Source organism: Gossypium hirsutum, chromosome A01 (assembly GCF_007990345.1).
Source record: "Gossypium hirsutum isolate 1008001.06 chromosome A01, Gossypium_hirsutum_v2.1, whole genome shotgun sequence".
NCBI lineage: Eukaryota > Viridiplantae > Streptophyta > Magnoliopsida > Malvales > Malvaceae > Gossypium > Gossypium hirsutum.
Genome location: NC_053424.1, coordinates 1,909,208 through 2,051,945, shown reverse-complemented (window position 1 = coordinate 2,051,945; position 142,738 = coordinate 1,909,208). Strand labels below are relative to the sequence as shown.

Sequence of the window (142,738 nt, the reverse complement as noted above, 5' to 3'; positions counted from 1 at the left end):
ATTAAGACTTACCCAGATTAATTCGACCCAAAACCAATCCGAAAGGAAAGGGAAGAAGCCCAAGATCTGGAACTAGAGGTCCTGATAATCCTGCATTACCTAGGTCCCTTCAAGAATCAAATGTCATTTCAATTGACATACATACATACATATACTTACACCCTTATGACAGAGTTTTCCCTGTTGCAAGTAACATGAAACCAAGAGCATGGGTTAACCAGTGTGGGATCCCAGGTTTTAAGAACATTGTTTGGATCCACCAGTTGAGTTCTCCAAGAATGTAGAGCATCTCCTGTATCACATAACAAGAATTTTAACTCAAGCTGATTATTGATTAACAATTTTTTTTTATGCATAAACTCGGACTCATGTATTTATTAACGGTATCAATTGAGCTAAGATTTAGTTGGTTTATTGAGGGGTGTCAACTCTTTCAGGAGAAATCTTCGTAGTGTAGTCCATTTGGTAGTTGACTGATCCCATAACAATAGAAGGTATTGTCCATTGGTCGTGTCGAGATTTTGTTTCCCACTTCCACCAATAGTCAACTTCATTCACCAAGGATGGGGACATGTTGAGGAATCGGGCTATTCATTGGCACATGACCACCCACCAAGGGGACGTGAGTAGACGTGTTAATGAGTCGGGTTGAGCCTAAACATGATAGTAACAAACTTTATTCTTGCCCTCGACCCAAAATATGGGCCTAACATTTTGTCCAAGGCCGCCTATATTTATAAATGGCTAACCCTAGCTCGTTTTAGGTCCACCCATATTATTTTTTTAAAATTAAATATATTATTTTAATATTTAATAATTTTCTATACTTTTTTATTTATTATAATTTAATATATAGTCATTTTATTTTTTTAATGTTTACATTATAATAGTATTATATATTATTATAGATTTAATCTTTATAATGGGCGTGAGCAGCTTTTATATATAATGTAAAGACCGAGCTTAGCCCATATTTTAAACAGGCCTAGTTTTTTGGCCCAAGCCCATTTTTTAAGCTTAGTATTTTTTTTCAAACCCTCCCAAACTTCGAGATAGACTTTGGGCCTGGACAGATAGCCCAACCCATGAACATGTCTAGACATGAATAGAATATCCATGGCTGGACAAGGTTTTTTTGTCTTGGACCAAGCTAGCCCAAATAGAATATAAATAATAAAAATCTGAAAATTTAAATTTAATTATAGAGATATACAAAAAAATTTAATATTTTAATATTTTTTTTTAATAATGAACTAGGCTGTTTTGGTAGTGTGGGCTAAAAACGAGCTCAGACTTGTAAAAAATGTTTTGGAATCGTGGCTCAAACCCCTAAGTAGGTGGCCCTACACCCACGAACTGCCCTATTCCTCGAGGTTCTCCCCTTTATGAATAAAGCCGCTCAACGCACGTCGACTCTTAATAGAGGCAACAGACTAAACCCCGACACAGTCCGAGGACAATACATTTAGTTATTAGAGGGACTAATTGACTGCCCAACAGGCAATACTTCAAAGCATTCTCCCAAATGAATCGACCCTCCTCTACATGATTAATTAAACATTAATTTATATCATTGTAATCCACAGGTTTCCTTACCCGTCAAGCATTGAAGTTAATGTAAAACAAAACATAAGTTGTCATAAAATGAAATCAAATGGCACACAGACGTGTCACACGTAGCAGAAATTTTAATCCCGTAACGCACGCTTATATATATATATTAATACCTTCAGAATTGCAATCTACAAGAATACTTATAGCTGCAACAAACAGGAGATAAACTAGAATATTTGAAGCCATAACACTTCAACAAATTCAAAAAAAAAAATGTAGAGCTAATTACTTGAAGGAGGAGATTATTTTTTACTTTGGCTACAATCTTGCCAAGGAAATATATAGGCACCAAAGGAGAGGAGAAAGTAAGAAAAAAAAATATTTATGTTAGGGTTAATTTCACCTAACATTACCAAATTATCATACATTTTAATTTAATCCCTAAACTTTAAAACATTCTGATTGAGCCCTTAAAGTATTGGTATATTGTTTTGATTAGGTCATTCTATTGGCCTAGCCATTAGCTTTGGCCTTGGATATTAAAATATAAGCTCAAATTTGACGCATACTTAAAACAAGTAGATCAAATTATAATTATATTCATAATTACCGTATGAACAACTTGAATATGATATGTTAAAAGGAAAAGAAATAGCACTTCTATATGTTACTGATATTATCTTCTTCTTTTTAAAAAAAAACATTAAATCTAAGCTATTCATGTGATAGGTATGCCCATATTTATAAATATGACTTACGCATTTTAAATATGTTCCACATTAGATCTAAAGTAGCATTTAATGCCTCAATTGACGGCTGGGTTGATGTGAGGACTTAGTTTATATAAATGTTAATCCTTTGAAGATTCAATTAAAACGTTTTGAAGTTTAAAGATTAATTTAAAATATAAATGGTAATTTGAGAATGTTTAGTGAAATTAATCCGTTATAATTATTTAAATAGAAGTTGCATAGAGTCTAACTGAATTTTAGAGTCGAGATAGATGAAACCTATAAAGGCGCCAAACTTTTTTAATATTATTTTTTTCATTCATAAAACTCAGAAAATTAAACCCCAAACCTTAATTAAGGACTGAATTCAAGGTATATGGATAAAAATTGAATCATAAAGAGATATTCAGTCATAGAGACTGTCTCTATCGTGACTTATTCTTAGTCAAACAATGGAATTTAAAAATAGATATTAGAAAACCTAATTTGATTTATTGTTTTTTCAACAATGTAATATATTATAATATTTTCTGCCCAAATTTTTGACTAAAAATTAAGACCAAACCATTAAAAACAAAGCTTTCGAAGCTTCACTTAAAAGATTGGAGAACTTCATGGTGTACGTGGAAATTATTTTGGGCATAATAATAAAATTAATCCTTAATGTTTACATTTTTTATCAATTTGATCCTTTTTTTTAGCTAAAATTCTCTTAACCTTTTAAAAATAGTCGAAATTAACTATCAATATTTCAGAAAGAGTTGAATTGCTATTTTTTTTAATGAAAATGTTGACTAAAACGTTAAAATTTTAAACATGATAATCTACATGGCAATCCACGTGTACTTCATACTAAAATTTTAAATTTTTTATGAACATTTTTTATATTTTTTTAAATTTTGATTTTTTTCATTTTTTTATAATTTGTAACTTTTTTATTGACTAATAAATAGTGCTATGTCAGTATGAAGTTCGACTAGCGAACTTCGAGTAATGATTTAATGATCAGTATAATGGGTTAGTATCCATCGACAAGTAGAAGAGCTCACCTTAGATCCAAATCGATCTAACAGTAAGTGACGGAGACCAGAGAAGAAAGCTGTTAGGGATTTTAGTTTGTAGATTCGTGACGTTCAAAAATATTTCATGAAAAAAAACAAAATTGTAGAAGAGAAGGGGAAGAAGAGCTTTCCATTGGTGCGGGTAGTGCAAACAAAGAAGGTCATATAACAATGGTTTTAATAGCCTAAAGACTTAAATGAAAATTTTCAAATAGCTTAGTGACCATTTTGTAACTTTTTTAAAATTAGATGACCACAAAATTTTAAAAGGCATTTACTAAGATTATTTAACATATTTTATTGTTTTTATTAATAAATTAATGCATTTTTCTAATAAATTAATTTCATATTTGATTTTTTAAATAAATAAATTGAAATTTGAAGAGGAGCAATAATTATATGGCACTTTCTTTTATCAAAATGATAAATAAGAAATTACAAAAAAAATAATAATTAAAAACATAATACAGTTCGCTATGGTTTAATGACAGATTTAACTAAAATTTTAAAAATGAATGGTAAATTTATTATAAATATAATTTTTGGGCACAATGAAATAGATAAAATATTATTTTTTTCTCAATAATAAATGTATATAGTTAAATTATTACTGAAAGATTATGTTAAATAATTGAAGAATTTAATTCATTAATTTGTATTAAAAAATTATCATGAGAATATAAGATTATCCATGGAAGATGTGAAACGAGAAAATGTTATTCCAAAATCTTATATTACCTTCGAAATTACCACCCATTAATTGTTTCAAGCACCCAAACCCAAACCAAAACGACCTAAAAACTTTATAACCTGAATTAAACCGATCTAAATTGATCCAACCAAAACCCAATCTGACCCAATCAATTGAAAATTCTACCTGAAAAGCATCAAGTCACAGCCATAATCACAATCATCCTCCACCCCTCCTTTGCCTTACCATTAACACAAAATTCCATTATTTGTGTCGTTAGGAAGGAAAGAGCAAAATTTTAAATGTGAATTAGGAACCAGCTAACATAAAACTAATGGAGAATATAGAAATGCTAAAATTACAGGTTTAGATGTAACAAAAAGGAAATATTTACAGCAATCTAAGCAAAAAAGATCACTCACTCTCAGTAGTACACGCTTTTTAATCATCAGGAGCTTCAGTAGCCTTCACAAATCGACCTTTCACTCGTTTCCTCGTATCCGCTCTAGCCTTCCTCGATTCATATCGTATGTGTTTATCATACCTAATCGGACCACAACAAAGCAAATCATAGTTAAATTAAATCCTCAAAGTAATCAAGTCTTTCCTATCAATTTAGTCAGTAAAAGTACCAAGGAGCCTTATATTAAGAGTCAATTTGCATTTTGCCTCATCTACTAAAATAGTAGGTAAATTAATCTCTATACATTTGATCAAAGTGTAAATTAATCCCTTCTATTAAAAATTTCACCCATTTGTACAATTAAAAACTAGTGTGGCTAACGGAATAATTAGACATGCCACGAGTACCTCAGGTCGATGTATAGAAACCAATCTTTAACAGTAGAAATACATGAAATTTTTAACACAAGTATTAGTTTGTTTTTTTATCTAAGGTATGGGCCTACTTGGTACATTTACAATTTAGTTATAACAAACCGTGAGTGCACAGATTTAGTTATATACCTTCTTGTTTTCTTCTTCTCCTTGTAACGTTGCATGGCATTGCCTCTGTTTTGTGCCAGCAACTCACGATCAGCCTTACTGGTTGCAGTTGGCGTTGTGTGGTCGACCGGCCTCACAAGGAAAGGTTGTTCGGAGAAGTGAACATCGTTACAACCGGTAGAGCCTTTGGGTTTACCAAGAGCTGACCCTGATGATGACTTTGGTATTGGTAGATTGTTGCTCTCAGATGTGGATGGTCCCTGACTTGCCCCTGGATGATTCGAGTCGTTCTGCATTTTCAAGCTCCATAATCAACACTCAAAAGAATCTTTTAATGTTAGAAAAAACAAAGGTACCCATTGCTAAGTTTATATGGTATCAAACAAAGAGGAAATAACTATCAAAATAACCCATCACACAGAATAGTGAGAACAAGGTAATTGGTTGGGGTTTATGGGATTTATTCGGTTAAAAATTGATCTTTCTGTTAAAAATTTTATCCAATTCTATTATTAAAAATTGGTAGATGTACGTCAGCATGAGGTATAGGTAGCACGTAACATGTCACATGTTACTGTTTAACAGAACGACCAACTTACTCTTTAATTTAAAGTGAGTGAAAAAGATAAAATCCAATCTGGCTCCTAATACACAACCCTCCAAGATACTTTTACCCAGAAACTAGCTTTTTGAGTTGGCTTGGAAAAAACTAAACACACCCAAACAACCCCATGTTAAATTGGCAGAAACTCCAATAATGGATATAGATATAATGTGAATATACGAATTTATGAACAAGAAAATCACAAAGATAGATTTAAGAGTGAAAGAAAATAATGGAAATGAGCAAAGGACATACATTATTGAGTGAAGCCAAATCGTGTTTTGAAGGAGGGTAACCCATCAAATTACCATTATCAGTCAAAGATGTCTCTTTCATAAATTGATTGAAATTCTTAATCATGAAACCTGCATCACCACCGTACCCAACTTCTTCTTCTAATCGAGATTGGCTACATTCTTCTAGACCCCTCAATCGTCCTAACTTAAAATCCCAAATCTGTAATCAATTCTAACCAATTTATTGTTAGTACAATTTTCTAAAGCTAAGTAACATTGAATTTTTTTTAATGAAATAAAGGAAAGTACCTGAGAAGTTTGATTGTTTGGATTACCGTTTAATACCACATTTCCTCCATTAACTATGCGCTCACTCTCTTGCGTTTGCATCATAAGCAAAGAAGTGAATAGAGCTTGCGTTGGCGTTTCCGTTCCCGGTTCTGGCAACGGCTGTAAAACTTCTTGTTGAGTCAAAAACCCACCGTTTTGTTCGACGTTCGACGCTAGATTCTCTTCACCTCCACCGCCACCGCCACCACCACCGTCTCCAACACCTTCTCCTCCGCCGCCGCACATGAGATCTCTTTTCATCAACTCAACAAGCTGCTTATAAATTACCTGTTTGCACTTCCCGCTTCCGGTATTCTGCTTCTTCAACGTCTCCCCGTAACAACCAAAACTCTCGTACGGCACCATCATTTCTTGCAAGCTAGTTTCGTACAACCACGATTCCACCGCCGGCATCATCATATCCTGATGACACACGTTCCAGTTCCGATCCGTCGTTTTCTTCTCTTCCAGATCAAATCCCCAAACCGAAGCCAACTCCAAAGCCGACGGACAACCAGAAAACCCTTTCACCAATGTCCGATCGTGCGCCGCCGACACGGAACAACTACCGTGTGCATCCCAATCACACTCTTGACAAAGCACCAAATTATCGGTCGAACACCGAACCGAAACCGGTTCAGAGCTACAATTATCACAGATCTGAGACCGTACGTGCTTACGAGAGAGCAGATTCGCTGAGTGTACGTGCTGGTCACAAAACAAACACAGCTTGGCCGAGTCTGCTCGGCAGTAAAGAACCGCTATTTGTTCATTGCAGAAATCACACGGCACAGCTCCTTTGCCTTCAGAAACTGGACTAACCATAGCTTTTTTTGGATCAAATTTAAATTAAAAGTTTGAAAAACCCTAGCCTCAATGAAGAAGATGAAATGTTAAGCTTTCAAATCGTAGCAGAGATCAAAGCAGAGATAATTAAATAATATATATAAATGTTTTTTTTTTGGATTTTTTAAAAAAAATTATTATATGTTGAAACAGATTACTATTTTTGTAGGGTATAATTCGCAGTGTAATGAGCACATGAGAAGTATGGGGGAAAGGGAGTTTGTTTGTAGTTTTGACTGTGATAATTAAATTAAAGGATAAAAGCATCATCTAGTCCCTGACTTTAATAAGTTTTTAATTTGGTCCTTGAACTTTTTTGGTTCCCGAATTTGGCATATTTCCTTTTTGACGTGAGAGTATCGTGTCATCACCCCAACTTTTTAAAAATTTTATATAAAAACTAGAAAACTAAATTTAAGGGATAAAAGCATCATTTAGTACCAGAATTTGATTTTTTTAATTTAGTCCTTGAACTTTTTTTGTCCATATTAGTTCTTGAATTTGGTAAAATTTTTAATTTCGTCCCTAAACTTAAAATTTTCTTTTAGAAATTTATATAAAATCTAAAAAATAAAAAAAATATATAAAAAAATCAATTGATGACATGGCACAATATTAATGTACAGGCCAATTTTGGGCTAAACCTAAAACCCAACTAACCTAGCCCAATACCCTAAACCAACCTAGCCCAATACCCAAAACCAACACCAGCCCGAAACAGTGAAGCCCGATAGGCCCAAGTCTCCAAATTTTTTGGAAAGCCAGAAACCCTAGGGTTTCTGGCGCCGTTGCCCATACACTGCTCCACTATAGCGGCCCCATACCCCCACGCGTCTGACACCAGCTGCCACCGCCCAAGCATCTGCCACCACCGCCCATGCCCACTTGCTCTGCAAAACCTGCAAAACAACAAAGAACAGAGAGCAAAAATAAGGCTATAAAAGCCGAAACAAGCATGTAAACAGGGGGAGAAGAACCGATTTGTAAATAGAGGGGGAATCGATCTGGTCTTTTGCAAAAAAAAAGAGATCTCTTTTTGTAACTCTTTGCAAGATTCGAAGAAAACAGAAATAAAAAAGGTTGTTTTTTTTTCTTTTCCGTTTATTTTATTTTATTTCGAAACAAAAATAAAAAAGGGGGCATTTTTACCTTTTTTTGCCGTCACCGGAGCGTTCAGGAGGTCGAGGAGAGGCATCGGAGAGAAAAAGGGGAGACTTTTGGTCTCCCTGCCGCCGTGCACGGCGGCGCCGGCGCTGGCGACCGGTGGCCGGCACGGTGGCTCTTGCTCAGGCCCTTGACCGGAGAAGAAGGAGAGGGGAGAGTGTTTTTGAAGTCTTTTTCTGAAAAGAAGAAGAAGAATGATTTTTTTTTTAAAAAAACTGACTTAAATAGGCTTCCAAAACGACGTCGTTTTGGGCAGCCTTCTTAGGTACCAAAACGGCGTCGTTTTGGCTTTGACCCGATCCACCCGACCCGCCTGCCAAGGATCCGCGTGTTTTCTATCAAGGGGTTATTTGCGCTTCAGGCCCTTCCGCATTTTCAGTCTGTTTCAATTTGGACCATTTGTCTTTTTTCTCCTATTTTAATTTGGACCACGGATTTGTTCCCTTTTTTAATTTGATCCTCAAATAGTTGGGCCCCTAAGGAAGGGACGCGTGGCCTGAAAATCGGGTTTATTACCCATTTAGCCCTTCTTCCTTCCGCGCCCTTATATTTTGGTCCTCCTTTGTGGATTTTATTATAGTCTTAACCTTTAAATTTTATTTTTATCACAAATTGACCCATTTCTTTATTTTTGTTGTTTTATTAACTAATCTAGCTATTATTATTATATTTTCCCATTATATATATGTATATTTACGTCACCATTATTATACCATTTAGTTTTACATTGTTATTGTTATATTTTATTTATATTTACTCATTTAAATTTTGAATATATTTGTCCTATTATCATTATTATAACTATTTATATATATCATCTTATCATATATTTATATCTTATTATATATATATATCTATATATCCCTTTATAGACACGTTTTTTAGCTTATATACATGCATACATATACGTCTATATCCATCATTCATTTTTATAAAATATATGTATATACGTCTTTTTTTTTACATATATATGTACATACTTACACTGTTTTATTTTGCAATAGACAAACTTATATCATTTATTTTATGTAATATATATGTATGCACATACCCATTTTTTATTTATATATGTACATATTTATACTTTTATAATATATATACATGTGTATGTACGTGTTTTTATATATATATACACATACTTATACATATTATTTATATTTTAAAATCTATATTTTTCTTACGTATTTTCTATATTTTATAATTCACATACATATGTTTTTTTTTATATATATATCGCAATACATATTAGCATCGTGTTTCATTTTGCCCAATATATCAAAATCCATTTCAAATAAATTAAATCTCGTTTTTAGATATTTGAAAAGTTGTGCCCTAACTTTCTGGGTTTCGATTTTCACAATAAATCCAAACACGTGAATATTTTCAAACTCGAGTTTTCAAACGATCTCGGGAATTAAGAAAAGATCGTGTCCTAACTTACTGGGCATGATCCCTTTTCTAAACTCGAGATAATTAAAAGTCTTGTTAAATAAATAAATTTTTCGGCATGTACTCTCGTATCGGGAATTTGATACGTTGTGTCCTAATGCATTGGATATGACATGTCGTTTTCTCGGGATGAGGATTTTTTTAAATAAAGGCAATATTTTGCGTTTGGAAATTCGAGAAAACATGCCCTAAGGTGCTGGGTGTCGATTTTTCTCGTTCAACCAAATAGCTAAATATCATTCCGAAAATTTCAAAATAAGGCAATATTTTGCATTCGAAAATTCAAGGAACGTGCCCTAATGTGCTGGGTTTCGATTTCCCGATTGACCGAATAGCCAAATATCCTCTTGAATTTTAATCCATGTCATTAGAGTTTTTTTCGGATCGTATTTTAAATTTCTTTAAAGTTTTCAGTTTTTCGACACTAAGACATTAAGTAATCAACTAGGTACCAATTTTGGGCGTATCGAGGGTGCTAATCCTTCCTCGTGCGTAACCGACTCCCGAACCCATTTTTCTGAATTTCATGGACCAAACTTGTTGTTTTAATAAAATCAAACCGTTTATTAAAAACAACCACTTTTCGAGGTGACCCGATCACACCTCATCTAAAAAGATCGGTGGCGACTCCCGTTTTTTTTTTGTTTCGTCAAAACCCAAGTCGACCCCGTTTTCATCCAAAAAAATGGTGTCAACAGCTTGGCGACTCCACTGGGGAAAATAAGAGAGTCAAGCCACGTGTTGATTATTTCTTGTCTTTTTGTTGAAAGTGGAAAATTCGATTTAAATTTACGATCCTCTCATTGCATCTCTTTTTTTTAGTTATATTTTTTTTTGTGTTCTGTATTTTATTTTATACCTCTGCACATTGCATTGCATGACCGCTGGTCATACCCTTTTAAGTGGGAGTGAGAAACTACGCCTTCGTGAGGTTTTCACCTCCGCATGGGATAGTGAATCGCTTCCGGGATACATCCGTACCTATGTCTTCGTGAGATTTTCATCTCCGCATGGCCATAGGGAAATGTATTCCCCTGAACTGAACTCGGTCCATATGAGCCTATAATGGGTGAGGATCGAGGAATCTGCTGGTTCAGGTACCCTTACTTTAGAACCAAACCCCATGTAGTGAACCTTAGGAGCCCACCCTAGGTAGAACCACTTCGAACCCCTAGTATTCACCCAAATAGGTGTTCTATTTATTCTTGCTTGCTTTTGCTTTGTACTAACATGTTTTCTTTTTGTTATGATTGCATTGCATTTTCATCATAAAAAGAGGTGTTGATTCACGTTCAATTGCTAAATAGAGAGCTTGTCATAAGAAAATGGGTTTCTTGATAAAGTGGATGACGATACGGTTGTCCTAATACGGTCCGAGAAGATATAACAAAAGAAGGATGATAGTTCAGTAGAGGACTATACGACTTTGCCTCGTTGCCTGAAGACTCAAGATGACAAAGATTATTCGAGAACCGCTAAACTTTTTAAAGAGAAACCAACGAGCATCACAAGGATGAATGAGTAACGAGTCGCGGCCCAGATGAAGAAAAAAGAGATAGAAGGGATGTCCCTTTTGAAGAGTTCGGGAGATTTATCTTAACGCTCGAATGAAGAAGAGGATCGAATGTCCCCGCCTATGACGGCAAAGCCGTATATATATCTGCTTTATGTAAATAGATTTGTTTTCTATTCCAGTTGTTCTAATAGAATTGAACCAAGAATCAACGTTTCTTTTGGCATTCATTTCATGCATTTGCATTACATTGCATCATATGCATTAGACTTTCACGAAGTGACCCTAACTAGGTAAAATTATTTCAGTTACCCTGGAAACCAACAAAAATCTAATCAAATATCACTACGGTACTCGTCGCCAAACGAAAGCAATGGATCAAAGGTTGGAAAGATTGGAACAGTTGCAACGAGAGATGCAAGATCAGATGCACGAACGACTGGAAAAAATCCAGCAAGACATGTTAGAATCCCAGAACACTGTGATGAACCAATTAAAGCAGTTATTGACTGTAAGGAATGACAAAGGAAAAGGCCCTTTAGTTGATGCTGGGGATGATCACGATGACCCTGCCTATCCTCCAGGTTTCACCCCAACTAACATCCAAGTGCAACCAGAGGTGTACCCGCAGAGGGCACCTGTTACCATTAGATCCCAATACCAGGTCGGTGCCCCGGCATCGATGAACTTTCCAATAGGCTCGGGTTCTAATCCCGGTGATAATCCTACCAACCCCGTGTTTCCTGATCTCGATAACATGGCAGAGATGGAGAAAGCAAAAACGGACTTGTCAAAACAACTTGAGGACCGATGTAGATGGCTAGAGGAGAAATTTAGAGCCATGGAGAACACCGACTACCATTGTGGAGTCGACGCCAAGGACTTGAGTTTGGTACCTGATCTAGTACTCCCTCCCAAATTCAAAATGCCGGAGTTTGAAAAGTACAACGGGACTAGTTGTCCTGAAGCTCATATAACTATGTTCTGTCGAAGAATGACAGGATACATCAACAATGATCAACTGTTGATCCACTGCTTCCAGGACAGTCTGATCGGGTCTGCAGCTAAGTGGTACAACCAGTTAAGTCGCGTCAACATCCATTCATGGAAGGACTTAGCACAGGCTTTCATAAAGCAGTACAACCATGTGACAGATATGACACCCGATAGAATCACATTGCAGAACATGGAAAAGAAGCAAAGTGAGAGCTTTAGGCAATATGCCCAAAGATGGAGAGAGGTCGCGACACAGGTCCAGCCACCTCTTTTAGAGAAAGAAACCACGATACTTTTCATCAACACTCTGAAAGCACCGTTCATTAACCACATGTTAGGAAGTGCTACCATGAGCTTCTCAGATGTAGTGATGTCTGGTGAAATGATTGAAAATGCAATAAGAAGCGGGAAGATAGGTGCGGAAGAAGGCATCAAGAGATCAACCCCAAAGCACAAAGACAATGAGGTGAACAACACGAGTACATATAGCATGGGTTATTCAAAACCAATTACGGTGAATCAGCCAAGAAAAATGGTCGCTAACCAACAAGGCTCATTGAGACAAGAACCTGGAGTGAAACCAGGTACTGAGAACCTTCAGTTCACACCAATTCCAATGTCATATGAAGAGTTGTATCAAAATTTATTCGATGCGTATGTTGTTTCCCCTTCCTACTCAAAACCCCCACAACCTCCATATCCTAAGTGGTATAATGCGAACACACACTGTGACTACCACGCAGGAATTACGGGGCACTCAATAGAGAATTGCATCACCTTCAAGAAACTAGTTGAAAAACTCATCAACATGGGTATTGTCAAGTTGGGTGACTCATCTACTGCAGAAAATCTGTTACCCAATCATGATTGACAATAAGGTGAATACGATGTATGAAGAGATATTGGGAAGTGTTCACATCAATGACATGCATGAAGACACAACTGAAGAGGGAACTTTGTTAGATGTCTGCCCTCATAAACTTGGAAGTGTTCTAAATAAATCAGACTGTAAAAGAAGTCTCTGTAGTATTTAGAGCCTACTTAGAGTAATATTCAGAACAAACTTGTTGCTTTTAGCCTGAAGCAATATGAATTTTTTGTGAAATAGGCTCATGTCTGAACGTCGTTATTTTAATGAAATGCATCTTTGCGATCATTTTTGAGCTAATATTCTTTCATTCTTTATGAATAATTACTTTTAATCTTTCATTCTTTCTCCAAAATCATTCATTTATTCATAATTATACTGTACAGATAATTATTCTTAAATTCATACATTCTTTGTATATTCTTTTGCACCAACAACAGGTCCCTGAATATCAACGACATGAATGACACTGCTACAGACTCAGAATCTCCTTTTGAGCGAGACATGTGTTTAGAGAAATCTCATGACTTCGAAGATGACATAGATTGTGGCCTATCTCCGTACTTATTGAGGAGGGTAGAACAAGGTGAAAACAGATTCCACCTTACAAAAAATCAATGGAGTCCATGTGAGGCATGAAGGTTACTAGGTCGATCTCGCAAAAAAAAAAAGGTCTGGTGGTCATCAGTTTATCTTCACGGGAAGAAGCTGCTTCATATGCCAATGTCACGAAGTCGACAGTAAATTTTTTGAAAAATCACGAAAAGTCGAAAAGAATCATATTTGACAATGCACTAAATTTAAACAAGAGCAAAATATAAGAAGTTTGCAGTCTGTTCAAGATTAACACCTTATCACCAAAAAAAACTCTCTCAGGGCAACGCCCTCTTTTTGGGCTTATCGCGGTTTTACCTATTGAGGTCGAGATTTCCTTCTCTTTGAGTTTTTGGATCCAATCCTGGTTGGAGAGGAATGTTCAAAATATCTATCATGGTCAAATGTACCAAAAACAAATGGTATGAGTTCACCAAAACAAGGTTTGCTCCAGAGAATTCCACAAGGGGGACCCGATATCAAAGAAGATCCTTCCCATACAAAAGGGACTTCAGAAGAAAGTGGATGTCAAGCCAGAAGGACCTTATGTGGAAGGCTTTATCTGGGAGAGTGTAGGTATTGACCAAGATAGATGGCGAGAACTTGCCTAATCTTGAGAATTTTGATTCAAGGAACAAATACTTCACTTTAAAAAAAAAGAGAATTAATGAAAAAGAAGAAAAGAAAAATGAGTGAAAAAAAAGGAGAGGCCAAGGTGAAAACCCGCAAAGGGCGCCTTGAGACCAAAGGGGCTTGAGTTGAAAACCCTAAAAAAGGGCGACTCAAATTTTAGATCAAATTGGGGCATGAGGCGATCAGAGCATCTCAAATTTTGATCAAATCGGGGCATGTAATGATCTTGATATACCTGATTCAACAGGAAAGGGTAGGTAGCATCTTGGGGCATCGACAAAGTCTTGTAGATCTCCTAAACACATGTCAAACACAGAATGGTCTTTCAAAGAGTTGGTACAGAGAAGTTCAAGCTACGATATCTGGGGCATCTTGTCCTCATACTTTTTTTCTCTTGGAATACTTCATTCTTTTTCAAGATACGTGTTCCCAATTAATTCCCCTTTTATTCTTGCTATCCTTGATAGTTTATCCATTTTGAGCTATGCTCTCAAATCAATTCTATTTTATCTATCGTTATGATCTTTTGCAAGCATGTTGCATTGGAATAATGATTAATGGACTAATAAAACTTTCACGAAGGAAGTTTTGCATATTACTCTGAAAAGTTTCTAAATAATATAGGAGCCTGAAGCAGGACAATTGTTTAGAACACTCCAAATTTAAAGGTTGGAAATTTGGGAAGGAATAGTCTAAGTTTAGACTTTCTCTTTGGATTTTTGTTGTCAAACGCGTTGATTGACAAGACGCCATGTTGGTGACAAAGTTTGAATAAACAAGAAAGTGATGGTCTTCAGGCAATAGGAAGAGGTTACCTCGGGAAGGAGAGCCCTCGTTTGCGCATGAGTCGTTGGTACGACACATTGGGAATGATGTAAGGGACCAGAAGGATTTAAATCTTATACCCTTGAATTGCGATAGGAGAAGATTGACAAAAGCCATATCTTTCTACCCTGGGGTTACAGTGGGAGATTGATGGTACAAATTTTATGTCCCAGTGGATTGAACTTCGATGTTCACAGTGGGGGCAATCAGATTACGTGTTTCTTTGGAAATGCCGGCTGGTCAAGAAGGCGTTGCGACACGTTAGTGATAAAGCCTTAATAAGCTTTTGAGCGATGATAACCTAAGCATTAAGGAATTATTTTCATGACATTCTACATTCATTCAAATACCATTCACGCATGTCTAGTTAGGAGCATTTGATTCATTTTGATCATGCCATCCTAATCATTAGGCATAATTAGGTTCATTATACAGGTCATGTTCCCTAGAGGACAAATCAGTAAAAATTGAAGATAAACCTTGCCTCTCTCGGTCGTAGCAGAGCTGGTTGAAGTTACCAGATCTTGCCTTCCTGCACTGACAGCGAAGTAGATCGAAGACAAACCTTGCCTCTCTCGTTTGTAGCAGAGCTGGTTGAAGATATCAGATCTTGCTTTTCTGTATTTGGCAGCGAAGCAGATCGAAGATGGCAGATTTTACCTCCTTGACAACAGTGGAGTACATTGAAGCCGATAATTCTATCTCCCTGTATTTGGCAGTGGAATAGATTGAAGATTGCAGATCTTGCCTTCCTGTATTTGGCAGCGAAGCAGATCAAAGATGGCAGATTTTACCTCCCTGACCACAGTGGAGTACATTGAAGCCGATAACTCTATCTCCCTGTATTTGGCAGTGGAATAGATTAAAGATTGTAGATCTTGCCTTCCTGTATTTGGCAGCAAAGCAGATCGAAGATAACAGATCCTATCTTTCTATATTGGTAGGAAGTGGATCGAATATGCAGATCTTGTCTTCCCATATTGGTGGCGAAGTAGATCGCAGAAAGCAGATCTTGTCTTCATGTATTGGCGTGAAGTAGATCGAAGATAACAGGTCTTATCTTCCTATATTGATAGGAAGTGGATCGAAGATGCAGATCTTGTCTTCCCATATTGGTGGCGAAGTGGATCGCAGAAAGCAGATCTTGTCTTCATGTATTGGCGTGAAGTAGATCGAAGATAGCAGGTCCTATCTTCCTATATTGATAGGAAGTGGATCCAAGATACAGATCTTGTCTTCCCATATTGATGGCGGAGTAGATCGCAGAAAGCAGATCTTGTCTTCATGTATTGACGTGAAGTAGATCAAAGATAACATGTCCTATCTTCCTATAATGATTGGAAGTGGATCGACGACGCAGATCCTGTCTTCCCATACTGGTGGTGAAGTAGATCGAAGAAAGCAGATCGACGATGGCGGATTTTACCTCCCTGACTACAGTGGAGTACATTGAAGCCAATAACTCTATCTCCCTGCATTCAACAGTGGAATAGAGTGAAAAACACAAATCTCATCCCCATAGAGTCGTAACAGAGCAGATTGAAGCTTAGATCTTATCTTTATGAAGTTACATTGGAGTAGATCGAAGCTACAAGGCATATGTCAGAAAATGTAGTAGATTGAATCTAAAGCTACAAGATGCAGTGGATTGGAAGAAGATTATCTGAACCAGAAGAACACCAATGAAGTCAAGACCCAGCAAGACCAGGCAAAATTGGCCTTTCATTATGTCTTTGCTCCATTCCCGTTACACGACAATGAGCAAAGAGGGGCAGCTGTACAGGCCAATTTTGGGCTAAACCTAAAACCCAACTAACCTAGCCCAATACCCTAAACCAACCTAGCCCAATACCCAAAACCAACACCAGCCCGAAACAGTGAAGCCCGATAGGCCCAAGTCTCCAAATTTTTTGGAAAGCCAGAAACCCTAGGGTTTCTGGCGCCGTTGCCCATACACTGCTCCACTATAGCGGCCCCATACCCCCACGCGTCTGACACCAGCTGCCACCGCCCAAGCATCTGCCACCACCGCCCATGCCCACTTGCTCTGCAAAACCTGCAAAACAACAAAGAACAGAGAGCAAAAATAAGGCTATAAAAGCCGAAACAAGCATGTAAACAGGGGGTAGGAGAACCGATTTGTAAATAGAGGGGGAATCGATCTGGTCTTTTGCAAAAAAAAAGAGATCTCTTTTTGTAACTCTTTGCAAGATTCGAAGAAAACAGAAATAAAAAAGGTTGTTTTTTTTTCTTTTCCGTTTATTTTATTTTATTTCGAAACAAAAATAAAAAAGGGGGCATTTTTACCTTTTTTTGCCGTCACCGGAGCGTTCAGGAGGTCGAGGAGAGGCATCGGAGAGAAAAAGGGGAGACTTTTGGTCTCCCTGCCGCCGTGCACGGCGGCGCCGGCGCTGGCGACCGGTGGCCGGCACGGTGGCTCTTGCTCAGGCCCTTGACCGGAGAAGAAGGAGAGGGGAGAGTGTTTTTGAAGTCTTTTTCTGAAAAGAAGAAGAAGAATGATTTTTTTTTTAAAAAAACTGACTTAAATAGGCTTCCAAAACGACGTCGTTTTGGGCAGCCTTCTTAGGTACCAAAACGGCGTCGTTTTGGCTTTGACCCGATCCACCCGACCCGCCTGCCAAGGATCCGCGTGTTTTCTATCAAGGGGTTATTTGCGCTTCAGGCCCTTCCGCATTTTCAGTCTGTTTCAATTTGGACCATTTGTCTTTTTTCTCCTATTTTAATTTGGACCACGGATTTGTTCCCTTTTTTAATTTGATCCTCAAATAGTTGGGCCCCTAAGGAAGGGACGCGTGGCCTGAAAATCGGGTTTATTACCCATTTAGCCCTTCTTCCTTCCGCGCCCTTATATTTTGGTCCTCCTTTGTGGATTTTATTATAGTCTTAACCTTTAAATTTTATTTTTATCACAAATTGACCCATTTCTTTATTTTTGTTGTTTTATTAACTAATCTAGCTATTATTATTATATTTTCCCATTATATATATGTATATTTACGTCACCATTATTATACCATTTAGTTTTACATTGTTATTGTTATATTTTATTTATATTTACTCATTTAAATTTTGAATATATTTGTCCTATTATCATTATTATAACTATTTATATATATCATCTTATTATATATTTATATCTTATTATATATATATATCTATATATCCCTTTATAGACACGTTTTTTAGCTTATATACATGCATACATATACGTCTATATCCATCATTCATTTTTATAAAATATATGTATATACGTCTTTTTTTTTACATATATATGTACATACTTACACTGTTTTATTTTGCAATAGACAAACTTATATCATTTATTTTATGTAATATATATGTATGCACATACCCATTTTTTTATTTATATATGTACATATTTATACTTTTATAATATATATACATGTGTATGTACGTGTTTTTATATATATATACACATACTTATACATATTATTTATATTTTAAAATCTATATTTTTCTTACGTATTTTCTATATTTTATAATTCACATACATATGTTTTTTTTATATATATATCGCAATACATATTAGCATCGTGTTTCATTTTGCCCAATATATCAAAATCCATTTCAAATAAATTAAATCTCGTTTTTAGATATTTGAAAAGTTGTGCCCTAACTTTCTGGGTTTCGATTTTCACAATAAATCCAAACACGTGAATATTTTCAAACTCGAGTTTTCAAACGATCTCGGGAATTAAGAAAAGATCGTGTCCTAACTTACTGGGCATGATCCCTTTTCTAAACTCGAGATAATTAAAAGTCTTGTTAAATAAATAAATTTTTCGGCATGTACTCTCGTATCGGGAATTTGATACGTTGTGTCCTAATGCATTGGATATGACATGTCGTTTTCTCGGGATGAGGATTTTTTTAAATAAAGGCAATATTTTGCGTTTGGAAATTCGAGAAAACATGCCCTAAGGTGCTGGGTGTCGATTTTTCTCGTTCAACCAAATAGCTAAATATCATTCCGAAAATTTCAAAATAAGGCAATATTTTGCATTCGAAAATTCAAGGAACGTGCCCTAATGTGCTGGGTTTCGATTTCCCGATTGACCGAATAGCCAAATATCCTCTTGAATTTTAATCCATGTCATTAGAGTTTTTTTCGGATCGTATTTTAAATTTCTTTAAAGTTTTCAGTTTTTCGACACTAAGACATTAAGTAATCAACTAGGTACCAATTTTGGGCGTATCGAGGGTGCTAATCCTTCCTCGTGCGTAACCGACTCCCGAACCCATTTTTCTGAATTTCATGGACCAAACTTGTTGTTTTAATAAAATCAAACCGTTTATTAAAAACAACCACTTTTCGAGGTGACCCGATCACACCTCATCTAAAAAGATCGGTGGCGACTCCCATTTTTTTTTTTTGTTTCGTCAAAACCCAAGTCGACCCCGTTTTCATCCAAAAAAATGGTGTCAACAATTAAAATGTCACATTATTATGCTTTAACGAAATCCAAGTTTAAGGACCAATTTGAGAAAAGTTACCAAGTTCTGAGACTAATATAAAGCAAAAAATAAAAAAGTTAGGGATCAAGGTGAGAAAATGTGTCAAAATTCATATTCTAAAGTTTGTTTTATCCCTTCAATAAAATAAAATATTTAAAAAAAATACTAGCTACTTTTTCAAACTCTAAGCTAACTGAATTGGAGGATATTATCTATTTAAACGCATTTTAGCTCGTGATATTTAAGTTGTTATACTAACTAAAGTGCTAATCGAGTCAAGATTCAATCAGCCTAATTTTAATATTTTAATTAATAATAATATAAATTTATTATAATATTATTAGTTAGTGCAAATAGTTAATATCATTAATTATTTCTATTAAAATCTTGCAACATTAAAATACTCGTTTTTACAAAAATTACATTATTATTTTTACCAAGTAGTTAATGGTATTAACTATTTGTACAAACTAGCAAAATTATTGGTTAATTTTGAATTTCACCCTTCTATTTTAGACTTTACTAAAATTTAGTTAATCATTCTGTAATTCAATTCTTACACTTTACAAAAAGTTAGTCTAATTAAGTAACACTGTTAACCTTGCCGTTAAATCGCTAACTTGAAAATCATTATTTTAGTAATTTAATATGGAGAACTAAAAAATCAATAACTCAACAATTTACGAGCAACAAAATAGAAAAAAAAATAGCATTTTCAAGTTCACGTGTTTATCAACAATCATATCAAATTTTTAGTTTCCATTGTTTCAAAGACCAAATTCTAACAAATAAAAATAAAAAGACTAACTTCTAAGCTTTTGTAAAATAAATGGATGAAATTTATAATTATACATCAAAGTAAACTATAGCACTATTAAATTATAGGAGTCAAATTATATCAAAGTAAACTATAGGAGTCAAATATTGAATTAGAGTATAATAAAGGGGCTAAAACTACAATTTCACCAAAGTAATACCGTTAGGCCGCTTTCTTTTCCTTTCTCTTCTTTTTATTTTTAATTAAATTACTTTTTTTAGGATTTTGATGTAAAAAGGTGAGAGCATTGTAGCTGACGTTTCAGTTCAGAAAATATCTTTACCCATTTTGCTGAGCTGGCATATCAGCATAGTTTATTAAATTATTTTTTATATATCCTGTAAATATCTTGGGCTGTTTTAACTTTTTTTTTTCAAGGTTTTTAGATAGAATCGATGATCAGATCGAGTAGATCATCGATTTCGTCTATTTGATCAATTTATTTAGTTTAATTAAATAAATTATTAAAAAGTATAAAAAATTTGATTAAGTTGATTTAATCACTTGATTTAATTAGTTCGTACTAATTTCTGAATCAATCAATTTGATTTTTTTTTGTTCATATGTCGATTGATCTAGCCTTGTTCAAACAATTAATCGAAATATAGCTATGATTAATCATTATACTAATAATTAAAATATATACAAATACAATTAAATTAATAATTGAAATATATTTAAACAGAAATAAATTCATAAATTCTTAAAGTGTCAATTGGATCATTGAGCTAATGCATAATTAGCTATTAAATGATATATTAAATACTAATTAATAAATTTAATTACTTGTATAAAGAAAATGATTTAAGTCATAGTTACTCTGAAAATGTTAGTTAAAAAAAGGATAAATTAATATTTACTCCTTGAATTTAGTAATTTTTTTGAATCTAAGTTTAAAGACTAAATCGAAAAAGTTATCAAGCTACATTGTGATGCGACGCTTAGAGATCATACCACATCATCACTTGAAAATTTTCAAAAAGAAATTATGATTTTTTATAATATTTGATATTTTATTTAAGAAAAATTATGGTGATGACGTGATTTAATCTTAAAGCACCGTATAATCACACCTTATTTGAATCTAAGTTCAAAGACCAAATTGAAAAAATATGTCAAGCTCCATTAAGGTACGGTGATGCGACATTTAAAGATTGTGTCATATTATCACTTGAATTTTTTTTTAAAACTTAATTTTTATAATATTTGATATTTTTAATTTATATATATATTAAAAATTAAGTGATGACTTGATTTAATCTCAGACTGTGACATCATCTATTTGAATCCAAATGAAAAGATCAAATTGGGAAAAGTTATCAAGCTCAAGAACTAATGTTGGCCAAAAAACGTTAACGTATCAAGTTGAAAAAAGTTTCCAACTTTAGGGACTAAATGTTGTTTTATCCAAAAAGAATCACGTGGACGGCATAGATAGATGAGCTGAGCTAAGCCGATACCAAGAAAAAAGTGAATTGCGGCTTCCAAAGTCAAGCCTACGGACAAAGACACGTCGTCATCCATTACGTTTTTTAGTGTTCCTCTACTGCCTAACTTACTTTTCTTTTTAATAGATGCACTTTTTCTTTTTGGAAAGGTTAAAATTTTTCATAAGCTCTTCTACTCTTCACAATTTTATAAATTAATCCATATACTTATTATTATTTTCTTAGAACTAAAATGCAATTTTAGGAATTTAGAATTTGATACACCAAAAATTATTTTTTGGGCCAAAATTGAATTATGTAATTTTTAGAACTAAAATTCAATTTCATCATTTATATCTTTATAAATTTTAAAGGATTAAATTAAATTTTATCATATATAGAAAGTGCAATTTAGTTATTTACTTGTTTATAATTTTGTAAAGGGATCAATATGATGTTTTTTCATTTTAGGGGACCCTAACCCCTGCCAACCACCCTTGGTGCTAGGGGTGAATCTAGAGGGGCTGGCAGATGCTTCGGTCCAACTAAAATAGGTTAGAATGCCTGTATACCTAAATTCGCCGTTTTGATTACCATAATTTTGTACTCCATCGGTTCCCCTCACTACCTGAGCCATAGAAGATGCTTTTTGATTAATAGTTACACAAACACATATTACATTTTGCCCTTACTGATTGAGAGTCATATCATCTAAAAATGATAAAATTTTGATTTAATCTTTTAAAAATTACATTTTTACTAACGGAAAATTTACAATTTAATATCGGCCCAAAAAAAAGATTTTGGCTTCCCCTACTTTGTGCCACCCTTGAATACACGAAAAATATTCAAAACCAAAGATAAAAATCACGGTGTTTAAGAGTTAGTTAAAAATCAATATGCCTTAGATGACTAATCTAACCATTAAGATCAGTATTTACAAATGCTCTAGCCAAAGGATCAGTTGAACCGAACCACGAATGACTAGCCATTGCTACATCTTTCCATTTTATGAGAACTTTAAGTTTTTAGTTTGTACACTTCAATCTATCATTAATTGATATTCATATTTTACGAAAATCGAGAAATTATATCTTTTGATAATACCTTTAGAATTTTTTTTGTTAAATCACTAGCTTAGATATCTAAAGTTCAATGTTAAATTTAATGTGTGTACCAACAAATTGGATTGACTTTTCAATTTCTATAAAGTACGAGGATCAAATCAAGGGCGATGCTAGAATATTATTTGGGGGATAAAATTGAATAATATCTTTTTTTTGGGGGGGGAGATAAGGTAGAATTTTACTATTATATTTGTTTGTAAATTTCATAAATTTTGAAGTGACTAAAAGGGAAAATTTACCATATTAAGAGACCAAGATCGGATCAAATTATAATAAATTAAAATTAATAAATTAACTAATTTCTCGCTTTTCATGAAATAAAAAACAAAATGCGTTAATTATTTGATTTATTCAGATAATTTAAATGTTGAAATTCAAATTATTTAGAGTTGATTCGAAAAAGTCGAATATTTTCGAGATTATTTATTTATTTATCAAAGAACCTATCTACTAAAGCCGAAGATGACTACCCGAATCCGTATTGAATCTGATTTACGCTGGTGGCGCTTTCGATTCGTTTCCTTCTCACTACGATGTCAAATCGTCTTTTCCTTTTATAAAAAAAAGTGAATAACAAATCTTAATTATCCTTTCACATGATTTTTAAATTCTCCCTTTTCTTTTTCTTTTTCTGATTTTTTGTAAATAGGTACCCCCACCGTCCTAAAATATCCTACTAATATTATAATACTTACTTTTTTAATTCTTATTTTTTTTTGTTGATTCAGTCGTAAGGACATTATTGTCAATACATGAAGATATGGGTTCGAGTATGCTAAAGTATATTATCTTTTTTTTATGGGTTGAAGAGAAACTATGAGTAATTTTAAACATTGTGTAAAAAAAAATAACGAGATTATTTTAAAAAAAACCTAACCCATTTTTTTCTCAAAATTCGGACATTCATTATTGTATTTTCATGATTAAAACATATCTGTATTGTCAACAGATATGGTTAAATTTGAATTATAATTTCTTTTAAAGAAAAGTCAAAGTACTAATATTTAATTTTATAAGTTTCAGAAGGATTTAATATAATTTTATTATTGGGGGTAACTAGATTACTTGTCTTCCTTGTTTTGCCCCTAATTGTTAACGAGGTCTTGGTAATATTGATAAATGTTGAAGTTTTAATATTGAGTATTTAAGTTCAAGTTTCATTGTATGCAAATGTTATGTGTGAGTTTTTTCCTAAATAAAGGCGAAATCAAAAATTTTAAACTAGGGATATGAAATTAAATTATAAAATTTTGGGGGCTAAAACATAGTTTTACCGTTTTATTTACTTAAAACTCTATAAAATTTGGAAAACTATAATATAAATTTACCAAACCAAGGATGGCCTAAAGCCCTTACTTGCCCCTTGCCCCTTGCCCCTTGCCCTTAGATTATTCTGGTTTTAAGTCACATCATATATGGACGGTTCGAGTTATTTCAATTTCTAGTTAATTGTGATTTATATTGAATTTATTCTAGTTTTAACGGATTGGATATGTATTATTTGTACTTCTAATTTAACTTATAAACTCCTTTAAAAATATATATACATTTATGGGTTTTTTTTTAAAATATAGAGTTTTTAGATATATAAATATTTTTAAAAAAATCTATAAAACTTTTAGATATTCGATAGTAATATTAAGTTCCAACTAAATCTTAAATCAAATTTGGTCGGATTTCTAAACATGAAGCAAGGCTTTTTATAACATTGATTTCTTTATTCTACTACACTCAAAATCGAAATTTTACTTAAAATATTGAATCTCTAATTGCTCAATTCAACAAACGTTAATATATTTAGATAAGAGTAAATTATACTAGAGGTCACCCTAAAATAATATCGTTTATATTTTGGTCACCTTAATTTTTATTTGTCAATATAATCATTGTCGTTAGAAAAATTGACCAAAATATTCATTTTGTCATTAAGCCCTTAAGGGATTGTTGACTAGACTTGCAAAGAAAAAAGAGGAAAATTTGTTCTTTTGGTCCTTTAAAAAATAATTTTTTATATTAATCCCTTAAATCCCTATCAAAAACCCATATTAAATAACATAAAAAAAAATGCTAGATCCAGCCTCCAATATGCTTCCTCCTCTATCTTCCCCAACTATCTCCTCCGATCTTGACACTAAGGTAAATTTCCTAATTACCCATGTTTTCCCATTTATTTGTTTTCTAACTTAATAGTTGAGTTACACTGTTTTTTTTCAAATGGATCATGATTTTATGAAAAGATGATAACTCTTCACATAGAAACTATATGCATTAAGCGGTTTTTAATCCAAACAATAATTGCATTTCACTTAAACCAACCCCCCTAAACAACCATCAAATTTGCACATGTGGCACTTATCCATAACTTCACTCGGTTGTCATACCATTAAAGTAGAAGAAGAACCCTCAGCCACAATCAGGGTACTGAAATCCAAACCAAAGTCAACGGCAACATCAACAATGGAGGAAGAGGAAGGTACTTAATCGGTGATAACATTTTTTAGGGCGAAAACCATGTCAATATTTTCTTGCTCGGGTGAAAGACGACAGAGTGGAGAATGTGGCACTGTCATAGAGAGAGAAGCTATAGTAAATAGCTATCTTTTATTTTCGTTACGCATAAAAAAATTAAAACTTTGCATGTATAGTAATGGTGTTAATTGAAATTTTATAATTTTTAAAGGGATTAAAATAAATTTTTTATTTATTTATTGCAGTTCTAAATAACAATTCGTTAAGAATTTTACGATTAAGTGACCATTTTAATATTTTTTCTAAAGATAGCGAGTAAAATATAAAAAAGAAAAGATAATGAATTGAGAGTTATCAATGGGGAGAGGTCCCCAAAGATAAATTGTGTCATTGTTTGTAATTCATCACGTTTTTTTTTAATGAAATTAACTATCAAATCAAATGCACCAGCAAAATGATTGAAAGAATTAACCTTGGTTTATTTTTACCGCTTTTAGAGTAAAAAACAAAAAAAGTTACTAGCAAAATCAGTCACGTTTGAGGCCGCAATGTAAACAGTAAAATCACGTTCATTACAAGGTGGTTGAATCAGATCAATCAAAAATGGGTAAAACGAAAATTCGTGTATTGATATAATGGTCAGAGTCAATGAGGAAGCTTGGGGTTGGAAATTAAATTATATATTTTTATGTTAGTAAAAAATATAATTTTATTATTTTAATAATTTATATTTTTATAATTTTTAAAGGGTTATATTAATTTTTATCATTTTGGGTAAAGTGTAATTTTACATTACTAATTTAAAATTTTATATATTATAAAGGGCCTAAATTAAAATTTTTTCATTTTAAGGGGGCCATGGCCCTCTGAGTCTCTATCAGAATATTCACCGTCTCAGATGTGGCCTGAGTTCAAGCTATGCTAGTTGCATTACTGTTAAGGCTTTGCTCTCCTCTTATAATTCACAAAAAAAGTTAAAATGGTTAGATTAGTAAAATCTATTAAATTTGACTGAGATTGATTTAAATATTTAATTTAAGTTATATTATTAATCTTTGAAAGTTGTGGATTTACTCTGTGTATTTTAATTTGATTAATTTTAGTCTTTGTACTTTTTAATTTTAGAAAATTTAATCCTAACCCAAACAATAGCAATAATTTTTTCGGTTAAATTTAATTACTAGTCATATACTAAGCGTACCATTGCAAATCTAGTTTGTATTCTCCAACAAGATCATTCTAAGTCCCGACTTTTGGAAATACATTAATTGGATTTTCAGTGAGTAATATGTGAAAAATAAGAAGCTAGCATGACATTGGACATATGATAATATGTTTAGCCGTCAGATTTTAGAAATAACAAAACTTAACTTAATGAATTTAATAATTATTGTTAAATTTTTAAGATCTAAATGCAATTTTACCATATTAACTTACGATTTTATAATTTCTACAAGGACCAAACTATAATATTATCATTTTCGGTTGCGTCCCTTTTGCTTCAAAGATTAATTCCTGAAAAATATCTCGTCATCTATGGGTTCAATGTAAAGGAATTTTACGTTATGGGATTAATATTGATTTTTCTGAAAAGCAAAAATATCATTTTATTTTTGAGGCTTAATATATTATTTAGTCCTTGAATTTGACTTTAATATTCAATTTGGTACTTAAGTTTTTTTTGTCACAATTTAGTACTTAAGTTTGGCTTCAATGTTTACTTTGGTACATGACTTTTTCTTTATCTCAATCAAGTACCTAAATTTGACTTCAATGTTCAATTTAGTACATAAGCTCTTTTTTTTGTGTGTGTTTCAATTAAAATCTATATTTTTTTTACTAGAGCATACACGTCAAACATTTAGATATCAAATAAAATATTGAAACTAAACTTAAATACCAAATTGAATAATAAAACTAAAATCAGGGACCAAATGATATATTAACTTTTTTTTAAACAAATAATACATGTTTGAAGGAAAGAAGGGAACCAAAGTCTGCATGCACCAAATCTTTGTAGAGAAGATCTTTAATAAAAAGGACGTGACCAAATCTTTTTTATTTAATATTTAAAATATTATTTCACAATTATTTATTATTTTTTAATAATTAATTCTATAAAATTATCGTTCTATATACCATGTGATGTGCATTAAATTAAAGCATTTGTACAGTATGTTGGGACAATGAAAATCAACCGCACCAAGACAACAAATAAAAAATAAATCCGTGAATTGAAAACGAAATATGAGTTGTATTAATGCAGATCGGATCAATAGTTCTACGTTATTCAGTGAATGCTTAAGTTCAATTTACTCTTACAACAACGGTAATTGCAACCCCAATAATGATAACCGGGCAAACAATCCCACAAGCACACCAACTTTCCGATAGTTATCTCATAATTTCCTTTATATCTAAGTAAATTCAAATAGGTTTAGCCTCCAAGTAAAATAAGTCGAAGGATAAGAATAAAGATAATAGGCTTAGTACAGTTGGCAAAGGCAAAGGTTCTAAGTCTCGAGTATTTAAGTTCAAAACTCACTATATACAATTATATACGCATGTTTGGTTGTCATGTCATGCAATTATTAATATTTGTATACTATTATTATTGGGTTAGTATTTGATATATTGACAGTGTACTTTTTTTTTATTCTACGAGCAGCTTTAAAAAATTAATATGTATCTTTTTTTAATATTTAATAATTAATATATTAAAATTTTAGAAATTTCAATTTTAATATTTGTTAATTTAATATATGTTAGTGTATATATACTAATAATATTAGATTATATAATATAATAAATTTAATAATTAAACTTATGTATTTATAGAAATTTAATATAACTAATGTATACAAAATTATTAGCATCAAATAATTTAATATTAATATTTTAATGTGTATTTTATTTTTAATATATATATGTGTTAAAAAATACTCATATGTTTTATTAATTAATAGAAAATTAAATTTTAAAAAAAGTAAAATAAAATAAAAAGAAAATATAATTTTCATGAAAGATTGCTCTTTTTTACGTTTGTATGCACTAAAAGTATTATGGAAGCCCTTCTAATAGAAGTTGGATTGCATTTTGTGTCTAGAACTTAATTTGAAAGCCATATTTCGACTTGGACGTTTTCGGGATGCCCCTAATAACTAACAAATGGCAAGTGCTTTTCCTTGTGTGGATCTTATTTCAATGGGAACTTGATGAGTCGATCCACCTACACGTCTTGCTTTTACTGCTATATCAGGAGTTACTCCACGTATTGCTCGACGTAAAACAAATAGTGGATTTGTTTTTGTCTCAGGACCTACGGGCCAAGGGACAGTCTCAAGTAGACAGTTTCTATGGGGCGTAGATCTCTCAAAAGGTAACAAAGGCATGCAAAGGTTTCCTCGGTCCGGACGGAGATTGGCCCTCGAGTGCAAAGGCAGAAGAGAGCTTGATTGCAAGACCCACCTGTTGAGCAAGGACAAAAGTCGGCCTTAGTGATCTGACAGTGCCAAGTGGAAGGGCAGTTGCTCAATGGATAAAAGTTACTCTAGGGATAACAGACTGATCTTCCCTAAGAGCTCACATTGATGGGAAGGTTTGGCACCTTGATGTTGGCTCTTCACCACCTGGGGTTGTAGTATGTTCCAAGGGTTAGGCTGTTCGCCGATTAAAGTGGTACGTTCTACTAAAAAAAATGAGCAAATTAGTTCTTGTCCGTCACATTAAAGAGCAAATTAGCTCTTTCTGTTAAAATTTTCATCCATTATATTGTTAAAAATTGACATGGTTGACGAAATAACTAGACAGTGACATGTGGCATATAACATGCCACGTGTACATCATGCTAACGTACAATGATTAATTTTTAACAAAAAGATCGATTTGCTCTTTGATCTAACATATAAGGACTAATTATTAGATCTGACATCAATTTTGATTAATATATAATTTGATATGTAGATTTTGATTTTGTGTATTTATATAAAAAATATTTTTAATCAATTTTTACATATTATTAATTAGAAAATAAGAAAATCAGACCTGTAATTAACTTAGAAAGAAAATATTCAAGAAACTATCTTTCAAACAGAGCATCTTATCAACACTACTTTTCCATGAATATATTCCTTAATGGATTTGGCAAGATTTCATTTGTTGATAAAATATCAACATTTAAAATTTCATTGCACCATAAATATTCGGGACTAAATTTATTCATGGATTGAGTTATGATTTAATTTTAAACTATTTAATTTCATGTTAATTTTTGGTCTAATTTGATCCAGTCTATTTTACTGTTTAAAAATTAATTTACAATTAAATTTAAATTTTTATTATTTAAATCGAATTCAGGTCAAGTTGGTTTGATACATGAAAATTCTTGTCTAAGCCTAGCTCACGCCGGTGACCTTAGGAGGCCTACTGTCAAACTTCCCCAAAACGACTAACATGTCAAAGCTAAGGGATCAATAGACCTATCAATTAAGCGGGTCAGATTGAATTCAAGAAGAATTTATATTTAGATTTAGGTTGTTTTCGATTTTGTCGTTTTGAATTTGGATTATTTCAAGTTTTACTATTACCAAAGGCAAAATTGGGGCAGGCAAGGGATTGCCCCCTTGGGTAACGAGAAGTTTTCATTTTTAGCCCCTTCCAAAAATTTAAAATTTAACTTAATCCTTTTTAACCTTCAATCAAATAAAAAAATTCAAATAGTTCAATTTAAGTTTTTTAAGCAAATTTTTTTAGTCATCCTCAAAGCTTATATTATCCCCAACATAAAATTTTCGGGTTGTTAATCTCAACGGTCATATCAATCTGATCAAGTTTATATCAAGATCAATAAAATTAACATTTTAAGTTTGGATAAAAATTAATAAGCCTAAATCGTGCTATTTTGATATGAAAGGACAAATCCACCCTTAAGGAATCATTTGAAATTCATAAAATGGGCCTAAAAATGAAATCAAGATTTGTGCCTTGACACATCCACCTCTCCTTCCCCATTAAGTCTAATGAGATCAAATGAACCAAAAAAAAAAAAACTCCTAACTCTTATATTCTTCGTATATTTAGAATATAATTTTTCTATCTTTATTTTTAAAAATTTTTAAATTATTTTTAAATTAAAATTTTTTCTATTAAGCGACATTTTAAATAAAAAAATTTAATAGCCATATAATAAAAAAATAATGAAGTTGAAATGAACTCATGTTTAATAAACGAAGTTCAACGGTATTAATTATTGAATAACACAATCTTTAAATTACACGTGTAAAGTGACAAGTGGCTCTTCTACTAGAGTTGACATTGTAGAGAAAGAAGAATCGAGAATCCCAAGTCGGCTGCTTTACATCACCTCAGACAAAATAATGAGATCCAAATGACTTGTATACATGATTGAGTTGTGGACGGGGATGTGGCCTTTGGCATGATGATGGGTTTTTGGAATAACATGATGTAAAAAGTGGAATGTGAAACCAACTAGGGATGAAATGGAATATTTTGCTTTATAGATTTTGTTGGGTTAAAAGTAAAAAGTGAAAACACCTATTAAATATATCGATTTTAACTTTAATTCGGAAATTTGATTCAAACGGTTAGAATTTAATCTCAAGTCAATTTAATTTTACCGTAAAAATCTATTAATTAGAGTCTAAATTAATTTGAATCTAGCATTGACATGATTTTAAAAAATTCAAACCTTAAATTTGCATGACCTAAAATTAAGTAACCTAAACTTGAAATAACTAAAATCAAAAGTAATCCAAACCCGAAATTATCCAAAAATTTTAGAACCATGATTTACTTGATTCGAATTTGCCCAATTTAAAACCAACCTAACTTATTCAATTGGTGACTTCAGCATTTTTCTTTACATTCACAATCAAATAATAATAAAGCACTTTAGGCTCATAATTGGCTATAAGTAGAGGCTCATGCAAGTGAGGCATTTCCATCAAAGAAAGGAGTTGGGAGAGCTTTCCCCTAGTTTAGGGCCCGACTCAACTCGATTCTGACATAGCTGAGGCCTGTCGGAAGGGTCTTAGACGGTGAAAAAGAAGTGTTACAAATTAAACCGAAGGGGAAGAGAGGCCCTACATTAAGACTTAAGAGTGGTGTTTTTGTAGCCAAGGATGACATGCCGGTGGCCTAGTCTAGGCATGGAATTTTAGAAACAGAAATGAAATTGGCAACACCACCAAAAGGTGAGATGGGTCACTTTGTTGGATCAAGTTGGTGGTGCAAAAGTTGATGAGAAATGGAAAAAAGGGTGTTGGAATGCACCACTGGGGGTCTTCTTGGCTACAAAACCGGCTTTTATCGCTCGCCGGACTTTCTCTTTGTCCCCAATCAGACCAAATGGAGACTTTCTCCTATTCTCTTCTCAAATCTTGCCAATCTTTCCCCAGATAGGCTACCAAAAGAGAGACGGTATAGGTAAAATCAATCTATCTATGGTAAAAGTACCATGGAGTACCCTAGGAGTTAGATTGCATTTTATACCCTCTACTCAAAAAATGGGTAAATTAGTCACTATACATTAGATCAAAGAGAAAACCATCATTTTATTAAAAATTACATCCATTTCTACTGTTAAAAACTAGTTTCAGTATGTCAACATGAGGTACACGTAGATGAAAGTTTTAACAGAAAGGACCAATTTGCTCTTCTAACTAACATACCAGGACTAAGTAGCCCATTTTTTGAATAGAGGGAGCAAAGTGTAATTTAACTTCTAGTACAAAGGCCTCCATGATATTTTTACCATCTATCTATCAGTCTATCTATCTATATACCTATCTACATATATATATATATTATACAGAAGAATAAATGAAACAAAAGCATATACAATGAACATAACCACCTGTTTTCGGCAAAAGGCTAGTATATAAGATCGGCCATTCGACGGAGTAAGAAAAATTTAAAAAGGTTGAGAAGCATTATCTTATGGTCATATAGGCTAATTATGTTAATATTCACAATAGGGCTCCAAATGAGTGCAATAATATATCTAACTAGTGGTATGACAACATATGGGGAAGAGCTTTTTAGTCTATTTACCAAGAAACTACATATGTAAAAGAACATCCTTGTATGGACAAAAAGAATTGTTTTAGGCAAATGCCAGAAAAAGCAGAATACAAATTGATTAAAACAGTTTTATCAAAATGGTTCTAGTAGGGACTTATCACGCAGGCAAAGCAAAACTCTCTTGCACCCATTGTGGCATATCCACCACTGCACATGGATCTGTTTTCTCAAAATCAGCAACCTGCAAGAAGAACCATCAAACAAAAAATTTGCATAGAAATGAAAGCAAACTTTATGGCCTAACGTGACATTAAGTTTTGGGGAACCCTACTTAAAATTTTTAAGAAATTCTGATCAAAATTTTTAAAAATTTTTGGGGTATAATTAAAACTTTTAAAAACTTTAAGGGAGATAATTAAAATTTTAAAAAATTTTAAAAGGCTTCGAAAATTTTTCAAAAATTTGCTCCTCAGCCTCCAAGGAGGTTACACTACGGGCAAACACCGAATGAGTAAGATAAAGCCATCCAAGGTTAATTGTCTCGAACGTCCCAAAATTATAGTTCAGATCAAGGGTGAAGCCAGAAAATTTTTTAGGGGGTCGAAATGAAATTTTAATTTTTAATAGTCTATATCTTTATAATTTTTAAATGATTAAATTAAATTTTCATAATTTTAAGGGGTGCCAAAGTGCAATTTTACCTTTACTAAATTAAAATTTTAAAATTTTCTAAAGAGCTAAAACAACAATTTTTTATTTTAGGAGGCGGAGGCCCCTATCAGTCCCCTTGAATTCGCCTTTGGTTTGGATGCTAAATTAACCTTCAATCTTCAAAACATTTTATTTGAGTCGTTAAAATATTAATATCTACCAATCAAGTCATTTTATTAGCCTAGCCATCAGCTTGGATATTAAATATCAACAAGGATCTAATGTGAAGTATATTTAAAAATTAAAACACGTTGATCAAATTTAAACACACGTACGTACTACATGTATATCTTGGATATGATGTGTTAGAGAAAAAAGACAATGTCATTTAATTTTAAGAGTGCTATTTCATTTTCTTTTCAACATAACTGATCTAAATTGCACCTACGATAAGTAAACACGTATTTTCATGCTCACATTAAATCCAAATTAAACTACCATTTAATGCCTAAACTAACAGTTAGATTGACGAAATGACATTTTGCATATATTTTTGAGGATTCAATTTAAAAAATGTTTTGAAGTTAGGAAACCAATTTAGAATCTAAACCATAATTTGAAGGGTAAAAGTACCATGGAGACCCATATATTAAGAGTCAGATTATATTTTACCTCCTTTATTTAAAAAATATGCAAATTAGTCCCTGTACATTAGATGAAAGAGCAAACTAGTCATTTCTATTAAAAAATTTATCCAATTTTTACTGTTAAAAACTGACATTGCTGATAAGATAACCAAACATGTGGCTCATTCTGACATACAAGATCAATTTTTAACAGTAAAAATGAATAAATTTTTAACAGAAGGACCACTTTGCTCATTGATCTAATGTATTAGGACTAATTTACCGAATTTAAGTAGAGAGAGTAAAATATAATTCGACTCTTAATATAAAAAAATTTATGGCACTTTTACCTAATTTAAATACCTCCAGTACAATTCGAGAAGATTATGAACTTAGGTTCTTGTTCTCTAACATGGGTGAGAGCTTCTTTCATCTCATACAAGGAGCCCTGAATTTACTTCCACATGTACCAAAGAAATCGAAAGGCTCACCTTTTCGGTGCACGCCGGGCAATAATGATACTTATGCCACAGGCAGTCCATTGATGGGCAAAGAAAGCATATTCCAAGCATGAAGGGCGTCATGCAAGCAACATATGCTGCCAAGCTAGGTTTAGACCTGAAATAACACATTGAAATTTAAAGATTTGATGATGGATAACAGTCAATATAATCTTTTAAACAGCCCTATACTAAAATTTTTAGCAAATTAATCCCTCTACGTTAGATTAAAGAGCAAACAAGTCATTTTAATTAAAAATTCCATCCATTTCTACTATTAAAAACAACCAAGCTACTTGTACTTTAAATTGACGTATAGGACTAACTTTTAACAATAAAAATGGATGAAATTTTAAACAAAAGAACTAGTATGCTATTTAATCTAAGGTACAAAGATAAATTTATTTATTTTTTGAACAGATAGAGCAAAATATAATTCAACACTCAGGGTGTAACTGGTTGAGTGAAAAAGAGAAAGGATGAGAGAAGAGAATTAAAAAGTGGAAAAAAAAAAATTTTTGAAACAAAAGTGAGAGAAGAAAAAAATAAAATAGACAACCATTTTTCATTCGAATGTATAAAAACCAAATTTTCCAAATTGAAAAGATGAGAGGATAGAAGATGAGAAAATTGCCAATGTTAGTTTAAAATTATGTATTTTTCAATTTTTTTTAACTCTATCAAGTAATGGATAGAAATAAAATTTAACTTGTTTTTTTTTTTGTTTTTTCATTGTTTCTACCAATCACACATACGGAAAGAAAAATAATGTTTTCTATCATTTTAATTTTCTATCCATTCAATTTTTCATCTTTTCAATTTCCTTTTTATCCTATTAAACAAAACCTTAAGGACCTCCATTAAACACTAATATAACAAATACTTCTAAAATAATAACAAAAGTTATATAATATCCCATCAATATCAACGAAATAATAATAACATAATAGTGAAATGGTAACAAAATAGCAGCAAAACAATAATAAAATAGCATTTTTTTTTGTCTTTTTGTTAATTTAGACCGTGCGAAGGCCGAAAAAACCTTACTTAAAAATGGGCTTTAATGTTTTGCTCAAACTCATTTTTTTCAGACATATAAAAATGGGCCTTAATGTTGAGCAGACTTGTCTTTGTTTATGTCTCGGGTTAAAACAAATTACGATAATTCGTCCACTCCTATGGATTAGGAGACATTTTTCACAAATTTTACGAACGGAAGCCCTTATTTTCATAATTGTTATTCCTTAAAATTTTCCGAATTAGCTTATTGGAAGAAAATAACTTCGAACCAAACTACCTGACCCAATCCATGTAAAGGAATATTCTAAACAAAATCACTAACATCTCAATCTCATACGCAATGCAAAAACAAACACCCAAGCAAGTAAACAACACACAATGCAATTAAATTAAATCTTTAAAAAAAACCCAAAAAGTACATAAAATCGAATTCGGGATTCTCCCTTTGGGTCATAACTCATAAACAAAAAGGATATGTAGATTTACCTGACGATGGTGAGTCCAGAATTACCACAATAAGGACAATTAAAAGGAGCTGGGGTGTCTCGATACATTGTTTGGTGAATCGGAATACCCTTTGGATCACCATATATGACGCTCGCTTGGTACGGATTCACCCCAACAAAGTATGGAACTCCAACCACCGGCTCATCGTGTTTCTTGATCATTTTTATTTTTCACTTTTTCCGGTGGGATTTTGATTGAAAATTTTGGTTTCTTCCCCCAAAGAATACGAGAGAAAATCAGGGAATTTGTATTGAAAAAAAAAAGAAGAAGGAAAAGGAGTAAATGTAGAGGGTATTTGATTTTGTGGGGGCTAAGTCACGGGGAATTCAATTACTTGGGATTTTGGGGAATTTTTTTTTCTTTACCTCAAAGTTCCATTTTCAGATGGATTTAATTAACGGAAATCCGATTCCTTCGTTTTCTAGAAAGAGGGAAGTTTGAGCATTGTGCACGGAGCAATGGACGATCGGCACTTCCGTATGGTTTGATTAGTTCGTCCGATTCGATTCATTTATTCATTTTAGCATGGCTTTTAAATTAGTTATTATGAAACCAATTAAGGTATTGATCTTAAATAATAGACTGCGCCAATTGACCAGTGAATAGTTTCGAATCAATTAAACTTGAATTGGACTAAAAATAAGATGAAATGTTTTTCTTCTTAAATTTCTTTATGAATTTTTAATTGAATCAATCAAATTGGTGAACTAATGGTTTGACTGGTTTGATCGCCAGTCCAATTTTGAAAATTTTGCATTTTGGACTATTTTAGTTTAAGAGTTGCATTCACCCAAACTCGAAAGTTTAGACAAAAATATTAAATTCAAAAATTAGACTTGAACAAAAAGTTCAGCCATAAAAATAAGATGAAACTGTTTTTTTTAAAAATATTTTTAATGAATTTTTATCGAATCGATTAGACTGGTGAATCAATAGTTGGATCGGTCTGGTGACCGATCTAATTTTAAAAACCTTGCGTTTTGGATTAGATTAGTTCAGAAGTTGGAATATTCACCCAAACTCGAAAGTTTACTTAAATTTTGAGAGAGTTTAGATAAAAATACTAAATTTGAAAAATAAACTCGACCAAAGAAAATAAATTTGTTTAAAATATGAAAAGTCCAACCTCAACCTCTTTTCTAATTTATAATATATAGTTTTTATTTATTATATATATTATGTAATATGTATTATATGAAAATTTAAATATATCATATTGTAATGTAAGTATGAAACAAAAGGTTAGAATATGTCGTAAGTCCATGCAAAAAAATTAAATTTTCTTACTCTTTCTTTTATTAAAAATTTTAATCAAATTATTAAAATTGTAAGTATTTTCCATAAAAAATATTTCATTTTAGTATGTTGATTATGTTGCATGCATGTGACGTAAGTTATGATTAATGAAAAATAAACATGTTAAGTCGAAAAATTTTAATAGAAACTACTAACAACAATAATGATTAAACTAGGACTTTGAATTTTAAAAAGTAAAAGGATTGAATTTTTAACTTTTAAAGTACAGGGATTAAATCTCAAATTCTATAAAGTTACAGAGACTACTATAGCATATTTTAACCTAAAGAAAATATTAAGTTTTTAGTGTTCAAAATTCTAATAAATGAAAAATATATATTTAATGGATATTAACTATATATATTTGTATAATATAACAATCCCAAACTTACACACACTCAACAAAGCCGGATCCACGCAATCACAACTTACAAATTGATCAATTAGTGAACACTTTTGATCAATTAGTCAAATGTTGGGTTCAAATAAAAATAATTGTACTCTTTAGAAAAAAATATGGACGGATTTAAACGGACTTGAATTAATTATTTATAAATTTGAGGCTTATATTTTGAGTTGAGTTAATACCATGCATTAGGTCTAGCTCATTAAAACCCTTATTTTAGATTAACTTCGGGTGAAGAATTTTTTATTGATGTGATCTAAATTTAAATTAAATAATTTTAAAAATTAATTATATAAATATTAATATAAAATTATATTTTAAATATTTTATTTTTTTTAAACGATAACATAGGCTATTTGAATGAGTAAAGCAATGATGTAGAGTGGGGCGAGGTGGATTTTTTTATTTTAGATAGTGGGTATGGAGTGGTTGCGGTAATTGCTTGCCCCACCCCAACCCGCTTCATTATATAAAATTATCATTTTATCTTTCTATATATAAACAAGTAAAAGGATAAAAATTTAATAACATAATATAAAAAATTCATATACTTTATGTTTAAATATTTACTTGACTTTAAAAATATTAAAAATATTAAAAATAGGTAGCCAAAAATTAAATTGAAGCGGAGCTGGGTGAGGTGGGAATGAATGCATCTAACATTCACGAAGGTGAGAGCGATTTTCAATATTATACATTCATGATGGAGTGAGGCGGGTGGTGGGTTAGAGCGTGCTAATTAAAGTTTAATGGTGAATTTAGTGACATCCACCGTTGACTCGCTCCATTATCATCCCTAATAAAGATAAAAAAATAAATATATTTAAAATACCATTTAATAATGAAAATGTGATGTGGAGTTGCATGAGCATTGCCATTCAATTATTGAACTTAAAAATAAAGATCATGTACAATGCCCATTTGACTTTTAGAGGCTTTTAAAACTGTTTGACTTTTTTTAATACATCAAATAAATAAATCCATTATTTTAATTTTAATTGTATTTTATATAATATAAATAAAATATAATTAATATGATATGATATACAAAAATTATTTATACTAGTGGAAGAATAAAAATAATGAAAAAAAGAGTTATTTAAGTAATTATTTAACAGAAACACTAATAATTATTGACAAAATAATACAAAATAACGTCTCGGGTAAAAATTTCATTATGCATAAATATTATGTGTGAGTTTTCTTCGAATTTATAAGTTCAAGTTATTCGAGTTTGTCAATAAAATTTTTCAAGTCAATTCATCTCGAGTTTAGGTCACTTCGAGATATTTCTTGAGCACACTTTAGCTTTGGGTTAATTTTTGTTCGTGACGTTTTTTTAATCGAGTCATTTTCGTACTTGAATCAAGTAAATTTGAGCCGATAACCTTATATAATCAGATCAGGTTGGGTCAAGTTTGGTTTTAAATTAATCTAATGTTTTAAGAATCAATCCGATGATCGAACTGGTTAAACCAATAATTCTTGATTCAAAATTAAAATCTAAACATTCATTCTATAAATTATAAAAATTAGATTTAAAATAATTTTTAATCAATTTTTTACTTATTCAACCTATTTTTTTAATGATTCAATCTTCTTTTAATTTTTTTTTTGATACCAATCCAATCTGATTACAACAACTCCGGATTAATCCGAATTTAAGATGATGAAATTAAATTAGAATTAGAATTAATGGGAAGGGTTATTTAAATGCAATCCACAAATGAAACGGTTTCAATCAACGCACCATACTCTCTCTTCTTTTCCTTTTGTTTACCCACAAATCTTCCGTCGTTTTCTTCACTATCACGGAATACTAGTACGGTATAATGACAGCGCCACCCACGGCGGCGATCACGGCAGCTTTACGGAATTGTTCCTTGAATCATGAAACAACAACCACCGGCGTCGGCTATTTAGAAGAAGAAGGAAAAATAAGGAGGCCAACGGCACCAAAAGATAACGACGACGTGCTTCAAAACGGCACCGTTTCCGGCACTACCTTGGACCTCAACCCCCATCTCTCTATTCCTCATTATAGGGAACAATGCCTTGTTCTAGAGGTTAATTTAATTCACTCTCTTTTGTTTTGAAATAATTACAACGTTATTTGAGATGCATTTAATGCGAAAACCCCATGGCGGATCTTGGTTTCTTTCCTTATATATGTATATATATATGTGTGTGTGTTCTTTAATTGGTTTTTTGAATTCTTCACGTATTTATTGCTTCTAACTGTTAAGATTTATTGGACTGTAAACCTAATTCACTTTTGGATCAAAAACGAGTTGATTGTAAATTGGGAAAGTTTTTCATAGGACAGACAGGAGAGGATCCAAAAACGGCAGCCGAGTACGGCGGAGATTCTTACTTAGAAAATGACGATGACGCCGGCGGCGACGACGATGATAATAACTGGTATGACAGTGAGGAATCATCTCCGTCTTCTTCTTTTTCTTCTTCAAGAGATTACAAAAACGACCACCACAGCCATGGAATCGAGGAAGAAAACGACGACATTTTGGTCGTGGCCGGTTGTAAGAGCTGTTATATGTATTTCATGGTGGCTAAGAAAACTGAAGGTTGCCCTAAATGTAATGGTCAACTTCTTCGTTTTGATCATCACCATGAATGAACCCAGATTTGAATTTTTCAATTTTTTTTAAAATTTATTTTTTTTCTTCTCACTTAATCAAAAAAAATTTCCCTTTACTTTATCATGATTGTTCTTCTTCTTTTTTTCTTTTTCGAAAAATTTCTATAAACTTCTCAATTAGTTTAGAAACAATCGCAGTTGGATCGAAAATCAATTACGATTAAATATTTTAATAATTCATTTATTTTAAAATATAATTTGATCATTAATTGGATTTTAAAAATATTGGGACACCATTGATGGAGAGGTCAAAGGAATAATATAGGTAATGATTGCGACGTGAGGGGGACGGGGGCTTTTTAATTTTCCTAGGCATTCATTTTAATAAATTAATATTAAAATTTTCTTTTTTTTTAAAGTAATCAACTAATATATTTTACAAAAAAATATTTATTATAATATTTCTTCTTTTTAAATATAAAATATTTTAATTATTTTTTAATTGAATTGATGTTTGATTAATTTGTGATATTAATTTAATTATAAATTAAAATTTAATATAAATAAATATACACGTATGTAAAAATATATATACCAGTAATTATCATTAGAGGTGTTTATGAGTCAGGTTCAGGTTGGGTTTAAGTATGACATTAATATATTTTATATTTGCCCAAGCTCGACTTAATTCAAAATATGAGCTTAAAATTTTGTCCAAATCTACCCATATTTGTAAGAGATAAACTCAAGCTCATTTTAAGCCCGCTCATATTATTTTTAATTTTTAAAATATTTATATTATATTATTTTAATAATTAATAATTTTGTACATTTTTTATTTATTAAAATTTTTTATATAGTCATATTAACATTATTTTAATGTTTACATTATAGTAAAATTATATATTTAGTATAGGCTTATTTTTTTAATGTATAAATTACATAATATAAATTATTATAAACTTAAATGGGTCAGATTGGGTTGAGTTTGGGCCTTCAATATTCAAGTTTGAGCTCGGCCCACATTTTAAACGGGCCTAATTTTATTGTCTAGACCTATTTTTCGGGTCTAATATTTTTGCCCAAACCCTCCCAAAATTCGAACTGGTTATCACAAAATCAACACTTGTTAAAAGTGAAAATATAATATCGAATGACAAAAAAAAATTAATTTCCAAATTAGTCTTTTAAAACATGGACTTAGAAAATATAAAAAAATATATATTAAATATTTTACTATAATTTAATATAAACTAAAAAATATTTTAATATAATTTAATATAAAAATATTTATATTAAAAACATTATTAAATTATATATTTTTATTTTTATTAAATTATATTAAATAATAATTATATTAAAATATGATTACATTATTTATTTTTTATCAATTTATTTTTAATAATAATCCTATTAAAATTTAATAACAATAATCATCTATTTAAAAAAATTCTGCTAAAGGTACTCTAGTCATTTCAGTTTTTTTTTTTTGATGTTATTACAACATTATTTAATTCCATTAAACACAAGAATACTATTATAATTCAATTCCATTCCATTCAACCAAATAATTGAATTACTGATTACAACTCTATTCCATTACAGCGAACCAAACATTGTGTTAAACTATTGTTGTTTAATCATGGTTTTTGGAATCTGACCGAACCATTTAATTGGACCAAGAATTGGTCAAGTTATTGGTTCGAAACAAAAGATTGGACCTGTTAATCCATTAACGGGTATGAACCAATTAAATTGGGACAAAAAAATGATTGAACCATTGGTTAAACAGTTTGAATTAATTTTTTTAATGATATTTTAATGATTTTTAATCAAACTTATGAATCGATAGTCTAACTAATTTTACTATCGATCCAATTTTAAAAATATTACATTTAATTGGGTGTTAGTATTTGAAATTTAAGGGTTGCATTTGATATATATAAATTTATACATTAACACAAAAATCATACACTAATATTTTGCTAAAAACCTATAAAAATAATTACAAAATATTAAAATTTTTAATTTTTAATTTTTAATTATTTTTTTATTAATTAATATTCTTAATTAATGAAGGGGGGAGGCTACACTCTGTAGTTCTTTAATCCTCACATCATATTTATTAATTATTATATATTAATTTAGGGTTGTAAAGTAACTTATCGCCGCTAATCATATACAAGTTATGAGTTCTCTCTGTGAAAATAATGATTCTGAAAAATCCATCACTGAGGAGTTGATCCCTAAGAAAGTTCGGTTCAGAGAAGATGATGCTGATATAAACAACAATATGTTGATCGACTCATCCCCAGAAAAATCCATCTCGTGGAGGGATATGCTTGTAGGCCAACCCTCTAAGGATACTCTTATTGATCTGGAAGAAAACGATGATCTAAATATTTTGGATGGGGACATTCAAAAAACTGTTGTGGATGGCGTACCTTCCATTTCCTTCTCGGAAAGGATTCACAAAATCCTTATTCAAGGTATGGAAAACACAGTGATTTTAAAACTCCTTGGTCGTAACATTGGCTTTTCGGTTTTGCAGAATAAATTGTACAACCTGTGGAGACCCTCAGCGCCTCTACATATGATGGATATTGAAAATGGTTATTTTTTGGTAAAATTCCAGAACAAGTTGGATTGTGAAAGGGCACTTGCTGAAGACCTTGGATTATTTTTGGTCAATATTTGACAGTTCAGCCTTGGACGATAGCCTTTGATCCTACACAAGCTTACCCTAGTGTTGTGATGGCATGGATTAGATTTCCTGGTTTACCTGAATATTTGTATAATCATAAAATCATCACTGAGATAGGGGAAATGGTTGGTAAAGTGGTTAAGTTGGATATGAACACAGATTGCAGGACTAGGGGACGATTTGCTAGATTGGCTGTTTATGTTGACTTGGAAAAGCCATTGATATCTCATATTCTGATCAATGGTCGTAAGCAGAATGTTGAATATGAATCTTTATCCACAATTTGTTTTCATTGTAGAAGATATGGACATGTGGAAAATTCTTGTCCTTTTAAGAAATCTGAAATCACTAGTGAAAAGGAGAACTCACCATCGGAAATGTCATCGGAGATTCAAAACACGGCCAAGGTTGACGCGGAGAAGAGTTACGGAAACTTCGGACCTTGGATGATCGTTGAGAAGAAATCAAGGCGAAAAATCAGGGATAACGTGCAAAATTCCTTGCAGAATCAACAGAATGGGAAAGATGGTTCCCGATTTAGAACCCTTATTAATAAGGATATGCACGAAGATGATTTTGAGGGTTTTCTGCCGGATACCAGGCGTAATAAAGGGAAGGAAATTATGCATGGCAATTCGATGGAGAAAATTTCTGCTACTCCTAATAAGGATCGAATATTTGGAGAAAGAAACCATAATAATAAAATTTTTTCAAAGGAGGTGGGTCTGATGGGAATTAGTGGCCCTAATTTTAAAGGATCAAAAAATCAAACTGATTTGGAGGAACCAAGGCGAACTGCAGTTTCTCTGGATGTTGGTAATCTTGACTCGGGTAGACATTCGGCGGTTGTCTTCCATGAAAACACCCAAGCCAAGGAAATAAAAAATGCTCATCCTTCTCTTGTGCTTCCTGGTGGTTCGGGTAAATCCTTTAAAAATAAAGGTAGAGGAAGTTTTAAAAAACAGAATAAACTCCTCCATGGAAGCAATGTTCGCTTCAAAAATTCGGGAGTCCAGCGAATACCTCTGAAGGAATCGATGGAAGTCCTTGCCGAGAGTATCTCGTCTTTTGCAAAATGTAATGGTGAGGTTGATTCTAGCCTCAAAATTGATGGGCAAAAAGAGGGAGTTAATGTCCCTGGGCAGTAAGGATATCCTCTTTATTATTATTTGTTTTGATATTTTGTTTATTTGCTATTACGGATTTGGTGTAATTTTTATATAATTTAGTTTTTATATTTTATTATGGTTTTAAATCTAAAAATTTTTTCATGGAATTGTCAAGGGAGCGCTAGCAGGAAATTTTTACGAGTCTTTCAAGAATACAATGCTGAGCATAGGCCTGATATTGTTTGTTTGGTGGAACCGAGAGTGAGTGGTGGCATATGGGTTGGATGGAAGGAGTCTATTCAAATCCATATTGTTCGAAGTCATCCTCAGTTTATTTTCTTATGTGTTAATAGTTTTAATCTTAATATTTCTTTCTTTATTTCATTTGTCTATGGAAGTCCTGACAGGTCTAAACGGAAGGCTCTTTGGGAAGATTTAAAATCAGCTAATCCTAACCTTAATTCTCCTTGGTTAATTATGGGGGATTTTAATGCAATTTTATCTCCTTCAGATAAAAAGAGTCCTGTTTCCGTTGGTAAGCGTTGTGATTTTTTTGGTAATTTTGTTGATTCCTGTGAGTTGCAGGATTTGGGATTCATTGGACCTGCTTTTACTTGGCAAAGAGGCAATACTTTTGTCAGACTTGATCGGGCCTTAGCTAATGACAATTGGGTGTCTGCTTTTCCATATTACTCTGTTTATCATCTCACTCGTATTAAATCTGATCATAGGCCTCTTTTGTTATCTACTAGATCTGATTGTAGCTCCATTCAGGGTAGACCTTTCAGGTTTGTAGCAGGATGGACGAAACATAGGGATTTCTCTAATCTTGTTAGAGAAAGGTGGAACTTCGCAGGTAATATGTTTGAATCTTTAAATAATTTTACTTTTTTTGCTAAAGAATGGAACAGGAATATCTATGGCTTTTTAAGTACTCGTAAGAGAAACCTTATGAAATCGCTTAACAACATTCAAAAATCCTTGGAGCACTCTCCCTCAACGTATTTAGTTGGAAAGGAATTAGAAATTCGGGACGAATTGGAAAATGTTCTTGATCACGAAGACCTACTTTGGAGACAAAAGGCTCGTTGTGATTGGCTTCAATTGGGGGATCGTAATACAAAGTTTTTTCATAGCCGTACTTTGAGAAGAAGGAAATTCAACCGTATCTTTGCCTTACGCATTGATAGTGGGGAATGGTGTTCAGATCAAGACATCCTACGGGCCAAGGCGGTGGAATTCTTTGAAGGACTTTATGGAGAGACTTCTTCTACCTTGAGAGATATTCCCATTGATGGGTTCCCTAGATTTAATTATTCAGAAGTTAATTTTTTGGAGGCTTCTGTCACTAATGAGGAGATTAAAAGGGCAATGTTTGACATGGCTCCGTTGAAAGCTCTTGGAAGTGATGGTTTCCATGCTCACTTTTTTCAAAGTCAGTGGGATATTATTGGGAATGATGTTTGTCAATGGGTAAAAGATGTTTTTGATGGACGACAGATAGATCCAGAATTGAATAATACGCTGATTGTGTTAATCCCTAAAACAGAGAATCCTGAGGATTTTACCCAATTTAGGCCCATTAGTCTATGCTCTGTTCTTTACAAGCTGGTTATGAAAGTTATTGCCAATCGGTTTAAGGTGGTATTTCCCAAGCTTATATCCCAAGAACAAGCTGGGTTCATAGCTGGGCGAAACATTTCTGATAACATCATTTTAGCTCAAGAGATCATACACTCTATGCGCTGTAATAGAAAGGAAGGAAATGGATGGCTATTAAGTTAGATTTGGAGAAAGCTTATGACAGAATTAACTGGGAATTTATTAGTGCTTCCTTGTTAGCTGCCAACATCCCTGCCTATTTAAGGAAAGTTATCATGTCAGCTATTTCTTCATCTTCTATGCAAATTCTGTGGAATGGGGTGCCTACTCAGAAATTCAAACCTAAGAGAGGAATTCGCCAGGGTTGTCCCTTGTCGCCCTACTTATTTGTGCTTTGCATGGAATGGTTAGGTCACTTTATTAGGGCAGAAATAGAATCTGGAAAATGGGTCCCAATTCATCTTTCTCGTGCAGGTCCTTCAATTTCTCATTTGTTCTTTGCGGATGATTTAGTGATCTTCTGTAAAGCTCATATTGACCAAGCTCGATTACTGGATAACATTCTAAAACTTTTTTGTGATATTTCAGGACACCGAATCAGTGTTAGGAAAAGTAACATTTTCTTTTCCAAGAATACTGAAACTGATGTTCGCAATCAAATTAACCAACTTTTTGGGTTCCAAGAAGTCCGAAACCTTGGTACATATCTAGGTGTCCCTCTTTTACATGACAGGATCACCAAAAGTACCCTGAGCTTTATAGTGGACAAAGTGAGGAAGAAACTGCAGAATTGGGATGCTAGGAAGTTGTCTATTGCAGGGAGAATTACGATGGCGCAATCGGTACTTCTCTCTATTCCTAATTACTTCATACAATCCTTGATGATTCCGAAAGGTGTCAGTGCAGACATTGAAAGGTTGGTCAGAAAGTTTATTTGGGGTAGTTCTGATGGGCATCCTAAATTATCTCTAGTGGGTTGGAATTCTATCTGTCAACCGAAGTCTCGGGGAGGTCTTGGATTCAGACATCTGGAAGATCAAAATTCATCTTTCCTTTTGAAGATTGGATTTAATTTAGTGTCTAAAAGTAATGCACTTTGGGTTCGTGTCCTTCGTGCCAAATATGGTTGGAAAGATAATTTCCCAGATTCTATTAATAAAAGTCAATGCTCTCATTTATGGAAGGCTCTCTCTAAGACATGGCCGTTGCTTCGAGAAAATCTTGCATGGTCTATTGGAGATGGTGCTAGTGCTCGTTGTTGGAAAGATCCTTGGATTCCAGGTATGGGCCCTTTAATCTCTTCAATTCCTTCTTATGCTAACCTTAATTTGGATTGTTGTGTTAGGGAAATGGTCAATTCTGATGGTTGCTGGAACTTGGATCTATTTCGTGTCTGGGTGTCTGAAGATACTATTAATAGAATCATTAGCATTCCTCCTCCTCACCCTGACTCTGGACCAGATAGGATTATTTGGACCAAGTCAGCTTCTGGAGTCTTCTCAGTTCGCAGTGCCTATTGGCATTTGAAAGAGAACTCTTGGAATTCCCAGGAGGATTATTGGAAGATTGTTTGGAAATATCCAGGTCCTCAAAGAGTAAGAGTTTTCCTTTGGCTTGCTTTCAAACAAAAACTTCTTACAAATTCGGAACGAGTTAGAAGGGGATTCAGTCATTGTAGTTCCTGTTCTATATGTGGCCACGAATTTGAGGATTTGGTTCATGTTCTTCGGGATTGTCCCTCTGCGAAAAAAGTGTGGCGACTTGTGATTCCAAATAAGTTAAAACAAAGGTTTTTCTCTGTCTCTCTTCAGGATTGGCTTATTCTTAACCTTTGTTTTCATGAAAGATTGCAGGATTATGGTCTCGTGTGGTCTTGCCTGTTTGGACTAGTTGTTTGGCGTTTATGGAAGAACAGGAGTTTATTTATCTTCCAACATATTTCATGGACGGCATCGGAAGTGGTGAAAGTTTCTAGCTGTTGGGGCCGTAATTACATCTCTCATGTTGGAGATATCATTAACAACAAGCAGAAATATCCCTTGATGGTCAACCTTGATGATACTTGGGTGTTTTTATCCACTGATGGAGCAGTGACCAGAGATTCTGGTTATGCTGCAACAGGAGGCGTGGCTCATGATCAGAATGGAAATTGGATAGTGGGATTTAACAGATTCCTAGGCGTGTGTTCTCCATTTGAAGCTGAAGTTTGGGCCATTCTAGACGGTATCCTTATTTTACTTAATAAGGGATATAAAAAACTATTATCATGACTGATAATCTTGAAGTTGCCCAAATCTTGAATGATATGGATTCGAAAGATTCAGGAATCACTGTACTCCGAAGGACTCTTCGCATCATGCAATCAGAAGGGGAGTGGAGGATTAAGCATATATCAAGAAATCAAAACTTGGTAGCGGATCGTCTTGCTAAACTCAATTTGAGTTGGAAATCAAGCTTACAAATTATGGATGAGGCTCCTAGGGACATTTTAGATTTACTTCAAGAGGATAAAATTAATGGTTGCTTTATGTAATTGATGTTTCTTTTCACCAAAAAAAAATTTAGGGTTGTAAACAAAGAAAATTGGGGCTTTATTTTTTAATTAGACATCCCAACATTCAACAAATAATAATTATTGTTACTTTCTCTTGAAGCAATGATTATTCCCAACATAATTGATTAATAAATATAAAACAATAAAAAAAATTCTTTTTTAATTTTTGTTTGCCACTAAGAAAATAAAGTCAATGTTATGATGAGTGGCATAGTTCAAAAGTAAAGATGATACTTTGAATGTAGTTAGTTTTTAGGTTTTGACGAAATTAGAAATTTAGTCTTTTTTTTTTGAAAAAATTAAAAATTTAAAAAAAAATTGGTTCGATTATTAATATCGTAAGTATTTTTTTGTCAAAATTTGTCAACTTGAAATTTTGATTAGGTTGTTCTTATATTACATGGTATATGATTGATAAAAAAATAAAAATGATAAATTGACAAATTTTTACAGAAATTATTAATGACGAAAATGATTAGACTGAAATTTTTAAATTAAAAAAATGTAAAAGAATTAAGTTTTAAATTTTAAAATAAAAGGACTAAATCTTAAATTCTATATAAATACAAGTACTAACAACATATTTTATCGGAAGTGATTTTGATAAATACTTATTCCATTCCATCCTATTTGTTTTCTAAAATTATTATTTTTGCTCTTAATATATATATATAATTAAGTTACGTGAGAGATTCACTTACACAATGTAAAAATTAAAATAGTTTAACACACTTCGGTAATTATTTATAGTATTAATATTTTAACGATTTAACCGTTGAATTTATCAATATAATTGTACTTTTCATGCATGTAGATTTTCAAACCAATCCAATATCTTTATCATCTTGATCTAAAACACCCCATATAATATATTTATTCAACGATTTAAAACTTTTACATAAAAAAAATAGTTAGAAGTTTTAAATTTATATCAAATTTGACATGTATGATCTACATGAGTAGACTATAAAATGTAATAGTTAGATCGTTAGAATATTAAGCATATAAACAATTACGAAAGTATGTAAAATTACTTTAATTTTTTCATTGCGTATTTAATTTTTACATTGCATAAATGAATCTTTCCTCGTTTTTTTAACATTAATTTCATTATAGATTCTTATCATATATACTTTTTTTGATATAATAACTAGAACTGCCAATAGTCCCGCCTCAACCCTTAAATAGGAGGATAATACAATTCAACGCACTCAAACCCACGTCCTACTATATTAGCAACAATACTGATACCAATCGAACTAAGACTCAATCGGTCACTTTATTTATTTTTATTTTGATTTTAATTTATGTTATAGCTTGGCCTCTAATTTATTGTCATATGTCCTTCGTTAATACATTGGGACTCTTTGGACCGAATAAATGTATGGGTTTTACTTTTAGCTTATCATTATAGGTTGTCAAAACAATACTCAACCAGTAGCTTTATAATAATATATAGAAATATAGTTTAATGTTTTTAAATTATGATTAAATTTGTTTAAGGGTTTGGTTTTTTATTCAAACTTAAAGATCCGTTCGAAATTTGAAAGGGTTTGAACAAAAATACGAGATTAGATAAATGGGTTTAGAAAAAAATTAGTCTCGTTTAAAATATAGATTAAATTTGGGGTTTCAGTATTCAAAACTCAAGCTTGACCTGGTCCAACCTGTTTTATACTTTTATAATAGAGTTTTCTAATTTTAAAATTTTAATAAAAGAAAAATAATCTAAAATATTAAATGTAAATTAAAAACAATATATGTTTTTTAAAAAAAATATTATTGGTGTGCTTAAGACGAACTTGAATTAATCATTTATAAATTGATAAGGACGAACTTGAGCAAAATTTTATATCTATATTTCAGGTTGGGCTAGATTTGAGCAAACATAAAACACACTATTATTATACATAGACCTGGCTTGAACTTGACCCAACCTCGATGGGACTAGAATTGTCCATGGCCCGCTCAAAAAATGGGAGGGTTTGAATAAAAATATATGCCTGAAAAATGAACTTGGGCAAAAAATAAGGCCGATTTAGAAAATTGACCAATCCTCGGGTAAGATTTTTTGGCTCAGCTGGGCCTAGATTTGCAATAATAAAAAAACCCTTGTTGTTTTTCCATGTTTTCCTGCTTTTTTGCCACTATTTTGTTACCATTCCACTGTCATGTTACTACTATTTTATTGTTAATATTTGAATATTGTATAACACTTGCTTTATTGTTAATTTTGTTACTATTCTAGATGTATTTGCTTGTTAAGTTGCACTTATCTTAGTGTTATTTAAGTATAAAGATTTTTTTAAAAATTTATTTTCAATTTGTTGGGAACATTTATTTTAATATTTGTAGTGTATTAGGTGTATTATATTTTTTAAAATCTTTTATATTAAAAAATAAAAATTTTAAAAAATTAATATGGGTGGGTCGAGCCGGGTTTGGAGTTTTAGCATTTTAATCCGAGTTGAGTTTGGGCAAGCATTTAGATCTATTTTTTGAGCAAGATCAAACTTGAGCCTATTAATTGAGCCTAAAATTTTATTAAGGCCCAAACCGGTCAATGAACAACTCGAGGTGAGACTCAAAATCTAAGAATAATTATTGTAATTTTTTTAATACAATTTCACACTCCACAATCTAATTGAAAGTGGAAATACATTTTGAGGAGGCCTCCTCTAGTTTTAGCCTTTTAGGCACACATTCACAAGTTTTAGCCTTCACTATTCAAGCTAACGTACCAAACATAATTAACTTAGAAAATTAAAATTTGGAGTATATAATATGGTACGTAGGATCGATCCGAAGATGGTTCCCCCAACTAGGCAGCCACTGGCTCAGTTGTTGCCTTGAAATCTAGCACATTGTTCAATAGTGCAAACGATGCTTTTTCAAACTTAACAAATCCCATGAACCAAAAATCGTGGCCATCAACGGTAACGACCTCGATGTAGCTCTCCGATGCCAGGTTTTCTTTCATTACCACCGGATATACCGTTCCGATATCGAACAAAGGTATCATAACCTGTTTTAGACATTTATGATGTTTATGGGGTAGATTACCAATAAATGCAAGATATAACTTAGTTACATGGGTTCACAAAGAAGCTATGCTATTCGAAATTTGATGTGAATTTTATTTTAGAATAATCAAGATTTAATATGGTTGAGTCTAAATAAGAAAAATATTATAATAATAAAAAACTCTGGGCGACTTCATTGATTAATTATCTATGTGTCTTACAAATATGTATTCTCTCTACCAATCGAGACGCTCTCACTCAAGGTGCTCCCTCCAATCCCTATAAGAGTTCACGGAGTGGAAGTACCTTGATTATGACAAAACCCTTAAGGTTCTCCGTAGAGTTGAGTAACAAAACCCCGAGTCTTAGGACAATACTTACGATTGTTGAGAGTCGTATCGATTGTCCAACGGATTACACTTTGAAGAATTTTTCCAAAGGAGTCGGTCCCCTCAACAAAGCTATTAAACCTCCCCTCAAAAAAAATTTCTCCCAATATTATCTTTGAGATCTTAACGTAAGGTCTCTCATTTGAAATGCAATTTATCTTTCCAGTACACTCAATATTTGTAAATGATGCATGCCCTACCTATTAGATGTGTGTATTACCTTATAGTAGGTCCAAGTCTCTTGACCCGATGGAGCAACGAAGGATAAGGGACGATCACTGCAAAAGGCAACCCTAGCAGTGGATAAATAAAGAGTCCCTGCAACAGGGCCTGTTGTTGTGGAGAGGTAACAAGCAAATGCATTCTTCAACTTTTCATTTGGATCAGTTGCAAATATCTTCTTGAAAAGTGAGTCGAACCCACCCTTTGTTATGGCTTTCGCCGTTAGGTTTACTTTACCCCACGCAGCATCCGATACCGACGATCCACTTCTCACTGTAGTTTTCATCATTGTATATGTAAATATTTTTTTGCAACATCTTGTTAAAAGAATTTTCGATAAAAAAATGGGGTTAATTCCATTAAAAGTTCTCAAATAATGGTTCATATTTTAAATTAGTCACCGAACTTCAAAACATCTTAATTGGCTCTTCAAAATATCTATATTTTATCAATTAGGTTCTTCCGTCAGTCAGTCATTACCTTGGGTGTTAAATATCAACTCAAATATAACGTGAAGCATAAATATTTTAAGCACGCAGATCCAAAATGAAAGTACACGTGTACCTATTGGACCGATAGCTTAGATTTATTGTGTTAAAAATATAGACCTTCTAATAATTATTGATAGTGACACTATCCTTCTTTTTTAACACATCAAAAGGCAAACACTTATTTTAAATACGCTCCACATTAGATACAAACGCACGGCTAGACTAATGAAAGAATCTGGTTGATTCAAAATATTAATACTTTGAGGATCCAATTAGAACCATGGTAATCAATATTGTTTCAATATTGATTATGCCGGTCTTAAACCATTAGTAAGCAGTTTAAGTTCCATTCTAATCAAAATTTCGAAATATTTTAACTGTTTCACTGTGTTTTGTTTGTTTTGACTGATACCAACTTCTATTGGTGCATATTGACGCGTATTTGTGCATACTAATTGATACAGTATTTTAATATTTTAAACTAAATTTAATTAATTTTTTTGAACAATCTTATTATAGATTCTGATTATATTGTTCTTTTTAACACAAAATCTAAAACTACCCGTAACTCCTCTCCAACTCTTAAATAGAAGGATAATGTGCTTCAGCACACTCAAACTCATGTTCTCCTGTATTGACAACAATGCTCGTACCAATTGAATTAAGACTCAATCGACAAGTTTTAATATTTTTATCTTAATTATCTTTATTTTCTATAATTATTTTAAAAATACAATATAATCATTTAAATAAGTTATTTAAGTTAATAATAATTTTTAAATTTATATTTACATTTTATAAAACTCATCGGCACAGTATTAACTATGATTATTAGAAGTTTTAAAATTTAGGACTAATTTAAAATCTAGAAAATAAATTTGGGACCTTTGATGGAATTAACCCATAACAAATGCACAAACAAAAATCTATATCAGTTGCATAAACATCCAACTTACGGTTGTGCCAGACGCTGCGTGCGACGATCTCGGCCTTCCTACTCCAAGTATTGAAAACGTTAATCACAAGTTCAAATGAATTTTGGGTCGGTTTTTCAGCAGGAGTGTAAACGAGGTAAGGCAGCTCGTGAATTTGCTGGTGGTCGCCGGCGACCCATAAAGCGGCCTTCTGGTTATCCGGGTGGACAATAGGGATCGCCGGCGGTCCCATGACGTGGGTACCCCATTGCTTAGTATCTTCCTCCGATGATGAAGATGATCGCGGTTCGTTTGCAGATGATTGTTGATGATGATGATCATCATCATCATCAAGTTTTGGTTGTGGTGCATCATCTTTTGTTGTTGGGGATGGTTCATGGGGCTCTTCTTCTACTTTAGAATTTTCTTCAGGTTTTGCAGCCATGGTCTTTAATGGTGATTTAATGGCACAACTGGGAAATCCTTTCGGTGGAAGATGAAAATCCTTCCTAATATATACACCAATAACAATATTATTACGAGAGATAGTCACAAATTTTTAATATCGATCTTAGTACATAAAAAATATCCAAAAAAATTATAAAAATTATCGTTTTACTATTAAATGAATCAGTTTAATTTATATACTATTAAAAATAATCGAATAAGATCAAATTTTAATGAAATTAACATTTTACTTTTTAAAAAATTATATGATTTTACGGTTGAATTTCTTTTTACTATATATATAATATCTATAACTATTCTTAACCTTTCGTTAACTCTTAAATAGAAAGATAAACGCATTTTAATATGTTCGAACTCATGTTCTCTTACATTAACAATAATACCGATATTAATCACTACTTACGTACTAATTTTATAATATTGATAATATTTGTTAAGTTGATAATTGCAATAAATATAATCAAATGTTATATGTTGTAGATAAGCTGTCATTATCAAGAGAAAATTCTAAGAAGTTGTCCATTTTGGTGGATTGTGTTCTATAAATAGGAGGAACAGTATACTTTTATTGTGTATTAACCCAGGCTTGTTGTGAATTAAATTAACCCTGAAGGCTCTTATTTAAGAGATTGTTTTCATAGAAGTCTTGTAGAATTATATTTTGGTTTAGGTTTGTAAATTCTGATTGAAATTCGAAAATTCGATATCAATATTTTGAACTTAAATTTAGTTATAAAAGTCAATTACTTAAATTCGAACTAATTTAAATCCGATATGACCTGAATTCAAATTCAGAATAGTTAGCCATAACTTGAATTAATTTAAATATAAAGTGACGAAATCATGAAATGATTCGAACCCAAAAAACCCTAAATTTTAAATTCGAATGACTTAAACTTCAAATAACTTAAATCTTGAAAAGACCCAGATATGAAAAAAGAAAATCTTAAACTTGAAATTGACTAAAACTAAATAACCCAATTTAAAATAACTCAAAAACTGTAAATTACAAATTATATCCAAATCAACTTAACTCGAAATCAATCCAATCCATACAATTGAGATGTCAATTTTGATGTTGTTGTCATATAAAATGATAGATAGGAACCTTCCTACTAAATTTTCAGATGGCTACATTTTTTAATTACTAATAGCAAAATTGCAGTTACCAAAATACATGTAATTAATTATACAACTTTAATTTGATTTAATTTTTACAAATTATTAATACATGTAATTAATTATATTTATCTAATATAAAAATAAATTGATATATTTATTTAAATGTATATAATTGAATCATAGTCAAAGTTTCGTGCAAAAATTTAAACTGCAATTAAAATTTCATGCATATAATTAGACCAAATTAAAGCTAATGTATTAAATTATGTATTAAAATTAAAGTTATTGTATATTCTTGAGATTTACCCCTTTTGTGTTTATATCATATATGTACTTTGAACTTATCAATTGAGCACATTGTGGACTTCTTATAACTCTTTATGCTAATTTGTAAATGTTCACTGGTTAAAAACCTTTGTTTCAATTGTAAAATATTCAAAAAAAATTATCACTTTGATATAATTTGTCCAGCATTTAATGAATAATTTTAATATTTTATATTAGGTTAATATATCATTTAGTAAATGAGTTTGGTTTCAATGTTTGATTTAGTACGCAGATTAAATGATATCATCTGGCCCAATAAATATTTGACACATTTGCTTTAGTAAAATAAACATACAAAAAAACTCAGGTACTAAACTAAACATTGAATTCAAACTCTAGTGTTTAAACGGGACAAAGAAAAACTCAAGTACAAAATTGAACATTAAAACCAAACTTAGATATTAAATTAGGACACAAAAAACTTAGGTACTAAATTGAACATTAAAGCCAAACTCAAATACCAAATCATATATCAACCCTTTTTCATTCTTTATGACTTCTTAAACAAGATTGAAAGATTAATTTTTAATTACAGTTGTCTCACAAATGCGTTGCTGTGGTGTAGTGGTTATCACGTTAGTCTTACACACTAAAGGTAGCCTTGAACCTAAAAAATGTAAAAGAGAAATGAAAGATTAAAAAAGGTATAACAAAACATCAATAAATAGTAAGATCAAAATTAGTTTAGTTTAATAATTTGTTTATTCAAGTGAAGAAAAGGTTTTATGAAATAGTTACGTTATGATAATTATTTAATAAACTGGTGGTAAAAAATTTTAACTTCATAAACGAGATTGAAAAGCTGCCAGATGTTAATATATATTCTCATTTAGATTAGATTAAATCGTGCCATATGTTTATAGAAACCCTAAACTAATCTAACTCAATCTCATCAAATAGTTATTGGTATAGTGATAAATGATTTGTAATGTTTAATTTTTTTTGTTGATTTGAAATACTAAATTAAATATTGAAGTTAAAATTAAATACAAAATAGTATATTAACCCTCTTTCATTTATTATCACTAACTGATTAAATAAAGCTGAACAGATTTAGGGTCAACAGGTTGCTGTGGTGTAGTGGTTATCACGTTAGTCTTACACACTAAAGGTCCCCAGTTCGATCCTGGGCAGCAACATATGTATATTTTTTCAGTTCAGTATTCAATATTTTCAATAAATTCTTTATGTTTTGTTCCCAATTCGATATAAATTTTAAGGATTATGTTTTTATTTTTATGATTTTTCAAATTATAGATTTCAGATTATTTTTTTTAATTTTAAAGAATTATAATTTTTTAGTTTAAGTTTTTATGTAAATTCAAATGGAATTAAAATGTAAATTGTATTTGTTGAGAAGAAGTTAAACTTGTTTTGAAAAAAGTCTATGAAGTATTATTCGTTAGGAATCGATGACCTACTCAATAGGTCCATATTGGACCCAAGGGATCTATACTCTCATTTAGATTAAACAACGCCACATAATTTTAAAAACCCTAACTCATGTACCGATAAAAAAAACTTAAACCAATCTAACTCAATCTCATCAACTAGCTATTGTACAGTGCCAAATAATTTACGTTACTTAAGTTTTTACTAATATCAAATTTCGAGTTTAAATTTAGATAATCCTTTTGTTTTTCTATAAAGAAAATTAAAAAAAAATCTTAGCTTAATAAATTATATTGTAAATATTGAAATTTTAAGTCCAAATCCTCCATCATGTATAATTGCGCATGTTCCATCATAGGCAATCGTGCATGTATAAGTTTTAGCCTGAATCATTTTTTTTATTTTTTTTATCTATTTGTGTATTATAATGGTTTGATTCTATTTAATAATTGCTTAGACATGTACGTGTAACAAAATTTATTTCTTTCAAAAAGAATTCGAATTCTACTCTATATAAATTATTTGTGTTTTCTCTTAATTTTGTTTTGGTTGAAATCCCACAAAAAATAAGACGTATCGAAATTTATTCTGAACCATATCTAGAATACCAAAAGAATTGTACTTTGTAATAGTTACTTCTAAAACTTGATTATAATTTTTTCAAATATATTATTTATAATACCTTCTTATAAAATAATTTAGGATAAATTTATTTTTTGGGTCTGAACTTGGCAATTGTTCTTATTTATTAAAGTTAATCGTTGAACTTCATGACCATTCTTCCATTGGAGCCTGAACTAGACCATTGTTTTCAAAATTACCGAGGTTAAGCCCTAAAATAGTACATTAACCCAAAAATTTATACAAGTGAGTCAAGGTGAGCTTGATACTCAGTTCAAGCTTGATTGAACATTTGAATTTAAGCTCAAGATATAATTAAGCTACTCGAGTTCGAGCTCAATCATACTCGAGCTTGAGTTCAACTCAATAATTAAGCTTAGGACTAAAAATATATATTAAGAATAATAACCTAATTAATAATATAAAAATATAAAAAAATCAATAAAATTCACAAATTGATCAAATCAAATATTATTAAACTTGAATTTGATTCAACCGATAACTTCAGCTACCAAATTATCGAAATAGATGATGTGGCATATCCAAAATCTATTTATCCAAATTAGAGTAAATAGGGAATGAAAAAAGAAAATAAAATAAAATAAAACACAGAGGAGAAAAAGATCACGGAACAGTGATCTAGAAATTCCGTAACACGTGGGAATTCCAGTGAGGGAGTTGTTTAATGCACCAAACAGGTAGTAAAATTAATAATAACAAACACATGCTTTTATTAGAATTGTATAATAACAGTAAATAAAGTCATAAATTAATTAATTAAAGGAAAGGTCAGCACATAACATGTGACATAAAAATCAACGTCTTCAAATCCATAAATATATATAAAATAAAATAAAAAAGAAATGCTTGAAATCCCTATTACTAGACCCTAAATTAGCCATTTTCTTCTATATATGTAGATATAGATTATATTATCTGTATAAGCTAAAACTAAAATTATCTTCTTTGTCGGCTCCTTTTTGGTTTTCTTCTACGTTGTGTTTAATAAAATGGGGCCCTTCCTCCTTTTTTCCTTTCTTCAAAACGCGTTTTTTTGGTTTAGGTGGTGGTGTATAGCGACTACCAAGCATAAGGGGAAGTCAACCTAAAAACGAAAAAAAAATACAACCATGTGTTAGATATTTGACGTTTTTGAGAGGAAACTTCATTATTTCATTGATGATTTCAAGCATCACATCAAAAAAAAATAATTATGTTTTGGTCCATTCAACCAAAACATAAATTTATTCAAATTTAAAATAATTTTAATTCAAAATTATTGAAATAAATATTCTAAAATGACTTAAATCTAAATTAATCAAAATAAGAAATAATTTAAAACCCAACCTAAAAGACATTAATATCAAACCCAAATGATGCCGAACCAATAAAAAACTGAAATTATCCAAAACTCAAATTAAACAGATGCCCCCTTAAGACCAACTTTTCAATGTGATTCTAAAATTTTCATTATGCCTTCTATAATTTTTAAAAATTCTAATTAAGTCTCTAAAATTTTTGAAAATTTTAAGCAAACCCCAAAACTTAGATGGCAACAATCTGAAATGAAATATAAACATACTCAATTAATAGAAACAAACAAAGAGAAAGCCAATATCTTGTGATGAATTTTTAATTTAAATAAGTGAGAAATCACCAAGATCGACCTTTGATTAAGTTGTTATAGCTTATTAACAAATTTTTAATAAAATTTTATAAATTATATTATGAAATTATTTTATTTAAAAAAATACTCGTAAAAATATTAATGTACGACTATATCATAAAAATAATGTATTATTATTCAAATGTGATTGAGTCTATTATTAGATTTATTAAATGTTTGTCAAAGTAGGTGTTTGGCAAATCAATAAATGAAGGAAATATTTGAATGTGGACCGTATGGTGATGGGACTCGTGGTCAATGTGCCTCCCTATACCTATTCAAAAACGTGTGATGTAGGTTTAATCTTTTAAAAAAGAAAATATATATAAATAGTGCCTTTTGTATTTTGGAAATTTAAATGTCAAAGTGAAAAAGTAATAAATAAAAAAGTTAAAATTCTTAAATAGATGGCTTGGTTGGCAACTTGGCACGGTTTAGAAAACACCATAATTTGGTCATTTTCCAAATCGTTGCCTTTTTCATGTGCTTAGATACAGGCAAGCAAAATCACATTTGGTTTTTTATATAGGTTGAAATGAATTATGCTTTCAAAAAAGAGGGAGATTTTAATAAATAAAAAGGATTTCGGATTTTATAAAAATAAATTAATTAATTCTCACTATTAAAATTAAGAAATCGTCATATATTTATATAAATATATTTAGTTATGAAGTACCATCCTAAAACTAATTGGGTGAAGGATAGTTTAAGTAATTATTTTGGCCCTCAATTAAATTTAAAATCGAAATCAATCGATATTTCAATTGTTTTTTATCCAAATTGATAATTTTTTAAGGGACACCGAATTCTTTATATTCGACTTTAATTTTCTTTTAATGATTGAAATTGTTGAAGGTAACAACTCTTTCGGAAGAAATTTTCAAAGTATTATCTCCTTGACAAACAATTAGACCCTAATAATGATAAGTATTGTCTTTAAGTCTGGTCAGAATTTTGTTTCTTAAATTTACCGAAAACCGTATACGATCCATAGAAGGAGAACAATTAGCCGTTGATGGGTGACCGTGCGCTCACATATGGGCTCGTTGCCTTGAGGCACTCCCTCTTCATGAATCTTATGCGGCTCTCGCCAAAGGTGGAAGAAAAAGCCTTGGCAAGATCCAAGAACAATACTTGTTGACATTTTGAAACGAATGATCAACAGAAAATATTTCCGAACTTTAAAAAAATTTTATAAATCATACTTTCAGTTGTTGTTTTTTTTTTTTTTTAGAAAATTAGTAAAAATTCTGTAAATTCGGATCCAACACAGTAATATATCTAACCTCTCTTTGCGCTTTTCCAGAAATCTTTGCAGCGACTTTCTTCTAGCAATTGGCAAATCTGCATAAAAATATCCAAAACAATAGCTTAAGTTACCAAAAGTACGTACATACATACATAAATACATATATACGTATATAATACTAACCTCCATTACGAGCTTCGAGGAGGTTTTGTTGATCACTTGAAGGATTTGCAGCTTTTGATGAGTCTACTGATTCAATGTTTTTTGAGCTTCCTTCAACGGCAAGTTTGAAGATGCTTCCGCCTAATTTTTTTTAAAACACAATTTTAATGCACTGAATTTAAAAAAGAAAAAAGGATTAATTTAATTCCTTTCTTATCTATGGATAAACGAACCTTGTCTCGAGGTACATTGATTACGGAAACCGTTCCGTTGTAAAAAATCGTCAACGGAGCTGTTTCAGGACTCTCCTCAGAAGGAATAGACCTGAAAAAAAAATGTTAAACCCTTTTTCTTTTTTGTATATTCACGTTAATGATTTAAAATCGGTTACGATGTTAGATCAACCATGAAAGTACGGAAACGAGTTCAGTACGTACCTCAAAGCAGGATTGAGTAGAGGTAAAGAAGGAAGCGAAGTACTCCGATCTTCTTTAGGACTCGACGGAACCGAAAAGGATTTTCTCCAATCAACCGGATTCCGGGTCGTCGAACCGGAAGCAATCACAGATTTGATAAGCTCTGGATTCATCTTCGAAATGGCGCCTTGAATACCTATTAAAATTCAAAAAAAAGAAAAATCACTAACTATCACTTAAAAGCACTAAAAATTCAGAAAAAGTCACTAAAAATTAAAAAAGATAACCGAAACGTTACCTCGGAAGCTCCGGCGGCGATCAAGGAATTTCTGGAACTGAGATTTGCAGGAATTGGCTTTCTCCATGCCGAAGAAATCAAGCTCGACGGTAGCTCTGGACATTTTTTCTTTAACTTTTCGAAGAGAAAAAAATGAAAAATCCTTTTCTTTTCTTTTCTTTTTTGTTTCTGTTTGGTTTAAAAGAAAATGAGAGAAAATTGAAGCATATATAAATGAAGAAGCGGAGGGAAAGTGAAGGATTTTTTTGGCATAAATGAGAATTGCATTACACGAGATGCATGACAATGTATTAAAGGAGATTCTCGGTATTTATTAATAATAATAATATGGGTAAATTCAAGCTAATGTCACTAAACTATTAATATATTTAAATTTTAGTCACTTAATTTTAAAAGTTACAAAATAATCCTTTAACTATTTGAAAGTTTTCATTTAAATTATTGGACTGTCAAAATTGTTGTTGTATAGCTTCATTTGTTAGCACAGGTTGCACCAATCCAAACCTCTCATTCATCTTCTCTTCCACAGTTCAATTTTTTTTCAAAAAATAATTTTAAACGTCATGAATCTATGAACCAAAATCTAAACAGCTTTTTTCTCCGATCTATGACACTAACCGTCAAATCGCCTTGGATCTAAGGCATGTTCTTCTACTCATTAACATGTACTGATCTACCATATTGATCTACCATACTGATCGTTAAATCGTCACTTGGTACTCACTAGCTAGACTTCAAAAAAATATAATAACAGTTTAGTGACTTAAATAAAAAAACTTAAGTATAGTTTATTTAGTGACCATTTTGTAACTTTTTAAAATTGAGTGACCATAACATAAATTTAATAATAGTTTAATGACCTTGTAGTAGCTAATAATAATTATTAAAAATGGTGATTTTATTTGAATTATTTATTAAAGATTGTATATTCGGTGGGTAAAAGCGTATAAAAAATATAATACGTACACGACTTCCACGTGGGATCTGTGTTGCCAACAAAAGAAGCAGGTTCAACTCTATGACCATAATAGTGTATACGTGAGTCTTCATATATTTCTTTTCTCGTTTTGGATTAATTTCACCGGACATCCCTAAATTATTACTCAAATTTGGATCTGATCATCCAATTTCAATTTTTTTAATTTAGTACTTAGTATTGTATCAATCACATCTTTTCACCGATCTAATCATCAGCTTAGATGTTAAATGTTAGTTAAAACATGACAATGAGCATGTTTAAAACATATTAATTAAATTGTAAACAAGTGTATAATGACAATTGTTTATGTTTTTAACACATCAAATCCAGCTATCAATGTGCAGTTACATTCGTGTTTACGATCTGATCCATGTGTTTTAAATATACATCGTGTCATATCTAAACTATCATTTAATGTCTAAATTGATGGCTACGATAATGATAGGACCTAATTAATACAATACTAATACTTTTGAGGACTCAATTGTTAGTTTAGAACCAGGGCTAATATGGGGATATTTGATGGAATCAACCCTTCTTTTCCCGAACTTATATAAGTTGATTTTTTTTTAACATTTAACTCCTAAACTTAACAAATTTTCCCACTTTTGTCTCTGGTTTTTTTGTCCATGTGACGACATTGCATTATGATATTATCAACCAATCTCATATGTAATGACATGATACAATCTCAAAGTGCCACATCATCACATGAATCATAACTGAGAAAAGTTATCAAATTTCAAGACTAATGTAGAAAAATAAAATAAAGGACTAAATTGAAAATTATTATTAAGTTCAGTGATTAAATATTGTTCTATCCCAAATGATTTTAAAAGAAGATTATTTTAGTATGTATTGATATTGACTATGGTTGGGTGGTAGTGCGGATGCTTTTTCTAATATTAGGCATACTCACTTCACAAAAAAAAAATTATTTTAGCTTTTAATTTAATTTTTTTTAACCCTTAAACTTATATTTTTTTTGTCAAATTACCTTAAAATGGATGAAAAAGTCAACATTTTTTTTACCTTTGTTGATATGGTATACATGTAAATTGTCACAAGGATGACATGTCATCATTAATTAATTTTTTAAAATTTTAAAAATTCAATTTTTTTAAATTTATTAAAAACATAAAATATAAAAAAATACTTTCTAATATTTTAAAATTTTAAAAAATAATTAAATGTTTTCGTATCATTCACGTATATATCATGTCAGCAAAGTTAACAAATTTTTTCATCTATTTTAGAATGATTTGACAAAAAAATATAAATTCAAAGATTAAAAGAGACGAAAAATTAAATAAATGACTAAAATGACTTTTTTTAATAAATTTGGAGGACTAAAAAAGTTATTATGCCTTATTATTATTAATAAAAATCTTTAATATAAAATAGGTAAACTTTCAACAAAATTATATATATATGTAAGAGAGTGTAATTATGATTTAGTAATTATTATTTAATTGCAAATCATATATAAAAAATATTTTTATTATTAATATATAATTTTTCGTCGTTGATTTGGTCTAAATTGAATGGGTGGGAGACAGGGGAGCAAGTGCAAAGGATATTTCTGTTGTATCAAAATTGACATTATAATAAAAATATATATAATTGCAGTATAAGGACTGTCAATTTTGATTTTTCTTTTGTTTGACCGAATTATACTTTTGAAAAATTTGACAAATTCTTACTTCATAAAAAAAACTTTGTGCAAATAGACTTTTCATCACGTTGCTGCTATCACATGTTACATGTGAATTAATTAAGGTTTGGGATTTTTTTTTTTGGTAGAAGATTTGGAAATTTAAATCTTTAATTTGATAGTGCAATTGAATTATTTATGTTTGTGACCAATAATTGTAGACATATTGGATCAAAATACTTCTTCAGTCTCTTTCAATTTCGAAATCGAGCAGATTAATCCCTCTCAAAAAATTAGATCAATTACCACTGTTAATTTCGAAAGTGAACAACTGAGGATAATTGATCACGTCGTTAATTTTGATTGATATAATAATAAATTTAGATTTCAATGTTTTACATGTTTTATCATTTTGGCCTTAATTCTAAATAAATTCAACAAATGCATCGTCAACATTTACAGAAATGTTGCGAGATAAATTTGTTAAATTATGACCAAATTATCGGAATGTGTAGATTTTAAAGGCTAACTTTGTTATTATACCAATCAAAATCATGTACAATTGATGGAAAACATTAACGTCGTGATTAATTGTCTTTAGTTACTTACTTTTAAAATTAATAGAGATTAAATTGCCCTCGGTTTTTTTATTGAAGGGATCAAATTGTTCAATTTTGAAATTGAGAGGGGCTGTAGAGGATTTTTTACCTATTTTTAGGGAAAGAATTTAAGTTCTAATACTAGATATGGTATTGTTAGAAAAGTCAATCACGAGCCTTGAAAAAATACATATTCATGAATAGTGAAATACCTTGACTATACAGAAAAAAACTATTTACGACTATCAAAATGCCTTAAAAATATTTTTCGACTGAGTTTAAGTACTAGTAATAGTAAAAATATGGTTAAGTTATTCTATTAGTCCATATACTTTGCAAAAGTTGTGGATTTAGTTCATGTATTTTAAATTTATCAATTTTAGTCATTGTACTTTTTAATTTTAAAATTTTAGTCCTGACCCAAACAGTAGCAATTAAATTTGTTCGGTTAAATTCAATTACTAGTCATGTACTATGCATACAATTGTATATTTAATCAATACTCTTCGATTGGTTCATTTTAAATCCATAAACTTTTCAAAGTTCGAATTTCAGTCTTGACATAAATGATAGTCTTTAGTCCATTAACTGGAATTTCAGTGAGTAATATGTGGAAATAATAAGGTGATATAACATTACACATATGGTAATTTGTTTGTCACATTAGATTTTGGAAATAACAGAACTTAATGAATTTAACAGTTATTTTCTGGCGAAGACTAAAATTTTAAATTTTGAAAAGTATAAGAACTAAAAATAATCAAATTAAAGTATATGAACTAAACCCATAACTTTTGTGAAGTACAATGACTTATAGCATAATTTAATTTAAAATATTTGGTAACATTCAAAACCAACAACTTTGTAATGATAAAAAAATCATATTTTTTTACTTTCAAGAATTTAATTCCTCTACTTTTCAAATTTCAAAATTTACTTCAAATTGTTAAACCGTTAAATTTCCTATGATATTTTGAAATTAAAAAAAAAAACCCTTCACTTAGCAGCCATATAACCAAAAAATATATATATTACCGATGTTAATAATTGGAATTATATTTTTAAAATAAAAATATTTGAGGGATTAAATTATTTAAAATAAAAATAAAGAACTAAATTCTAAATATGTGAAAAGAATAAATAATTAAAATTTTTTAATAATATAATGGAATTGCTAAATAAATGGGTTGTTAGGAAACCAGGATGTATGTAGACAGCTTTTAGGCAAAGTGCCACGTCAGTGAGGACCAAATTATGATTTTAAAAATATTATAATTTATAATTATATAATCAAAACATATCATAATCAAGTGTTGCATTCATAAAATACTCAATAATTAATAAATCCAACTTTAATAAACAAATTAAAATACAATTAATGTGTTTTAAACCTACATCTCAATCATTAAAGCTAAAACTCTCCTCTGATCGGCTTTTTAACGGGTTGGTATTGTTCTTAATTGAAGTTTTATCTTTTGACTGTAAGGAGAGTTCAAGTGCTTGAAATTACTTGAAAAGGTGACGAATTCAACTGAGAAAAATATTTTATCGGACCTGATAGCATGTGTGGTGCATGACCACCTACCAAGGAAATATGGACATTTGTGCTAGGTAGGGGTTGAACCCATGCTCTTTTATAGCCTTGTTAGGCAATTATGTGATTCAACGATGCACTTTTTCTCTTTCGAACCTACTATCTCTTAAAATAACTTTAATCACTGTGGCACTCATTAAGTCGAGAGACAACTTTAGCAAGCGACAAACGATACTTAGAAGACTTCACTAAAAGAAAGTGGCAAAACTAGTGGGCTAGTAAGGGCCCCAACCCCCCTAAAATGAATTTTTTTCATATGGCCCCTTTAAAAATTTTAAAATTTTAAATTAATAAATGTAAAATTACAGTTTAGCCCCTTAAAAATATAAAATTTTAACTTAATCATCTAATAATTATAAATATATAGCCTATCAAAATAGTAAAATTATAATTTTTCTATCGTAAAAATTTATAATTTAATTTCGACCCCTTTTAAAAAAAAATTCTAATTTTGCCCCTACTTAAAGGAGTCGCCCTCTCCTTAATCAAAGTTTTTAATTCAATAAATCATTAAAAAATTCATAATAATAAAACAAGTACAAAATAGTTCAATCAATTTATACCGATTCAAACTCAACCAATCTAAAACTTTTTCTAAACCGCTACTCCGACCGACTCCATTACCCTCAACATATAAAAAATTTAATACACAATTAATTATTTTCATAATCTAATATTAATTAGTGTGGCGTGAACGCAATTAAAAGAGAGGAAAGGTGGGTAGAAAATGAATGAAAATATTTGTTAAAATGGAAGCACCGGAATCACGTGGTGGAATGTTTTTATGACTGACATGCCTTAATTTTAATCGTGTAATTTGTATTTAAATTAAGAGTTAAATATAAGATTAGTATTTAAATTTATCTATTTTTTATATTGGTATTTATAATTTTTTCGTTCAAGATTAGTATTCTAAATTTTTTTCTGTCATTTAAATCGATACTTAAACTTAACGATATTAAATTTAGGATACGTGATAAAATAATATTTTGACCATTAAATAAATAAAAAAGTTAATTAAAGGGAAAATTGCATTAAAACAACGTGATCGCGAGAATAGCGACCTGTGGGCTTGAAATCGTATTGGTGTGAGTGAGCCGACTATTTTACTAAAGTCGGTCTGCTACTTCGTCCTGTTTCGTGCTTGTCGCTTCGCCTACTTCACGCAAAAAAACGATTTCATCGGTTGACCGTAAATTGCAATGCACTTAAAAAGTTTATTTTATTATTATTATTATTTTTTAATTTTGAGATTTGGAGTTATGAGTAGTTGGGTTAAAATGTAATAAATTACCATACTTTTTTAAAAATTGAAATTGAGTTAGTAGAGATTAATTCTTTTATTTTAAAATTTTAAAATTTAAATTGAATTGTTAATATTATTAAATTTAAGTTTATTATAATGCTATTTTTAGTTATACAATTATCAAGGAGATTTTTTATTATTTCAAAATATCACAACTAATTTAACAAAAAAAATAATGTTAGACAATTAAATTTAAATTTTGAAATTTGAAAAGTAAAATTAAATTTCTAAAAATAAAAGTATAAGCATTAAATTTTAAATTTTAAATTTAAAAGAAGTATAGAGACTTATGGCATATTTTGATCAAGATTAAAATATACTTTAAGTTCATTACTCTTCGTAAATTTAGAATTTAATCCATGTGCTTATATTTTTAAAATTTTAATCCCTCCATTTTTAAAATTTTTAAAATTTAGTTCTAGTCGTTAGCACAGTTCTTTTTTAAATTTGTTGGTGTGACATTTTGAAATAAAAAAAAAATTCACTTCACAATGATGTAACTAAAAGAATAATGTTGTAATGAACCTAAATTTATTAAAAAAAATTAAAAATATTAATAATTAAACTTGTATTTTTAAATAAGAAATTTTTAAATAAGGAAAGCAAAGAAATTAAATTTCTTAGAATAAAAGTAAGGAAATAAAGACTAAAAGTACAAGGACTTGAAGCAATTTTTAACTCAAAAATGAAATTTGAGTAGATCCACTGGTTCAGGTTTTTGTATAGCTCAATGCTTGTTTTTTGTACCAACTTGTTTATCCATGATAGTTTTATTTTAATAAAATGGAATTATATCAAAAAGCTTTTTTTTAAATTGAATATAGTGATTAGTTAATTGAATATGATTAGGTAAAACAGAGATGAAAGATAAATTTATTTATTCATTTATTTATACTAACTTAAATTTTTTGATTGAATTTGGTATCACAAATTAACCAAACACTAAAAAAACAAATAAAGACAAATTTATAAGGGAGAAGAAATTTATTAATAATATTAAATAAGTAATTTAATAAATTCAATTAGGTTCAACCAATTTAATTAAATAAATTATAAAAATAAAGAAAAATAATTATTAAACATTAAAGAAAACTGATTCAAACAATTTTTTAACCCGATTTAACTGGTCTAACCCCTATTTCAAGATCAATACTCCGATCAGTTCCCGACCTGATTTAAACAACATCGAGTTGTAATTATTTAATCGGAGATGCTCTCCGATTTGGGGATCCAACTTACTCCCAATTTGGAATCTAGTCAATATCAATGTGACTACCGAATACGAGAAGTTATTCGACAGATATATATATATATAGAAAGCAGAACAAAGCATCTGAATAAAACAAATGTAAGAACACAGAATTGCCCTAAAATCTAATCCTCAACTCAACAGCTCCCACCATGAAAAGGAGCAAAACTAACAAACACCAAACACATTGCATGCCATTGCCTTTACCACATTCCATTTTCACTCTCCTCTAAAATCCCTCATCAAACCAAACACTACTGACATCCATAGATTTAGTAAATTACACACACACACAAAAAAAAACGAATACGATTTTAAAATTCCACACTTCAGGTTCGAGTCGTACTTACTTGCTTTTTTTCGTGGAATTTACCGGTTGGCGTCTGCTAATAAAGCAAGGACCTCACTGTCACTGATATTAGATTCTACTGCAAGTTCAAGAGGGGTTTTCCCTTCCCTATTTATCGCGTGTGCATCCGCTCCCCTGCAAAAACCACATAAATTGTCATGACATTCCAAATACGGCGGATACGATGTATACAGGTAAAAGTACCATAGAAGTCTCTGTACTAGAAGTCAGATTGCATTTTACCTCTTCTACTTAAAAAATAGGCAAATTAGTCCTATTCGTTAGATCAAAAGATCAAATTGGTTCTCTATTAAAAATTTCATTCATTTATACGTTTTAAAACTTACGTGGCTGATAAAATATTCGGATAGTGACACGTGGCATGCCACATCTACCTCATGCTGACGTATAGGAATTAGTTTTTAACAGTAGAAACTAATGAAATTTTTAACAAACTAACTAGTTTGCTCTTTGATTTAACATACAAGGATTACTTTACCCATTTTTGAGTAAAGGCAAAATGCAATTTGACATCTAGTACAGGCATCTCGATGATACTTTTACTGTTGTATATGGTATGCAGATCAAAGGCATGAAAACAATGCAGATATAAACACAATGTAGCAAAGATGAGTAAATCACCTGGTAAGTAGTAATTTAGCAAATGCCGTTTTGCCTCGGTGAATACATCGATGAAGTGGCGTTTGACTTCTTGAATCCATTGCATTTATATTTGCTCCATATTGTAATAGAAGTTCAAGCATGCCAATGTCTGCAGTTTCACAGGCAAGGTGAAGTAGGGTGCAACCATCTAAATCGTCTGAGATTTGGCTCTCACTGGTTCCCACCAAGTTGAATGAGCTAGCAGAGGATCTATCAGATGAATCTGCTGTTATGTAACTGGAGCTGTTATCAGCATTCGCATGTTCTTGCAGTAGCAGCGCTTTGGCAAGGGTTAATGAAGGCCCGGGAGATTGTTCGTACACTGCATTTATATCTGCTTCACAACTAACAATATAACGGTATACAGCCTTCTTGTCATTGGCACGAACGCCCTCCCAAATCTGTTGTGCCACAGGATTAGGATGTTGCTTGTCTTTAGGCCTGCGGACGAAAAGCTTTTCCGCGTACTGCGATCAAAAGAAAACAGAAATTTCCGTCAAGTTTATGCTAGTTGAATAATTGTAAATTGTTAGAAATCTATGTATATATTTTGAAAATATTGTCAGACTTTCAGAATCATCAAAATTAAAAAATAAAAATAAATAAAATAAATAAAAGATCATCTTACGCAACTATCTAAAATAATAATAATGTAAAGACTAGAATACATGGGAAATGCTTAACCTTTGCATGAATGAACTTCTCCTTTGCAGATATAGAATCAGTATGACAAGGCTTGCCCGTAAGAAGCAACTGCAGTTTATCAGACTTGTAAAAGCTTCATCACCGGAATAACAAGCGTTAGTAACAAGCAGCAAAAGAATCAAGTTCAGTTTTATATTACTGGAAATATCTTATTTTAAACATATATAAATTAAAATATATATATTTACCCCGTAAGGGTGAGATCGACATGGAGAGCACTTCTTGACTGCAAAAATTCCTCCCAAACTGAGTTAGCAAAGGTATTGCCGAGAGATTGAAACAAACCTATAACAGAGGGCTCCCATACTTTTACATCGAGAGTAAGTGATCGAACCTGAAATATTAACCAACAGAAAATTAAGAGTTACATAAATGATGAGGCAACATTGGTACCATTACCGAGTGATTTTTTTTTTCCAGAGTAAAGAGTTCATTTCAGTAGAAAACATTTTGTCTACGGAAACAACTAATACAAACTCCAACAAGCAAGATCAAGCTACTCCTTCATTACTCTGAACCATTGACTGATTGAACGAAAGAAAATCAAGAGAAAGAACAATCGATAAATGAAATACTTTAGTTTTAGCAATGCAGGATTCTCAATAAGGAATGCAGAAAAAAGGTAATATATATAATTTATTAAATTTACCTTTGATATGTGAACACCAAGATTACGGTGAACACCGGAACATTCAATACAAACAAGAACACCCAGATTCAAAGATGCCCAATCGGGTTCAGGGGCACCACAATCTGCACATTTATCATTGCCGCATACTCTTCGCAGTACATCAATTGGCTTTTCGATTTTTATAGAGGACCTTAGATGTTGTGAAGCTTTTGGTTGGTGTTCATTATGTGCATTAACAAGGTTTCTCTCAGAGGTATATTCTTCGCCAGCAGTATGATCAAAATCAGAACTTTCAAACGAACTCTCACTGGTAGATCGATGATGACCACTTCCCATGGGACTAGAAGAAAGACACTGAAACAGTATTGGAATATAATTGTCAATATAATGATAAGGAAATTGATACTTGAAACTCATGCTACATCTTTAATAATTACCCTCTCAGGAGCCTGAGAATTAAGTAATGAAGCAATAACCCCAGTTATTTTCTCAATCCAATCCATCTGATCTAGTGCACTCTCTGCCTGCACTGACAAGCACAATCAAACATTACTGAGGATCAATTGCCAAATAATAACCCTCAATCCTACACAAGTGTAACATTTTTGGCATAATGATTTGTCAATAGGTTGATCCCAGAAACGATTTGTGTGTATACATATATTAACCCCTATAAGAACTAGAGCCCACGCATAAGTCATACCTGCAAAGTGTAATTCTTTGTTGGAGAAATTATCCTAAAACAAAATCTCAAATCTGACTGGTCAGCATCAACTTTAATAGTTGATGTAAGCAGGTTCACAGTGTGATGGGCAACAGATTTTTCATCATGTACGCCACCATGATTATGAGAAGAAAGCCACCGACCCAATAATCCAGATCCAAGATCAGAGTTATTTCTCTGACCGGAAAGGTGGCTGCCAGACCCCTAACAATAGATGAACAATTATAAGAGCAGAAAAGAGCATTGATCATAGAATGAACTTCAAACCCTGGTTCTCAATATTTTTTCCAAAGGGCAGAACAGGAAGATTCTTACAGATGATTTACTAATCTGCTTGCGGTAGTAATACAGCATTCCTCGGCTATCAAGGACAAAAAATCTTCTTTTCCAGTCTCCTCTTAAGTTTGACGAACGTTTTGAGAGATAGCCTTGTCGAATAGTTTGAACCTGGAGGAGTATTTTTTAGTTTTAGAAGCAGATTGATGGGACTAATACAATCTCACAAACAGAGCTCTGAGATAAAAAGCTTCTTTAAACCTTTCCCTTTGCAGCAGACTGCATAACTGCCTCTATCATTTTATGTGAACTTCTACCTATTGCTTGTATACCATCTCCGTTAGGAGAACCATTAGAAGACCATCTACTCTCTCTGGCAACCTGCCTTTTGTACTCCTGCATTCTTTCATTTAAAGCTGCCTGCTCATAGTTTGATCTTTCTCTTGATTGTCGTGCATAAGTCAAGACCTGCAGGACTTGTATTTCAACAATGAGCACACAATCAATAGTATAGTGAATCCACGGATGTAGGTATAATCAAAAAGGACAAGATACAACTTTTTTCCCTGCTATGGTTTGCTTGCATTTTATAACCTGCTATGACTAATCTATCAAATAATATTTGGTATAGGATATTATTTTTCTTCTCTTTTGAGGAAATGAAGTGGATGAAGGAAAGAAAGCTAAGCTAGAGAAGATGTAGAGATATTTGTCTTAGTCTAGAGAAAACTTGTATGATAATTGATAACAAACCTGATTAATATATGGCTCCATTTGATGCAATAATTCGTAACCCTACAAATGAACAAAACTTATAATAAGAAGAAATGCACTAAGCAAGTGATAGAAACATGAGAAAGAAATTGAGAAGTCCTGCCATGTGATCACCTGTTTGAAGTAACGACGATGTGCATCCATAGTCCCACTGACTGCTTCCAGAAACTCAAATCTCTTTTTTGCTTCAACATTTGAAAGAGCAGTTACCTGTAATTATAAACCACAGTGCTCTCATTACATATCTTGAACATTCTGAAATATCACAGCAACATCAATTTAGAAAGTGATCAGCAAGCAATTCACTCACTAGATTGAAACGAGCTTGCTCAAATGTTGACCTCGCATTATGAAGTTCCTAGAATAACTCCAACAATGTCAGAGTACTTAGGGACTTTCCATCAATATGATAGATACATAGGTAAGAATGTCAGATACAAGAAAATAGAAACTATCAAGCCATTTTGCAATATACCTCTTCCAAAACATTGACAATATCACACTTCGTACTTTTCCTCAGTGAAAGAAACTTTTCCCGAGCCTGTACGATTATTCAAATTGGCATTATATAGCTATGAATATGATTTTAGACCAACTTAAGACCTATAATATCACATTCAAGAAACATTAAATCATGCCAACAAACCACACTAGCAAAAAAAGCATCTAAAGCACCTGGTCATAAATGAGACTAGCCTTGTCGAAGCGCTTACGTGCTTCCTGCACTAAGATAAGATTTTTAAAACCAACAGTTAATCAAATAAAATAGATGATGTATAACTATGCACATATTACTAAACCTCAGATGAACCTATATCAGAGCAAAAAATATCAACCTATTTTTCTAGCAAGAGTTAATTTGGTTGCCAACTTTAACTTAGTTCCACATCCTCCCAAATTTATAGGGCTGCTTAAATCTCAAAAGCAAGAAGAACCAGGGGTTACCTTGACCTCAAGTAAATCAGTATCAACAAACTGCACTAATCTTTCATTTAGCTCGGTTTCAACCTGAGAAAGAAAAGAAAGCAGTTTGCTATTTTCAACACTATTTTAAATCAATATGATTGAACAATAAACTATATACAGTGTTGAAGTTTAATATATTTATAACATTTACATTCTCACAATGTTCAAAAGAGAGATCTAAAAATGACAAGAGATCAGTTTTTAAGATTGTGCACTGCAATTTTAGATAGCCAGTAAGAAAATAACAAACAAAAATATTCATTTATGACTGAAATTTCTAAAATATGAATCAGTCTTTCAGTGACTATTCTTGTAGCAGCAGTTCGAGAGTGTCAAATAATTGAATTATCCAAAATCAGTCATTTTCATATCCTCACTTTCGTAAATTTGGTATTCATGCTCAGAAGATACTTCAGAAATTTACCTGGGATCGAAGAATTTCCTTGTATGTCCCAATTTCTCTCAACGCTATGGTAAACTTGGTCATAACAGGCCCTAAAGAAGTGGGAAAAAAAGGGTACAATTATTGCTATGGTGCCATAAAAATCATTGCACCAGAATAAATCTTCATGTGATGCTTGAACAAAAGAACAAAATGACAAAGTAATAAGGAGGCTTTTGGACATCTTATGGGGATCAACCCAACAAATATTACAACCGGAAGCATTACAGCAACAACAGTGAAGCGACTACCACTAAAGACTGCCCAATCACTTCAAGGTGCGTATGCATCAAGTATCAACCAACATTCAAGCAATTCCAATAAACAACTTTCGCACAAAGATTGAGCAAATACATACCTCCAAAAGCCACACTAATATTGTCATTATGGCCCCCACCAAACATTTCAAGGGCATTTGCAAAGGCGATGTCCCCATCATATCCCTCCCCAAGTCCTTCACTGCAATCAGAAAAAAAAAAACATGCAAATGAATATTTCAGAAACTTATGGCTCCAATAGCAAGCAGTAGCAACCCCACTGCACCTCCTTCCCTCTTCCAAGGACAAAACCCAAGAAGAAAAAGAATAAAAAGTCTATTCCAGTTGAGGGCTACAATTATGTAACTAGTTTTACAGAAATGGAAAATATTTGTATCAGCATCCTCAAGTAAACGAAAGTGTCGACTTAACACAGATTTCCATCAATTATTTGAAGGGTCAAGTACCAAAAATAATAATGCATACAAAAATGTCAGTTTTTCTTTGAATGCAAGGCTGCATTCGGTTTTTGTATCAGATGCTTGACCAGCATGTACGAGGAACGTTTTTAACATATGAGACTTCCTCAAAACAGCAGAAATGTAGGAACAAGAATAGGTTATGACAATTAATTTACACAATTGACATCCTTTATGTTCAAGAGGCATAAATAAACAAACATAAACCAATACTTAGCGCATTTGTGAAAGACATACTGGGCTATTTCTTTATTTAGATTAGAAATCTTAGCTTGGCCATGTCACATTCTCATACATATCAGTTCATAAGGCAAAAAGAGATCTTGCTTACTGAAAACAAAAGATACACGGATAAAATTTGATGATCTAAACATACGTGTATTTTCGACATCCTTTAAAAAACCTTAAGCTTCTCTCCCGTAACAACTCCGCGCTTTCCTCCATGCATTGTATCTGTCTCACCAAACAAAACAAATGAATTACCAATATATGATCCATAAGTAACTAAACAGATGCATTTTCTGACAAGGTTCTATTATCAGCATGTGTAGAAAACAAAATAAACATGACAAGAGATCGAATAACTTACTCTGAAACCTAAAATCAAAATAAAGGCGAAAAAGACAATCACTAATGAATTGGAAGCATGGAAACAACATCCATTTCTCATAAAAATCAGAGAAGCTAACCAAACTATGATCTTCGTAGGCATAACAACAGCTCAAAATCCAAGAGAAACAACAGTTAGAAGATGTCCTCACCATAACCATGTTAATAGTAAAGGAAAACAATGTCTTAAAAGCAAAATTAGATACTCCATCCCATTACAATCAGCATTTTACCAAGACAAATTTAGATGTAGGATTGGCACTTGATAAACATATTCATGATAAAAAGTTCACCAGGAATATATCATAAAAGGATCTTAATTAACTCTAAATTAAAAAGCATAAGAAGCCATCTGATAATTGAAAACCTATAGTACCTAATAATACAAATCATCATCAATCAGTCCCTAAAAGCCACAAATTAATATCTATTCATCATCAAGCTAAATATCTAAATTTTCTAAAGCAGCCAAACGCTTGTTTACTTATTTTCTTCTTCTTATTTTACCCTTTAACAGAAGAATGCAAAAAAAAAGAGCACTAAAGTTCACTAAAACGGCAATCAAATTACGCAACCCGAAATAATAAAGCTAAAAAATTAAACCTCGAACACGAAGCACTAAGCAAGCGAAAAGAGAGTGAACCTGCTTGCGGAACATGGGAGAGTCATCGAGCTTAGCGAAATGCATTGTGGAAGCGACGATTCTTTGTTCTCTTTACGATGAATCTTAGTTACCATCACACTGATGATGTTCGATCCTTCGTATGAATAAAAAAAAAACTCACGAGATCTCTTTTTCAGCTCGATTTAAACCTCCACAAAAGATTTTTGAAAAAATTAAAAAAGACGAATTTACTTGAAGAGCTTAATTAACGAAGAATAATCAGCTTTCAAAGAAATTCAGCTCGAATTTCATGGATTTTCTGGTGTTTAAGTTAAAGAAGAAAAAAAATTAATTTATTTTTGCATAAAGTTTGTTTACTGTAGAATTTTGAGTTTTTTTTTTTCACTTTTCTATTTTGTTTCAAAGCGGGCAAGAAAAAAACAAACCCAGAAACCAGAAAAGGCAGAAAAAAAAAGGGAAAGTGAGAAAGAAACATGAGTTTTAGAAAAGGTTAAAATCTGATAAAAGTCCCTACACTCTTCATACATTTGAAGATTAGTCCTTCCTTCTTATTTTACTTTTACTTTTCTAATTTCAAAATTCAAGGCCAATTGTTAATCTCGTTAAAACTTATTCCGTTACTAAATAGAATAATTTTAATAGTTTTAACAATTGAACTACATTTTTAAATTCAAAAATTAAAAATTAAAATAAAAGTAAAGGACTAAATTCTAAATATACAACAAGCACAAAAAAACTTGATACATATTTTAACCTTTCAAAAATGTCATCTCATTTTTCTCCTGATATAAAAACCATGCTATAATCTTAGTTAATTCCAATGTTTTTAGAACCCAACATATAGTTAAACTAGTCAATCTATCAATTCATCAATTCGACCGGTTCGACCAATTAGATTCAAAAATAAAAATTGGTTCAATTTATTTTTTTAGTTGATTCAACTAACCCATACCGTTTCAATGTCATTCTTCGAATCAATACCTCGATCAATTCCCAATTTAAACATCATTAGTTACTTCCACTAGAGATTATTAAACTATTATCGAAATTCTAATTTGATTTAAATACCAATTAGATCAAATTCTTAAAACGTGTATATGAGCAACTTGAATCTAACACGGTAAAAATAATTCATATTAAATTTTATTGAAACTTAAATAATTCTAAAAAATTGTAAACAATATTTCGTTTTATTCTCTCCATTTTCCCTTAATTGTTTTACTTTCTTTTTAATTCTTATATATATATGCTTAATTCCATCAAAAATCCTTAAATTAGATTTTATTTTAAATTTGTCTACAAATTTCAAAATATTTTAATTAAGTCCTTGAAAATATAAATATCATATCAATTAATTCCATCCACTAGTCTCAGTGTTAATACTAGCTCGGATTTGAAGTTGAGCATATTTAAAATACATAAATCAAATTTTAAACACACGTAAATCTATCATATTGAACGATTTAGATATGATATGTTAAAAAATTAACCTTTATAAATTTTACTGATATTATCTCTATGTGTTTTTTTACGAAAAATTTAATATGGACTTAAATTTTGATTTACATTATATCCGAGTCGACATTTAACGTCAAAACGGGCGTATAAAAGATAAAAAGACATGATTTAGACGATATTAATACTTTAAAAAATTCAATTAAAACGTTTCAAAATTCAACGATTGTTTTAAAATACGAGCCGCAATTTGAAGATGTAAGGTACAATTGAACCTAAATATATGCATTAGCGAGTATAAAAGTACATTTGGGTCCCTATACTATTAAAAAGTAAGCAGATTGGTCCATCTATAATCAATTGGAGCACTTAAAACCTGTACTATTAAATTTAAAGTAGGTTGATAAAATTAATGACGTGGAACTATTGGATTAATAGTAGTTTAACCTGACGTGGAAATTTAAAAATTTATTGCATATACTTGTGGACGCATGAGACATGTTCAGACAAAATAGTAAAAAAAAAAAAGTTTTATTTAATTTATACAAATTAAAACTTAAGAAAAAATTAAATAAAATACAACAAATAGAACATTAAAAAAATCATAGGTAGATCTGATATCAGCATGTTAATTTGGGAAGCCAAATTGTTAATTCCCTGATGGACGGGTAGTTTCTCCACAACTTCAGATTTGGACAATTAGTAATGGTGTGACTGGCAACCAAGGGTGGTGTTTCGTTGGATGCGTTGCTCTATCTCGTCTACTGCCGAGTGTGACGGCAAGATTTCTCTTATTCTGGAGCTGGGCATTTCAAAGGTTTCATTGATTTACAGGAATGGGGCTCAACAGAGGTGGCTAGGTTTTCTTTCGATATTTTACTTTGGTTGTGGGTAGGAGGTAGTAGCTGTATCTTTTTTTTATTTAGAATTTTCTTTGGTGTTTTACTTATAGTCTATCCGTGTCTTTATATGATGCGCTGTCGTTTTCATTAATAAATAATCGCAACTTTTATTCAAAAAAAATCACTAAAATTTCATCCAATTCATGATAATGTTATTATTTAAGGTAACATCTAATTATAGTGGAATTCTTTTTAAATCAACGATTGTGGTTAAAAGATGAAAATAGGATGATTGTAATCGTTTGATTAAGTAACGTTAGAAATTAGGAAATTGTGCTAGTGACTCAAAATCTGTTAAATCAATTATCAAATACATTGTTTTTTACTGGAAATCAATTTCTCTTCTTTTTTGGTGTTGAAATCAGTTGATTTGGTTTAAAGGTAAACTTGCGTTTCTCAATGAAAAAACTTACATAACATGATCAACGGTGAATTGGTGTCTTTTGCTCTCTCTTTTTATTTCAATCGTTGATTTAAAAAAACTCCAAATGATCCCATTGTAATGAAATCTTTAAATAGACATCACCTGTGTTTGTTTTGATTTAAACCCTAAACTTTTAACCTTAAAACCACTAATAAATAACTAAACATGTATTAGATTTGGACATTTTAATGATAAATTGACACAAATACTTAAGGGTTAATGTAATTTTTTACTTCTAAATTTCACACTTAGATTCATTTTGGTACATGTATTTTTTTTTTGCCCATTTTGGTATATGAACTTGGTAATTAAGTCCACCTTTGGTCCCTAAAATTGTATCATATAAAAGTGTGCTAATATTATGCCACGTTATCACTTAATACTTGAAAAATTATTATTTTTAAATTTTTTAGATTATATATATTTATTTTCGAGGTACTAATGTGGTACAAATATCAAAAGTGTCATGCCATTGTACTTTTACGAAATCTAAGTTTAGATATTGAAGTCAACCCAGCTGCCAACTTCATGGGTCGAAATGGACCCAAAAAATATCAGTACCAAAATGAACTTAATTACCAAATTCGGGAACTAAAAATTATATTAACCCAACACCTAAATATATAACATTTTTTTATACAAAATATATAACATTATCAACCCAAGTATGGCACAAAAACACTAACGCGAACTTTAGGCGCTGATCCAAAGGGGGCATGAATGGTATTTGGTCCCGTTAGATAAGAGGATACAATTACACTTTTAATCCCTCTAGTGAATTAGTAATTCAATTTAAGCATTTTAATATAAAATTTTTGGTTCTGGTCTCTTATTTGTTTACATTTTTATCTCTAGCTCCCTTAATAAAAAGAATTATGAACATTGGTTCACAGGATATAAGATTATTTTTAGTAATAAGATTATCGAAATGTAAAATTACACATTACCAGGCATGTTATATTACCGTTTTTTATTCATTTGGACTAAATGTAAAATTTTGTTATTTGGTTGACCGAATATAATATTATAAGAGAGCACATTTTACTAAATTGTCATATTATAAATTTTGTTTTTTTTTTGTTAACATATAGACGTTTTTAGTACGCAAATTGTTCTTTTTACCAAAGATGACTTTATAAAATTTACAATAAATTTAGCAAAATAGCATGTCTCTAAAAATGTACTTATTTTTTCTAAAATAATTAATTGTACTTGTGAAATTAGAAAAAAAAATGATAAGTGTATATTCCTAATTCAAAATGATTTTTGGTCTAATAAAATGAAATAAAGTAATTAAAAATTAGGGTAAATTGTAAAAAAAAAATGTTGTATTATTAAGGGAATATAAAATTACATAATAAATAATTGGTACGGAAATTTCCCTTTATATTTCAAAATCTTGATACTATTGGGAATGTGAGATTACCGATTCAAGATAATGTGACATTTTACTAAATTACCTTTGTAGAATTTGGTTTTTAACTGGCTTAGTTCATTTAAGAAATAAGTTTTGTTGATTGAATTTTAACTCGATTAGTGTCAACATTGTTGCCAATGCAATACGACATAGGTTCAAATGCGCTGAAACGTATTATTCTCTTATTCAAGAGTTGGGGAGGAACTATGGTATACTGAACTATTCCACATTTAATAAATGCCAATTATTTTTTATTAAAAAAATATTTTTTAGCCTCAATTACATAAATTATGATAATTATTGTTTTTATTACAATTTATATACTAATGACTAGATATATTATGTTTAACTAAATTTATAAATCATAATTATAGTAATTCATAAAAAAATGTTTGCATCACCAACCATAATTTATAATTAATATTTTATAATTGGGGGTGGAGAACGGGATTGCTTTGGATTAATTCTAAACTCTCATAGCTACGACATAATACTTTTGTCATTAAGCTAAAAAATTGTTGGCAATGTAAATATAATTAATATACTAATAAATAAAGCCTTAAAATAAATATAATAGTTATAATTTTAAAATATGATATCTACTAATCCACTATTTAAATATATATATTTAAACTGGACTTAAATTCTGTTTTGGTAAAAAAAAGATAATTTAATTAAAATAAAAAAAATAGTAAATTTATTTAAAATTTCAGATTCAATTTATAATTCGAGATAATCTAAGGAATGAGTGATATTGGGATTATATTCTATATTATAGCATCTTGATATTATTTGAGGAATGTAAAATTAAATTACGGGTAATAAAACTATTTTGAATCCAATTAAGGTAATTTTAGTACAAAATATAAGATTATATATTAAGGTAATTTTAGTACAAAATATAAGATTACGAGATATAATCTTACATCAAGTGAACCAAACCTCCTAATCTCCAAAAGGACTAGAGACAATATACCAAGAAAATGACAAAAAAATTTATTTAAGACAAAATGTGCTTAAAGTCCATGTATTCTTTATATATTTAGAATTTAGTCCATTTACTTTTATTTTCAGGAATTTAGTCCTATTTTTTATATTTAAAATTCCAACTCTAATTTTTAAAATCATTCAAATTATTTTGTTAAATTCATTAGTGTGACATCTTTAAATAATAAAATACTCATTTAGTATCCATATACTAAAATAAATTATGTTGTACTGGACTTGAATTTAACAAAAGAATTTTATCATTTATTTATTAGACTTTTAAATCCAAAAAATAGAGTAGGGGTGTAACCGAGACCGGGGTGAGCCCAAATATTGTCAAGCTTGAAATATAATCAAACTACTGGAGCTCGAGCTCAATTAAGCTTGTTTACCAAATTTGTACTCAAGCTTGAGCACAACTCGATAATTAAGCTTAGGGTTAATAATATATATTAAGGGTAATATGTAATTTAATAATATAAGAATATGAAAAGCTCGATAAGGCTCCAGAGCCATTGTTACTAAGCTCAAATTTGCAGCTCAACCGATTGCTTGATCTTGATTAGATAATTACTAAATCGAATTTGAGATTTTCCAAATTGAACTTGAATAGCTTGTAAGCATAAATGTCTCATTTATATCCTTAAAGTAGAAGGACTAAATTCCAAATATATAAAATATACAGACTTAGAGTAGATTTAAACCTTTATTTAAAATGAGTTGTTCATTGTCAAAAGATATTAGGAACGAAAGAAAAAAGGGGAATGAGAAAAGGTCCGACAAAGAGACAGGGGCAACCTTATCTGCAATAAGCAAAGCAAAGACAATGTCTTACTTTTTCAACACCTTGGCTTTAAATTAATCCAATTACCAAAAAAAAACTCGTAAATTATTCAAGTTTGATTTAAAAAAGAAATTAAAATTTGATTAAATTATTTTCGAGTAAAATTTTAATTATAGCAGTTTAAAATATCGAGCAAATTGAGTTTGAATAATTTACAAATAAGAGTTAACTTAATAATTTTATCCAGAAAATCGAGATAAAATTTTAAAATTTCAGAGAAGGCAAAGATTAAAAAAAAAATCATGTGTAAAGGGTTTAAATTAAATTATTGATTTTTTAAAGAGACTAAAAATATAAATTTCTTCCATATAACCCAATGTTGAAAAAGCTTAAAATAAATGTTTTAATTTATTTGAGGGATTAAATAAAAAATTTACCATTTGGCCGTGACTTAGCCAGCGGTAGGCAAGGGCCTAATTTTTTTTTGTGTATATATTATTGATCTTTTGATGTTAAATTACAATTTTAACCAAAAATTGCATTCAAGACAAGCTTGAACTTGAAATCGAGGTTTACATGAGCTAAGTTAAACTAAATTCAAATAATTTGATTTTATTTTGAGTCGAATTTGAGCTTAAATAATAATATTTAGTAGAGGTAGAATCGAATTTCGAACAGTGAACTTTGTATTGAGCTCAAACTGTTTACAATTTGAACTCAGTTAGACTCGGATACAAAATATAAAAACTTTTATTATTTAAATAAATAATTTTTTTTTCATAAAAATATATCTTGTAAATTAAAAGTGGATAATTTTGCAAGCATTAAAATACTTATATTATCAGAGGAGATTTTTTTTATTTCTTAATATATTTACCAGAGCGAGTTCAATAACTAATTTTTCACATTCTGTAGACCCATTAATGGAGTAGATGCTGGCAACAGTTATTTATGAAAATTACCAAGACTCATCACTCATGTATGTTTTTAATTAATGGGTCTTTAATGAAAAAAATGTCAACAGGATTAGTGATATTTAAACAAAAATAAATCTAAGTAAAATCTGCATATAATTGAACTTAAACTAGAGTAATTTTATTAATATTCAGATAAAAATATTTTTCAAATTTTAATTAAATTAATTTTCGAATAAAATATTACGGGATTGAAAGAGTCAAACTCATATAGTAGTTACAGGGACAAAAAAAAATGTTTGGATTGGATTCAACTAGAGTTTTAAAATAAAAGTTTTGACAGATTAGATCGAACGCATTTATCAGTTTAGTCTCTGACAAATGGGGACATACTAGGATATAATTGAGTCCCGTCATGTTTGGATTGGGTTCAATTAGGCTTGAGCTTGATCGAACATCTTTAAGCTCAAGCTTGAACACAGTTAAGCTCACTTATCAACTTTTGTACTCAAACTCAACTCGATAATTAAATTTAGGGTTGATAATATATATTGAGGACAATAGCATAATCTAATAATATAAAAATATAAAAAGTTTGATAAGGCTCGCAAGCCATTCGAGTTGAATGTTATTAAGCTAGAATTCAGCTTGAACGATAGCTTGAGCTTGTCCCAATAATTACTAAATCGAGTTCAAATTTTTTTCAAGTCAAACTCTAATAACTTACATGTACTTATGTCTCATTTATACCCCTAGAAAATACACCAATATTAGGTTTGGTTTCGATTTGGTCTTATAAAAATCGAAACATTGCACATTAATAGCAAATTTTTAAAATTGATCCGAACCAAACCGTTATAACTTTTATTTCTCATTATTGGGTTGGTCCGGTTTAGTCCATATAAAAACAACTTAATCTTTAAATTTGAATTTGGCAATTCCCACAAGCTTGAGCCCAAACAAGTAATTGAACCGGGTTCAAGGACTAAGGAGCTCAACTCGAATAGGTTGGATTCGAAATGAAAATAAAATTACTTTTGAGTTTAATTAACTAATTTTGTTTATCTAAAAATAAATAAATTTTATTTCTATATTTAGCTTTAAAATTGCTTGTTTATACCCGAATTTAAATTATTTTTCAATAATAATTAAATATATATTAAAAACTCCATTAAAATTATGAATTACTAATGTTGTAAGAATCAGACCAATAATTAAACCTATCAGATCACTATTTCTTAATTTAACCAATTGAATAATTATTTCAACCATTACCAAAAAAAAAATCTAGGAAATTCATAAAAATAAAGAAATTTGAAAGAAAAAAATTAAGAAAAATTAATAAAAAATATAATATAAAAATAAACATTTGTTTTTATAAACAATTAAATATCTAAATTTGCTTAAATCCAATTCAAATAATTTTTATTTTCCCAATTCGACCAATTTTCACCAATTTAATCAATTTTGACTAGTTTAGTTCTCCCGATTTATGATATCAATTCAACTATCAATTTCTAATTAATCCGATCAATTCGATTCAATTCCGACAATTATATGAATAGCTTAAAAGCCAAAAATTAGAACATTCTAACTACCAACATGTAATATTGAACAAACTTATGAAAAAAAACTAAAGAAAAAAAAAAGAGAAATTAATGACTAATTTATGTTCCTCTATACAATATTATAAGCCATACAATTCAAAATGTAAAAAAATATATATATTAAAATCATATAATCTCATATGTATTACAGAAAAAAGAAAAAATAGAGATTTTGTATATGGATCTTCAAAATTCCAAAAAAAAAAAAAACCTTATTTATTTGTGTATATGGGCACTACAGGGCAGAAACTAAAATATGAATAATGTAGGGGGGGGGGGAATGCAAATATATCCTTGAGAGACAAATAAAATGAATCAAGGTTTGATCCATAAATTTCCAACTTTTTCAGCTACCATCTATTGGTTCGAACCTGCATCGTAGTACTTGGTTTTTATGTACAAAAAAACGTATTACGATTCGCCTTCTTCCTGGTTATAACTTGTCGGCGATCCTCCCTAGAGCATCAGCGAGCTTGTTGAGGACGGCGACTAAGCTATCGGCGTGGTCTTTACGTTGCTGCCTTTCCTGTTGTAAGTTGGTGTTTTGAGCTTCGAGTTGAGCGACTAGCATTTTACCGTTCTTTTCCAAGACGTCGATCAAGTGGTATTGTGGACTGTTGTCCGGTTCTTCGTCTCCATTGGTTACTGTCCGTTTCCTCTTCCTTGCTTCTTGAGAAGCAGAACCGACCTCGGGGTTCGAGGTTGGATGTTTCTCCTTTGTTGTACCTGCATAATGCATTGCCATCCAGCAATAAGGTAATTCTATTTTTAGCCATTTCCCAGTACATTGAACCGACTGAATCGAGTCATCAAGCATAGTTCCATCCAGTACGGTTGTTTTCCATAACCCTAATTGGTCGTTCCAAGAAACAAGCTAAGGCATGTTCGAGACACAGTCGAGTCTCAAACATGGCAATCGTCGAGTAAGCAATTGGGCTAATAACAAGATAAATTCCAGTATAGTAAGGATTCAAGCATTTACAAAAATGAAAACAACAGAGCTATGTTACCCTGACTTTTTTTTATTTTTCTTTAGAACATTTGTGTTTGACATTTACAAAAATCCAATCATACTCATTTTAAGACACATTTATATCCAACATTCACGCTCAAATTCGAGTAATATACATAAACCGAGATCGGTAAAATCGATATTACCTTGACTCTTGCTCCCTGGGATAGCTGGCTGTTGCTGGTACTGCTGCTCTGTGAGCATAAAAGGTGAGCAAACAAACACATATAAGCATTTAATGCATCAATGATAACCCTTTTCTGTGAAGATCCAAAACAAAAGGAAAATGCCCGTAAAAACACATATATCTACATGGTGTACATGTGGCATTTGAATAGAAGGGATAAAATGTAATCTGATTTGTAATACAGAGAACTCCATAATACTTTTATCCCCAATTATTTCTTTAACCCAAAGACCTCAAAATTAAATAATCACATTCAACCTCGAATTTGTAACCAAATCAAATCAAACCCTAAATCCTAAACAAGTAGAAACCCACATATTTGAAACTAAAACCTTATTTAAGAAACGCCTAACCTCTTACTATTGTATCTATGGGGAGTTGTAAATTATTTTAGATAATAATAAGTAACAAACAGGGCTTTGGATTTGGACCTTATTATAAAAGGACAAAGGTTCTTGCCATAAAGAAAATTTATAGAAAGAAAAAAGCTCAAACACCTCCATTAAAGCAAACCCTTTTCCTCTTAAAGAAAACCCATTAGTATATAGAATTCCAGTATCATAATATAAGAACAAAAACAAATTGTACATCGTATAAATTATGAGTTAGATTACATTTTGTCGCTCTTTATTAAAAATAAATAAATTAATAATTATATATTAGATCAAAAAATAAATTAATACTTTTATTAAAATCTATTTCTATTTTTAAAAACTCGTCATTGTAGGCTAGAATCTAAAATGCATGCCACTTGAAATTATCTAATTATTTATCAATCTTATCAATTTTTAATAGAAATGGCTAATTTACTTTTTAATCTAAAATGCCGAACTAGGGCAAAATCAATCTCCCTACAGGGGTAGCTATGATATTTTAACTCAACCGACGCCAATCATGCGCAAACCCTTTAAGTTTACCACGGATTTGTGTGTTCAGGCAGTCGGAGGTCTGCTTTCAATAGAGTCAGGACATGAAAAGGAGACAGAATACTATACCTAACTTGTGCGCATGAATCATTCAAATGTTGATTACTAATTCATTTCTAGTGATCAATATCAATTTAAGATTACCTGAAATAGGGATTGGAGCGGGAACCGACTTTCCGGCGTCGGCGGAAACCGGTAGCTCCACTTTTTCTGGGCTCCCGGCACCGTCGTCTTGTTCGAAGTCCGAAAACAGGCCGTCTTCCGCTGCCGCGCTCCGTCCACTATCGAAAACAGCTTCGTTATCCTCCGCCGTGTCCTGAACTGCTGGAGTTGGGGTCAAAGCCAAAGCCAAAGCTGGAGCCACGACCGAATCAGGGATTTCCACGGCGGAAGAAACGGCGGCGGCGCCGTCGAGGATGTCGTAAACTTCCTTATCGAAGAACCCAGGCAACTTCCTTTCTCTCCTTAAATCATTCCTCATCACCCAAAACGATTCGCTCTCTTCCCTAATGTTACTCTCCCATTCCTTGATCTTCTTAAAATCCCCCGCCAAATTGCTCCACCGTTTCCGGCACTGAACCGGTCCCCGGTTCACTCCATGCCGCTTACAGTACGACGAAACCGAAGCCCACTTCGGTTCCACTTGACTCGACCCGAAAGCTAATCCGGCAGCCCGTCCTCGCCTGACCCGATTCTCCGCCACTCTCTTCCCCTGTATGAGCACAAGTATCTCCTGCCTCGTCCAACGAGGAAGCCTCGGAGCTTTGCTGACGTCATCCCCGCAATCGACGGAAACCGGACGGGATTCAACGCCGTTAATGGCGGCGTTGACGGCTTCTTTCCGGCCGTCAATTGGGTCAGGAGTCGCAGCCAAGCTTAACTGCTCCGAGGCCATAAAAATCGAAGAGAAATAATCGATAAAAAAAATTTCTTTCTTTTTTTTAAAAAAAAAATTCGAAAACGCACGTGACAGTGAAAGATAACGAGTAACGGAGTTTTTTTTAGATGAAAAGTCCGTTACGCCGTTTAAAGAAAAAGAATCAGAGAACGGAGAGAGAGACAGAGAGAGAGAGAGAAAAGATAGAAAGAAAAGGGAAGAAAATGAGGGGGGAGTTTTTTGAGAGATGTTTTAATTATTTTATTTAAAAATAAAAATAAAAATTGGTGATATTGACTATTTAACCCTAATCAAGGCTTATTTAGAAATAATTAATTAGGGGTTATAGGTGTAATTGTACTTAATTATTAAAATAAGAATTTTATTGGTCAAATTTTAAAGAATGACCTTCTACTCTTATCTTCTTTATAAATTTATGGAATAATATCATTTTTTGCTTTAAACTTGACAATTAGGTCCACTTTAGTATTTATATTTTTTTTCAATTTGGTACATGAATCTGTCAACCAGATCCACTTTAGTCCTTGAATTTGGATTTCATTAAGATTTGGTAATATGACCAGTGTTCTTGACACATAATTGGATTGGTCGATCAGATCGATGGGATTAAGAATCGAATCGATTGGTAACAAAGGGATTAACCCGATTGAATTGGGTACCAAAATATGTATTTTTATCAAATCAACCTTAAAACTTAAATTAAACATTAAAAATTTAACACTGTTACTTTTGAGTACCAAAATATATAACTTTTATCAAATACAAATATCAAATTAAACCAAAAAATAACACAATTACTACATTAAAAAAATATTAAACTCACGTATCAAATAATATATTAAGCGATTTATTTTGTGTACTTTTTGAAGTATGTATTTTCAACTTTAAATAATGTGACATGGCTTTTTTTAATATTTTTCTTTTTTGGGTGATATTGACCATTTACCCTTACTCCAGCTTTATTTAGAAATAATTAATTAGAGGTGATAGGTGTAATTGTCCTTAATTATTAAAATAAAATTTTATTGGTCAAATTGTAGAGGAGGACCCTATACTATATGCTTTTTTTACGATTTTAATCTTGGAATGTGTATTTTTCACATTTAAGGTCAACTTCTTTTTTTTCCCGATATTTCCGTTAAATAATTTTACGTGACTTGTGTTTTAAAAATACATAGCATTTTTTTTTGTTGATTTGATTCTTTTTTCCTTTTTTTTTTCCATTTTTCCAAATGTGCAAATATATATATAAAACATATATCGAACATACATCACATATCATTATATGTTTTTTAAGTTATACCAAATTACTTGATGTGATTAACTTTAAAAACCCGATCTCACGAATAAAAATATACCTTTTAAAAAGTTTGATAAACATAATGGACTAATAGTTAATACCTTCGGTAACTTGATTTAGTACTCAATAAATTATTAAATTATAGGAGAGAAATTAAATCTATTGAAAATGTATAATAGAAGAACCTTTAAAAAGTTGATCTCAAGAATGAAATACACGTTTTGAAAAAGTAAAATAATAGAAATGACCAAATCGAACGGCATAAAAATGAGCAATGGTTAAGGTCTCTTATTGTCATCTCAATGACAAAAGCTCAAACCCTACTCTCCCCGATTTTTTACTTGACTCGATGTCTTTGAAAAAATAGATCAAAATATAGTAGAGAAACTAAATTTGTAAATAATAATAATAGAGGGAGTTTCTACGGAATTTGATCGATTTTTTATTATATTGGGGAACAAATAAAGGCTAAATTTATGGTTAAAAGATAATAGAAATGATCAAGTCGAACAACAATGGTTAACCTCTTCCATTGGCACCTCAATTGCAAAAAGTTCAAACCCGAATTTTCTAATTTATAACTTGATTCGATACCCTCAAAAGAAATTACAGTAAAGAGATTAAATCCGTAAAAAAAATAATAAAGAGACTTTCTATGAAATTTGATTGATTTTATAGGGAAAAAATAAAGGCTAAATTCATGGTTATATTTGGGCAGCAAAATCTTGAAAAGGACACTCTCAATGATCATTAGTCAAACTTTGTTGATATAATCCCACTCTCTTGAACTGTAACTTGATTCGGTACTCTCCACTCACCCAAGAAATGATCAAATTATAATAGAGAGATTAAATTTTTGGAAAAAAAATAATAGAGGGAGTTTCTATGAAATTTGACCGATTTTATTATTTATGGGGATAAATAAAGGCTAAATTCATGGTTATATTTGGACAACAAAATCTTGAAAGGGCATTCTCAATGACCATTATTCAAACTTTGTTGATGTAATCCCACTCTCTTGAACTGTAACTTGATTCGGTACCCTCCAATCAACTAAGAAATTATTAAATTATAGTAGAGAGGCTAAATTTGTGAAAAAAAACAAATAATAGAGGTACTTTCAATGAAATTTGACCAATTTTATTATATAGGGGGGAATAAATAAAGGCTAAATACATGGTTATCTATGGACAACAAAATCTTGAAGGGGTAGTCTCAATATCTTGATAAGGAAAAAAATAAAGACCTCACCTCTAATATAAGGTCATTTTCTTAAGCGTAAAATATGGCATTAAACGCGTTTTTTGGGCCACCTTAACCCTTAACCTTATTCCCCTTCCTTCTCATATCTTTTTCGTGTCACATTATTCATGTATTTTTGCACACCCCCCCCCCAATTTTGGTCAAATATTCTTTTTACCCCTTCAAAAATTCTGTGTTCCTATTGTGGACGAAAATAAATCGAATCAGATGCCGGCCAAGTATTAATTTAATCGGTATCGTTGTTGTTTGCAACAACTTAGAGATTATAGATTCAAACACGTTTAAGCACGGATTGTCCTTCACTTGGAAATTAAGGGTCATGCAGTGGCAAAGGGAGGGGGTAAGTAAAGGCTTTGGTCCCTAAAATTGAAAAATTTTGTTTTAGACTTAAATTTTATAAATTTATAAGTTAATACATGGTAAAATAATATATTTGGCATCCAAAAATAATAAAATTTTGATTTAGTCCTAAAAATGGTAAAAATATAGGCCAATATAATGATGAAATTATAATTTAGCTTCCATAAAAATATATTACATATAGAACCCCATAAAAAAATTATGACTCCGCCGCTAGGGTCATGTGTAGTTTTAGAAAAGAACTGAATCAGATTGATCAATTAAACCAATTTAATCACAGTCAAATTTTGTTATTAGTTCTATGTTATACGTAAATTATGGATTCAACCTTTGTACTTTAATTTGGTTAATATTAATCCATGTAATTTTTTACTGAAATACTTGTTGTTAAATTCGTTTTGTTAAATTCTTCTATTAGTCTTATACTATGCGTAAAATTGTAGATTTAGTCTATATTCTCGAGTTCAACTATTCTTAATATCCATACTTATTGAATTTTGAAATTTTAGTCTTGATACAATATGATGTCTGTTAAATACATTAACTAACTTTTATGTGCATGTTATATGGAAATAGCAATCTGAAATTACATTATACATGCAGAGGCAAAGCTAGAATATTTGATAAGGGGGTCGGAATATTATATAAAATATACATGTTCCGAGTAGGCCCGACCCATTCAATAAGATATTTTTAAAAATGGGATATCTAGATCACTAAAATTTAGGAAAAACTTAAATGATCAATCTGTATTAGATATTATAGTTATCTAAGTTTATTTTTTACCTAATTAATATTTAGATATTATTTTTGTCTTAATTTACCATATTAAACTAAAAATATTACTAAATTTATTATTAGAAAATTATAAATCCTATAAAAGAATAAATTTAAAATTTTTGAAAAACTTTGGGGAACACAAATTTCCTTTTTTAAAATAATAATTATTATATTAAAATAAAAAAATTCAAAAGGCCTAATTTTTTTTTATAAAATTTAAGGGAGGTCAAGCCCCTGTTAGCCCATTGAATTTGCCTCAGTACACATGTGATAATATTTTAGCCGCATAAGTTTTTACTTTCTTGAGAATAACTATATAAGATTTTTAAAATAGTATAACTTAACTTAATGAATTTAATAGTTATACTTTAACTAGGGTTGGAATTTCAAAATCTGAAACATATATAGACTAAAAATGACTAAATTAAAGTAAAATAGTTGAATCCGTACGTATAGTATAAAGACTAAAAACAAAATTTAACATTTATCAATAAAATCAAATAATTACAGTAATGATACACTCTCATATTAATAATCAATATATTATTTTTTTAAGTTTGTGGATAATTTGATCATATTTATTCTTTTTTACATAATGCCTAAAATTATCCATAACCCATCAATTCATAAACAGGAAGATAATGCGCTTTAGCGCACTCAAACCCACATCCTCTTATATTGATAACAATACGTATACCAATCGAGCCACGACTCAACTGGCAAATTTTAAATTTTTTTAATCTTATTTTTTTATGAATTATATATTTTTAAATTTTTTTTGCATGAATTATATTTATTTTATAATGATATGGGCACTCTATCCCTGTCCTACCACCAAAGAAAAATTGCTATGGACTCTCCTTTTTTCCTTTTTGTCCACTCTTGAATAATTAAGCCCCTAATCTTCCTCACTTAATGGCTAATCTTAATTGATGGCCCCTCCACTAAAGCCACTTTTTTCTTTTAATTTTTCCCTATTATGTTTTTTTTAAATCATAATCAAAGGGTACATATAAAAAAAACCCTCATATCATCACCCTTAAAAAATTAAATATTTTATTATATGATCCATATTTAATACATGATCAACATATAAATCTAATACAATGACATCTTGTTAAAAAAATAGTATATAAATTTAAAAATTGATGATATTTTTTTATTTTGGTGTTTGAAACACACATTTTCAATAATTTCTTTAATCAAATTAATTGGTCCTCAACTTCTAATCAAGAAAAATAATTAAAAATTTAAAAAGCAAGGGCTTAAAAACAAAGAAGGGTTTTGGAAGGTCATGACCATGACCATAATGAAGGGTGACTTGAGATTAGATTAGATTAGAGGGGTTAGTACCATGTCACATTCTACATGTGAATGACATACAATGGGGGGTGGGGACCAATTTGAGTGATCTTACAAGATAAGGAGGGGTTATTTTATTTTAATTTTATATTCAAATATAAGTAATAGATATTAATACGAGGGTTCATCCTTGTCCTGGGTATGAAGTAGCTTTAAGACTCGTGGCCAGTATCTATCCCTTTAATAAGTCTATCGAATGCGAAAAATTAATTACTGAACTCGTTCCAGTAAATACCTTGAAAAACTAAAATAAAATTTCGAATTGATTATTTCTAGCAAAGCTTCATTTGACTTTTATGTATTTATTTACTTGTATAACGAGTGTGACATATTCTAATTTACATAATTAACTTTAAAAAATACAGAATAAAATATGTATAAATATGAATTATAGGACTTTTTTTTTGCCTAATTTTGATAATTTTTAATAAAGTTCTTATTGGATAATTTTTTTTTAAATAGACAACCACCTTTTTGCATGGCCTCCCTCTTCAAATATTCCATTATTTTCTTTGATAGTCAATATATATGTATAGTTTGGAATATTTTAAAATTATACACGAATTTTGATTTCGTATAATTTTATACGTTAATTTTTAATTTGATCCAATTCTCACAAATTATTAAAACAATTACTGATATAACATCATTTTATATTTATAAATTGCATACACAGATAATTATATTTATTCAATATAAAAATAAATCAATGTATTTATCTCTTCAAATGTGTATGATCGAATCAAAATTAAAGTTTTGTGTATACATTTGGGCTACAATCAAAGTTTCATAAGTACAATTGCATCAAATTAAAATTCATGTGTTAAATTGCACGTTGAATCGTAGTTCATATATAATTTTGATATTTATATTTCATTTTTTACAATTAAAGGGAATTATTTTTTAATATATGGCTTAACGAGGGTTTTAATTAAATTCTAATAATGAATTTAAAAATTCTTCCACTTTAAGTCCTAAAAAACTTTGAGATTTCATATTAAGTCCTTACATTCTTCTCCACGTTTATTTAAATTATAATAAAAAAAATTAAAATTCATCCTATAAAATAATATTATCATCTAAAAAAATTCCAATTTTTTGGAAAGTTACGAAAAAAAGAAAAAGAAAATTGGGTTGTTCATATTGTAAGCTATTAATAAATTTAGGAAGTGAATAAAACGTGACAAATTCAAACACTTGCAAATTTGGGTGATTAAATTTCTAACTTGTGAAAAAATAGGTTCACATCTACCTATTTTTAAAATGTAATTAAAGGCTATTAAATTAAATTTTTTTAGTCGACTGAGTTTTAGTTTAGTTCGTATCGGCATTGTTGCTAGTGTAGGAAAATATGGGTTCGAGTGTGTTGAAACATAGTATCCTCTTATTTAATGATAGAAGCTATGAGTAGTTTTAGACATCATATAAAAAAAATAGGAATCGTGATGCTTCGTATGTAAAGACGCAAATAAAAAAAATAAATTTAAAAAAAAAAGGTTAGTGAATTATGTTCAAAATAGCAAGAAGGGTTGGTGAGATTTTGTAGCTATAATAAGTCATTATAATCGAATTCAAGATTTTGGATTTTGGATTTGAGTATTCTTTCCCTTTATATAAAAATTTGGTTAATATATTAATCAAGCCCTTAAATTTTGTCATTTTCTTTAGATAAGATGTTAAAAAAATATTTTTATTATATTCAAATAAGCCCTTTATTTGGCACATAAATAGGCCCTTAATCTTCAACTTTTATACAAACAAGGTCTCAACCTTTAATTTTATGGTTTGACTATAAAATTGGCTCCTAAATTATATTGTTTTTTTCTCACTTAGGCACCTAAATGTTTTTATTTTATTTTATCAAGAGTGGTACTTAATTATCAATTTCATCTCATTTTTTCAAAAAAATGTACGACATCCGACAAGAACATGCCATGTGTTGTGTTCTTATTGGTTGGTATCATGCTTTGGGGTAAAATGAGATTAAATTAATCATTTATGTACCACTTTTACCCCCTAAAAAAATTGAGGTGCCTAAATGAGAAAAAGGTTATAATTTGGGGGGCAATTTTGCATTTAAGCCATAATGCATATCCTTTTTTTTTTTTGTTTTAAAAGTCTTCATATAGACCAATATTTCATTTGAAATAAAATATGCTCAGCTAAAAGTTGGAGGACTTGTTTGGGTATCGATTAAAATTTAAAGATATATTTAAATAACAATTAAAGTTTTTTCAAAGAGCTTATTTATTTAACACATTAAACTAATTTTATTATCACCATTTTTATTTTAGCTAGACTTAATCATGAGTTGAATGATCTATTCAGCTCAATTCATTCAATTATTTGAATGAAATTTTTAAATTTAAAATGAAGCAATAATTTAAAAGAAAATATATTTTTACTTGAATTTAATTATAAAATATTAATATTAATAGAAAATTAATTATTTTAACCCAGCAACATTTTTAATTTTCAAGAGAAAAAGAGGGGGGGGGGGGCATGGTAATTTTCAGCAGGTTAATCATGCATTAGGCTTTGATTTTGATTGTCGGGTCTCCTTAAACTTGACAATTGGCAAGTGTGTTTTATGTTTTTTCATTGTTTTGTGGGACAGCAATTAGCATGAAAATCTTTACCTTAAAACACTAGAATTATCTTCTAATTATGGTTTCTAATACTAAAAGCAATTAATGGATCATTCATGTTTTCCATTAATTATGTTCATTGCGAAAATTTATTTTATTGGCACTTCCTATCATATTATTTATAGTCTATTTTTAATTATTTTATAATATTTTAGTAATTTTTTTTCATGTCATTTACATATAATTTTAGTAATTTTTTTACCCTGAATTTAGATTCGAGTTAGGAGTTTAGGATCAGAGTTTAAAGTTCGAGATTTTGGGTAAAAAAGTTACTAAAATTATGTGTTAATATCATGAAAAAATTACTGAAATATCATTAAAAATTTGAAAATAGACCATAAATAATACGATAGGAATGGTCGAAAAAATAATTTCTCATATATATGTATCATGAATGTCTTTTCATTAGGAGTCAGATTGCATATTTCTTTACTCAAAAAATGGTAATTTAGTCTATATACGTTAAATTAAAGAGCAAACTGATCATTTCTGTTAAAAATCCATTCATTTATACTATTAAAAACCGATATGGTTGACGAAATAATCAGACAATTATACTTAACATACCACGTGTATCTTATGTTAACGTACAGAAACTAGAAAGATCAATTTACTTTTTAATCTAACGTATAAATATTAAATAAATTTTTTATATATAATATATATATATATATATATAACTATACTCTTATTAAAAAAACGTGACAATACCTCCACCTATATATAAATCCAATCATGATCATAATAAATATTTTGACACAAAATTCGTTGCTTAGGATTGGACCGATTGATACTAATCGGTTATATGGAGAATTCGAAGTTGATCTGATTTGCTACAAATCTTTTTCTTTTTTGAGAATTGATTTGCTACAATTTAATTCTCTTTAAAACAAAATCAAATAAATTCGTCGGTTGGAATATAAAAAATAAAATTCCAGATTTTATGGAAGATTTGGCAATGATTTAAAAAAAAATCATTTTACTTTTGGAAATTAATTAAAACTGTGTAATTAAAATGATGATAAATTTATGTTTAATGTTTACTTTTTATTAATTTGATTTTATTCTTTTTTTTATTGAAACATTTTAGTTTTTAACATTTAAAATTTAGTTAATTTATGGTTTCGTAGATGAAAAAAATTACTGGATTGTAAAAATTTTAGTAGCATTGATATGGCAATCAACATGATAGACTGATAGTTTTTAAGTGTATTTAGTTGATGATATCGATAATTTTTTTAATATTTTTATATTACAAAATACATATAGAGTGTTGTGTGGGCGGTCACATCATTGCTATTAAAATTTTAATGATCTGATTAATTTTTCATCCGAAAGACAGCAACATAACTAAAATTTAAAGATTAAACACTAAAATGATAAAACTCAAAGTTCCACATTGGAGGTGAAGTTTCAAAATGGGCTAAGAATTAGGGGATTAAAATTTAAAGTGTCACATTGAAAATTCCTAGAATATAATAAAAGATAGATGCATTTGAGAGATCCCTCTATTACGAGGATTTGATCAACTTAGTCCTTTTACTATTAAAATAAATAAATAAGGCCAAATTCGAATAGATTCAACATTTATTGTTTAAAAATATCATAAAATATTTAACAGAGTTAATATTTTTAAAGTTTTTATGGTTTTGTAAATGAAATCTTTTACTTAGAATTGAAAAAATAATTTTCAAGACCTTTGTTATGCGGTAAATATTTGCTCCATTACAATTTGGATTTATTTGATTGTTTTAATAGTATATGGATTAAATTGATCCATTTGATAATAGAGCTACTAATTTAATCAAATCCTTATAATATAGGGACCTCCCAAATACTTTAACCAATAATGAAGGAATGTTAAAAAAGGGGAAAGTAAACCATTATGTCATAATGTAATTAATAAAAAAACCATGGGTCAAAACGGGTTAAAAGTTTATGCCATAAAATGACCTTAAAATTGGATGGAAAATATACAAAAATATAAGGGTTTATATTTTAATTGAGTCATCAAAGTATTAATATAAAATTAATCGATCATTCTATCAAGTTAGTCCTTAATTTGGACATTAAATCTAACGTATTTAAACCACATTAATCAATTTGTATCACGTGTGTACTTGATATATAGACCGTTTGGGTCAATCATGTTAAGTAGATAGAGAAACAACTCTGCCCGTTTTCATTGACACAACTTTTTTTTAACACATTTGTTCCAAATTGCCCATATGATAAGAACATGTGCGTTTACAATTTGATCAATAAATTTTACATATGCTCCACATCTAATACAATCTAGTCTTAGTGTACTAAAAGTAACAGGGAGGCCCTTGTATTAGGAGTTAGATTACATTTTGCTCCCTCTATTAACAAAGGGGCAAATTAGTCCTTGCATGCTAAATCAAAAAGTAAACTAATCATCCTGTTAAAAATTCTATATATTTCTACTATTAAAAACTAGTCCCTATACAATGTACATTAGCATGAGTATTTTAAACGGTAGAATTTGATGGAATTTTTAACAAAAATAACTCGTTTGTTATTTGATCTAAAGTACAATGACTAATTTCCCTATTTTTTTAGTAAATGAGACAAAATTCATTCTCACTCCTAATACATAAGCCTTTTGGTACTTTTACTTATTTAATGCTCAAACTGACTACTAGACTGATAGAATAACCTATTTGATACGATATCGATACCTTAAATACTAAAGTATAACGTTTTGAAGTTTATGACCAACTTAGAATCTGGGTAATAGTTTGGAAATATTTAGTGAAATTAACCCAAAATATAATGAGAAAAGTGAATGGATTTGTTTTAGAAACAACTTTATAATTAAAAAAAAAAAGGGAAGAAGTTTCTAACTTCAAATGTGTATATTGAAAACAAAGATTAGTAAATCCTATAAGATACAATGACCAATTTTTTTATTGTACAAAAAGAAGTAATAAGACAAAGATATCCTCCAACTTAATTATCGTGCAATAACTGATATGTCTCCCTAATGGTCTTAAGAACGTCATTTTTGCCAATTCATCCGCAACCTTATTCCCCTCTCTGAACACATGTCTAACGCAAACCATCTAGGAACGTTTGGGAAGGTCTTTGATGACACGCCCCAAAACTGAAAAAATCTATTTATCTGCATTTATTTGGATCAGTACTTCGATAGCTTCGGTACTATTTATTTAATTACGATTAATTTTAGAAAAAGATGATTACCCTAATTGCAATATTTGAATTAATTAATAATTTGATGTTTGATGTTCTCTTTCCCCAATTATTTATTATAAAAGTTTAATGAAACGTGATGGAAAATTTATTTGTAAATATAATCTTAGATTCAAGATGGTTAGGTTTTGACCATTTCTCATATCATTTGCTCAATTTTGCAAGTATCTATATGTTCCATGTTACTTAGATTAAATTTCATCCCAAATTAGCATGTGTTAAAAAAATATTTTATTAAAGTTTATTCAGATAGACTCGGATATCTATTTTACTATTCCAAAAATGATAAAATATTTAAATTTATTTTTATATGAGAGTGAAATTATAATTTTTGGTCTTTTTACTATACTTAAATTTAACGTTTAACGTTTAAATTTTATATTTTAATTTATCGTAATTCAATCCATTTATTTATTTAATATCATTAATAAATCTAAATAATTAATATTGTTAATTATTTCAATTAAAATATTAAAGTGAACTTTTCTTAAAAAATATGCCGTTATATATATTGTTGGAAGGAGTGGTTTTAAGACATGCTTAATTATAATTTTAGCCCCTAATATTTTCATTTTATCATTTTAGCCCTAATTATTTCATTTAAATCACTTTGACATTTAACCTTCAAAAATTAGTCAAATACTTCTTTTAGAAGAAAAAAAATTATTGGACTATTAAAATTTTAATGTAACTTATATAACAACTCTTGTAGCAGCCTTAATGTACTTCATAAATTTTATTAAAAATTTAACAGATTAAAAAAAAGTTCATTACAAATTTTAAAATTTTATCCATGTGAACAATTAAGTTGACATAAACTATCACACAAGTTGTCGCGTTAGTGTTATTAAAATTTTAACAGTTCAAACTTTAGACGGCTTTTTTATAAAAAAATGAAATATTTTGACTGAAGTTTGAAAGTTGATGATCGGAATTATCTTAGAAAAAGAATCAGGACCATAGTAACAAAATAGATAAATGTTAGTACTAATTTTTTTATTATGCATTAAAAAAAAAACAAAGTTTTGAAATTCTCAAGTTAGGTCCTATTAAAGGTTAACAAAATTGATATATTTAGTTTAAATCTGATCACATGTACGTTATTTTAAAATTTTAGATTGTTCATAATAATAGATTAATTTTAATTTTAATTATTCGATTTATATTAATTGTGATTGTAACGTTAAAAAATCAACAAATTTAATTTTTTTAATTTTTTTTTCCAAAAAATGGTAAATTTTCTAAACATCAACCTTTCCATGAAAATGTCGAAATCAAAGAAACTTCCAATACACTTTATAAAAAGTCGTGACGTAATATACTCAATTTGCTAGCTAGATTAATTGAGCTTTTCATTTAATATATGTTTATATTATGATACAGTTTTACCTTTATTAAATATAAAGAGCGTAAGTAGAGGTGTTCATGGGCCGAGTTCGGGTCGAGCTCAACTAAAAAATCGTGCTCATTTATTGAGCTCAGGCTGGGCCGAGCACAAAAAAGGCCTAAAATTTTGTCTAAGCCTGACTCGAATAAAAATACTAAAACTCGGGCCCAGCCCGTATTAATTTTTATATTATTTTTAAATATATAATACATCAAAAATACTAAAGACATCAAAATAAATATTTTTCAACAAATTAAAAATAAATTCTAAAAAGTATGTAGACTTAAATAACACTAAGATAAATGCAACTTAACAAGCAAATGCCTCTAAAATAATAATAATAAATTTTAACAAATGCCTTTAAAATAATAAAAAAAGTAACAATAAAATAAGTTTTATACAATATCCAAACAATAACAACAAAAGAGTAGCAATATAATAGTAAAGTGGTAGCAAAATTGGGAGAAAATAACATTAAAAAAATACAATTTTTTTTGTCATTTAGTGATTTCAGGCCGGGACTGGGCTAAAAATACCTTACCCAAGGGCCGGTCCATTTTTTAAACAGCCTTATTTTTTATTCAAGCCCATTTTTCGGGCCTATATTTTTGCCTAAACCCTCCCACATTTCGGGCGAGCCTTCTGACCGAGCCGAGTAGCCCGACCCATGAATACCTCTAAGCGTAAGTAAAAAAAACTCAAACCTAAATACAAATAAACTTAATCGAACTAAAATCAAACTTAAAATTTAATATTCGATAAACTTTAATTAAATATCAAATTCAATTTTCGAGTTAAACTCAAGCTATATATATAAGCAAAATATTTTAATTGTTTGAATGATATCCATGTGAAGTAATCATAACCTATAATATTTGATTAGGTAATGCAAATAATTTTATTTTATTGTTTAATTAATTAATAACCATATAAAAGACCAAGAAAAGTGTGTCCATCAGCCATCACTTTTTTTTGGTTTTTGTTAAGAGGAATAATATTTTTAATTTAAAACATTAATTTTAACTTTTCATTTGTTTTTGTTAACTACCTATACCTATTTTTCAACTCATAAATAAGAAGATAATGCGCTTTAACGCACTCGAAACTACGTCTTCCTGCATTGACAACAATACCTATACCAGTCGAATTAAAACTCAACCGGCTTAACCTTTTATTTTATTTTTTTATTAAACTTTAATCTAATATTAGTATTATTTATTTATTTATATATAATTCTACCAAAAATGATTGATGTTTGAACAGCTTAAAGAATTAATCATTTGCCATAAAAACAATGCATTTTGTAGAGCTTTAAAAGATACCCTTCATTTTGATGGAACAACCATTGTGTCCAAATGACCACCTTTTTTCAACACTAAAATGTTGTGATTATCCTCTCTTTTCTTTTCTTTTCTTTTCTTTTTTTTTATTTTTACTAATAAAATCTTAATTTAAAAATAAAATAACAATAAATATTGGAATTTAAGTTTAAAATTGGCTAAATATGAAATTATAAAAAATAATTAAATTAATCCGTTATTAGTTTGAGTTGAGATTTGTTTGGAGTAATAGTTAAAATTTTAATATATTTTACCATTTCAATAGTTTATATTTTTATAATTTTTAAATAATTAAATTTTAATTTTATAAATTCTAAAGGACTAAGAGTTAAATTTGTCGTTCTTTTACCGCCCATTGTATAAGTTCAAATCATATCATCACTCGCTTAATATTGTATTGATATAAAAAAATTATTTGAATCAAACTCAGATTGATCCAATTAATTAATTTTATAATTTAAAAAAAAGTTGATACTTAAATGTTTTTCTTAAATTAAAATTAAATAAAATATTAAATTCATCTTATCCAAGCCTAAAATCTTTTTTTATTTTAATAGAATAAATTATTCTAATATAAATTTAATATAATTTGTAAAAAATAATATATTAATCTTAATTTCTTATGTCTTACGCATTAATCCTGTTTTAAGGTTTATTATTGTTCTTTTGTGAAACCAAAGTGAGTTTTAGTCTACTCATTAGTGGCAGACAAAGTGATTTATCACACAGCCGAAAAAGGAAAAATATAATATTTAAGACTTTTTTTTTAATTTTTAAAAGTAATTATTTTGTTCATTGTGAATAAATAAAAAATTTCCCTAACCATTAGACTTGTTCATGGTTTGGGTTATCTGTCTAGACTCGAAAGTTCATTCAAAATTTGAAAATGTTTGGATAAAAATATTAGGTCCGAAAAATGAATTCGGGTAAAAAAATTAGGCCCGTTTAAACTATGGGTCGGGCTTGGGCTTGAACATTCAAGACTCAAGCCTAACCCGATCTGACTTGTTTTTAAACTTATAATACTTTATATTATGTAATTTAGTACACATTAAAAAAATAAACATATACTAAATATATGTTAAGATTACTATATAAAAAATGTATAAAATTATTAAATATTAAAATAATATAATATAAATACTTTTAAAGGTTAAAAAAACAATATCGGCAAGTCAAAAATAAATTTGGGTTAGTCTTTTGCAAATATGAATGAATTTGGATAAAATTTTAAGCTCATATTTCGGGTTAGACCAAGCTTAGGTAAACATAAAATATGTTAATATCATGCTTAGGCTCGGCCCAACTTATGAGCACCTCTATTGAGTATGCAGAGGAAATGGTTTTAAGAGAAGTCGAAGATGAATCATATATTTTTGAAGACTAAAATGTATTATTATATTAATTCGTAATTTCAAAAAATTTTAAGGAGTTAGAAGAGAAATTTACCGTAGAGGGGTTCCTTGCTAATATGTGCCCTTTTTATTTTTTTATTTTTTTTTATAATAATACATTTAAGGACATATGATAGCATGACATCATCTTGAACGGTAAATTTATTAGAGGTGATATTAAACTATGAAGTTTTGAGGAGCAATTTTTATCATTTTATTAAATTGTAATTTGTAATTTTACAATTTTGAGGATCAAAAGTCTAATTTTACCAAACCAATGAGTGTCAAGGCCCCTGACATTTTACCTTGGTGTCATTCAAGCTTGTAGAATTTTTAAATTTCACTAGCGTGGATAGAATAATAATCCTCTCTTTATATATATGGATTATTATTTGGTACATGCCGATAGAAAGAAAAAAATATACAAACAGGATTTTATTGTTAAAATATTTATCATATAAGGGTGAGCAGTATTTGGTTTATTAGCAGTGTCTTTTTTTTTCACAAATAACCTTAAAAAATTGACATGTGTAATTTTTTAAAATATTTATTTTTAAATATTTTATTATACTTTTATAGAACCATTGTCATTCTCCTAACCCTATCTACCTCGTCGTGTACTAAATATTTTTCCATTGTATAAAATGTTACGAAAATGTATAAATCATGTCTTTTACGCTGTTATAAATGAATATTCATTTATCATTACGAGACTTTTTTTTAAAATTTAAAGTGATTTAGAGAAATTTAAAAATCATTTTATAATAAGAAAATAACAAAAATATTTAAATATATTTTTAATATTTATGTTAATATATTTTATTATAATTTAAATGAAAGTATCAAAATTTGAATTTGGATAAGGCCGAGGCCCAAATTCAAATTCGGGCTTTCAAATAACTCTTCTTCGTCAGCCAGAAGTTTACACGTTGGATCTGGGATTTATGGGCCTAAGCCCAAATTAGATCTGCCTAAAAACAACCCAGCTTGGGCAAAATTAGTGTATTATAGCTAAGTACACAATTTATCTTTGGCTAAATTATGGTAGAGGTCACCCAACTATGTTTTTTTATTTTTCATTTTTTCACCCGACTATGAAAAGTTACAAAATAGTCACTCAAGTATTAGTAAATTTCTTCTTTGGTCACCCAGCTATGAAAAGTTACAAAATGGTCACTCAACTATTAGTACATTTCTTTTTTGGTCACCTAACTATTTAATTTTGTCTTTTTTGGTCACCGTTTGACTAATGTAAAAAAGGAAAACACCTAAAAATCAAAGATAGTTGGGTGACCAAAACAGACAAAATTGAATAGTTGAATGACTACTAATATAGTTCACCCTTTATTCTTTATTATAGTTTGATATTTTAAAATTATGGATCGAATTTTAAATTGATCTTCAAATTTTAAAATATTTTAATTGAGTCCTCAAATTATTAGTATCATTTCAATAAGATATTTCTGCTGATCATTCTATTAACTTTTTTTATTAAATGTTGATTGATAGCACATGTCATTATACAAGTTCAAAAGTAATTTAGACAGTATTGTTAATGAAATTTTATCTAAAACGATGATGTGGATTTATGAGATGTAACAATATAAGCGCATAGATATATTTACATGAATGTTTTATTAGTGTTGGTAATGGTTGAGATCTTGGGACACTTTAAATATTTTTCTCGAAAGAGAGTCGAAGGGGAGGTCACTATCTATGGAGGTATTGTTCTTAGGGTATCTATGCTCAGTTTTAACCCCATTTTGTCTCTTTACTTTGAGGAGATCTCAAAGGGGTTCTGGTTTAAACCCATTATCATTGTTAGGCGAGGGATATGCTCTAGCTGTGAAATATGGAAGTAATATATTTTTGGAGAGTGATATTAAGTAATATATTTTTATGATATTTGAAATGTAATTTCGCAATTGTTTTGGTGTATATTTTTGTAGTTTCTATGATGACTAAATCAAAATTTTATCTTTTTTAGGACCAAATAATAATTTTACTATGTATTAACTTAAAATTTTATAGTTTTTAAGGATGATGAAATTTTAATTTAGGAGGCCAAAACCCCTACGTGTCCCCATACCATGTCATATTTCATCGTAAAAAAAACTAGAAAAATTCATCAAAATTACTACCTAATTCTCTCAAATCTCAATCCTCTCCTAATAATGTAAAAAATAATCAGAGCGCTCCAATTATACTCGCTACAGTGAAAGTTTAGACTTGTTCAAAGTTCGGCCAACCCGTCCAAAATTTGGAAGGCTTAGGCAAAAACATTAGGTCTAAAAATAGGTTTGGGCAAAAAAAGATTAGGCCCATTTGAAATATGAGTCGAACTCAAGCTTGAACCTTCAAGGCCCAACCTCAGTCTGACTCATTTTCTAATTTTGTAATATATTATATTATGTTATTTTTATATATTATATAATTTATAACACAAAAAAAATCATGATTATATAATACTATAATGTAAACATTATAGAATGTTAAGTTATTTGTATATAAAATTATAATACATGAAATTTTTTTATTAAATTTTAAATTAAAAATATTATAATATATTTGTAAAAAAATAATATGAGTGAGCATAAAATGAACTTGTGTTAGACATTTACAAATATGGGCGAGTTTTGATAAAATTTTAAATCTATATTTCGAGTTGAGCTTAAACAAATATAAAATATATTAATATCATACTTAAGTATGACCCGAACCAAATCTGACTCTATCCATATAAATCTTAAATTTACACGTAAATCCTAATACATTATACTAATGTGACATATAATAAGAATGATTCAAGCCATCTATACTTTTGTGAATAAAAATAATAATAATTTTACAAAATCTGAAATTTAAATATTTGATTAAAATTTTAATTGAAGCCAAGATTCTTCTTGATTCAGCAGAATATATATTTTTACACGTATTTTATGAACATTTCTTGTTACATTATTCATAGTTGTTTTTTAATTATTTTTACTAATATTTTAATAAATTTTTTAAGTATTTGAAGTTTAAGTTTCAGGGTCTATAAAATAATTTATCATATTTAAGAAATTATTTTTTTGATCTTTCTCATCACATCATCTATGGTTTTTTTAAATTATTTAATGATATTTCAACAAATTTTTTCATATCATTGATACATAATATTGGTAATTTTTTTTTTACTTTGAACAGTGTTCGACGTTCGAGGTTAGAGTTTGGGTTCGGGATTCAAGACAAAAAAATTATCAGTAACGTGAGAATAAACTATTAAAATGTCATTAAATAATTATAAAGATACCATAAAATAATTTCTTTAAAAATAAAATATTAGCAATTAATAAGATATTAGTTGCAAATCCACGTGTTGCTTTTATATAATACGAAAAATAATCAATGGTATACCAACTTTTTCAAAAAAATATCCTTGCCCCACGTCTAACAGCCACCTATTTTCTCATTTTATAATTATATTTAATTTTAATTTTACTTTTATAAATCCTAATATATAAATAATTTACATTATAATATATTTAATTTTTAATATTAAATATTTAATTATATATAAAATTATTTTTTAAAATAGTAAATCAGGTTAAATTAGATTTAAATTAGAGGTAAGCATGGAAATTTTTAAAGATCTAAATGAGCTAATTAATTAAAAAAGTGATTAAATAATGATAAAACAAATAAGAAATGTGGGGCATAATTAGAAGCTGATCCCTAAAGGTCTAATAATTTTAGATGATTGCGTAAAAGAGTAGTAGATGATCAAATGATCATGTGGGCTGAATAATTTAACATGAGGAACCCTAAAAGAGTATGATGTTTCATGTTTGCTTTACAAAATCCAACTTATTGGATCACCAATGGAAGTTCCTTGATGCCTAGGTTATTTGTGGAAGAGGATATATATATATATATAAAAGTAAAATTAAAACCAAAGAATCAAAGCAAATCCAATGAAATAAAACTATGGGATGGATTTTTTTGTTGGGTTTAAATCTCGGTTAAGTTGGTATTGTTGGTAGGGGTGAAGTTAGAAATTTTATTCTGGGTAGCGAGATAAAATTGAAAAAATTAGAAAAGCCAAAGTTTAATAATTTGTGTTAATATTACTAAATTCTTGGAGGAGCCAAAACTATAAAATTTTCAGGGATTAAATTAAAATATTAAATCAAGAGGGCCTAAAAAGATAATTATATCATTCAATCAAGAGGCTCAGGTCCTACGTGCCCATTTTCTATGCCCCTGATTATTACCATTACAACAATTTAGAGAATATGAATTCAAACACATAATTTTTACTATTTGAGAGATTGAAAGGATTATGGATATTGTATAAATAAAAAATTCAACATTTAAAGTTAAAATAAATACTAAATTTTTAGTATTTTTTAAAGTTAAAAATTTAATTATAATTATTTTTAATACATTTGAATAATAATTTATAAACACTTATTACAATAAATTATCCACTAAGTGAAATATATTTAGGCAAAACAACTATAAATTAGAATAAATTTGCTTAGTACATAAATTTATAAGAATTAAAATTACATATAAATATTGATTGAATCTTAATTTAACTGGCATGAATATTATTACTAATACAGGAGGATACGAGTTTGAATGTGCTAAAGTACGTTACCCTCCTATTTTATAACATTTTACCCGTAAAATATCCATATTTTATTAAAGGGACTTTTTCTATGACCTATTTTATATATATTGCGTCATAAATATTATTTTCCATGATTTTTTTTTAAAAAAAAGAGGTTTTAGGATTGGGTTGTAACGTAATTGGAACAAGTATCTCTCACGTTTGTGGTTTACTTACTCCCTATCATAATCTCACCTTTTTTTTCTTCTTCAACTATTCATTGAGATTGAGGATGAGAAGGTCAATTCAATATAATTATAATATTATCATTTTAAGATTTATATAATGTAAATAAATGAAAGCCAACAAGATATTGGCATTGTCAACAAACATCGAAGCTCTCGGTTGTTGTGTTACGAGGCTAAAACTTTAGTTTAGCAAATTACGCGACATTAAATAAATTTTTTGCTTTAAATTCATATAAGTCAATTTAATTCACGAAAGTGAAAATTCTCACGATGATTTCTTTAAGGTATTGAAGTAAGGCGGAAGCAAATACAAAAAACAAAAGAACTTGAATCGAGCAGAAAAAAATCACAAAAAAGAAAAGAAAAGAAAAGAAATGCATGCAAGGTGTTTGAATAAATAATCTCAAATATATTCAGTAATTATCAATGAGATGTTTACAAATGATGAGGAATGTCTTTATTTACAGTTGAGCTTCCCAGATCTAACGATACAATTTAAATTATATTAACGATCAAGATCAAATTAATCTACAAATTGATATCTTCAAAGGTTATAAAATCTTCTAAGATTCCTTTACATATTATTGGGCCAATAAGGCTTCAATTATATGAGTTTCTTTATATGTTTCACGAATCGGGTCAGTTCAAGTAGGTCAAATAAACTCCTTTTAATCAATTGATCTCCTTGGGATGCTTTGTATGCATCCGTCACATGTTTTGATTTGTGGCATGTGACACTTGAATATACATGTTCAAGTCCTACCATATGTAATTGTCATGTGTGGGTCTCCAGTCTCACCATACATAATTGTCATGTGTGAATTTTATTTGATTACACTCAAGTTCTTCGTCCGTTCGTTCTTTATATGAGTAATATAATTTTTTGCCCTTGAACTTGGCAACTAGGTTCACTTTGGTTATTAATTTTGGTAACTAGATCCGTTTTGGTTCCTAAACTTTGATTATATCAATATTTAATGATATGATTAGTGTTATAGGAACATGATTGTATCGGATAGACCAAGAACTAATCAATATAACGGTCTGGATAAATGATTTGAATTGATTGACTTAGAAATTACTTGAAATTGATTAAAAAAAATAAAAATCAGAATAAAAATCGATAGTCAAACAAGTTTAACCGATTTAATACTTTTTTATATTTTTAATTATTTATTTAATTATTGTTGATTCCACATCCTAATCTATCAAGCCATTAAATCAAGAATTGTACCATTGTTGGTCTTTTAAGACATTTGAATAATTTAATGTTATTTACTTCTATAACACAAGTTTCAATCAACCATATTGTATTATTAATATTTTATTTTTATATAAAAAATAAACTTTAAAGCCACCTAAATAAAATAAAAGGGTGAATTGCACTAAACATCCTCAATTTACAATCAAGATTTTAAATTGGCCTCGTATTTTAAATTATTTTAATTCATACCCATAGTTCACTATATTAGCCAAATTGTTAGCTTTCACACTCAATGCCAACTCGGGTTTGATGAAGAACATATTCAAAACACATACGAAAATTTAAATGCATGTGTATCTATTATGTAAACAGCTTGAATTTAACGTGTTAAACAAATAAACAATATTCTTAAAAAGTCACGAGAATTATTATTTTTTAACATTTTAGATCCAATTTATTGGTACGATAAACTTAAATATCATTAAAGTCTAATCAACATATTTTAAATATTTTTGATGTAATTTATGAACCCATATTTAACGTTCAAGCTAATGAAAAATGTCTATTTAATATAATATTAATACTTTGATCATTTAATTAGAACGTATTTTTTAGTAGTACAGCGAAGCAACCCCCAATCTTTCTAGTATTATTTACCTAACTTACCTAACTAAACCGTTTTATCTCACATACTTTTCCCAAAAGGATGTTCTCATCATTTCATATACAATAAAATAAAAAGGGTTAATTTAGCTTTTAGTCCCTCTATTTAGCAATTACATCCGTTGTAGTACATATATATATTTGTCCACTTTGATACTTTAACTTGAAAACTAGATCCATTTTGATATTTAAATTTTGATTATATCAATATTTGATGATGTGGCGCTATAAAATTATGCCATATAATCAGTTGGAAATTTTAAAAAGGGATAAAATTTAAAACTGCATATGAACTTTGATCCAATATTCAAGGTTATATAATAACTTTAATTTTGTGCAATTTTATATATGAAATGTTGGTTTAATTTGGTTCTCACAAACCACTAGCACCAGCATCGATATAACGTTATTTTATGTATACATATTGTCTGTATAAAATAATAATACTCATTCAATATAAAAATAAATCGATGCATTTCTTTTATTAAATATATACAATTGAATCAAAATCAAAGTTTCATGTATACATTTGAACCACAATCAAAATTTCATGTGTATAATTACACCAAATCAAAGTTCAACGTATCAAATTGCATATAGGACCAAATTTCGTACATAGATTTGATATTTAGCCCTTTTAAAAAATGGGGAGTGATCTACTTACACTGGTCTACAATTATATCGAATTGATTAAAAAATTTACACGTGCGACAAGAAAAATTATATCGATAAATTCAATGGCTGGTTTGTTAATTGTATAAAAAGTTATGAATACCGGTGTAAGTGGATCCCTTCCTTTAAAAATATATTTTTAATTTTCAGGTGATGATGTGGCATAATGTCAAAGTGCCACATCGGTTTTTTTTACAATTTTCAAATTCAAAGACCAAAATTGACCTTATTATAGAATTTTTTTAAAAAAATGGACATAGTTGTCAAGTTTATGTACCAAAATGAACTTAATTGTAAAGTGTAGAGATTAAAAATTATATTAACCCAAAAAAATTTAAAGTCACAAAACATTGATGAGAGAAACGCAGCAGCAAAGGTTTTTGAAACAGTCTTGACTTAATAGCGATTTTGAGAAGAAACAAAAAGATCAAATCAATGGAGAAAAATAATATAAAAAAATAAACCAAAAAAAAAAAGGGGAAGAAAAGAGGGAGGAGATGAGGGGGGAGGTAGTGATGGTGGTTAACGTGCAATGAAGGGAAAAAAATTTAAGGAAGTTAACGAAAGCAGTGCTTGCAAGGCACAGATGCCAATATGATCCCTTTTTCTTTCATTCAATTTCTCCTCTCCCTTGCCTTATGCCATAATTTATTCGTTGTTTTCTCTCCTCTTCAAAGTCTCTTTTTTTGCTTCTTCCCTCGTCTTGGCTTTTAAATTCCTCCCCTTCTTTGTTTTCCCTCTCTTACTTACGTTCCTCTAATCGTCTTGTTTTGTTTCAATTCCCAGCTAGAATTTGCTGAAAATCATTTTTGTTTTTGGTTGTTCGTTTGAGCATTTGAGCTTTGGTGAGATTCTTGGCTTTGGGTTAGTGTGTTTTTTCGATTTTATTTCAATTCTCTTTAGTATAATTGCCTTGTTTTTTTAACTTCATAGCTCGAATTTGCTGAAAATCATTGCTTTATTGGTTGTTCGTTTGAGCATTCGAGCTTGGGTGAGATTCTTGGCTCTGGGTTTTTTTTTTCAAATTTATTCCAATACCCTTTACTCTAATTGCCCCTTTTTTTTTATAGTTCGATTTCGCTGAAAATCATTGTTTTATTGGTTATTCGCTTGAGCATTTGATCTTTCATGGTGTTTTTGGCTCTGGGTTAGGTGTTTTTTTTTTCTTTTCAAATTTATCTCAATACTCTTTAGTCTAAGTGCCTTGGTTTTTTTTTTTTAAACTTCCTAGCTCGATTTTGCTGAAAATCATTGTTATATTGGTTGTTCGTTTGAGCATTTGATCTTTCATGGTGTTCTTGGCTCTGAGTTAGGTTTTTTTTTTCAAATTTATTTCAATACCCTTTACTCTATTTGCCTTGTTTTTTAACTTCATATCTCTAATTTTGCTGAAAATCTCCGATTTATTGGTTATTCGCTTGAGCATTTGATCTTTCGTGGTGTTCTTGACTCTGGTTTTTTGTGGTTTTTTTTTCAATTTTATTTCGATACCTTTCAGTCTAATTGCCTCGTTTTTTGTTACTTCCTATCTCAAATTCACTCAAAACCTTTGTTCTTGACCTTTCTAGCCAGATTTTGCTGAAAATTATTGTGTTTCCATTGGATTTAAAATCGTTTTTCATTTTTATTTTAATACCCTTTATTCTAATTACCTTGTTTTTAAACTTTCTAGCTCTACTTTGCTGGAAAATTCTTAGTTTTTCGTTGTTCAATTTCACATAATCTAAGCTATTAACCTTATGGTTTCTATAATTTTAACACCATAACATATAAAAAACAAAAGAATTTAACATTATTCTGGGTTTTGAATTTTTTTGGTAGGTGAATGAAATATGTTTCTTCTTCCGTTGTAATCTTTTAACATTAAATGCCATATTTCAATAATAATTGCAGAGCCATGCCTTTTTATCTTTTTATCTTGTATCACATTATATCTCTCTGCTTTTTTTCCCTTTTTATATTTACTTTTTAAAAATCGTTTGCCTTGTTGAAATAAAGTTTTTTTTTTTTGCCGTGCAGGTTTTTATTCTTCTTTTGGAGGGAAAATTCTTTCGCGAGAGGGGAATGATTTTGTGAAATATTTTGGGTTTATTTTGAAGAATATTTTCTTGGCTTTTTCTTTTCATCATCATGCCGTCTGAAACAATGGACTTTCAGACTTTCTCTGATGATATACTTTTTCCCACTGAGGTACAAATTTTCCCGGCATTCAATCGCTCCTTTTTAGTTTTTTTTTTTTTCTAAATTCTGCAAGCAATTTTGATCTAGTATGTATATGTATATATATATATTTGTGTTCTAATTCTGAAAGTTGCTGTATTGTGGCAGCGGCAGGTTGGGTTTTGGAAGTCTGACACCATGCTTGAGCAGCGAGGTTAGTATCGAAAGCAATTGTTTGGTATTGTGTATATAGTTGAAGTGAGGCCGACTGCAGAGAAGTTTTTGAATTGTCTTCTGTTCGGAGTTGACGGATCCCTCAATGGGTTGGTATTGTCCTCGGGTTAAACTGAGGTTTTGTTTTGTTGACTCTAATGAGAGCTTGAGTGTCGGAGACAGGGTTCATAGAACGGGTCTTGTTGGATCAGGACATGTGTGGCACATGGCCACCTACCGATGGGACATGTAGGCGGCGGTAGGTCGCCGTGTGCACACATGGTCTAATCTCTTGTTCTGTGAACTCATGTCCTAGGTGGTCTTTTCAGGCACCCCGGCTCTAACCCAAGGACAATGCTGACTTGTTGAGGGGTTTGTCAGCTTTTGGATGGATGGCACTTCAAAGATTTCTCCAGAAAGAGTCGGCCTTCCATATATATAGGGAGATAGTTTTAATTGGGAGTTCAACTATGTTTTGATCTTTTCTTTTTAACGGGAAATTGGCTTATTTTTCTAAGTAAACATGTTTTATGATCATTTTGTTCATCCTAAACTACTATATTTTTCATAAATTTTCATTTGATCTTATGTTTTATGATCCTTATATTCCAGGAAAAACATTTGATCTTATGTTCGTCCCTTATATTTCAGAAATTTTCGTTGCTATAGTATATTTTTCGAGTCTTTATCAAGAACTGAAAGCTTACCTTCTTTTCTTTTCCACTAGCAGCATGCAAGAAACCAATCACTTCAACCATGGAGAAAATCATGCCTGTGGAAAGTCAGATAACACGATATCTAGAGCATACCGAGTCCTTCACCAAGCAAAACCGAGAAGCAAATCTAAGCGTAGATAGCCGTACGGTGGGAGCAGAAAGGGTATCGAATCAATCACTAAAGTTGAAACCTGTTAACCAAGGTCTAGGAACAACATTGAGTTTTGGTGGAGAGAATGGATTTCATTCCGATGAAGGAAACAAAGTTAACACTGTGACTTCCCTGTCTGAGAATAGTCTATTCTCGAGCTCATTTTCGGAGTTCTTCACTCGGAAATGTAAGTCTTTTGCCCTCTCATTGATTAGTAATATGTTTTTTTAGATAACTAGCTTCTTATGTTCATTGTTTTTGCAGTAAGATTATCTTCAAACAATGCTCTGTATGGAAATTCGAGCGATACTGTTGCCTCAGACTATGAGGAACAGGAACCATTCGAGTCACTTGAAGAACTTGAGGCTCAAACCATTGGAAACCTTCTACCTGATGACGATGACTTGTTTTCGGGAGTGACTGAAGGACTTGATTCTATTGTCCAACCAAATGGTACAGAGGATGCAGAAGAGTTAGATGTTTTTAGCAGTATTGGAGGGATGGATTTAGGAGATGATGGTCCCGGTGTTCGAAAAAATTATGAGTTCCCTGAGAAAAGTTGCCCAGGGTTATTGAATGGTTCAGTAGCAGGAGAACATCCTTCTAGAACACTGTTTGTGAGAAACATAAACAGTAATGTCGAAGATTCTGAATTAAAGGCCGTTTTCGAGGTTAGCATTTGTTAGATAATCGGGTTTTTCTTTTTGGGTGTGAGTTCCTCTTACTCGAACACTTACCTTTGTTGCAACTTCCATATGTTGAATGTGCAGCTATATGGTGAAATTCGCGCTCTTGACTCGGCTTGCAAGCATCGCGGTTTTGTTATGATCTCTTATTTTGACATTAGAGCAGCAGAAAAGGCAATTGAAGCACTCCAAGATAGACCATTGAGGTTCAGGAAACTCGACATTCATTACTCGATTCCAAAGGTTAGCTTACCGATTGCAATATTTCCAAATTCCCAATTGTTTGTTGCTTTGCCATTGGAATCAAAATATTGTTATCATGTTATGGTTCATATTGTATATGTGTATATATGACCAAGATTTTGGTAAGAGTACCATGAAAGCCCCTTTACTAGGAGTCGGATTGCATTTTTCCCCTCTACTCAAAAAATGTGCAAATTAGTCCTTGTATATTAGATAAAAGAGCAAACTGGTCATTCTGTTAAAAATTTCATCTAGTGTTAAAAATGTCGTTCAGTTTTGCTGTTAAAAACTGGTCTTTGTATATCAACATGAGGTATACGTGGCATGTCACCTATCACTGTCTGATTATTTTGTTAGTTGTGCCTGTTTTTAACAGTACAAATGGATGGAATTTTTAACAGAAATGACTAGTTTGCTTTTTGATCTAACGTATAGGGACTAATTTGCCAATTTTTTGAGTAGAGGGGGCAAAATGCAATTTGATCCTTAGTACAAGGGCCTTCATGGTACTTTTACCCAAAATTTCTGATAGCCTCATGTTGCTGTACTATTGAAGTTTAAATGCTGTAGTCTGATTCTTTTTGTTGCTGGCTATGTTATATCAGGACAATCCTTTGCTGTATTATTGAAGTTTAAATGCTGTAATTTGATTCTTTTTGTCGCTGGCTATGTTATATTAGGACAATCCTTTGGAGAACGAAGAAAATGAAGGCACTCTAGTCGTGTTTAACCTTAATTCAACTGTTTCAAACGATGAAATTCGTTGCATATTTGGTGCTTACGGAGAAATCAAAGAGGTGAATTAGGGGTTAATTTTTTTTCCTTTCTTCTTAGTTAAAGGTTGATATGCCACTGATATATTCTTATTCTTTGTACTGCAGATCTATGAAACACCGAAAAAAAGTCAACACAAATTCATCGAGTTTTATGATGTCAGAGCTTCCGAGGCTGCTCTTCACGCATTGAACAAGACTGAAATTGCTGGGAATCTTGTTGAGATTCAGCTTAGCCATCCTGAGAGTTTGAGAAGATGGTATTGCCTAAGCTCCTTGACTCGTCTTTTTCATTTTGCATATTCTGTCACTTTCTCGAGTCATGGCTATCTATTAGATTGTTTGGAAATCTGAGAATACTTTTTTGTTACCGATTTTGGTGGTAGATAAATGGTTACTTATTTATGTATTTCAGTTCTCGCTCTCGTTTTTTTGCTTGCAGTTCGGTGCAACAGGTTCCTTCAGCTGGAAAGGATGAATGCTACCCTTACGAGCATCCATATAGTCCCTCTAATGAAGCAAATTTGGCATTTTCCGGTATGGTTGTTTCCACCTAGATTTCCTAACAATTAAACTTTGTATCTATGTTCTCATTGAAGGTATTTTAGTGACTGCAGTTGGGGCAAAATCGTCAAACAACATGGATGTCGGAACTAGTTCGGGGTTGAACTCTGCTATAAAAGCCCCGTTTTTGGAACCAACGGTTCATCATGGTATCTCTTCTGGTGTTTCTAACAGTTTAACCTCCATGGTTAGAGCTGGATCAATTGGCAATCAATCTGTCATTGCTGAGTCGGATCACTTGCAAATGAAATTTGACATCCAAGGTGCTCCAGCTTTTTATCCTCGTTCACTACCGGAGTATCAAAACGGTTTAAGTAGAGCTATTCATTCAAGTTCCAAACCACTGGAAATAATCGATAATAAGTCGTTTTCCTTAGTTAGCTCAACGGGGCACTCTTTTGAATACCTGAATGCCGGTAAGGATGGTCGATTTTTTTACTTCTTGCTTATAGGCAATAGGTAATCTGAGTTTTTTGAACTGTCTTTAGCAAGATCTTGTTCACTGATACTTACGAAATTCAAAATATTGGTTTTTGTCGAGTTTCTAGGTTTTCCATCTGCCGGAAACGGGAGCCACCTTCTTCCTGGACGTCATTGTTCATGGAGTAACTCTTATCACCTCGAGCCTCCAAGTATGATGTGGCCTAACTCACCTTCCATGGTTAATGGAATTTATGCTGCTCGTCCCTCGGCACAGCTTCATGGACTTCCTACGGCTCACACGCTGAACACTGGTGTACCCGTAATTAACTACCATGTTGGATCGGCACCAACTGTTAATCCATCTCTTTGGGACCGGCGACATGCTTATGGAGGCGAATCTCCCAAGGCTTCTAGTTTTCATCCGGGTTCTCTCGGTAGTATGAGAGGTTCTAGCAACTTTCCTCATTCTACGGAGCTCAAATCTCATAATATCTTTCCTTATGTTGGTGAAAATTGTATCAAACTAACATTATCTCGAAAAAAAATGTAGGACTGCAATTGCTTCACTCAAGGTCCCCAGTTTATAGCGGAAGAGGGAACATCTTTCCGATTATGAAATCAGCTGGTTCTCCCCATGAACATGCTAGAAGCCGGAGGAATGAGGGCAGTATTAATGGGGCTGACAAGAAGCAGTACGAGCTTGATATCGAACGTATAATACGAGGGGAAGACAAGCGGACAACACTCATGTTGAAGAACATTCCTAACAAGTGCGTGGCTCCAGACTTCAATTCTCTTAGATACTATATGGTTTCATTGATCGATACTAATTTTGACCGTCAATTATAACTGCAGGTACACCTCGAAGTTGCTTTTGGCTGCAATTGATGAACGCAGTGGAGGAACATATGATTTTGTTTATTTGCCGATCGATTTCAAGGCAAGTTTCTCATTGTCTGGAATATTATGGGTAAAAGTATCATGGAGGTTATTTGAATTTGGAGTTAGATTGCACTTGGCCTTTTTTACTCAAAAACTGGGCATTAGGACGAATTTGCCTAACTTTTGAGTAAATGGGGCAAAATGCAATCTGACTCTTAGCATAGGGGCTTCCATGATACTTTTATTAAATTATTATTCTTTTATCCAAAGCATATATTTATTTGACTGTCTGTACTATTGCAGAATAAATGCAATGTGGGATATGCATTTATAAACATGATCGAACCGAGCCAAGTCATTTCGTTTTATCAGGTTTGTATTCCGAAATTTTCGAGTCATTGGGGTATATTCGGAGAAAAAAAAAGAACCCAATAAGGTAAAAAACTAAAAGAATCAAATTGTGGCAGGCATTCAATGGGAAAAATTGGGAGAAATTCAACAGTGAGAAGGTGGCTTCGCTTGCATATGCTCGTATACAAGGGAAAGCAGCCCTTATTGCACATTTTCAGAACTCGAGCTTGATGAACGAAGACAAGAGATGCCGACCTATACTCTTTAACACCGACGGCCATAATGTCGGTGATCAGGTATGTTGCTTTGATTTCTTGCATAACAGGGTATCCTTAAGCTCGAAAAAGCTCTCACACAAGTCTGTTTCCCTCCTTTTGCATTGCAGGTGCCGTTTCCGGTAGGGGTTAATGTTCGAACTAGACCCGGAAAAGCAGCTCGTTCCTTCAACAATAAGGAGAATAATCAAGAAAGCCCTTCAAATTCGGAAAACGAAGCGAATTCATCTAACTGAGAAACTTTCAAAGTAAGTCAGGCTAACAAAACCGATTTTCCTTTCGATCGGCACTAACCTTTTTCGTAAAACCACATCCATCCGAGATCAGGTGAAACTTAAAGTGAATCTAAATTTTGATTGATACAAAAAGAGTAAATTATAAAAAACAAATAGAATGTATATCCTATCATTCATGGCATTGTAAAAAAGATAAAGCTTTTGTTGCTATTTTTCATTGACATTTTTTAAAGCTTTTGTAGATCCCAATCTGCAAATTGCTGGGAAGTCAAGGACTTGAAAAGTTGTTTAAATTTTACTAAAGAGTTTGTGTGTATTGTGAATCCAAATTCTTTTGAGTTTCCGTTTGTGTACCTTTCTGTTTGATCAATGAAAATTTATCATTATTATTTATTGCTGATGAGCTTTTTTTCAAGGTTAAAATATGCCATAGGTCTCTATACTTTTCATAAATTTAGAATTTAGTCCTTGTACTTTTATTTTTAGGAATTTAGTATCTTTATATTTAGATTTCAAAATTAGGTTCAATTGTTAACACTTAACACTATTAAATTTTTTTATTGAATTTGTTGGTGTGATTTTTTGAAATTAGAAAAATATATTCAATTTGTATCCATGTAATTAAAAGAAATGATGATGTAATGAATTTGAGTTTAACAAAATATTAATAGTTAAATTTGAATTTTCAAATTTGAAAAATAGGACTAAATTTTTAGAAATAAAAGTACAAAGATTAAAATTTAAATTTTCGAAGAGTATAATGGCTTATAGCATATTTTAACTTTTTTTTAGGGTAAACTATACAATCAGCCACCCAACTATTAGTATACTTCTATTTTGGTCACCAAATTATAAAAATTTTCAATTTCATCATTAACATTTTAGATCAGTTCTGTTTTGACTATTCTTCCTTAAATGGTTAACATGGCTTTTCTCTAGTTAGTATAATAACATATTTAGTGATCAATACTTACATATTCTATCAATTTTATCTTAATTCTAAATAATTTAATAAATTTAACCCTCTAAATTTATAAATTTGATCAATTTGATTCTTAAACATACATAATTAAACCAAAACTCAACCCAAGATAGAGCTGACTGACTACACCATGAACACCTCTGATTCAAGCCATTCAAACCAATCCAGATCATATTGAGATTTTCAGACCAAGCAAATAATCCAATTCTTAAACAAATTTGGTCCAAATTCGAATGGGCTTCCAACAAACATTGATTTCATCATATGTTAAAACAAAAAAAGGAAGACAAGGCTAAAAAGTGTTCTTTTCGGACCAGGAACTTTTACTCGGCCATCTCAACTCAACACGTTTATCAACAGGAAAATATCTGATATAATCAAAATTATCTGATCCCAATAAAATGACAAAGTATCAAAGATTGTCTAGATTAATCCACGTTACAAGCCACTGAAAACTCAAAAAAGAATCGAGCAAAATCCTCTTGGTTATGGCGTCTCGAGTATTATCGACCACTTCATTAACTCCCCTTTGTTCTTCCACTACATTTAACAAACCCAAAATTAAGCCTTCCACGAACCAAGCGAAGCCATTTCTTTTCTCATCATCTTCGTCCTCGTTGGGTTTTAGAAATAGGAAGATAAAGTGCAATGCTGCGAGTGAAAGCTCTCAGGGTTCTATTGATAGGACGGTTTATCAAGGCGCTTTTGGTCCATGGACTATTGATCCTGAAGATGTAAGAGAGGTAATGAGTTTTGATTTTCAATACCCTTTTTGCTCTTGATTAGTTTTTCTGGAGTAATATGTGAAATTTTTTCTGGGAATTTGATTGAGGGAACACTGGTTAGGTACCCTTTTGCTCTTGTTGAATTTGCTTGAATAATTTGTGAAATTTTTTCTGGAATTTGAATGGGAGAAATCAATTCGATACCCTTTTGCTTTTGCTGTATTTCCTTCAGTAATTTGTGAAAATTTTCTGGGAATTTGCAAGAGGAGACCAAATTTGATGTCCTTTTGCTTTTGATGTATTTCCTTAGTTCTCTGTGAATTTTTTCTGGGAATTTGCATGAGGGAAAACAATGTTGATTCCCTTTTGCTCTTGCTGTATTTGCTTGAGTAATTTGTGAAAATTTTATGGGAATTCGCCTGAGGGAAAACTAGTTTGTGCCCTTTTTGTTCTTGCTGTATTTCCTTGAGTAATTTGTGAAAATTTTCTTGGAATTTGCATGAAGGGAAACCAATTCTGATACCCTTTTGCTATTTCTATATTTCCTTTGAGTGAATCTGTGAATATTTTCTGAGAATTTTCAAGAGGAAAAACCAACGATGTTTAAACCGGACAGGGTATCAGTCCGAGGAAAGGCATTATACCGGTTGACCCGGGAATTGGTACTGACCGGTTGAACCTGAATTTTCTTTTGAATAATTTATTTAATCAAACTAGACAGAACAGTCGGACTAGGGACTAGTAAACCGGTGGCATGACTGATTCAACCAGCCATCAGGTTCTGAAATCCTTGGGAAAAACACAATTTTGATGAACCCTTTGAGCTGAAATATATATATATTTTTATTGGCAGGTTCTTTTATATAGGTCAGGATTAGTAACTGCTGCTTCATCCTTTCTAATTGCTTCATCAGCTGCATTTTTACCTGATGGCTTTACATTGAAAGAAATTATTGAAAACAACCTTAATTTGATCTACTTGATCGGTGCTGGTGGACTAGGGCTATCCTTGTACTTGATTCACATCTATATAACCGAGCTTAAACGCACCCTTCAAGCGTTTTGGGTCCTCGGTGTTGTTGGATCATTGGCAACCTACTTAGTCCTTGCTCAACCAGCCGGAGAGAACTTGGTTCAGTATGTTATCGAGAACCCCATGGCAGTCTGGTTTGTTGGCCCTCTGTTTGCCGCATTGACTGGACTCGTTTTCAAAGAAGGTAATATCATTGTAATTCGGCCCCATTCGAGTAACTTTTGAGTCTTCGATTTTTAGTATAGGATTAGGACATGTCTGTTTTAACTAGGAAAGGCAAAACCGAAGACATTCTATGGATTTTTGCATCAATTTGCTTTGAAGGGTGAGGATTAAAGCAACTTTGAGTCCTTGAATTTGACAACTTTTCTTGATTTGGTCCCTGAACATTTTTTTTGGGTATGCATTAGTCTTGAAACTTAGCAACTTTTCAGGTGATGATGTGGCATAATCTTAAAAGTGTAACGTCATCATACCTCAACGGAATTTAAGTTCAAGAACCAAATTGGGAAGAATTGTTAAGTCCTGAGTCTAATGTGGATTTAAAAAAGGGATCAATATGAGAAAAGTTGTCTAATTTAGAGACTAAATTTTACTTTATCCCTATAACTAACATACATGAAGCTCATAAAATATTAGCTCATAGCTCATAAAAATATACAATTTAATTTCGGCCCGCAAAATTTTTCTAGCTTTGCCCTTGACGCCATATTGTTTCGAATTTGATAACATTTTATCCATTTATTCTCTTAATAATTATTACCTTTCATCTGCAAACAGGCCTTTGCTATGGAAAATTGGAAGCTGGTATTCTTACATTCATTATACCTACACTTCTTCTTGGGCACCTGGTATTCTTACATTTCTTTTTTCGGGTCTCGGGTTTTACATAACGACCATCAAACTGTTGAACTTCTTCAGGCATTGTGTATTCCAATTAGTTCTAACTGTTGACTCGAATTGCAGACCGGTTTGATGGACGATGGAACGAAACTTACTTTACTCGGTTCATGGATGGCTCTCTTTGTTATTTTTGCCGGAAGGAAGTTTACTCAGCCGATTAAGGATGATATCGGTGACAAATCCGTGTTCGTGTTCAATTCTCTACCCAAGGACAAAAAGGAAGCTTTGATTGAGAAACTTGAGAAGCAAAAATTACAATCAGATAGCCAATTTTGAGGTAGTTTTTCGTTAGTGTACTACCAATTGTTGCCTGTTCTTTTAGTGGCTATATATAACAGTGTATAGCATGACAACTTTGGTGTATATAATAAAAGAAAAATCCCCCAAATTTTGGGTTATTTGTTATTTTGATCTCTCTTCTATTAAAATTTATGCTTTAGTCATTTTTTAGGTTAAAATATGCCATAAAAGTCTTTGTACTTTTCAATATATTTGGAGTTTAGTTTCTGTACTTTTATTTCATAGAATTTAGTTCTCTATTTTTTAAATTTCAAAATTCAAGTTTAAATGTTAATACTGTTAAAATTATTTTGTAAAATTCAGATTCATTACATTAATTTTTAAGTTATATGGCTATCAAGTGAGTTTTTATTTTATTTTAAAATGTTACACTAATAAATTTAATAAAAAATTAATAATATTAACATTTATATTTAAATTTTAAAATATAAAAAAATAGAAAGATTAAATTTAAAATTTGTGAATATTATTAGGGCTTATGGTATATTTCAACATTTTTTATCGGGTACCAACAAGTAATAACAATAGGTCAAATATTTATAGTTTTTGAATTATTTGAGTTTGAACTTGTAATTTGTCAAAAAAATTAAATACATTTATTATCTGTAGATTATTCGATTATTACTATTCAAATCTGTATCTAAATAGATCGAATATTTATAGATATCCAAATTCACAATCCGAATTATCATCCTTAATACCAACCCAATCGCAATCTAAATTATCATCCCTAACTTGTATAATGGAGATCAATATTTAATTGAATAAAAAAATAAATTGGTAATTCTTTACCCAAGGTCGGCCCAGTAGCCCGGCCACGTTTAAACCAGGTCTAGTGATCTCATCATTTAGCTTCAAAACGGCACCGTCGCGTTTTAACATTCGAAGCATAAAAAACGACATGTCGTTTCGTTCTCCTTTCTCATGTGGAGAACTGTTAAAAAGAATTCATAGCAAAGAAATATTTCTCCCATTGGAAACCCTAAGCAATCAAATAAGATCGAAAGATGCTAAGAGTTGCAGGGAAGAGATTCTCATCTGTCTCGTGGCGATCATCCGCCGTTCTCTCTCAAAACCATGCGGCCGCCACTACCGCCTCCGCCGCTTCTGAACCGCCTTCCGTTTCCCGATCCGTTCCTTCTCTTTCTCCCTTCTCTTTCAATTCTCAGCTTCCAAATTTAGTCAGAGGTAAATTTTTCTCCGTTTTAATTTTTTTTACCTTTTGTAATCTTTAGCTTACTGTTTGATTTCTTCTTTTTATGATTTCTTTCTTCGTATCGACAAAATAGTATCATTTATGATACGCTAGTTTTTTTTTTTTTCATTTTTTTTCTAATTGCTGCACAGTTGCAGGATATAGAATCAATAACCTGGTTTTTTGGATTTATTTACGGTATTTTTTATTATTAAATTCTTCATCAAATCTGGAAGTTGATTTCCTGATAGAACGAGATGGTAGCTTATGATATGATAGATTTTGTTATTTTTTAAGTTCTGTGGAGATACAAGATATAGAATCAATAGCCTGATTTTTGGATTTTCAGGATTTGTTTGTTTATTATTGAATTCAGTTTCCTGATATAATTAGATGTTAGCTTTTGATATGCTAGATTTTGTTATTTTACTAACCGCTGCGAAGTTGTAACGTATTGAATTAGTAATCTGGTTTTTATTTTCAGTATTTGTTTATTTATTATTAAATTCCTTTTTATATCTGGAAACTGATTTCTAGATAATTTTCCTAATTGTATTTGGAAAATGATTTCGAACTGGATTTGTAGGATATGCAACTGCTTGCATCTGGTAGCTTTGGATGTTGAAGAAATTAGATGTTTATTTTGAATCAGTTGTTCTTGTGTGAAGATAACCATTCATTTATGCTTTTATTGAATTAAAAAGCCACATTGTGTTTATTCATGATAATGGAAATACAAGAAAAATTTTAAAAAGAGGTAAAGAACTTTGTGATCCTTTGGTTTATGCAAGTGAGAAGCATTGAAGCACCCGCCTCTACATATATGCTCGTGGATAGTGAATTTTCACATTTGAAGCCAGTGCTTTACTTCATGTTAATGTATTCCTAAAACAACTAGTTGAATTAGCTCACATGCCATTTTGGAAGAAAGTTCTTCAGAGAAAAACCTATGCTGTTGTGTAATAATGTTGTTATGTTATCATGGTGCAATCTATAGATATGTGAATGAAGGCCTGAAAACTTGTGCTTGTATGGCTGGACCCCTCTCCCCCTATTCTTTTATAGATTATGTGATACACGAGCCTCTGCTAGTTTACTTTGAGTGTTGACATTAGCAGTACATGTATTTTTGTAATAGTATATGACAGTTGTTTTACCTTTTTCCAGGTTTTTCTTCAGATGCCCTCAGCCGAGGGCATGATATGGGAATGATCTCAGATGTCCCTTCTACTGTGGCAGCTGTGAAGAACCCTACTTCGAAAATTGTATATGACGAGTATAATCACGAGCGGTTTCCACCTGGTGATCCCAGCAAGCGTGCTTTTGCTTATTTCGTCTTGTCTGGTGGCAGGTTTGTTTATGCCTCTTTAATCCGCCTTCTGATCCTCAAGTTTGTTCTAAGCATGTCTGCCAGCAAAGACGTTCTTGCACTCGCTTCCCTTGAGGTTGACCTTTCTAGCATAGAGCCAGGGAGCACTGTTACTGTCAAGTGGAGAGGGAAGCCTGTTTTTATCAGACGTAGAACTGAAGAGGACATCAAGACGGCTAACAGCGTTGACCTTGCATCACTTCGCGACCCCCAGGAAGATGCAGTCAGGGTTAAGAATCCAGAATGGCTCATTGTTGTCGGTGTTTGCACCCATTTGGGTTGCATCCCCCTGCCAAATGCCGGTGACTATGGTGGCTGGTTCTGTCCGTGCCATGGCTCACATTATGATGTGTCTGGTAGGATCCGCAAGGGACCAGCACCGTACAATCTAGAGGTACCCACATACAGCTTCTTGGAGGAGAACAAGCTGCTAATCGGGTGAGAATTTATGCGGAAATTATTATTATCTTTTTTTTTTTGTGTTGCGTTAGTCTTGCTGCAAATTGTCATAATAGAATTTTCTCTGCACAAGAGGGCTGCATTCAATTTAATATTCAGTTTACTCCGGATTTTTGTATTTGCTGCCTGTTTTAAGGCATTGCCCCAAGGTTCTGAATAATGAAAACAAGATTTGTTGAGCATGTTCAGTTTTAATGGTGCTTATGGATCATTGATATACTTCAATTATCATGTATGGTATATAAATTTAAGTCGGTGTTATTTGAACTGGACTAGATCAGTTGGTCGTACATCCAGCCAGTATACTGGTTCGGACATAAGGGTTGAACCGGCCTTTGAGCGAATACTGTAATTATCATTTGTTTTCCCCTGGTATATGCAAATACACTTTTCAGTTTTAATGGTGCCTAAGCATTTAGTTTTCCAAGTACACATTTCTAATGCTTATGGATCATTGATATAATGTAATTCTCATGTATGGTATATAATTTAATTCAGTTTAATTTGAATCGGACCGGACTAGTTGGACCTGTAACTGGCCAGTATATCAGTTCGGACATAGGGGTTAAATCGGACTTTGAGCAAACCGCTCAAAACCAGTAGAAATGTTCCTAGAACATGTGAAATTGTGGTGATAAAAGAGAACATGTGATTAGGTGGGTTAGCAGCTGGAAAGTTGATGAAATTTCTTGATTTAAGAATGGCTACATTGTTGCTCCCAATGACTTAAATGGGGGACCTAACCCTAGCAACTTTTATTACCTATATATATTGATATATCATTTCTGGTTTGCTTTAATTTTTTTATTTTTTTTATATATAATTTTGAGTTCGTATATATATATGTTTGTACCTAATTTGTAATAGTATATATTTAAGACAATGATTTTATTGTTTTCTTTCCTTTCCTTTTTTTTAATACTAATTTTGAATTTATGTTTTTGACTTTTGAACAATGTTTTGTAAAGCTTTAAAAAAAAGTAATAAATATTTTTAATTTTTAATTTTTCAAGTAAATAGAAAAAACAGTAGACAATTCTTATATAATATTTGTGGAAATAATTTCTTTTTGTAGTATTTTATGGTTAATTTCACTTGTAAATATAAAATATTTATTTTTGTATCATAATAAAATTTATGGTAAATCTCAAAATTATGCATAAATTTTAATTTGGTATAATCATATTTGTGAAATTTTAATTATACACATTTAAAGAAATAAATATATTAATTTATTTTTAAATTGAATAAATATAATTATTTATGTATGTAATATATAAACATAAAATGATATTATATCAAATAATTATATTAATAATTTATAAAAATTAGATCAAATCAAAATTTCATATATAAAATTATACACTAAACTATATAGTTCACATATAATTTTGAGATTTACCTTACATCAATACCATTTTACCTTAAAATTGATCCATACATACATACTAGTCGATGCCCGTCGTATGGTACTGATTATACATCCAAGCATATACGGATATAAATAGGAGAGAAATTTATATTGAACTGCATAAGTTTTCAAAGAGTATACATATTATATCTATAATAATCATGGGTAATCTAAGAATGGGGGGTTGATGATATATAATTAGGGTTTATATGGATTTAAAATCTCCTTATTGTTGTGCACCAAAAAGAAATCCCATGGGTCAAAGTTAGCAGTTCTCAATAGGAACTAATGGCAATTTGCCTCCATATATATCTGGAAGTTGGCTTTCATCAATGTCATTAAGCAATGTGGATTTCAGCTTTTTATTCTCAACAAATATTATCTGCAAAATTATAAGAGATTCGGAAATCCGAGAATCAGACAAGCAAAAATTTAAGTGTGGAGGTACAATAATTTTCCAAGAACAAATCATTTCTTGCTAGATATGTAGAAAAGAACAAACGAAGTTAAGAACTATTGAGAGACTCATCAAAACACCAATCAAAACCGTGTGAGTTTTTGTACTCTTTGTAGATTTGGAGTTTAATTCCTATATTTTTGTTTTTAGGAATTTAGTCTCTTTTCTTTTCAGATTTCAAAATTTGGGTTTAACTGTTAACACTGTTGCACCAACCAATTTAATGTGTTTATAATTGGACTTGAATTTTAAAATTTGAAAAGTAAAAAGACTAAATTCTTGAAAATAAAAGTGTAAGGACTAAATTTTAAATTTATAAAAAGTATAAGGACCTATAACATATTTAACCTTATATTTTTACCTTCTTCTTGGTTCTGCTGTCAATGAATGGGTAAACAACTTTCCAGGCAGTCATGAATATGTAAGGCACATGAACAATAAACAATTTGGCAAGCCTCTCTGGGTAACAATCCTGCAATCAAAAACAATTGAATCATTGCTATAAGTTTTTTCCGGATACTATATTAAGGGGCGAAGCCAGAAATTTTTTTAAGGGTACGAGAATTAAAATGTAATTTTACTCTTGCATCAGCTTATATCTTTACGGTTTCTAAAAAGACTAAATCAAAATTCTAGCATTAGGAGGTAAATTATAATTTTATTATATATATTAAACTAAGATTTTATAAATTTTAAGAGGACTAAAGCAACGATTTTCCATTTTAAGGGGTCAAGACCCCTGCCTGCCCTCCTCCCTTCGCCCCTGCCTATATTATCGGAACTCAAGTGTGTCAGATACAAGTACATTTCCAACACGGATGATCATACCCCCTTATCTATGTATCAAACACGGGTCTTAAAGAAAAAATGAAGCGTCAAAGCAATATAGACTGAAACAACGACTATCGATGCAACTTATCCGACTTAAGGCCATATCAAATGCATTTAAGAAGCAATTTATTTATGCATAATGTTTAAGATCAAACCTGGAGAATCGATAGAGATGCGACGTATGCACGAATATCGCTGTTCGAATATCCCCATCCTTCGAGATCTCCGATCGCCACGAACTTTTCTTGTCCTCTTGGCATTCTAAAACACCATAAGAAGTAGAATCAAACAAATACGAACAAATACAAGATTTATCCATAACATCGGCGGATACTCGACCTAGTATCGATGTCTAGGCGCATATTCGGCCATGGTGGCATATAACAAAACCAAATATCTTGATTCAAAGCAATACATGATACTATAAACAAGCATTTTGACACCACAAATTCTAATACATAGTTTCTTGGTGGGCAATTAAGCTCTCTATGTTACTCAAAACTCTTCCTTATTCTTATAGTATTCGTGCTCGACATTCATGTATGGTACATATTGAAACATGGATACTGATATACGATCCCACATGCATGGAAAAAGCTTTTTTTGAAAAAAAACTGAACATATCCATATCGAAAACTCGCAACTAAAGTAGGTCAAGCTAGTTACCTGGCACAAATTTTCTCTAAACCATAGACAACAAAGCCTGCAAAAGAAAATAAAAATAAGCCATTAGCTTAACATTTAGGAGAAGACAAATGCAAAAACCAATGACCCAAATTCTTTCTTTGGCTCAATTTTCGATTCAAGTTAAATAAAAACTCTAATAATAGACCCCTAAACTATTCTCCAATTTCAGGATTAATCTTTACAAAGAAAATTATCGAAAGAGATATCTAAACTATCAATTTTGTTCCACTAATAGTCAATAAGAACCACGGATGCCATTGGACGTCCAATTTGTTTCTAGTAAAATAAGACAAAATTGACAACTTAAGCCCAAAATGAGACAAAACGAGAATTGGAAATAGTTTAAGGGTGAATTTTGTTAGACATACAACTCGCAGGTTCATCTAACGAGCTGCCAATCTTGCGAGATGCCCCGCAAGTTACAGTCAACCGCTAGAACAAGCTACCGCCGACCCGTACCAAGGTGAGTACATATTATGAGGACCACACCCTTAACAGGAATAGGGTACGTGTTATCCGTATACCACATTTATCCATTGTGCTAACATGACAATCCATACATATAAAGATGTATAGATTAACTAAGTTCTAGGGATCACAGAGCTAACAAAAGAATGACACGTGACACCTAGAGAAAAACAGCGACTTCCGAGACTTTCTCTGCTTCTCTCTCCCTCAACGCTCAATATTCTCAACTATCTTTTCCTTCTTCTACAATAACTACAGAGGCGAAACCCTAAATTTTTGAAAAATTTTATTATATATTTTAATTTTTTTTTAAATTTTAACTAAACTCTATTTAAAAATTCTCATTATGCTCGTAAAATTTTTAAAAAGTTTAGTTAAGCCCCCAACACTTACCCCCAAGATCCCACACTGTCTAACTACATCCTACTACTCTCCAGTCTCCACCTATAGATGAGCCGACCACCATAATCTCAACCTTGTATCAACATATTTACTACTAAAACCAAAAATAAAACACAAAAATTACAAAAAAAATGATTGAAAAAAGAAGAAGAAAAAGAAGCATAAACATACGTTTAACCTCTTCAAGGTTCCCTTTAGTAGGCTTATGTCTACCACCAAAAGCAACGACAATAGGTCGACCTTGTTTATCAACTCCTTGCATACAAAGCTTATTATCAGCCAATTGATTTGAAATCTCCGATTCAGATACGAATCCTTTAGGCAAAAACGTTCTTCTCCAACTCAAATACTTCAATAACATGGTGTTTGCTTTCTCTATATCCAAATCACGAGCTCTAAGGAATCTCCGTATCATAAAATCATCCACTTCCTTCAAAAAAAAATGAAAAAGAAATACAAGTAAAAATGAAAACCCAAAGTCAAAAAAAGCTGAAAAATGAACCAAATGAGTACCTTAACTGATGGGTCATCTCTCTCTGCAAGTGCTCTCATGATACCAATTTTGCTTCGAATTATTTCATCGCCTATCTCGATTTTTTCTTCTTCTTCTTCTTCTTCTTCTTGTTGAGCTTGTTGGCTATGGTTTTCACAGTCTTTGAATTCCATTTCCTCTTCTTCTTGGGTTTGTTTTAATTTCTTTTCTTTGTCCATTTTTGGGTTTCTTTTTTTGTTTAAAATTTCTCGTGGAAATTGGGATTTTCTTCCTGTGACACAATATTTTGACGGGGAACAAACAGTGAAGAAAAGCACACAGAGAGGACACAAAGAGGAGAGTAGTTGAAAAAACTAAAGGCGTTATTAAATGGTGGCAAAAGAGGTTAGCTTTGCTGCTCTCTCACCTAATTCAAATGTTAAATGCGTGATTTTTATTGTTTGTTATTCCATTTATTAGGTTAAATTTAATTTTATTAATATTTGATTGAAATAAATTGATTTAATTCAATATTTTTAAAAAAATAATTATAGAATTTTAATTAATTTAAATATCGAGATGTGTCTTTATTCTTAATTTTTCTTTTCTTTAAATTGTAAATTAATTTAAGTAACGGAATGTGTCTCGAAACATAAATTCTGATGTCCAATAGCATTAAAAAAAAGACTGCCGCCCAACCAACCAGATCCAGATCTCCATTCAATCAATAGTGCTTTTCCTAAATAAGTGAAATTTCTGGCACCTTGATTGTATGGGCCATTATCAATGTTTTAGAAAGAGAAGAAAAATAACATTTAGTCCTTAAATTTAATCATTCTTTTCAATTTGGTCTTCGAAGTTTTGATTTCTTTAAAATAATTCTATTGCATCAATCACTTGAAAATTTACATATAGACTTTTAAAAGTTCAGGTAAGTGCTACACTGCCACTACACATCATCATATTTAAACGAAATCCAAATTTCATAGATCAAATTGAAAAAATTGTAGAACTCCAAAATTAAGAGATCAAAGTTGTGGACATTACCTTTATGTAATAGAACCACATTTTGCAGAGTTTTTTCCATGTACGGCACATATTTTGACTTGCTAAATATTAACTTCGTTATAGATTAAATTCGTCCAAGAGACAATGATATCGACTAGGCACTAAAATACGATATAAAAAATAGACATTTTTGAGCGATGAAATGCAATATTTCTTTTAAGTGGCCCTAAATCTTTTATGTACATTTTACTTATCTGTTGATTTGCTATTTACCCCCAAAAAATAAATGGGGCTGTCATTGATGCTTACTTAGATGACCTTGACCTTGAGGCATCTTCAAGGATATTCCTTCAAATTAAAAGGAAGTGACAAAAAATGTAAAAGGTTCTAATTGTAAATTAGTCCTTAAACTAGACCCCAATGTTCAAATTAGTCCTTAAACCAAGAAAATGTATAGCAGCTACAAGAATCTATCACGAGTCAGATTCCCATTAGATACTTTATTTTTGGGATAAACTAGAAAAAAGAAATAATAGTTTGACATAATTGAATAATTGAGTGAGCATTTTGTAACTTTCATAGTTGAGCGACCAAAAAAGTAATTTATAAATAGTTGGATGACCATCTTGTAAGGTTTCGTAATTAGGTGACTAAAAAATATTTTAGTCATAGTTGGGTGACTACTAGTGTAGTTTACCCAAAAATAAAATATAAAAAAAAAGTATGCCAAGATGCTTTTTTATGTACTTTCCTTGCAATATAACCCTGCTTAGAAAACCAACATTAAATGTCACAAATAAATCCCTCCTAATGACTAAGAGAAAACCAAATTGTAAGCAAAGTTTCATTTTTTACTTCAAAATGATGCCCAAAGATCATGTGACACCATAGACAGAAAATAACTTCAAAAATAATTTATAATGGATGCTAATGCAATGAAAATCGACAACGAAAATATCGAAACAATAGAATAATAACTGTAACATCGCAACATCCATACCATGAGTAAATCGGCAAATGATATTTTCAATCAAAAGCAGATAAGTAGAATAGAGCAACTGTGATGAACTTAATGTCGAGATATCGGCATATCTAAAGGTGAAAAGAAGAGAATGAAAATAGGCAAAAAGACAAGACAATGAGGGAGAATGTTGAATACCTTACTCATCGTTTTTTACTTTCTTCTTCGATTTACTTTTGTGAGAATGCTCTGAGGACCCTGAAATTGGAGTTGTCTCATGACTGTGTGTGGGCTGGTTCATGGATCCCGTAGATTCGTGATCATGCTTTCTTTTTGAAGGCTTAGATTGTTCATTGATTCCAGAGACGGTACTTTTTTGTTGACTACCATGTGTGCTGACAGTACGCCCCATAGAATGTGAACCTTTCCGCCCTTTACTTTGCATTGGACTTGAAAAAGGATTGGAAGAATCAGTCATTAAGGTTCCGGAGGATCTCTGATGCAACAGCTTCTTGTCGGAACTGAGCTTTTCGTATTCGTCGGGACTCATATAATGTACAAGGGAAACTCGTCGTGAAATCTTCCCAACTATCAAGAAAGAAATATGTATCAAGGAAATAAGTGAATATGTTCACAAATATAGAAATAAATTCGAACGAGTTAATCACAACCACGGAACCACACTACAACCAAATTTAACAACACTAGTGATGAATATTAAATCGCACCCAACCAAATTCCTCAAATTTCGAAAGTACCAATGAAGATAAACAGACCTATGTGGTAAAGGGTTTATTTGTGAAACCAAGCAAGGACCGGTGACAAATAGCAAAGAAAAATGAAATACAAACAAGTACAAGATCAATGCATGATATCTGTAATGCCAGCCATTAACAAACCCAAGGCCTCAAGTTACATAAAAAAACATTCCGACATATTAACAGCATCGTAAAACAGATCGAAATCAATCACCTAGATGTCTAACAAGGTCTTGATACAATAAGAAACCAGTTTGATAGCTAATAACAATATGAAAAGTTCGTCGATCCTAACATGAATACCAGAGCCTCGAAATAAAAACGGAGAATCCTATTCAAAGGACACACAAATCCAGTTAAGTGTCTAGATGATACAGAAACATAAAAAACAAAAAACCAAAAACCAAATTACGACAGATAAATATAAGCAAACATCATTGCTTTTTATGGACCACGCAAACTTTCGTTCTTCAACTTTTGAATTTGTTTCACCGACAGTATATATCCATGTAACTAATGATTTCAAACTTCAAAAAAGAAACGGAAAGTAACCAATGCAGGCACTAACAGACGTACACGAATACCAGAATGGTTTCATCAGAGTCTAGAAATCAAATCCGAGTATCCAATTCAAAAGACAAACAAATCAGATAAAGTGTCTAGACGATACAGAAACATAAAAGAACAAATAACCAAATTACGAACTCGAAATATGAACAAAAATCATTGCACTTGGAGCTCCATGCAACAGTTCGTTCTTCAATTCTAAAAGGAATTTGATTCACCGGCAATATATATCCGTGTAACTAATGAAACCAATAGCAGGCACTAAAACAAAAAATGCAAAACTTAATACCGATTTTAGACTCCGATTCGGAAGATAAGATAACTGTAGCATCTGGCCCTTGAGAAGCAGGGCTAACAAAATCAAAAGCTTTTCCTGCAATATTTAACCAATTTGTAAACAAATCAAAACTAGCTTTCATATAAAAAAACATCAATGTAAAATTATAGCTCAAATCCAGCCTTAACCAAACAAAAAAAATTACACTAATATTCAAACAGATAATCTACCAGTAGAATCCGTAAAACTGCCCAATTTTCCATCAGGATCGAGCTGAAGCGTAACTACTTGGTCATTAATTTCAGGATGCTGCAAACAAACATAAAAAATAAAAATGAAAAAACACAAACTTAAGTTCAAATTAATAAAAAAGAGAGCATAAACAAAGCGTAAAGGAATTAAAAAATATTTGAATGATTTACTTGATGAATTGGCCATTGAATAAGGAAAAGCTCCGTGGAATCTGATACTGTGAGATCGACGAGTTGTTGTGATGAATTTTCTTCGAATTCAGGTGGAGGCCTGTAGATGTTTAGTTCGGAATCCATATTTTGAGTTCAAATCAACACTTTAAATTCAAAAAAAAAATATTTATTGTTTTATTTCAATAATAATAACAATTATACAGAAATATCGAAGCAATTGAAAGGGAGGGGAGTGGCGGGTTAGGGTTTAGGGTTTTCAAGGAGGGAAGGGAGGGAGTTTTAGGGGGAATGAGAGTGAAGAAAATGATGAATTTTATAGCCTTTAAAAATCTGACGGTTCAGAATTTCTGTTTGTCATCTGACGGTTGAAATTGGATTAATGATATACATGCCATTCCAGATTTTATTTTAATTTTTAAAAAACTGATGTTAATGGGTTAAGTGTTAGCTTAAAAACAAGATTCAACTTCCGCGTTCAAGAGCCAGGCCGGATTTAGGTAAAGTTCATAAAAGGTATTTTGATTAATTTTTTAAATTTAGTTCCGATTTTAAAATATATTTATTTTTTTGTCTAAGTTTAACCCAATGTAAGAAAAGTAAATTCGGGCTTAATCTGGCTCGTCCATATTTAATTTTTTTTAAATTTATTTTTATTTAAAAATATTTTTTTAAAGCATCGTATCTTATTTAAATTCTCCCATTTGTTAAACGGAACTTCAAGCCTAAACGGATGACCTAACCAATAAACAGGTTTATTCGACATTATTTGATTGCCTATTCGTTATTGTTGTATAAATGAAATATTTTTATATAATTTTATATCCATAATTTTTTTTATTTTATAATTGCTTTTTATATAATTTTATTTTCATATTATGAGAATGGCACGTACTAGACTTTTTTTTATTATCTTGATTTAGTAAATAAAATAAATTTAAATTTAAAGATTAAAAGAGTGGTAATTTAAATTGATGACTAATATATACTTTTTTTTTAATTAGAGGATAAAAAATTATTATACCAAAATATTATTAAAATCATAATAATAACTCAATAATATCAATTTTATTTAATTTGAACCTACTTTAACTCTCCTCTTAACCTTGATGACATTAAATCTAATAAAATCCACTAAGAGGTGTGATTTAACCACGTCTTTTCAACATAATTCCAACAACTATTTTGTTTCTCATAGCGCACACTACATATAATTGTTTAATTATTCTATCAGCAATACTATTTTTTATCTGTAAAAATAGATAAGTTTTTCAATGAAAATGACTAATTTACTCTTTGATTTAATATACAAAATTAATTTAACTATTTTTCCAATAAAAGAAGCAAAATACAATCTCACTCTTAATTAAGGACCTCCATGATGCTTTTACATATATATCTTCATAATTATATGTAAGAAATAAAATACAACTATTAAAACTAATTAATAATATATAAAAAGAGTTACACACATGTAACAGAAACATATTTATGCATAATATTATTAAAAAGTTAAAATTAAGCTATTTATACACACACCATTAGTTGTTAGATTGAATGATAAAAGAGCACCAATCCACTTAAACAAACTCTTAAATTTGAGTCTGAAAAAACATACCCCTATTTAATTATCTAATTCAATTCGAATCCAAATTTAATCAAAATTATTCAATATAATTCCGAACATCGTAAAATCTCATACCTAAAAGACATAAATTATCAAAAACTCAACACATAAACAAACAGAAAAACGATACACCCACCGATACGACACTGGATACTCTAAACTAACGAGTTAATGATTCTCTCCATATAAATTATTAGCCGTAAAACATTGAAAATGTCAAAAGGATTCTGGCATTTCAAGAGCATAAAATAAAAATCCCAAAGAGAGTGAATTTGAACTTACAAAAACACCCCCTCAAATTTCTAAGACATCTCTCACCTGAAAATTGCCAAAAATCATATTGTACAAACAAAACAAAGAAAAACAGAGACATCTATTTTTGTCTAAATATATTTCATTCCTGAGATGTATTGCTGTCTAGATATTATGTACTGCGCCATCGAATAAATAATTCCTAACAATCCCAACACCCTAATCTTAACCAAATCTGATATTACGATCGACGGCAGGTTGAGTGGTAGTGTTAGGAGTGGTGTTGAATCTGTTGTCTTTGAGTAAGTCCATACAAATCGGTTGAATAAGATGTGGCTTGGGAATGTAAGGATGAGGAGGGCTAGGTTTTTTACTGCAAAAAACCAACCAGGACCCCCAATGTCGATGCCCCACCCGGCATTTCCGTGCCAGACGTCTTCCCATATGCTGTATACTGAGGTCAAGACTAAATAGATTGATATGGTGACTGTAACGGGGAAATACCTCTGTTTGTCCCCGAATCCAGCGACGAAATCTGAGTCCTGGTTGAGAAGTAGTAATATAGGAGCTAAGAAGAATATTGCCTGATTTGAGCCGCCAGTGAGATTAACATTTAGAATCAGGCATATAGCAAAGCACATTATGGTAGCGACATTACCGACCGCGGGCATCCATGCCCCTTCAGCAGCCATACGTTTAATTGTGAAGGATGAGACAGAAGAGGCACGGCGTTGTTGCATGAACCTCATTCGGGGAGGGAAACCAACGGAATTACTTTGACCAGATTGATTGTGTCTAATTGCACCCTTGTCAAAAGACTTTTCCCGTATAAGTGAGGCAAGTTCATATTTTATTTCCAAAGCTATAAGCATAAAGATTGCTGCATACAGACCGAGAAGAGATGTCCTGGCCCCCTCAACAGCCAGTAGAGTTTTAAGCTTCCTGTCTTCCTCTCCGGTGTCACCAAATTCATTTTCTGCAAGGAAGCTTTTAATTCTCACTTGACCTTCTAATAGGTAAGTCACAGGAAATAGAGCCACAAGGAGAGCAAACACCCATGGTAGGAGCTTTGTACTGGATGCCGATGGAAAATGGGTGAAGACCACAAAAATAGATGCACAAACCATGGTTACCACAATGAGGGCATGAAGGACAGCAGCCTGCAGGAAAAACTCAGCAGATATGTAAACACCGAGAGCAATACCCATGGCAATGGCGTAGAAAGCTCTCAACTCTACAATGTACTTAATGGGTATGACAGATGTTGCAGCAGCTAAAGTGAGAAGTATTGCCAATATAAGTAACCAAGAGGGCCAAGTTGGTTTCGATGCCATAAAGCCATATATGGAAATATCATCAGCAGATTGGCGTGCAGCTCTGATTATCTCGGATCGGTAGGTCCATGATAACGGAATTGGTGGTTGCATTATGATAAACAGGAGACCTGTTGCCACCACCAACACAATGCATCTCTTTGCAGACTGCATAAACAAGAATGGAATATAATCAATGTACTAATATTTTACGCTAAGAAACAAAATGCTGTCACAAATTATTTAAAAACAACCATCAATTCTTATTCATGTTCAAGAATCATCAAGCCTTAAATCAGCTATGATATTCAACTCAACAAGATGAAGGCATATATCAGATAATTTAATTTCTTTTCTTGCTCGATTCTTAATTAGAAGCTCGTTCTTTCAGAGCAAGAGGAGAGAAGGTATTTGTAGCATGTTTGAACGTCAAATAAACTCCTTTCCTAATCAAAAGAAAAGAAGAAATGTTTTTTTGATGGAAAATATATAAGGAAATTTAATGGCAAATAACTTTTAAAAATGTGGAAAAGCAACAAAATGTGTCCATACCATGACATGAGAGAAATGCAGAGCAACAATGGGTACACAAGCCAATCCAGTCAAGAGGATACAAAATCCTATAAGTAAACCATCAGATGGTGGTCTCCCGTTCCACCATTGTAATGCTTCAAAAATTGTTTCACGGCAAAACCAGACTGATAATGCAACCACAGTAGCATGTGCATATCCTTGCCAGGCTTTCATCTTTGATGCTGTTCTCGACTTATCCCTTCAAAGTTCACAAAGATAGGGGGAAAATGAACCATTGCTTTCATCTGAATTAAGAATTAAAGAGAGAATGAGAGAAATATATCAGGTGCCTACCTGTAAAGAAGCAATGGTGGCGAAATAGCCAATAAAAGGATAGCTGACACCCACACAACAGATTTTGATGTAAGAAACAACATAGAGAGCTTTGAGGAATAAAGGCAAGTCAAAATCCAAACTGCCTTGGGCCCAATTCGATGATCCACAGATAGTCGCCGCACAAGTGCAAAGCCAATTATTGTCGTCAGGATGACCATGTAGCTTGGATACATCACATCATCATCCAATCCGTAATAGTATATGCTTGAGTAACTGAAAAATCGATTCTCAATGTGGCATAGTAGCAATGCGTGGCAGATCAAACCAACTTCAGTCAAAAAATGAAGTTTTGACGGAAGAAGTGCTAAACCTGGAATAGCAATGGCTAGAACAACATCCGCAACAATAAGTTTACAAAAGGATTTCAGGGACATGCCTGCCAACCATATGTTTAAATCCCAGAAATTATGCATCACAAACCACATAACCATCAAGCTCCCAAGCACAACGAAGGCAAAATACGATGTAAGGCTCTTCTTTGTAAAGAAACGAGCCAAGTAAAAGCCAGCAACTGAAGGCAATGGAATAAACTGCATAATAAAGTAGAAACCACTAAAATTTCTGAACACTAAAAAATAAGAGTTCCTTTCTTTTTCAGTTCTATCTCTTGATAATATTCATCATATAACAATACAAGCTAAAAAGAGCAATCACTAGCAAGAGATCTGAATGTTTGTAATAAATACAGCACGCAACACTATATAGCAGAATATATTTTGAAAAGCAAAGTAGTTCTACTAATACATGAAATTCAAAAACGAACTCAAAAAAAAGATCCCAAAGCATAGCTAATTCTGGTATCCCACACCTTTCAAATGACTAATTTGACTAATGAGGATAAAACAATCAGGTGACAAGATAGCTCATCCTAGGCATTTGTCAAGAATCCTTAAATCATATACAACTCGTAACATATGCACATTCTCTTGGCAACTATACCCAAAAAAGCAGCCAACTTGATCTTCAATATCAGCTATTTTGCCTCAAAATTAATGAAACAAGAACCAAGATCCAAGGAGTAAACTACTTTAGAGCCAAATCCAAGCTACCAAAACTCAGTGCAATTCACTCGAGCCTTGGAACCCACTAGAATGAGTACTCACTAACTTTGAACTACATTATCTTCTCATGCAAAGTAAAGTTCTACAATAGAGTTTATGAATTCTACTTTCCACATGCAAGTGCACACACACGGCATACCACATTAATTTCATAATGTTACTTCTCAGCTTGCCATGCTAGTCTAAGTACAATTTAGGAGATAACATAAAATGTTAAACATGACCAGCGGACAAAACAAGTCAATAATGAATACTCAAAATATCATGATTGTGCATAGAACAGTCATCAAATTAACTCATTTAAGGCGACAAAGAAATAGACATACCAGTATTGGAAATCCAACCACAATTGCTCCAGCAGCACTGACAACAACAGCCAAAGAAGTGAAGGCCAAAGAGCTAAACGCATCAGATACCATTCCCAGCGCATAAAAACCAGCTCCAGCAGCCCCTCCAAGCATGGTAGTGGTAACAAGAAGATAATTTAGTGGTGGCGGCACCTGAATGTACCTCCCAAACGAACGAAACACAACTCTAATCTCAAGGCAAATCACAACAACAATCAATGCAATTGCACCATTGACCAACTGTATGCTACGCAACTGAAGGGGATTTTTCGTGACCCACCACAATGCTCCTCTTGTTGAAGCATATAATTGGAATAAGAAAGGAATGAAGAAAAGAAGCAGCAAATCACTGATGGAAGCAGCAGACGAAAACATCACCGAGTAATGTGAAGCGATATGGAAAACCAGAGGAAAAAACAATAAATTCAAAGTATGGAGACAACTCTCAAGTGGACCAAGAATCAAATTATCATCAGGAACTTCCCCACCATGGTACTTCACTTCTTGCTTGGTTTTAAAAGAAGAAACTCTAGGAATCGCGAAAACCCAATAGAAAACACAATTGAAAGCCATTAGATAGTAAGAAGCATTATTCATACCAACAGCAGAAACAGTCGCCCAAGTAAAGATCGAAGAAGCAGCGAAAGGTACACAAGCAAAGAGAAGCCGTTCCAAAGCCAAAACAATCGTGGGGTTTTCAATCTGAATCCACTTAAACTGAAGCGAAGCCCAGGCGCCAATAAGGAAATTCGTTTCCGCACAAAGAAAAGCCGCGAGGATCGAAAGAGGAATCGAACTCAACGAGTAGTAAAGCGAAGCGCTAAAGAAGAAAGCGATCTGGGCAGCGATTAAAGAGAACCAGACACCAAAGAAAGCTCCGGATTTGAAATTAAGCGAATCGACGATGTAAGCGATCATAAGACCTAACGTTAAGGTGGCAACGACGGGGGTTCCACCGAGGTCGAGAAGGAAAGCGGCACATGGGACGAGAGCGATCGCTAAACGAGCGTTATGAGCGAATGAAGAAGGGGAAAAGCGAGAGTTCTTGAGGGATCGGGAAGAAGAAGAAGAAGAGGAAAGGGAAGGGAAACTGGATTTTAATTTGGAGTTTGTAGGGTTAGGGTCAGGATCGTCGGAGGAATGGACGGAAGAAGCGTTGGTGAAGGAAGTGAAAGAAGGGGCGCTAATCGACGATGAGATGTAAGGGCGGAAGGAGCGGGGTTGAAGCTCCTGCGGCATCATTTTCGCCGGAAATTCGTAGGGGAAGAAAGGGGGATAAATCTGAGTATGAACTTGTATTAAAGAGTGGGTTAAGGGCGGACTGTAAGAAATAAGGGGAAGAAGAGAAGGGAAGGGAAAGAACGAAGATAGTCGAGTCGGGTCGGGTAGAAAGATTTCGATTTTATTTACTCTAAATCCTAGTTCAGATCGGATTCGAATCTATTTGGATTTTTCGGGGGTTTATTTGTGGATTGATCCCTAAACAATATCGATCTTTAAAGGCTTTTCTTTTTCAAACATGGTCCTTAAACTATCATTTTTCTCACATTTTACCAAAAATCGTAGGGTTAATATACTATTTAATACTTAAGTTTGGCTTTCAATATTCACTTTGGTACCTGAATTTTTTTCAATTTGATACTTGAATTTTTTTTGTCCCAATTGGTACCTAAGTTTGGTTTCAATATTCAATTTGATACCATGAGTTTTTTTCTTTGTCTCAATTAAGTACTCATGTTTTTTTTACTAGAGTACATTTGTCAAATATTCATTAAGCCACGCGATATTGTTTGGTTTGAATACCAACTTGAACCTTGGAACTAAATTTAGGTACCAAATAGTATGTTAACCTAAAAGTGTATGACATAAATAAGAATCCATCGTGTGTCATATTCTTATTGGTTAATACCGCCTTTTTGTAACTAAGACAAAATTGATAGTTTAAGGACCACTTCGATAGCAAAACCAAGGATCGAAGTATAATTGAGAGATTCTGGAGTGTGTCTCGTATTTTCGGTCAAATAGATGGCGACGTCACGACGAGAAGCTTCTCAACATTGCGACGACAGATGACGTTGTGACGATGCGAATGGGGACATTGCGACGTGCAACATGTTCCCCACATAAATCGGGTTTCTTCTCTTAGTTAAACTCTGCTATCTTTTCCTAGTTAAAATCTGATTACTCCAGGAATATTTTAGTATGATTAAACATCTAATCTTAGTATATTTAAAGGCGCATTGTATCATTGTTTTGAGAGGCCTAAAAGGCAATTAAAGATATAGTACTATATGACTTTTCTTTTTAGGGAGACAAAATATAGTCACAAATAAGTTTCAATGAAAGTTTTCGTCGTAATTATAGAAAGAATTTTGTACCATTTTGAGAGAACTCTATGAGAGTTAGGGTTTTGCTTTCAAATTTGCTCAGTGAGAGTTAGGGTTTTATATTTGGGGTTTTGGTGTACGTTCAGTACATTTAGGTTTATTTTCTCCATATTATAGTTTCGTCTGTTTACTCATTCAGTGAAAAGTCGAAGCCTCATTTGCCTATGATTTTTATCTTATCCAAAGGAGTTTTCCACATAAAATTTGTGTTCAATATTCTCTATCTTTTCTAATTCATTATTTATACGAGTCGATCCCAAATAGGGACCAATTTACTAAAAAAACTACTTCATTTTATTTTATAAAGTTTGGGTAATTATTCTCTTCATATTAATTTGTTAGAATTTGATTATCAAATTTTACGACTCTAATTATTAGTAAACATATGAAATTGAAATATTGTTTTTTTTTATTTATTGCATAAAAATTATTAATAATATTTTAAAAAATATTATCAATAAGTTATTCTTTAGCTATTATTTGCATATAAATGACCCAATCGTTAATTTTTATGTTGATGATTTAACCATAATGTTTAATAGTATGATTAACTTGGAATAACTTCACAATTTTTGTAAAATGTGAAACCAATTTATGAAAAACTAAAATAAATGAGCTAAAATAATATATATATATATATATATAATTAGATCGAAACTTTTAGAGAGTTCATTTGCATCGGATTTTTGATGGTCGAATATCTAATTTTATCATTTTAAAAATAAAAAATTTAAAATCATATGTAATAAATTTAAATAAAAATATTATTTTGTAATAAAAACTTATTTGAGATTAATCGTAAATTATTTTTTTTAGTATTTATATAATTAAAAAGTATTATTAAGATGAATAATAAAAAATTTAATCTCTTTTAAAAAAATATATTGAATTCGAGGTAAGAACATGATAAAAGTATAATGGAGACTATTGTATTAAGAGTTAGATTGCATTTTGTCTTCTTTATTTCAAAAATGTGCAAATCAGTCACTGAATGTTAGATCAAATAGCAAACTAGTCACTCTATTAAAAATACAATCTATTTTTACTGTTAAAAATTAATCTATGTACATCAACATAAAGTGCACGTAACACTTCATGCATAACTATCTAATTATTTCGATAACTACACTAGTTTTTTTACAGTAGATATTTCTAACAGGAATGACTAATTTAGTTTTTAATCTAACCTACAGAGACTAATTAACACATTTTTAAGTAAATGGGTAAAATATAATCTGGCTATTAGTATAGGGACTTCTATAATACTTTTCCGCAACAACGCACAAATCCGTGGGCTCATGCCAAGCCGAGTAGTAAAACATTTGAATGCCTGTTGGATTTGTAAGCAGAGCCCAACTTAAATATTGTTTATACACTAATATCTATGGGTGAATGGTATCTTGGAGGTCCCTGTATCATAAGGATTTGATCAAATTCACCATTATACTATTAAATGAAGCAATTTAATCCCTATACTATTGAAAATAATTAAATAAGGTCAATCTGGAACAGATTTAACATTTATTGGTTAACAATATGTATTTTTTTAGGTTTTTATGGTTCTGTAAATGAAATATTTTGTTTGAAATTGAAATGCAAATGAAAAAAATAATTTCCAAGACATTTTTTTACAATAAATGTTAACTCTATTACAATTTGAACATATTTGATTATTTTTAATAGTTTAAGGACTAAATTGAACCATTTTAAAATAGATAGACTAATTTGATCCAATCATTGTGATACAAGGACTCCTCAAATACTTTAACCAATAACTAAGTCATGAGAAACTGGTTTTTATATATTAGATCATTCTTTTAAAAAACAATGCCAAATTAAGAGTTGAGTTTGCTCGAATCTTTGTAGTGAAGGCAAAGTTCTTTC

General features: G+C 31.0%; 15 protein-coding genes and 1 non-coding gene across 29 annotated transcripts in view; 6 read left to right on the top strand and 10 right to left on the bottom strand.

The window, feature by feature from the left end:
- LOC107938464 (LRR receptor kinase BAK1) overlaps window positions 1-1,800 on the bottom strand; it is a 2,747-nt gene extending 947 nt beyond the window's left edge. Inside the window, exons 1-3 of the mRNA XM_016871634.1 lie at window positions 1,728-1,800; window positions 160-292; window positions 28-107 (exon numbers count right to left, since the gene is read on the bottom strand). Coding sequence (XP_016727123.1) covers window positions 28-107; window positions 160-292; window positions 1,728-1,800 — 286 coding nt within the window. The remainder of the gene's footprint in view (window positions 1-27; window positions 108-159; window positions 293-1,727) is intronic.
- A 2,398-nt stretch (window positions 1,801-4,198) lies between these two features.
- LOC107938479 (zinc finger protein CONSTANS-LIKE 14) lies at window positions 4,199-7,199 on the bottom strand. Its single transcript, XM_016871651.2, has 4 exons — window positions 6,132-7,199; window positions 5,842-6,042; window positions 5,004-5,272; window positions 4,199-4,581 (listed from the first exon to the last, which is right to left on the bottom strand). The coding sequence occupies exons 1-4, from the start codon at window positions 6,975-6,977 to the stop codon at window positions 4,479-4,481; spliced, it is 1,419 nt and encodes a 472-aa protein (XP_016727140.2). The 5' UTR covers window positions 6,978-7,199; the 3' UTR covers window positions 4,199-4,478.
- Window positions 7,200-32,421: 25,222 nt separating this feature from the next.
- LOC107938465 (GSH-induced LITAF domain protein) lies at window positions 32,422-36,207 on the bottom strand. The gene is made up of 3 exons (XM_016871635.2): window positions 35,702-36,207; window positions 34,187-34,313; window positions 32,422-32,659 (listed from the first exon to the last, which is right to left on the bottom strand). Exons 1-3 carry the CDS (start codon window positions 35,881-35,883, stop codon window positions 32,576-32,578), a joined length of 393 nt encoding a protein of 130 aa, XP_016727124.1. The 5' UTR covers window positions 35,884-36,207; the 3' UTR covers window positions 32,422-32,575.
- A 2,883-nt stretch (window positions 36,208-39,090) lies between these two features.
- On the top strand, window positions 39,091-40,144 carry LOC107938461 (uncharacterized). The gene is made up of 2 exons (XM_016871630.2): window positions 39,091-39,490; window positions 39,751-40,144. Exons 1-2 carry the CDS (start codon window positions 39,257-39,259, stop codon window positions 40,060-40,062), a joined length of 546 nt encoding a protein of 181 aa, XP_016727119.2. The 5' UTR covers window positions 39,091-39,256; the 3' UTR covers window positions 40,063-40,144.
- Window positions 40,145-42,211: 2,067 nt separating this feature from the next.
- LOC107938463 (uncharacterized) lies at window positions 42,212-47,971 on the top strand. The gene is made up of 7 exons (XM_041116506.1): window positions 42,212-42,635; window positions 42,725-43,871; window positions 44,244-44,692; window positions 44,738-45,583; window positions 45,679-45,912; window positions 46,027-47,661; window positions 47,724-47,971. Exons 1-7 carry the CDS (start codon window positions 42,212-42,214, stop codon window positions 47,969-47,971), a joined length of 4,983 nt encoding a protein of 1,660 aa, XP_040972440.1.
- A 2,613-nt stretch (window positions 47,972-50,584) lies between these two features.
- LOC107938456 (GEM-like protein 5) lies at window positions 50,585-53,579 on the bottom strand. Its single transcript, XM_041117702.1, has 3 exons — window positions 53,074-53,579; window positions 51,625-51,899; window positions 50,585-51,017 (listed from the first exon to the last, which is right to left on the bottom strand). Exons 1-3 carry the CDS (start codon window positions 53,474-53,476, stop codon window positions 50,814-50,816), a joined length of 882 nt encoding a protein of 293 aa, XP_040973636.1. The 5' UTR covers window positions 53,477-53,579; the 3' UTR covers window positions 50,585-50,813.
- Window positions 53,580-56,014: 2,435 nt separating this feature from the next.
- TRNAV-UAC (transfer RNA valine (anticodon UAC)) lies at window positions 56,015-56,087 on the top strand. The gene has a single exon. It is a non-coding gene; the product is annotated as a tRNA-Val (tRNA).
- A 1,631-nt stretch (window positions 56,088-57,718) lies between these two features.
- On the bottom strand, window positions 57,719-61,024 carry LOC107938458 (protein TIFY 9). Its single transcript, XM_041117700.1, has 6 exons — window positions 60,753-61,024; window positions 60,476-60,650; window positions 60,268-60,362; window positions 60,060-60,179; window positions 59,914-59,971; window positions 57,719-58,066 (listed from the first exon to the last, which is right to left on the bottom strand). The coding sequence occupies exons 1-6, from the start codon at window positions 60,853-60,855 to the stop codon at window positions 58,042-58,044; spliced, it is 576 nt and encodes a 191-aa protein (XP_040973634.1). The 5' UTR covers window positions 60,856-61,024; the 3' UTR covers window positions 57,719-58,041.
- Window positions 61,025-68,164: 7,140 nt separating this feature from the next.
- LOC107938473 (ADP-ribosylation factor GTPase-activating protein AGD3) lies at window positions 68,165-76,071 on the bottom strand. The gene is made up of 19 exons (XM_016871642.2): window positions 75,652-76,071; window positions 74,776-74,852; window positions 74,022-74,122; window positions 73,646-73,716; window positions 73,201-73,263; window positions 72,931-72,975; window positions 72,731-72,796; window positions 72,566-72,613; window positions 72,370-72,465; window positions 72,235-72,276; window positions 71,743-71,949; window positions 71,521-71,652; window positions 71,185-71,409; window positions 70,919-71,005; window positions 70,500-70,835; window positions 70,039-70,184; window positions 69,830-69,923; window positions 69,125-69,612; window positions 68,165-68,617 (listed from the first exon to the last, which is right to left on the bottom strand). Exons 1-19 carry the CDS (start codon window positions 75,694-75,696, stop codon window positions 68,503-68,505), a joined length of 2,484 nt encoding a protein of 827 aa, XP_016727131.2. The 5' UTR covers window positions 75,697-76,071; the 3' UTR covers window positions 68,165-68,502.
- An 8,358-nt stretch (window positions 76,072-84,429) lies between these two features.
- LOC107938462 (trihelix transcription factor ASR3) lies at window positions 84,430-87,529 on the bottom strand. Its single transcript, XM_016871631.2, has 3 exons — window positions 86,393-87,529; window positions 85,282-85,329; window positions 84,430-84,849 (listed from the first exon to the last, which is right to left on the bottom strand). The coding sequence occupies exons 1-3, from the start codon at window positions 87,141-87,143 to the stop codon at window positions 84,557-84,559; spliced, it is 1,092 nt and encodes a 363-aa protein (XP_016727120.2). The 5' UTR covers window positions 87,144-87,529; the 3' UTR covers window positions 84,430-84,556.
- Window positions 87,530-109,984: 22,455 nt separating this feature from the next.
- LOC107938474 (protein MEI2-like 4) lies at window positions 109,985-117,664 on the top strand. Of its 14 annotated transcripts, none has more exons than XM_041117674.1 (17): window positions 109,986-110,443; window positions 111,618-111,788; window positions 111,927-111,972; window positions 112,699-113,025; window positions 113,103-113,509; window positions 113,609-113,767; window positions 114,448-114,564; window positions 114,649-114,800; window positions 114,983-115,077; window positions 115,158-115,520; window positions 115,653-115,973; window positions 116,078-116,297; window positions 116,383-116,467; window positions 116,713-116,781; window positions 116,877-117,056; window positions 117,146-117,283; window positions 117,505-117,664. In XM_041117674.1, the coding sequence occupies exons 2-16, from the start codon at window positions 111,729-111,731 to the stop codon at window positions 117,269-117,271; spliced, it is 2,727 nt and encodes a 908-aa protein (XP_040973608.1). In that variant the 5' UTR covers window positions 109,986-110,443; window positions 111,618-111,728; the 3' UTR covers window positions 117,272-117,283; window positions 117,505-117,664. The 14 variants fall into 14 exon arrangements, with proteins under 14 accessions (XP_040973619.1, XP_040973613.1, XP_040973600.1 ...); XM_041117670.1 differs by having other exon boundaries at window positions 115,149-115,520; window positions 117,514-117,664; XM_041117663.1 differs by having other exon boundaries at window positions 114,956-115,077; window positions 115,149-115,520; window positions 117,514-117,664.
- Window positions 117,665-118,511: 847 nt separating this feature from the next.
- On the top strand, window positions 118,512-121,319 carry LOC107938451 (uncharacterized). Its single transcript, XM_016871621.2, has 4 exons — window positions 118,512-118,996; window positions 119,832-120,195; window positions 120,792-120,862; window positions 120,978-121,319. The coding sequence occupies exons 1-4, from the start codon at window positions 118,742-118,744 to the stop codon at window positions 121,188-121,190; spliced, it is 903 nt and encodes a 300-aa protein (XP_016727110.1). The 5' UTR covers window positions 118,512-118,741; the 3' UTR covers window positions 121,191-121,319.
- A 780-nt stretch (window positions 121,320-122,099) lies between these two features.
- Window positions 122,100-124,419, top strand: LOC107938477 (cytochrome b-c1 complex subunit Rieske-4, mitochondrial). The gene is made up of 2 exons (XM_016871647.2): window positions 122,100-122,402; window positions 123,577-124,419. Exons 1-2 carry the CDS (start codon window positions 122,222-122,224, stop codon window positions 124,218-124,220), a joined length of 825 nt encoding a protein of 274 aa, XP_016727136.1. The 5' UTR covers window positions 122,100-122,221; the 3' UTR covers window positions 124,221-124,419.
- A 1,311-nt stretch (window positions 124,420-125,730) lies between these two features.
- On the bottom strand, window positions 125,731-129,409 carry LOC107938480 (phosphatidylinositol transfer protein 3). Its single transcript, XM_016871652.2, has 6 exons — window positions 129,007-129,409; window positions 128,665-128,923; window positions 127,603-127,639; window positions 127,092-127,197; window positions 126,467-126,577; window positions 125,731-126,030 (listed from the first exon to the last, which is right to left on the bottom strand). Exons 1-6 carry the CDS (start codon window positions 129,202-129,204, stop codon window positions 125,914-125,916), a joined length of 828 nt encoding a protein of 275 aa, XP_016727141.1. The 5' UTR covers window positions 129,205-129,409; the 3' UTR covers window positions 125,731-125,913.
- Window positions 129,410-130,928: 1,519 nt separating this feature from the next.
- Window positions 130,929-133,256, bottom strand: LOC107938454 (mediator-associated protein 2). The gene is made up of 4 exons (XM_016871623.2): window positions 132,959-133,256; window positions 132,767-132,845; window positions 132,549-132,632; window positions 130,929-131,522 (listed from the first exon to the last, which is right to left on the bottom strand). The coding sequence occupies exons 1-4, from the start codon at window positions 133,082-133,084 to the stop codon at window positions 131,134-131,136; spliced, it is 678 nt and encodes a 225-aa protein (XP_016727112.1). The 5' UTR covers window positions 133,085-133,256; the 3' UTR covers window positions 130,929-131,133.
- A 1,543-nt stretch (window positions 133,257-134,799) lies between these two features.
- Window positions 134,800-139,875, bottom strand: LOC107938467 (uncharacterized). Its single transcript, XM_016871637.2, has 4 exons — window positions 138,447-139,875; window positions 137,018-137,589; window positions 136,703-136,922; window positions 134,800-136,318 (listed from the first exon to the last, which is right to left on the bottom strand). Exons 1-4 carry the CDS (start codon window positions 139,707-139,709, stop codon window positions 134,969-134,971), a joined length of 3,405 nt encoding a protein of 1,134 aa, XP_016727126.2. The 5' UTR covers window positions 139,710-139,875; the 3' UTR covers window positions 134,800-134,968.
- Between the last annotated feature and the right edge of the window lie 2,863 nt (window positions 139,876-142,738).

Excerpts from the sequence above, each read along its gene's own strand:
- LOC107938479 (XM_016871651.2), bottom strand. The coding sequence starts at position 6,977 with ATGGTTAGTCCAGTTTCTGAAGGCAAAGGAGCTGTGCCGTGTGATTTC. Across the intron at positions 6,043-6,131 it reads CAAACAATCAAACTTCTCAG|ATTTGGGATTTTAAGTTAGG; the intron begins GTACTTTCCTTT and ends AATTGATTACAG. Across the intron at positions 5,273-5,841 it reads ATTTGGCTTCACTCAATAAT|AACGACTCGAATCATCCAGG; the intron begins GTATGTCCTTTG and ends TTGAAAATGCAG.
- LOC107938465 (XM_016871635.2), bottom strand. The coding sequence starts at position 35,883 with ATGATCAAGAAACACGATGAGCCGGTGGTTGGAGTTCCATACTTTGTT. Across the intron at positions 34,314-35,701 it reads TCTGGACTCACCATCGTCAG|GTCTAAACCTAGCTTGGCAG; the intron begins GTAAATCTACAT and ends GTGTTATTTCAG. Across the intron at positions 32,660-34,186 it reads GCCCGGCGTGCACCGAAAAG|GTTGCTGATTTTGAGAAAAC; the intron begins GTGAGCCTTTCG and ends TTCTTCTTGCAG.
- LOC107938461 (XM_016871630.2), top strand. The coding sequence starts at position 39,257 with ATGACAGCGCCACCCACGGCGGCGATCACGGCAGCTTTACGGAATTGT. Across the intron at positions 39,491-39,750 it reads AACAATGCCTTGTTCTAGAG|ACAGGAGAGGATCCAAAAAC; the intron begins GTTAATTTAATT and ends TTCATAGGACAG.
- LOC107938463 (XM_041116506.1), top strand. The coding sequence starts at position 42,212 with ATGAGTTCTCTCTGTGAAAATAATGATTCTGAAAAATCCATCACTGAG. Across the intron at positions 44,693-44,737 it reads AGAAAGGTGGAACTTCGCAG|AATGGAACAGGAATATCTAT; the intron begins GTAATATGTTTG and ends TTTTTGCTAAAG. Across the intron at positions 45,584-45,678 it reads GATCATACACTCTATGCGCT|CTGCCAACATCCCTGCCTAT; the intron begins GTAATAGAAAGG and ends CTTCCTTGTTAG.
- LOC107938456 (XM_041117702.1), bottom strand. The coding sequence starts at position 53,476 with ATGGCTGCAAAACCTGAAGAAAATTCTAAAGTAGAAGAAGAGCCCCAT. Across the intron at positions 51,900-53,073 it reads ACGCAGCGTCTGGCACAACC|TGAGAAGTGGATCGTCGGTA; the intron begins GTAAGTTGGATG and ends TGAAAACTACAG. Across the intron at positions 51,018-51,624 it reads AGACTTGGACCTACTATAAG|GTTATGATACCTTTGTTCGA; the intron begins GTAATACACACA and ends TGTCTAAAACAG.
- LOC107938458 (XM_041117700.1), bottom strand. The coding sequence starts at position 60,855 with ATGTCCAGAGCTACCGTCGAGCTTGATTTCTTCGGCATGGAGAAAGCC. Across the intron at positions 60,651-60,752 it reads TCGCCGCCGGAGCTTCCGAG|GTATTCAAGGCGCCATTTCG; the intron begins GTAACGTTTCGG and ends GAATTTTAATAG. Across the intron at positions 58,067-59,913 it reads CTGGAAAAGCGCAAAGAGAG|GTTGACTTCCCCTTATGCTT; the intron begins GTTAGATATATT and ends TTTCGTTTTTAG.
- LOC107938473 (XM_016871642.2), bottom strand. The coding sequence starts at position 75,696 with ATGCATTTCGCTAAGCTCGATGACTCTCCCATGTTCCGCAAGCAG. Across the intron at positions 70,185-70,499 it reads TTGGTGTTCACATATCAAAG|GTTCGATCACTTACTCTCGA; the intron begins GTAAATTTAATA and ends TTAATATTTCAG. Across the intron at positions 69,924-70,038 it reads GTCGATCTCACCCTTACGGG|CTTTTACAAGTCTGATAAAC; the intron begins GTAAATATATAT and ends CCGGTGATGAAG.
- LOC107938462 (XM_016871631.2), bottom strand. The coding sequence starts at position 87,143 with ATGGCCTCGGAGCAGTTAAGCTTGGCTGCGACTCCTGACCCAATTGAC. Across the intron at positions 85,330-86,392 it reads CGCTCCAATCCCTATTTCAG|AGCAGCAGTACCAGCAACAG; the intron begins GTAATCTTAAAT and ends TTATGCTCACAG. Across the intron at positions 84,850-85,281 it reads CCCAGGGAGCAAGAGTCAAG|GTACAACAAAGGAGAAACAT; the intron begins GTAATATCGATT and ends TGCATTATGCAG.
- LOC107938474 (XM_041117663.1), top strand. The coding sequence starts at position 111,729 with ATGCCGTCTGAAACAATGGACTTTCAGACTTTCTCTGATGATATACTT. Across the intron at positions 113,026-113,102 it reads GGAGTTCTTCACTCGGAAAT|TAAGATTATCTTCAAACAAT; the intron begins GTAAGTCTTTTG and ends TTGTTTTTGCAG. Across the intron at positions 116,782-116,876 it reads AAGTCATTTCGTTTTATCAG|GCATTCAATGGGAAAAATTG; the intron begins GTTTGTATTCCG and ends AAATTGTGGCAG.
- LOC107938451 (XM_016871621.2), top strand. The coding sequence starts at position 118,742 with ATGGCGTCTCGAGTATTATCGACCACTTCATTAACTCCCCTTTGTTCT. Across the intron at positions 120,196-120,791 it reads TGGACTCGTTTTCAAAGAAG|GCCTTTGCTATGGAAAATTG; the intron begins GTAATATCATTG and ends ATCTGCAAACAG. Across the intron at positions 120,863-120,977 it reads CACTTCTTCTTGGGCACCTG|ACCGGTTTGATGGACGATGG; the intron begins GTATTCTTACAT and ends CTCGAATTGCAG.
- LOC107938477 (XM_016871647.2), top strand. The coding sequence starts at position 122,222 with ATGCTAAGAGTTGCAGGGAAGAGATTCTCATCTGTCTCGTGGCGATCA. Across the intron at positions 122,403-123,576 it reads GCTTCCAAATTTAGTCAGAG|GTTTTTCTTCAGATGCCCTC; the intron begins GTAAATTTTTCT and ends ACCTTTTTCCAG.
- LOC107938480 (XM_016871652.2), bottom strand. The coding sequence starts at position 129,204 with ATGGACAAAGAAAAGAAATTAAAACAAACCCAAGAAGAAGAGGAAATG. Across the intron at positions 128,924-129,006 it reads GAGATGACCCATCAGTTAAG|GAAGTGGATGATTTTATGAT; the intron begins GTACTCATTTGG and ends TTTTTTTTGAAG. Across the intron at positions 127,640-128,664 it reads GAACCTTGAAGAGGTTAAAC|GCTTTGTTGTCTATGGTTTA; the intron begins GTATGTTTATGC and ends TTTCTTTTGCAG.
- LOC107938454 (XM_016871623.2), bottom strand. The coding sequence starts at position 133,084 with ATGGATTCCGAACTAAACATCTACAGGCCTCCACCTGAATTCGAAGAA. Across the intron at positions 132,846-132,958 it reads TTCAATGGCCAATTCATCAA|CATCCTGAAATTAATGACCA; the intron begins GTAAATCATTCA and ends GTTTGTTTGCAG. Across the intron at positions 132,633-132,766 it reads CAGTTTTACGGATTCTACTG|GAAAAGCTTTTGATTTTGTT; the intron begins GTAGATTATCTG and ends TAAATATTGCAG.
- LOC107938467 (XM_016871637.2), bottom strand. The coding sequence starts at position 139,709 with ATGATGCCGCAGGAGCTTCAACCCCGCTCCTTCCGCCCTTACATCTCA. Across the intron at positions 137,590-138,446 it reads TGGTTGGATTTCCAATACTG|TTTATTCCATTGCCTTCAGT; the intron begins GTATGTCTATTT and ends TTTATTATGCAG. Across the intron at positions 136,923-137,017 it reads CCACCATTGCTTCTTTACAG|GGATAAGTCGAGAACAGCAT; the intron begins GTAGGCACCTGA and ends TGAACTTTGAAG.